The 124,855-nt window shown below is 34.5% G+C and overlaps 3 protein-coding genes across 5 annotated transcripts; 2 read left to right on the top strand and 1 right to left on the bottom strand.

Annotated features, from left to right (window-relative positions):
• Window positions 1-45,611: 45,611 nt before the first annotated feature.
• LOC128991298 (ATP-dependent helicase brm-like) lies at window positions 45,612-100,857 on the top strand. Of its 3 annotated transcripts, none has more exons than XM_054414076.1 (27): window positions 45,612-45,703; window positions 47,504-47,828; window positions 58,671-58,850; window positions 60,865-61,123; window positions 61,889-62,234; window positions 62,931-63,069; window positions 63,223-63,384; window positions 63,934-64,130; window positions 64,605-64,752; window positions 65,391-65,496; window positions 78,714-78,857; window positions 79,446-79,557; window positions 80,174-80,255; window positions 81,358-81,515; window positions 81,768-81,945; window positions 82,983-83,225; window positions 84,008-84,174; window positions 84,425-84,613; window positions 85,301-85,478; window positions 85,941-86,093; window positions 86,534-86,764; window positions 87,961-88,146; window positions 88,664-88,774; window positions 89,220-89,431; window positions 97,419-97,545; window positions 97,814-97,991; window positions 98,775-100,857. In XM_054414076.1, exons 2-27 carry the CDS (start codon window positions 47,544-47,546, stop codon window positions 98,933-98,935), a joined length of 4,632 nt encoding a protein of 1,543 aa, XP_054270051.1. In that variant the 5' UTR covers window positions 45,612-45,703; window positions 47,504-47,543; the 3' UTR covers window positions 98,936-100,857. The 3 variants fall into 3 exon arrangements, with proteins under 3 accessions (XP_054270051.1, XP_054270050.1, XP_054270052.1); XM_054414075.1 differs by having other exon boundaries at window positions 60,862-61,123; XM_054414077.1 differs by lacking the exons at window positions 97,419-97,545; window positions 97,814-97,991; window positions 98,775-100,857 and adding an exon at window positions 95,585-95,771 and having other exon boundaries at window positions 60,862-61,123.
• LOC128991299 (inositol monophosphatase 1-like) lies at window positions 48,126-54,550 on the bottom strand. Its single transcript, XM_054414078.1, has 6 exons — window positions 54,453-54,550; window positions 53,386-53,519; window positions 51,177-51,427; window positions 50,263-50,368; window positions 49,126-49,277; window positions 48,126-48,343 (listed from the first exon to the last, which is right to left on the bottom strand). The coding sequence occupies exons 1-6, from the start codon at window positions 54,528-54,530 to the stop codon at window positions 48,243-48,245; spliced, it is 822 nt and encodes a 273-aa protein (XP_054270053.1). The 5' UTR covers window positions 54,531-54,550; the 3' UTR covers window positions 48,126-48,242.
• A 2,613-nt stretch (window positions 100,858-103,470) lies between the features above and the next one.
• On the top strand, window positions 103,471-124,030 carry LOC128991859 (protein SDA1 homolog). The gene is made up of 18 exons (XM_054415086.1): window positions 103,471-103,666; window positions 104,438-104,641; window positions 106,042-106,224; window positions 106,672-106,737; window positions 107,908-108,000; window positions 108,332-108,406; window positions 111,366-111,464; window positions 112,986-113,058; window positions 113,501-113,662; window positions 114,807-114,865; window positions 117,250-117,326; window positions 117,882-118,056; window positions 118,325-118,429; window positions 119,018-119,257; window positions 119,610-119,794; window positions 121,506-121,590; window positions 123,640-123,795; window positions 123,899-124,030. Exons 1-18 carry the CDS (start codon window positions 103,580-103,582, stop codon window positions 123,941-123,943), a joined length of 2,169 nt encoding a protein of 722 aa, XP_054271061.1. The 5' UTR covers window positions 103,471-103,579; the 3' UTR covers window positions 123,944-124,030.
• Window positions 124,031-124,855: the final 825 nt, after the last annotated feature.

Genomic DNA, 124,855 nt, shown 5'->3' with positions numbered 1-124,855 from the left:
TAGGAATTTGCGTCAGGAAAAATTTACAATCTTTTTCCTAAGCCCATCACATCAACTTTGAGGTATTATAATGGTAATATACAATGTGTAGAATAATCAGTATGAGTGTGATTGAGGCAGTCCCCTAAATTACTAAGTTATATGGCAAAATGTATATGGTTGATAGGAACTCGCATCAGGAAAAGTGCACAATCTTTTTCCTAAGCCCATCACATCAACTTTGAGGTATTCTAATGCTAATATACAATTTATAGAATAATCAGTATGAGTATGATTGCGGCAGTCCAGTGAATTACGAAGCTATAAGGCAAAATCTATATGGTTGATAGGAATTTGCGTCAAGAAAAGTGCACAATCTTTTTCCTAAGCCCATCACATCAACTTTGAGGTATTCTAATGCTAATATACAATTTATAGAATAATCAGTATGAGTATGATTGCGGCAGTCCAGTGAATTACGAAGCTATAAGGCAAAATCTATATGGTTGATAGGAATTTGCGTCAGGAAAAGTGCACAATCTTTTTCCTAAGCCCATCACATCAATTTTGAGGTATTCTAATGGTAATATACAATGTTTAGAATAATCAGTATGAGTATGATTGCGGCAGTCCAGTGAATTACGAAGTTATATGGCAAAATCTATATGGTTGATGGGAATTTGCGTCAGGAAAAGTGCACAATCTTTTTCCTAAGCCCATCACATCAACTTTGAGGTATTCTAATGGTAATATACAATGTGTAGAATAATCAGTATGAGTATGATTGCGGCAGTCCAGTGAATTACGAAGTTATATGGCAAAATGTATATGGTTGATAGGAACTCGCATCAGGAAAAGTGCACAATCTTTTTCCTGAGCCCATCACATCAACTTTGAGGTATTCTAATGGTAATATACAATGTGTAGAATACTCAGTATAAATATGATTGAGGCAGTCCAGTGAATTACGAAGCTATAAGGCAAAATGTAAATGGTTGATAGTAACTCGTATCAGGAAAAAGTGCACAATCTTTTTCCTAAGCCCATCACATCAACTTTGAGGTATTCTAATGGTAATGTACAATGTGTAGAATACTCAGTATAAATATGATTGAGGCAGTCCAGTAAATTACGAGGTTATATGGCAAAATGTATATGGTTGATAGGAACTCGCATCAGGAAAAGTGCACAATCTTTTTCCTGAGCCCATCACATCAACTTTGAGGTATTCTAATGGTAATATACAATGTGTAGAATACTCAGTATAAATATGATTGAGGCAGTCCAGTAAATTACCAAGTTATATGGCAAAATGTATATGGTTGATAGGAACTCGCATCAGGAAAAGTGCACAATCTTTTTCCTAAGCCCATCACATCAACTTTGAGGTATTCTAATGGTAATGTACAATGTGTAGAATACTCAGTATAAATATGATTGAGGCAGTCCAGTAAATTACGAAGTTATATGGCAAAATGTATATGGTTGATAGGAACTCCCATCAGGAAAAGTGCACAATCTTTTTCCTAAGCCCATCACATCAACTTTGAGGTATTCTAATGGTAATATACAATGTGTAGAATAATCAGTATGAGTATGATTGCGGCAGTCCAGTAAATTACGAAGTTATATGGCAAAATGTAAATGGTTGATAGTAACTCGTATCAGGAAAAAGTGCACAATCTTTTTCCTAAGCCCATCACATCAACTTTGAGGTATTCTAATGGTAATGTACAATGTGTAGAATACTCAGTATAAATATGATTGAGGCAGTCCAGTAAATTACGAAGCTATAAGGCAAAATCTATATGGTTTATAGGAATTTGCGTCAGGAAAAGTTTCGGTTTGTAATAGATGTGGGTTGGTACGCCTGCGGACGCCACAAACGTGTTTTGCAGGGATGTCGGAAACACAATTCAATGACAATACGGTGCGAAATGATGTTTTCATATTTATATAATGTCAATTATACATTGATAAAACGTGTATACAAGTTAAAACTAATTAATTGACGTATTTCAAAAGGCATATTTGAGACCGTACTGTACATTATACGTAGCTATGGCTTAACATAACGCGATCAATTAAAACTCCGAACATAAAAAGTGCATTATCTTTTTTCCCAAGCCCATCACACCACCTTTAAGCTATTATAAAGGTAATATACAATGTCTAGAATACTCAGTATAAATATGATTGAGGCAGTCCAGTGAATTACGAAGCTATAAGGCAAAATGTAAATGGTTGATAGTAACTCGTATCAGGAAAAAGTGCACAATCTTTTTCCTGAGCCCATCACATCAACTTTGAGGTATTCTAATGGTAATATACAATGTGTAGAATACTCAGTATAAATATGATTGAGGCAGTCCAGTAAATTACCAAGTTATATGGCAAAATGTATATGGTTGATAGGAACTCGCATCAGGAAAAGTGCACAATCTTTTTCCTAAGCCCATCACATCAACTTTGAGGTATTCTAATGCTAATATACAATTTATAGAATAATCAGTATGAGTATGATTGCGGCAGTCCAGTGAATTACGAAGCTATAAGGCAAAATCTATATGGTTGATAGGAATTTGCGTCAGGAAAAGTGCACAATCTTTTTCCTAAGCCCATCACATCAATTTTGAGGTATTCTAATGGTAATATACAATGTTTAGAATAATCAGTATGAGTATGATTGCGGCAGTCCAGTGAATTACGAAGTTATATGGCAAAATCTATATGGTTGATAGGAATTTGCGTCAGGAAAAGTGCACAATCTTTTTCCTAAGCCCATCACATCAACTTTGAGGTATTCTAATGGTAATGTACAATGTGTAGAATACTCAGTATAAATATGATTGAGGCAGTCCAGTAAATTACGAAGTTATATGGCAAAATGTATATGGTTGATAGGAACTCCCATCAGGAAAAGTGCACAATCTTTTTCCTAAGCCCATCACATCAACTTTGAGGTATTCTAATGGTAATATACAATGTGTAGAATAATCAGTATGAGTATGATTGCGGCAGTCCAGTAAATTACGAAGTTATATGGCAAAATGTAAATGGTTGATAGTAACTCGTATCAGGAAAAAGTGCACAATCTTTTTCCTAAGCCCATCACATCAACTTTGAGGTATTCTAATGGTAATGTACAATGTGTAGAATACTCAGTATAAATATGATTGAGGCAGTCCAGTAAATTACGAAGCTATAAGGCAAAATCTATATGGTTTATAGGAATTTGCGTCAGGAAAAGTTTCGGTTTGTAATAGATGTGGGTTGGTACGCCTGCGGACGCCACAAACGTGTTTTGCAGGGATGTCGGAAAAACAATTCAATGACAATACGGTGCGAAATGATGTTTTCATATTTATATAATGTCAATTATACATTGATAAAACGTGTATACAAGTTAAAACTAATTAATTGACGTATTTCAAAAGGCATATTTGAGACCGTACTGTACATTATACGTAGCTATGGCTTAACATAACGCGATCAATTAAAACTCCGAACATAAAAAGTGCATTATCTTTTTTCCCAAGCCCATCACACCACCTTTAAGCTATTATAAAGGTAATATACAATGTCTAGAATACTCAGTATAAATATGATTGAGGCAGTCCAGTGAATTACGAAGCTATAAGGCAAAATGTAAATGGTTGATAGTAACTCGTATCAGGAAAAAGTGCACAATCTTTTTCCTGAGCCCATCACATCAACTTTGAGGTATTCTAATGGTAATATACAATGTGTAGAATACTCAGTATAAATATGATTGAGGCAGTCCAGTAAATTACCAAGTTATATGGCAAAATGTATATGGTTGATAGGAACTCGCATCAGGAAAAAGTGCACAATCTTTTTCCTAAGTCCATCACATCAACTTTGAGGTATTCTAATGGTAATATACAATGTGTAGAATAATCGGTATAAATATGATTGAGGCAGTCCTGTAAATTACCAAGTTATATGGCAAAATGTATTTGGTTGATATGAATTTGCGTCAGGAAAAGTGCACAATCTTTTTCCTAAGCCCATCACATCAACTTTGAGGTATTCTAATGGTAATATACAATGTGTAGAATACTCAGTATAAATATGATTGAGGCAGTCCAGTAAATTACCAAGTTATATGGCAAAATGTATATGGTTGATAGGAACTCGCATCAGGAAAAAGTGCACAATCTTTTTCCTAAGTCCATCACATCAACTTTGAGGTATTCTAATGGTAATATACAATGTGTAGAATAATCAGTATAAATATGATTGAGGCAGTCCTGTAAATTACCAAGTTATATGGCAAAATGTATTTGGTTGATATGAATTTGCGTCAGGAAAAGTGCACAATATTTTTCCTAAGCCTATCACATCAATTTTGAGGTATTCTAATGGTAATATACAATGTGTAAAATAATCTGTATAAGTACGATTGAGGCAGTCCTCTAAATTACCAAGTTATATGGCAAAATGTATATGGTTGATAGGAACTCGCATCAGGAAAAAGTGCACAACCTTTTTCCTAAGTCCATCACATCAACTTTGAGGTATTCTAATGTTAATATACAATGTGTAGAATAATCAGTATGAGTGTGATTGAGGCAGTCCCCTAAATTACCAAGTTATATGGAAAAATGTATATGGTTGATAGGAACTTGCAACAAATAAGAATGCATTATATTTTTTCTATGCACATCACAACAACTTTGAGCTATTCCAATTGTAAAATACATCGTAGTATATAATATTTATGAATATGATTGAGGCAATCAAGTCAATTATCTGTGGAGAAATCTGAGGTATAATCTGAGGAGAGGTAACCTTAACGAAAGGGAAACAAAATGAAACTGCTTTTTCAAAAAGATAAAAATTTAAATAAGCTATTTTATTTACTTTATAAACATATCGTGTATGAAAATAATCTATTTACACAACCTTAAACTATAAACGTAAGCAAAACATGTTGGAAAACATAAAGATAAAAAAACAACTAACTAGAATAATATCTAATTTGTTCCATTATACTGTAATTTTTTACCGAAACTCTGATCCATGATTCCTCTGGATCAAATAATTTCATTTGTAGTTTTAGATTTTAGTCTAGGTGTCCGAATTTATTGTGCCGATTAGCTTATAGACTTTTCATCCTATTGTAAAACGATTTTTCATGTTTGTTTCAAGACGTTAGTGTCACTGTACGCTTAAGTCGACAATGTATTATTTTATTTTTCTGTGTGAGTTTTATGAGTAGCGCTTTACTGTTCCACTGTATTACAATAGTTGGATAATTTTATTTGCTTAATCAATGTTTTAAGTGAAACGCATATATTTATATATTTATAGTGTATATTTATATTTATAGTGTATATTTATAGTGACATGGGTAAAAGTGTAGTGAAATGTATTTACGGTGTATTGGTATATAAGTATATATTATTATTTTATAACTGAAGTAACAAGATACCCCAGCCACAGAAAACCAGCGGAATAAGTGAATTTCTATTTGCTCGATTGGATTTTCATCAAAATATCTCCTTAAATAGTCATGTTTATTCCGAAGTTAAATAATAACCTAAGTTTAATGAGTTATCACGCGAGTTGCTACAACGAAGGGTAATTTTTTTTTGTAAAATGTTAATAGATTATTACTAAATAAATTTATTTGCCAAATTTTATACAAATGTGTTCATAAACAAGCAAACTGCAACGGTTTAATTATTCTACGTAGGTAATGTATAAATAACATGGAAATTTAAATTTTGCATGTTTTTATAAATGTTTTTCTTTAACTTTAAGCCTTAGCAACTATTCAACATAATAAATGATTTGTTTTTAAGACATTAAAAATGGGTTGAAAAGAATTTTATATAAAATTTGTATTACTTCAAAATTTAATAGATACGTTATATAAGGTAATAAAGACGATTCTTCTTTTAAAAAATTCTGTCAAATCAGTGGAGATAGATATCGATGTTTAAATAGATTTCAACTGTAAACACCATAGCCGGCCTTGGATGGTGCAAACAAAAAATTGATGATAAAATAATTCCCCCTTTTAATTTTTTATAATTAACATAAATATTGTAAAATTTTAATACTTTTAAATTATTCTGTATTTTATACCCAATGTGTGGGCATTGTACCTAAGGCCGGCTCTGATGAACACACGACTAACACAAAAGGAGACTAAAATATCCAAGAAAAACCAATACCTAATACTATGAACACTGTATTGGACAGGAAATGTTCTTTGGAGTTTTACGACTGACATAAACAGGTCATAAAATCTACTAACTGAACAAGCTAACAAACCTTATACTAGTGGAAGATCTCAATAAATTACTGGAAAACAGTTAATAACAGCATTACGTTGAAAATTGCACTATAACGAGTAAATAATAACGAGTAATGGGGTTTAATGAATACAGTTTTCGGAAAAAGGACATTTATGCTTAAGGATACTGATTATTGATTATTCCATAGCCATGATAATTGATCTAATGCACACACAAAACAATAATAGGTAAATGCATCTGATGTACAAACAGAACTACATAGAAAGTTACCAAATTACAGTGATAAAGTAAAAAGTTCAAGATTCGTTATAATGAAGATTTTGAGGAAATATTTACGTAAACAAACTGAATAATAATAACAAATGCCCTTATGATTTTGACTGTATAGTTCGGCCGCTTAGAAAACGACTTGCGCGCTAATGCTAAACTAATGCTGGAGGAGGTCGCTTTCTAAGCGGCCGAACTATAGTAGCAAATTTAACACAGCTAGAATGTAGGAGGATTAAATTTTAGGAGGATAGAGGAAAAGCTCTAGTTTTGTTGAAGCCAGCCCGACCGCGCGCCGATCCGTTTTGTGTGTGTGTGGGGGGGGGGATTTTTAGATACCTGCATTACAATATAACATTTTTAAGGCAACCGTACACGCCAACCAATTAGGACCGGTAGAATGTCATTTTAGAGATTAAATTACTGAAATAGCAGTGAAGTATTTAAAAGATTTATATAGGTCTACATAAATCATGCAAACAAAATTAATAACTCATATTATGGAATCGGAATATTAGAAACCTACATAAGAGGAAGAATGTATTAATGAACGAATAATATGTACTAAGATGGCCAGTTAATATGGTTTTTAAAAAGGATTCATGTTTTTTGTCCTACTACTATCCATAAATCCCACATGAGAAAAATACAAGTCACACCCCCATAAACCATATACTTAAAATGTTTGTCATTACGAGAAACCTTGCGCAAAACTATCCATTATGCCATCAATTGCCCTTTAAGGTCGCAATTCCTTTCTAAAGGGAACACTTATATACCTAATGTTAAAAATACCTCAGCTGTACTTATTTGTTTGTTAATATTTTAATTTATTACCTTATTAAATTTAGGTGTTATTATTTGTTTGTATTACTGTATTATGTTTTGCTAATTTCTGTTTAACTTAACCAACCAATATTTTTATTAATACTTATGAAGTCAAACGGGGTGAAGCCCGTGTGTAACAGCTAGTTGTGTTAATATAGATTGTGTGGTTCATAATCATATACTCAAATCATAAAAAAGTAGAAGTACCTATTTGAAAATATTTGCATAAAAACAAATCAAATAACTATAAAATAATGATAGGGTCTTCTACGTGTACGCACTGTGGCGTCAGAGGATGCGATAGCAGAAAGATTTCGCTTTTTAGTAAAAGCACAGAAAACATTCTACGCAAAAGTTTCCCAATCTCATCCATGTTTATTATAGGTAGCTACGGTTTTTGCCACTCGAGTGTTCTACCGTTGACTTTAAATCCTTAACGGTTCTACCATAAGCTTCACCGCTATTAGGTACTAGGCTTCACCGCAACATGTATATCCCTATTCGCGTGTCCTCTCCTTAATGTTTAATCCTCCTAGGCTAGACTCTTAAGAAACCTCGACATTTTGATCACTTCAGATAAGAATCTTCATCACCCCCAGAGAAACGCTACAAACATGTTTTGGTAATATTCCCATGCTTCCCACGTTATTTAAAAATGTGCAATTTGAACTAAATTGCTATATACTGTATATATAAAAATAAAGGGCGATGTAGAGCGCTGATAAATGGATACAATTTATATAATAGCAACTGCCGGTTTTGTTTAGTAGATTTGTACATTTTGTGTATTTTATTTATATTTGTTTCTATCACATACTAGAAGAGATTGTAATTAAAAACGTAGTACAGTTATTTTATTACGTATTGCTAAAATGCCGTAATGCCGTATTGCTGTACCGTAAAATACTGTACTCTTCACCTTCAGCACCCGCTCGTCCTGAAACCACCCCCTCCCCTCCACCGATAACTGATCACACAAACCAAAGGTGATGATGACTCTCCTACTAGTTGGTATTATAGTACCTTTTACAATAAGGTTTCTATACACCTAGAAACTATCTTGTAAGATTTATTAATTGGTAAGATTGTCGCTAGATGTACAGAAAAAACTTACTGTACATGCTTGTTGGTACTAGTGTATTGTCTTAAAACCCATATTATTTAGTATTATTTTTAGTAATACTTCTTATGCTACAAAGTGTCAATTTATTACAGTAAAACAAATATAATCAACAACAATATTTTAAGAGTCCTTGGAGGCTAGCGGCCATCTTGGATAGTTTTAAACAGCTGCTGTAGAGTTAATGATCCAAAAATAGTTTTTCAAACACCAAAGTGATCATTTAAATATCCTCAATACTATGACATTAAAAATTTTCTTGTTTGTTTTGAATTTTATTTTCAAGGGAGATCATGGAAGCAAACGGCCATATTAGATTTTCCCGCAATAAGAGCAATGTTAAATGCGTTATTTTTAAATAGCCACTGAAGAGTTATTTACCACCTCAAAATATATTTTCAAATACCAAAGTGATTGTAATTTAAATATACAGCACCCTGTTAAATGGAAAATTTCCTAAATTGTTTTATGAATCAGAACGTCTAGGCTCCAAGGACTCCTAGGCCTAATGAAATGTAAAAGTGGAGCGTTTCGACTGTCTTATATTCCGAGTGTAGCCGCGATGTCAAACTGTAAGTTGACTCGTCCCTATCATTGTTTTAAGCACGTCCAAGTATGCCGGTGTCAGAATTGGTACTGTTGCCCGGATGTTGTCCGTTCAACGGTGAACCTCCGCCGCAACAGTGAAGCACACACACAGCACACAGTCTTGACGGGACAGGCAGGACGACACATCTCCAATGTTCCGACAGATCAGCAGTAATCGCATATGTAACAATAATGACAAGTATTAAAAACAAATTATGTTATTGGTAAAATGTTATAAATGTTTTTCCTACAAATGAAAATGTATTAATATCAAGTGAATTTCACTATTCTTCAGCTAGATTGCGGCTGCCGGCCGTTACCCTCATGGCAAGTGCTACTAAAAAGTTAATTGATATCATTAATAAGCTCAACAATATCCCTAGGCATTTTTTAACATTCCAGTAACCAATACAATAACAAAAAATGTAGTTATTGGAGCACAAGTTCTGACAAAATACGTACTGTAATAAGTTAGCCCTTAATTTTATTTTATGTGTCCATGTTCTGACGTTTAGTTTACTTTTTATTTTTAAAGCCGCAAGATGTTTTATTTCATAACAAGAGTAGAAAGTTATTAATTAAATATTTGAGATCACGTCTGAAGTGGAAGATTAATCGAGCACTATAAATGGCAACATGAATAGATTAGCGATCACATAATTAAAACTTTAATTCTGTGGTCGCTGGTATGGACCCACTTTCATTGTGTTTTTAACATGTCAAACTCATAAAATGTTTCAGGCCATAACTTCAATTTAAAGTTATTATTTACTTTAGCAGTAGTAAACAATGTAATTATGAATTTTTGCAGGTGATAACCATGTAACGAAAACAGGTAATTTAACAGTATTGTAATGAAAATATTTTATTCTTATAGGAATACGTATAATAAATCTATAAAAAATCCAAATGTACTCGTTGGTATGGATTTATAATTGGTTCGGTTACAAATACTTGGTAATGAAATATTGCACTCATGAATAAAGCACATAGGCCTATACAACAACGCAGATCTCAATCGTCAAAGTAAGTTAATAGATTACCTAGTCTAGCAAACATCATACCGTACTATATAAGATTTAAATGTGGAAGTTTGTGTGTTTGTTTTTTTTTTAAGTTCAATCACGCAAGGACTGGTCAGATTGGGCTGAAATTTGGCATGATAATTGATCACATTCTATGGGGTAAAAATTGGTTTTTCTCATTTTTGACACTCGATATATAACTATTTCCCAATTTCTCCCTAACCCTTTTTGGATTATTAAACAAATAATTTCGTATTTTGAAGTGTAGATTTCCCATGTTAATCTTATTGAGAATAAGGAAACTGTTGTAGAGACTTGTTGTGAGACGACAATAGATAAAATCGGCTAAGAAATGGTGGAGGAGTTCAACCGACAAAATTTCATGTACGGTAGCGTATTAATTATATAGATACTCCAATTTGACAGGTATTTTAGTAGGTATTAAGGGGACTTGTAAATTGAATAATTTACAGTTTGGAGTCAAAAGTTAGCTTTCACTTTGGATGTTGTGGGTTATGTCTAATTGCACTTGGTTAATCTTTTTCAGGTGTTGTTGAGGCGTGTGCTCCCGCTATCTCCGCGTCCCGCCACCTCCGAACCCAAATCTGTTCCTTATCCTCTGAATTCTTGAGTGACCCTTGTAATCCCCTGTCACCCTACTGTATTTCATTTTATTTTTAAATGCTGAATTTGTGTCACAAACGCTGAATGTTTACAGCTGTTACGTTAAGCAAATGGAGTTATAGCAAAAGCTTTAGTCTAGAAGGTTAGCGTCGGCTGCTAGACTTTTTTAAAATTAAAACGTAATTTCTAGAAAACTGAAACCCTAAACTAAAATTATGCCTTCGACATATCCTAGTTCTCAAAATTATCTTTCTTTCGACACAAAAATCGTGTGGTTGATTCAGTATCGTGAAATAAAAAAACCCTGTTACGTTTTAATATATACAAGCTAGTGGCCCGTCATACGTACGGGAATCGAGTAGTCAGTTAAAATTGTGTTTAATTCAGAACAGTTCGTTATGCATTTTAAATTCGATAATTTGAAACCCCTGAAACAGTTCTCGGGAGCAGAGCATTCGATTTGTATATACATCAATGGTCTTACTTATCTCTGTGGTCTACTCATATCAACTAATCTTACTTGTTTCCTATAGCCAATGACAAAATCATAGACTAAATCAAATAACCTCATAGTTCTATAGAATATTTTACCATACAAATATTTTTCAAACAAAGAAATTATACTAACTGGATATTTTACTATCAATTCTTAAACAAAATAGTCAATATTGATTTTGAATTGAGTTTTGAAGATAAAAAATAGTACAGTTATTTTTAATGCGTATTTCAAAAAAATTCTTTCAAAATCCCTAACATGGATACCCTTAAAACGGTCCCAGGGCTAAGCTAAGTTATCATGAAATCGATGTTTTATAAACACTCCATACACGAAAATACAGTGATCAAACCTTTCTGAGTTAAATAATTGTAATCAAACCAAAATTATAAATGCATGTGCATTGAGCCTTTAGTAATAAGCTTGAATATGTTGCTACAGAGTTGAGTTTACAAACCTTATCAGTCTTTTAGTAATGATAATTCTTGTTATAAAAATTCTACATGTATGTACCTAGTCTCATCTGGTGTCTGAGTTTATCACTGCCAAACAAATATACAAACAAGCCGACACCTCTTTTACACTTATAAAATACCAATATTGGGTTAAAGAATTGACTTATTAAATATTTAACCATAGACTAACCAATATAAGTATACTTCCCAACTCATTGTAAATTTTGAAGCTCGTTTTCCATATCTAGTTCATGTCCGGCGACACTGGTGGCTAGTGTCCAAGAAATTGTGTTTCTATTATTTTAGAGTTAATTTTATGGTTTGTGCTTTACTGTTTGTTTATATAACTAGAATATAAGTTATTGTTAAACGGTTAAAAGGGGCTTCGCGCTCGCGGAAAGTCTTAATTCAGGTAGTAATCGAGGATTATAAGGGTCACTCTGAAAATCGGAGGTGGCGGGACGCGGAGATAGCGGGAGGTAACCTAGAGAATATCTATTTAAAGTGTAGTATTAATGGTTGCATAATGCATATGTGTCATGGATTTTGCTTAGAGTAAGTTAAATTAATCAATTTAACTGATAAAGAAACACATTACGTTTAGCTGTGTGTCGTTAAGGTGTCGTTGACTTCAGGTGGAAGGTGAGGCACCGCAATAGTCATTTCGTCACTCGCTTGACTTCCAACTCCTTTGAGCGCTTGTGGACTGGTCCAAATCGAAAGACTGCCTTTAAAATTAGAGTTAATTAGAGCCCGTTACTAAATTTATCGTGTTTAGTTATTTCAATAAAAGTATAAATTTTCAATTCAATATAAATATTACCCCTTTTTAGTAAGCAATAATACATTACTCATTTCAATTCTGGGACGAATGTGAAATAATAACTATTGATCCAAATTAAAAACTCTTAATGCAACTGTTTCATTGAAAATATTTTGGAGTAAAATTATAAGTTTCGCCTTTTAAATAGGAAAACAGTCACCACGTTAACAGTCACTCTTGACATAGGTTTAAAAAGATTATAATTTGTTTGTAAACAAATCTAATAATTTAGTAACCAAAAATATTCAATATGTGATCCGAGTATCTGACCATTATATGTTTATTATTTTAAACGGTGTTATAATATGATGTTGTTGGTACTGGTACTACCACCTGTTTTTATACTCATTAACATGCTAACTAACGTGCTAACTTACCTAGCATTGAATTAAGAAGAAGAATCAGAAGTATACTATCCGCTTTTTAGCCGGCTACGTTGAACACGAGTCCCCATATGTTTAACATCTTTTCTTCTTAAAATCTTTTTATCTTTTAAAATTGGAACAGATCGGTGTCAGAGGCACTGCTCTCACATGGTTCAAAAACTATTTATCTGACAGACATCAAGTGGTTTCCATCTGTGGTGTGAATAGTGATGCAAATTCAATTGAGTATGGGGTTATTCAGGGAAGTACTCTGGGGCCTATACTTTTTCTAATTTATATAAACAACATTTCTAAACTCAAACTAAATGGTGAACTGTTTTTATTTGCTGACGACACTTTAGTTTTAATAAAAGGTTGTTCATGGGAGGATGTTAGGTCCAAAGCTCTTGGTGATCTCACAATTCTAAAGAAATGGTTAGATCAAAATGTGCTCTCACTTAATGTAACCAAGACTAAATTCCTTCCCATATCACTCAGTATCAGCACTGATTATAATCTAGACAATTTGAAGATTCATTGTTGCGGCAACCATAACAGCTTATCTTGTAATTGTGAGTACATTGAAAGAGTAGATTATTATAAATATTTGGGTGTTTATTTTGACTACCGAATGAAATGGACAGAGCATGTGGATTTCTTGAAGAAAAAGATTCGTAAATATATCTATGCTTTTAACCAATTGAGTGAAATTTTAGATGAGGATGACGTAAAGCGAGCTTATTTCGCTTATGTGCAATCTTTGATTTCTTTTGGAATTATTTGCTGGGGAGCATGCTATCACACCACCTTGGAACCCTTGAATGTAATTCAAAGATCAATTTTGAAAGCTGCTTTTAGAAAAAATAAAAGGTACTCCACTGATGCTCTATTCCGTGAGACGGGAATACTACCGGTCAGACATCTTTTCATCCAGTTCCTTCTTAATCACACATTCAAAAACTCAAACACGATTCTTACAGCAGTCACACATCAGCATTTCACAAGATACTCCCACAATGTTAGAATATCTGTTCCTCAGCTACATAAACCAGTTCTAACTACCAACTGCTTTTATGTTTCTCAGATCCTCTGTCGAAATTTAATTCAAAAATATGATATTCAACACGTTTTTAGTTTACCCTCATTACAGAAATTCAAGAGTCATATTCTTGTTTTACTGCACTCCATCACCAAAGAAGAGGCCGAGACTTTGATTAGACCAAACCATACTTGACTCTGACTAAAAATCCTTGACCCTTTGACCCCCCCCCCACCCTCCAAATGTCTTTTTTTATTGAACTGGCTTTGGTTGTCGTCGCCGACATTCTCAACCGCATTTCAGTTTTTATTTTAAACAATTAAGAAAAAAATCTCTCATATTCAGTTTTTGCCCTTAATTTCGCAGACTGATAACAACCAGGCCTACGCACAGGCACCTGCCCATGTAGGCCTATCCCATAAGTATGGCAGATTCATTAACAATTAATTATAATTGTACTACTATAGTTATCTTGCTCTCTGTTTTTATTTATCTGTATCTTTCTGTATATATTGGGATAAATAAACGTATTTCATTTCATTTTTTTTTATTTCATTTCATTTCATTTCATTTTCTGGACAATTCAAGGGCAATGAGGGGCATTATGGGTTGTAAATGTGCAGAAAGAGCACTTCCTAGTTCCATAGCCTTGTTTCTATACTTATAAAGCTGACAGATCTTCATGATAGTAGTATGTACAGTTTTAAGATAATTTAGATTTGATTACTATGTAGCAGTTCAAATCATAATATATATTTTTCATTTTTTTTTCCTAATTGTATCTTGTTTACTGAGTTTTGTTTGTAATGCATACAAATGAATTATATAGGCTACAATTTGGAGTGTTTAATCATTTCTCAATAAAACACCAAACAAAGGCTTACAGTTCTTATATAACGAATTTGAATTCATCTACAGAAAGATCTAAGTCTGTTACACAGTGATTCATCAAAAATTCAATATTTAACGTCTCTCAACCATCAACCAAAGATAGTTCAAACGCTCCATGGATTACAGTTATATTTTCGCTCATAAGATTTGCAAAGCTCACATTGATATGAGAAATCTACACTTTGTGCTTCCGATAATGTTAAGTTTAAGTGTCTCAAACATGGCTTGTAATGAACCCATCGTTTGCAGTTGTCACACATTACCCAAATTTGGCATTTTGTTTCTCCCTTTCCGCAATATAAACATAAATCGGAAACATTTTCAGACTGATGTAGGCACAGCCTTTTTAAATAATTTCTGTAAATTCTTGGATCAAAATTAGAAGTCAGATTTTCTTTTTTTAGCCAGCGCTCTATAAAATTTATAACGTACACACCACAGCTATAACTGTCTTGTTGCGTTACTCCGACAGCTTCAGTAAAAGTCCACTTATTTACTTCAAAGTCATCTGATCTGTATTGTGTTTTTTGAAGAGAACACAAGAAGTTGCGAAATTTTCTATGAGCTATTGTGTTTGTATCACCACAATCTGGTAGAGGATTATAATAATAACAAACTTTATTTTTTAAATCGCCTATGATCAAACAATAATGGTTCCTTTGGTCACTAATTGGTATTACATACGGCATTAGCATGGCTTCGTACTTGTTTAAGTTTCTAAAATAACTCCACAGTGGTGATGCTACAGTTACTGAATGTCCTCTCAACAAGGAGTAATTTGATTCCACATTAACTAATTTTATAATTGTTTCTTTGTTTAATGATTTTAAAACTGCTGCAATACATGCATCAACCGAGCCTTGAATTAACTCGCGGTTATCAAATAGAGACGAATATTCTTCTCCAAATAATACTAAGGTTTTAGTTGGAGTCAAATTTTTGAATACTGCTACTATGTATGAATCAGCAACAAGTACGTCTGTATAAAAATCCGTGTTATCGAACAGTCCATTTGGCAAAGCTTTCTCGTGCGGATATTCCTTGTTCAAACTTATTCTACATTTAGTTATTGTACTACTTTTTACACTATCTACTAGTTCCTCCTCTTGTTTAGTGTCATTCTCTACAAATGCTTTATTAGTGACTGGGCGTAATCTGAATTTAGATGTCGCATTAGTGTTATTCTTTAATTTTATAGCTTTAGGAGAGTGGCCCGTAAAATAGCTATCAGCAGATTTTCGTTTCTTGCACCATGATTCCTCAATATATGGGTCATCGATGTCTTCTTCGCTGTTTATTTCCAATAATACGGGTTTCGGTGGATCATCGAAGTCTTCTTCGCTGTTAATTTCCAATACTATGGGTTTCGGTGGGTCATCGATGTCTTCTTCGCTGTTTATTTCCAATACTATGGGTTTCGGTGGGTCATCGATGTCTTCTTCGCTGTTAATTTCCAATACTATGGGTTTCGGTGGGTCATCGATGTCTTCTTCGCTGTTAATTTCGAATAAAATGGGTTTCGGTGGATCATCTATGTCTTCTTCGCTGTTTATTTTCAATATGGTTCTCAGTTCGTCTTCAATATCTTCTTCTCTGTCATTTTTCACAATAGATTTTGATACAGGAAGGTCGGTGTCGGAGGTGTCGGAGTTTTTCTTTTTTTCATTTTCCACCTTACAAAAAAACTTGATGGCGCTTGCAGATTCAGCTTCATTGTTATCGTGGTACGTTTCCTCAATTTTTTGTCCATCTACGGATTCGGCATTACATTTTGTTTCTGAGCTGTGGAAGGTGTTGGGTAGTTTTGAATTGTTATTGATATCGTTATCCTTTGACGATTGAACTTTTCCAGTTCTTTTGGTTTTAAATTTAGCAACTGGTTTCGCTTTCTCATTAACTGTACCTTTAAATCTATTTTTCTTTTCTTTATTGTATTCAGCTATATTTACACGGATGTTTTTTATTGTCACATTTACATTATCTTTTAATAGTATAATCAATCGGCCAATTTTAATGTGCGTTTTATTTTTTAATATTCGGTGTTTTACTTGTTCAAAATAGTTTTCAACATTAGCGTTTGAAAACCGGCCCGGTTTATCACCGGGCCCTTGGTGCAAACCTATCATCAACCCAGTCCAAAAGGGTAACAAAGGGATCAGGTGTTTCTGGAAATAATCAAAAAATGACGGGCAGTAGTAAATGTTGGGGGATTTATTATTACTTTCCATTTTCCTTGCGCAATCTAGTTGTTTGGATATGTGTTCTGCCACCGTTTCGAATTTTTTGAAAAAAGGACTATCAACTTTAGTGCGACCGGTTATTTCTGTAATATGTTCACTTGTAGGCATAACATTCTCTGTACTACAATCAAGTGTACATTCCATAAAATCCAAATACTCGGAGTCAAGATTTTCGGTCAAAATTTTTAAGTTGTTAAGTGCCATTGAAGTAATTTCATAATTATTTTCACTCAAAATAACTGCAGCAAAGCTTTTATAAATTTCCTCTATCATACATATATCATCACACATCACAAGATTAGCCATTACATTCATGATAAACTTTTTTACAGTTTTACTATTAATGTGTTCTTTTGCTATGCGATCACTTATCATCTTCATAAAATGTGCGCAGCATGCATGTATAGTAACCTTATCTCTGTGATCCTGAGGTGCAATTGATCCCATGGATAAGTCGTAACAAAATTTCAAATACTGTAGTAAATTCATTGTATTCCACGCTGTGACAATGCCGATCATGATTGCCCAACTCCAGTCACATACGATTCTTTTAATAACTGGTCACAGTTTTCTATTAGATTTTAAACAATTGTACTTGTAGGACAAAAAGAAATCTGCAATTGTTGTTATATCATGTGTCTCGGTCAACATTTCAGCTATCGGCATTATTTCCGAGTTTACATTAATTACTAAGGCATAATAAAGTATCTGCTTATTTAGGGATAAAAACACATTCCTAGCTACTGTTCCGGTTGCATCAAAATATGCAGTATCTATTTGCTTGCTAATAACGATACGTATTTGCTGGTCTGTATACAGATGTATTTGTAAAGGTTGTGCTGATACTTTTTTTATGTACACATCTTGCTTATTTTCTAATGACTCTAGTTTCCCTCGCAATATCACATCTATTAAATCATTCGCATGCAAATCGTCTTCTTTAAATGCCTCCGACCTAATTTTCCTTAATGTCAAAAGCGTTGAGACCATCTGCATATTTAACTCTACTGTAGCTTCTTCATTCAACTGCTTGACGCCTTCATTTTGAACACTCTTCGCTTTGTCCTGTTTCAATATTTTTTTGTACCTTCCTCTGTCCGTACCTCTAATTTGGTAAGACTTGGGCCGTCCACAATGAATAGTTTTTAAAGGACCACGACTCCAAATCTTTACTTGAATATTTGTATTACCATCGTAATGTATTTCAAATTTATAGTTTTTACACAGGTTATTCATATTTGAACCACATCTCGCATAAATTACATATTTCTTAGTATTACATTTCCTTTGTTTTGTGTTTGTAAATATTAACCTGCAGTAAATTTTCTTTTGATCTATTATACTTTTTTTTAACCATAATTTTACACTGTCTATGTTGAAGCTACATTTTTCAAATACATCTTCGCATTTAGCGGCAATAGTTCCTTCAAAATGTTTGTAATTTTGTTTTATCCACGGATTACTTAGAGATTTTTTGTTCTTAGCTCCATATTGGATGTCTGAATCTTCTTCTTCTTCTGCAAGTTTTGAATTTGAATCTAGATCGGCCAGAAGCTGTGTATTACTTTCTTGATTTACTTTTTTATATTCTTCTTCAGACCTTTTTTCATCAATTGCTAATAGCTGGGTACTTCTTATTTCAGAAGTAATGTCCTCTTTTTTCACTCCTTCTTCTTTTATTAAACAACCAAATATTGAGCCCCAAGGTCTGTTGTTGTATAATACATCATCCATTCTATCAAACGGCATTCTCTTTTCTTCATAATATTCATAATGGCCGTTTACATCATACATACAATCATCACGGTATTTAGATAATTCAGAAACTTTTATTGTCACTACATTGGGGTTGCTACGTTCAAAAGTGGCTGATAATTCGTTTTCACAAAATTTATACATGCAATCTTTAAATTCTATACGTTTTATGTTACGGGTATTTTTTTTCAAAATCATTATCATCCAAGTAAATTGCTTTGTGTGTTTGCCAAATGCAAACTCCGCCGATAATCCTATGGCAATTCAATAGTTCCTTTTTTACTGATTGTAACTTTCCATCTTGTTGGCACACACTTTCCCACAACTCTGTGGTTGTTATAATTTTATCTATGATTTGGTTAGCAATATCCTCTTTTTCTTCACCTGTTGTTTTGTTTAGTGCCAAGTTTGTGAGGTACTTATTCCAATGAAATTTAGATTTCTTAATGTTTTTTTTGTTGTTTGGGCTCCAACCAAAGTGTTGACATATTTCATAAAGAACCTTTGAGACATCTTCTTTTCCATCAATTAAATTTTCACTTCCATCTTTTCCAAAGTGTTGTTCAACGATTTTACTAATTACTTCACCAATACTCCCTGTAGGAACTGTTGGAGTTTCGTATTCCGTTTTGAGGTTGCTTTTTATGTTGCGGTAGTTATTAGTGTACATTCTTTCAAGGGTAATAATATTCTTTTCTTTATTGTTACCAAAAATTAATAGTGAAGCTTTTTTCATTATTTCTCTCCTGAGTGGGGTTTTTCTTTTTAGCATTGTTGAAGTTATGTCATTACTTTTTAAATAGTCTGCAAACATTTCACAGATGGATTCTTTGCTGTTTACTTTACTTTCTGAAGATGGGGGTGATCGTTTGATTCTGAGTTTTGAGTCCTGTGCAAAGGGTACACCGTCGTCGGCATTACTGACTCCAGGTGGTTTTCGTCTATCGCCAGATGTATCTTCTCCAATTAGTCTTACCTCGTGCAGCATATCAAATTCATTACGTGATCTATCTTTGGTTTTCGAGACGCGAGACTCTTCGTAGACGGTTTCCTTCTTCGGTATTTGATTTCCGGATGGCGATGGCGATGGTGATAGTGTATTTCTTGTTGAGACGCGAGACTCTTCGTAGACGGTTTCCTTCTTCGGTATTTGATTTCCGGATGGCGTTGGCGATGGTGATTGTGTATTTCTTGTTGAGACGCGAGACTCTTCGTAGACGGTTTCCTTCTTCGGTATTTGATTTCCGGATGGCGTTGGCGATGGTGGGTGATTGTGTATTTCTTGTTGAGACGCGAGACTCTTCGTAGATGGTTTCCTTCTTCGGTATTTGATTTCCGGATGGCGTTGGCGATGGTGAATGTGTATTTCTTGTTGAGACGCGAGACTCTTCGTAGACGGTTTCCTTCTTCGGTATTTGATTTCCGGATGGCGTTGGCGATGGTGATTGTGTATTTCTTGTTGAGACGCGAGACTCTTCGTAGACGGTTTCCTTCTTCGGTATTTGATTTCCGGATGGCGATGGCGATGGTGATAGTGTATTTCTTGTTGAGACGCGAGACTCTTCGTAGATGGTTTCCTTCTTCGGTATTTGATTTCCGGATGGCGTTGGTGATAGTGTATTTCTTGTTTTTGCGACTTGAGGTGCTGTTAGAGTGACGTCCCCAGAATATTTGCCAAGCAGTTTAACGTCGTGTAGCAAATCAAAGTGACCCCGGGATTCATCTTCGGTTGTCGAGCCATAAAACAGGAAATTTACTCTATCTTGTGAATCGAAGTGCTTCAGCTCTGCTACTAAGAACAGATCTTTATTTGTAAGGCCAGATGACATATTTCCGTTATAAAACAAACGGTAAATAGCTGCGTTTTTTCCAAATAGGAGACAAAAACTATCAATTTCCACCTCACTGCCGTATTCACGTGTTTCTACCTCACCCATATATCTTCTATACATTGAAGCATCTCTATATTTTTCTCCGTAAGTAAACCCGATTCTATCTTGATAATTTTGCCAGTCGTTGACAATACGTTCTACAACCATACGCCTCATCTCCCCGTGACGATCCTCTGTGTCCCATATAGCCTTACTCATTGCCCTAAATAAACAGTGTCCATCGCCTTTTATAAATGTCCTCCCGAACATGTCCTGGAAGGATAAAATATCACTGTATATGATACCCACTTCGTGGCTCCTTTCAAGTTGTTGAGCTTTACCACGATTACTAGAACTAGTATTCGTGAGCTTTACTGTAGGCTACATTTTAAAAAAACCTCACGTTTTCAGCTTACACCGTTTAACCTCTATACAGCTGACCACAATTATGAAACTAACATAATGCAGTCATATTTGAGAAATTATCTAAAAAAACTTTTATAAGTGTAAAACTTGGTACGTATGTCTAATGTTACTTCCGGAATAACATACTAAAAGTCCTCGAAAAATAAACTTGTACTACGGCCGCCATGTTGGAAAATGGCGTCCAAAAACTAGTTTTCCCCGATTACTCAAAAAATATTCATCCTATAAAAAATCATTAAATGTAAAAAATGTTTGCCAAAGACAGAGCTACAACTTTAGTATAAGACATATTTCGATATAATTAAACGCTTAGCCAAAAAATGCAATATTTAGAAAATAAATGTTAAAATTGTTTAAAAAAACATTAATTGCCATTAAATAAAAAACATTAATGTTCTGAACATTTTCACACCAGTAACAGAACTATTACTTTCAATTTATATTTTCTGTGAAATTTTAAATGTCGTTGCTAGACTTCCATAATAAACTAGCATTAATAGTAACGTGAAAACTCTTGGCAAGCAGTAGAACTTAAGTGTGATGTTGAATAAGGTTGGGGCAATTATGTAACAGGATTCAATGATAATTGTTTGAATAAAAAATAATTAATTGTATTAAAGGAGTTCGTTTTTACTACATGCAATATTAACCAATTTCCACTGATTGAAAGGGTGTGTTTAAAAGGATGCTGTGATTTTAAGTGATAATTATATCAAAATGATATAATATCAAAATTATATGAAAATATATCAACAAAAGCAAACAAACACAAACATTCAAATTTATTTCACACAAAAGATATGTTGTACTGGGATATCTATCCTGACCATAAATAATTTAGTTCTGATTTTGTTATATATTACCATAATTTTTTTACATTTGAGCTTTTTAGGAACATATGTCCCTACAAGCCACTAGTGTAGTAAACATGTTGGTAATGACAAGAAACCTTGCTCAAAACTATCCATTATTTCCTAAATTGCCCTTTGAAGTCGTAATTCCTTTATAAACGGAACATTCCATATACTTCATGTTAAAAATACTTCAGCGGAACTTATTTGTTTGTTCAGAGAAACCCATTTTAACAAGATCATAAACCGATGTTCGTTCTTTAATCAAATGTGATATAAGGCTAGACCTAAGACTAAACCAATATCTCCAAACCAGGAAACTTGACTATTTTAACAATTAATCATAGCTTGAAAAGAGGTAAGTAAGTTATTATTTACTACCAAAAACAATATATAATGCACCAAAATAACTTTAACTACACACGTTTTAAAGTGCAATAACTTAAATAAGTTGTTTATACAAGTCCTTGAAATAACGGATAACCCCAAATAAATAGTATGGTTAGGTTAGGTTAGAATAAATAAGAATTTGACAGCATCCAACCAACCAATCACACGGCCAACGAGCGAACACACGAAACGCCGAAAACAAAAATCAGCAAAACCAGTGGCACGTTTTTCATTAGTGACTCCAGTAGTTATAATCTATTTATATCAATGGTTGAAGCCCGTGGGTAACAACTAGTATAATAATATAAAGAATGCTTTTGGAAAAATCTATAAATAGTATTAAAATCGTATTGAATTTCAGTTGGAAACAAATTGACGTCCATGATGACAGTTAATTGGGGAAAATCACTGCGCTGCTGTCGTGATGGACTCGCCATCATCATACGCGAACATACGTTGATGCCGGGGCTATGATGCAGGGCTGGGGATAGCAGCTAGTAGCAGCATTGATTTACCGTCTGCTACAGTACAGTCAGTGGCTACTAAAATAGCATACTATCATGATAATATACCGCAATAAAAGACACCCCTCCCCGCTCGCAACAGTAACTCTGGCGGTACCAGGGCGGTACACTGTCCATTTAAAAACTCTATGACCACAATTTCATATTATTGTTTCTTATGGCTCTTATGGTGAAAAAAATGTTTACCTTAGATTCCTCGAGCAGTAAGAAGTCCCGAGGCGCAACTTGTCTCAGCATGATCAGAAACTCTACGAGCTTCTTTGGATTCGTTGTAGGCTTCCGCTGGCCAGATTACCAGTGACTTTGAGGATCAGACCTGTTGAAATTTAAAATTTATTAAATCATATAAATTGTTGTTAAATTTTGTACAATTAATCAAATTAAATCTTTGTACAGTTCTACTGAACCGATTTTATTAATTTAGGATTTTTGGGATAGCCCAATTTGTGAACATTTTCAAATAATTATGAAAGTACTGTTGAGGTTGCAAGCAAGATCGTTTGGCTATAAATTGATGATAAATCACTCCATTTCTTGAACAATTTGTGTTGGTCGTGATTTAGCTGTGTGCTTTAATGAAGGTTAAGTCAAAACAATAGAATACCGTAATTAGAATTAAGTAAATATATCTATAAATAAATTCCATATCCAAGATATAATCACATTTGTATTTTCTGATTGAGCGATTTAGTATATTGAATTTAACTGATTAAAACTATCAATATCTCAAGTGAAAGCATTTCAAGTATTTTAAGACCAAGACATATAAAATAACTTAAATGAAAATAGAGTTACGGTATCATTGATTGCAGATAGGTACTAAAACGATTGTTATTACTGTTAATTCGTGATTGAGCAGTGTGCTTTAGGTAGTCCGATCTTAATAATCGATAGCTCAAATGAAAGCTGGTATTTCACTTAAGGTTTTTGGACCAAAATGTATAATACAATTAGAACTGCTGGAATACATCTTTAATTGAAGTGAAAACAAAATTCTTTCGTCATTAGATAAATTAATAATGATGCTTGATGACAAATATGTGCTTGCATAGCTTTATTTTAAGACCAAAATTATGAAAATTTGGCGGGTAGAAGAGCTAACCGAACCAATTATATTTATATATGGCAATAATTGGTTCACCATTGTGCATAATCTAATCATACGAAACATGTGTTAATAATTCAACAGCTTATTGTTATATTGTTATCTAATTAATTTTTCTTTGATTAAATTAGACCAATTCGTAAATTACAAGGAAAACATGTGGTTCGGATTCCACTATAAACTGTAGGTCCCATAGTTGCCATTAGCTGTATGGGCTATTAATTAACAGCTGTGTCTAAGGAACATGTCGGCCTTAGTCACTAACAAGACTACAAGATCGCGCCACTCATCGTACACTCATCCTTCACTCATATTTGGGTTAAAATACGCACATAGTGGCGTCCCCATCTTAAATAATTGATAATTTGAATTGATAATTGATGTTGTTGTTAACAATTTGCATTTGTGTTTTAAGTGTGTTCCTTACAACAACACAAACACAAACACATACAATTTACCATTTATAATATTATAATTGCAGAGTAGCCGTCCTTCGTAGCGGGTTTCCGTAAAAGTATAAAATGCGTATTGCTGTTATATGCGATTTGCGTTTGCAATAAGGAGGACACTGTTAGCAAAAATTTCCTTTTTCAAATCCGGTAAAATATTTTTACACATCTACGATAGCCATAATTTTATACCAGTGAATCTAAACGACATAAAAAGTAAATGTTCAAACAATAACTAGCATTACAAATTTAGCTAACTTTCCTTCAAAATAATTTAAGGTTTTTAATAGAATAACCCGAAAAGAACATCCGTTGAATGGGCTACTCACCGAAGGTGCTAATAACAAAGTAACATTTTATTCCGTAGATTTTATTCTTTGGTAATTTTCTACTTTTTAGTAATGTCCATTATTATTTTGTTAGAAGCATGTGTTACTATTAGGTACTTATTTATTTATTTTTGTCGAACTGACAAGGCAACTTGTTAATCCAAAAGACAAATATTAAAAATTGTATTTTATTTTAACTTTGTTACGAAAATCTTATTTTTAGAACAGAGCTTAGCATTGACATTCTTTTTAGTCTATATGTCACAAAATTCTAATAATTTAGTAGAAACGGTTGCAGCCGGTTTTGAAATCATTGTGCACGCAAACGTAACTTGGTATAGGATATAATAGCAAACCCTACTTGTTTTTATAAATCACATGAATTTAGATTATCAAAAAATATTACACTATTTAGGAAATGTCTGTTAATAACAAATGTATTATATCGGATGTAAAGGATTAAAGTTGAATCACATGTTGAAGTGAACCTCACTGTTTGGTAATGTATAATCAAAGTTGTTGTATTGGTAAAAATGTATAACCATAGACTAACCAACACAAGTAGACTTCTCATCCCATTGTAAATTTTGAAGCACGTTTTTCGTGTCTAGTTCATGTACGTGACACAAAGGCGCTAGTGTCGATGAAACTTTGTTTCAACTATTTTAGGGTTAATTTCTTGATTTCTGCTTTACTGTTTGGTTATATAACTAGGGGACAAGTTATTGTTTATGATTAGATCGTATTATTTGGTTAAACGAGGTTTTAAATGGCTGTAATAACGGGAAACAAATTGTAAACAAAACACGACCTCTACATAAACCGTACATGAACTAACAATAAAATTGTCTTCAGCTGTTCCATAAGGATGAGAAATCTACTAAGGGAGTATGTTTTATCTATGGTATAACTTAGCTTTAAAGTATGAAAATGCAATATTTAAAAATAATAGCTTTTAAAATCGCAATTTCAATTACTTAAAAGATAACTTAATTATTTAAGTCGTAGCACTTACCTTGGCAGTTGTTCAAAGCAGCCGAAAGGAAAACGTACTTTTGTTAAAACTCACAGAATGACACAAAAGTAATTTCAAACAGCCGAACAGAATAACTTTTAAAAGTAGCACAAAGGAAAACGAACTCTCATGAAAACTCACAGGATGACACGAAAATACTTTCAGACAGCCGATCAAAATAACTTTGACAAGTTAGAGCGAATGTGACTGCGCACGCTTCTTAAATAGGCGCCCCCTCCCCTTCTTTAGCTGGACACTTCAACCCCCACCATCCCCAAATGGCGCTTCTGTCCTCAGGGTTACTGTAGATTTTTTGTAAGTGTATGATTTAAAACACTTAGTTAGAGGTGCTCTTGCTTTTAAAATCATGATCGTATTGAAGCATGTAGGCGTTAACAATTATTACACAACACTTAAGTGAACCAATGAAATACTGTATGTTACATGAGTGATATTATTAATAAATGAGTTAAAAGATAAAACTTAACCCTTATTATTAATCCATATAAAAAATTTTTAGGGGTTTCATTGTAACATCCCTTTTCACTCGTTATACACAACCGATATTTGCAATTGAGGCGTCATTTTGAAGTTTATTAATAGCGGATGGATCAATAGTAATTGAAGTGGATGTGGTTTTAGGACTTGGTCCCTTACCCTTTAATTCTTTCAAACAATAATTGCACTTTCTATAACTAGTTATGCCGATCAATTTTGTTTATAAAGGTTATTCCAATCACAAGTGAATATCTTTTGTGTGAAATTATAAATTCTGTTCTGTAACGGTCATTGTCAGAGCTAAAGAATTGTTTAGAATGGTAAAGAACTTATCGACAGAGTTTAATCATGTCCAATTACTGCAATTGCTTAAAATCATTCTAAATAATGTGTTCATGCAATGAAAATACTATGAATACTGAATGTCGAATAATTAATCTAGTCTTTGCGAGCACAAGAAGCATTACTCGAACTCGAGTAGGTAGCTCTAACCCGTATAATCGAGTACTGTAGTTAGTTGGTTGGAACCAAATAATAGTTTTGTTAGTCTCATCTCTTCATGTTTGCAATTCTAGTTGTTTTTTTACTACTCTCTACTTTTATTACTTTATCACTGGTTTGTTTTAATAGATATCGCAATGCAATCACAAACTAGTCTAACATGTTATCAGGCCAATAATGGTTTCATAACGGGTTTTAAATCTCCAATTCTAAAGGCGGTTCTGTGTTCAGCTTTTATCATTTGATTTGTTGTCAAGTCAAGCAAGTCTTTCTTTATAAATATTGTCATTTTATTTTTTTTTTGCGAATTTCCCATATAGAGAAACTCTTATAGGTATGGTAAATTAAAAAATATTAAAGAAAGGGCATCACTTAAGTACAGTTAAGGGCTAAGGTGTAGGAACGCTGGCGCTATCTATTACCACTAGATCAAACTCAATTCCCTTGCTTTAAAACAAAAAATGTAATTGTGTAAAAGAACAGAAAACGGGAAGTTAGTAACGAAATTTACCTGGCACATTATCAAAAGTTATATTATATTATATTATTATCAAAAGGGCTACTTTACACGCCTACTCGCTCAAAAACTGGCGAGTTGGCGTGTAAAGTAGCGGCAGCGTCAACTTTTTCCAGAGCTTTTTTACCAGCAGCTTTTGAGCGAGTACGTAGTTCACACTGAGCTATTTTACTAGCTGCGTGTAAAAATTCCGGCTTGTAAGCTCGCCCCGTGTGAACGGGGCTTAAACATTTAACTTTGACAGTTTCAGTACAAGGCGTATGAAATTGGTTTCAGTAGACTTTTGAATACAATATTTTAATATTAACAGCTGATTCATTTAAAGTAGTGTAAAATTATCCATATGGTCGTGATGTAAACAAAACTACAGAGTGAACTTTAAAGGCCTCTGGGGCAGAGCCCCAAGAAAATTTAGCTCGTTTCTCTTTTGAGGGATCACCTACAGACCAATACCTTTCTTTAGACACCCCTACCGAGTTTCTACGCCCAGCCGTTCTCTCAAATTAGCTGTCACAAACAAAAGCAGTTTCAAATTAATATATAGATGAATTAAATTGAATGTATGGCCTACCTACTAACTATAAATATATCAATCTATTTAATTTTATGTTTTTTTATAGAGTACTAAATAAATAACAGTTGACATTATTAACAAACACTTTTATATCTGCAATCAGATTGTTTGTCCTTATTTTGCAATGTTTGTTTGTATATAGAATCTCTTGGGAGCATAACCTGTACATCTTAACCTCTGCTCTTCGAACTGTCAAATTTAAGTATTTACAGCTGACTTATATTATATTAATTAAAATATTAACATTCTTTCAAAATGTAAACATGGAAAATTTGGAAGCCTATGGGGAATGGAAAATTGGAAAATTGGAAACATGTGTGACCTATGTTTAAAGTTTCAAGTCTCTAGCTCATCGGGAAGTATTAAAATTTGCAAGAAAGCGAGTCAATAAAAACAAGCCCATGGAGCGTAGCCCAAGGGAAATATGAAAATTAAATGATATAATATTGCATTGTCTTCCATTTGTGAGCTATGTTTCAAGTTTCAAGTCTCTACCTCATCGGGAAGTTAGTATCTTAACCTCTGCTCTTCGAACTGTCAAATTTAAGTATTTACAGCTGACTTATATTATATTAATTAAAATATTAACATTCTTTCAAAATGTAAACATGGAAAATTTGGAAGCCTATGGGGAATGGAAAATTGGAAAATTGGAAACATGTGTGACCTATGTTTAAAGTTTCAAGTCTCTAGCTCATCGGGAAGTATTAAAATTTGCAAGAAAGCGAGTCAATAAAAACAAGCCCATGGAGCGTAGCCCAAGGGAAATATGAAAATTAAATGATATAATATTGCATTGTCTTCCATTTGTGAGCTATGTTTCAAGTTTCAAGTCTCTACCTCATCGGGAAGTTAGTATAAAATTGATTGCAAAATTTGTACCGGACATGAAAGCGAGCTAATAAACACGTTTTAAGATGTAATATAATTCATATATAAGTTAAACAACTTTTTATTAAAATCAAACTATCATATAAATATGGAAAGGAGCTGTTATAATTTTTCTCCTATTTTCTGAGCGAAGCTTACATCTTTCTTAGAACGGATGTCTTGGGGGAAGTCCAAGGGAGCGGCACCGGGGCGGTCAATATCTTCAAAAGAACGCCACCGCGTCTGGATTCAATAGCCCCTTTCGGCCAATACATAGAGACAACCATAAATATGGAAAGGCACTTTTACAACCTAGTTTTCCCTTTCCAATTAACATGACCTAAATCAGTGTGAATAACAAAGTATTGGGGAAGTACAGGAAAGCAAGGTCTAGCACTGCGAATTTAAAATTACATGATAATTCAGTAAAATACTATCATAGATAATAGTTATTTGTGCAACTAGTGAGCAAAGTTAGCAATTGGCTCACTCGAGAGAAATCCTTACTCACGAGCCGTAGGCGAGTGAGAAATGGTTTTTCAAGTTAAGCTATTGCACTTTGCACTCGAGTTGCACATTATATTTTTCCTACAGTTACCATAAAACAAATAAATTGACAAAGAAACGTGCCTTCACGTCCGATCATGCTGGATCGCGAACTCGTTCAAATAAACGTAGGTTTACACGTTTGTACCAAATTTCATCAAAATCGGATCATTTTTGCTCGAGTTATCGTGCTAACGGACACACACACATATATATATATATAAAAATATAAATATATAAATATATAAATATATAAATATATAAATATATAAATATATAAATATATAAATATATAAATATATAAATATATAAATATATAAATATATAAATATATAAATATATAAATATATAAATATATAAATATATAAATATATAAATATATAAATATATAAATATATAAATATATAAATATATAAATATATAAAAGCATTATTAAAAACTAAGTACCCTTTTTTTAATTCATTTTATTATAGTTGTTAAATAAAATGAATTAAAAAAAAGGGTACTTAGTTTTTGATAATGCTTTTACATATCAAAATAGTAGCCCTAATCACTACAGTTTTCTTAATAAATATATAAATATATAAATATATAAATATATATATATATATATATATGAATTTGAAATGATGGTGTTTTTGGCCTCTAGGTACCTCAAAACGAAAAAAAACGGTCCCCCGTCCAGGTCTTACCATGAGTACTACGGTAATAGCTTATTCCCTATATGGGAAATTCGCTAAAACTTAATTTTTACTGTGACAGCTGACGATTAAATAAATTGCAGACAAATGTAAACAAAACGTTGTCCAAAACAAATTTTTCTTCCTATACGAACTCCATGCTAACTTTGACCTTCTGTGGGGCGAGGCCCATTGGGCATTTGGCAAAATCGCTTCTTATTTTCTGCGTACGCTATGAGAGGAATATGTATGCAAAATCTCATACTTGTAGGTGCTGTGGTTTGGCCTGTGCGTTGATCGGAATTTAGCATTTAAATATATAGATTATTATAACTACATTATTATATTATAGTAGCCAGCGTCACGTAGTGACTTAAAATTCGTGATATTTTAATAAATTCACATTTTCTACTGCTCTGATGTAAGTTGAAAATCATCTATTTTTTACTTGATAATATCATGAACGTATCACTGTCCTGTGTTTTTTTCAGCAAACCCTGAACATTGCTTGATGAACATAATTTTTTTAGGGTTTCCGTTTTTTTACAAATTAAGTTGTAAATGTTTTTGGTGTTATTGGAAAGAGCGCAACGTGAAGTTGTGCAGGAAACTTTCTTTTTAGGAAAATAATTAGATAGTGAGGCCCTGAGGTCCTTTAAAGTTTCGTATTCCTCCATAAGATTAACATGGGAAACAAATATTGTTATGAAACTCCAGCTGTTGTCAGATATGAAAAGTGAGAAGAAGAACATAATAATGTTAATTGTAAACAGTCAATAGGTTTGCTAATTTGACAGTTTGCTACAAACGTTTACTTACTTGGTTAAAATTAAATATTTACTAAGTATTTGAATTTGGGTTGGCGTAAATATTAAAATGGTCAAAAGCGATAGGGCCTGGATAATTTGATATACTAAAAAGAAAACTGAATCAACACTATGCTGCATTTCTAAGTTATCATTGAAAGAGCCGATTTGCAAACTATGGAAACATAGGAAAGTCATAGATCACCACCAAGGAGAAGAAATAGAAATATTTTTTTTGTTTTGAATTTATAATCGTTATTTTGGACATAGACTAACCAACTAACTAAGGGAGTATGTTTTATCTATGTTTTGGACGACCTAATGCGGCTATAAGTAAGGCTATTTGTAGAAAACACTAAAAAACAAGATCAGCTTTTAAAAAATTATAAGATATATAAAAGAAATGTTGATTATATTGATCTGTATTGTACATCGTGAGTATTTACATAATCTTTAAGTCGAATCTTTTTTTAAAGTCATAAATTATAACTATTATTTGTTTTAAAATAACGCCTGTGTTGTAATACTTAGCAATTGCTCGAATTCAAGAAACAGATACACTAGTTAACATTAACAAGGCGTAGTAAGTATCTAGAAAACTGAGTTATATCAGAATTTTGGTAGGAACAGGAAGCCGGGTCCAGGCTGATTGCGAGTTTCTCGTTGTGTGTGTGACTGTGACTGTATGGCTGTGTAGGTATGTTGCCATGCCAACCGCCACGAGCCACGTGGACGTACAGTAGTTCAAACATGAACCAGTAGAGCGCGGCCCAGATCAGTCAGTCAGTCAGTGGCAATGGCAATATTTAAAAATATTATCCAACGGTCGTTTCAGAGCGATCTGTTGTGTTCTTGTTCTAATGTTCCATTGTGTGTGACTGAATCAAAGTCAAAGTCAAAGTCAAAATTATTTATTCCATAAAATAAAAAACAATATTACAATACATTGTAAGTAAAAAACAACAAACAGAATCACTGAATTGATCACTAACGTTGGCCAGGGTGCTATCGCAGCATTCAACCTTCACCCAAAAATGGTAGACAACAATTTCATTATTGAACCGTATGTTGTCGCCTTAAAAGCATGTATTGCTAGTAATGATTGGTAAGGATATATTTTGTATCCCGTTTCCAGTGATATGGGATACAAAATATGTCCTTACCAATAAAAGATATTAAAATAAAAATTAAACATAAAATTGGTCAGTCACCGTGTTGTTTATGATGTATTGAACTACTTTGAGATAAGTTCAATTCTTTATAAACTACTTGATTTTGATTTTTTATATACAGTAGTATCAATGTTGAAGTTTACACATAGTACATTGAATTATATTTCAGTAACTTATTCCATATATATCAATATTTCCAAACGCAGCCTATTGCTACCGGCAAAAGTTACGTTGGCATTGTTTTCGTCAAAACCTTTTAAGTTAGTTTATATATTAATTACTATTCTGAATCCTGAGCCCTAAACGTGGTTTATATACGAAGTGATGTTGATGTTCACTAACCTAAATAAAACGACTTGATTGAATTTAAATAAATGAATTAGTTTTGTTTTTATTTGATTACAGTTAAATAAGAGTTTGATCGTACAGAGACTGGACAAATGTATTCAAATTGGGAAAACCGACAAATATTCTATTATTTTGTCATGATTGCAAAAACTGTAGTGACGAATAAATCAATGTGAATTTATATTTATAACCTTGTTACCGACCTCTTCTGATGGACTGAGAGCTAAGGAGGTCGTCTTTGGAAAACGCCGAAATATGTCTGGGGTTGTAAATTCTTGGCTAGCAGCTACGAAGGTCAACGAACGTCAAAGAGATGCCGCTGTCTCGGGTTTTCCTTAAGGGTTGGTTGTTAACAGGTGTTCGCACGGTGACACTATAGGGAGAAAAAGTAGGGACGGGAGCGAAACCATGTCGGTCAGCGCTAGATCAAAGCTGTGAGACGGCCCCGTCAGCCCATGTATTTCATACTTTTTTTGTAGTCTCGGGGAGAAATTCCAAGCCGGGCGTGGCGCCGTTTTCAATTTCAACACTTCCTTATGAAGCCCCTGACCTTGGTTGAATTAAATCTTTTTTCCCTACGCTAAGTTTGTTAGTTTATGGTAATATGTTATAAACAACAGACGAATAAGACGTTATACCATAATAATATTATGATGGACTACCATTAGACATTTAAGGCTTCCTTGAGTAAAGTAAACTCACTTACTTACCTCAATGAACCACACGATCACAGGCGAGAGGATAGATGTATGGGTATTCATCTATCCTATCGCCTGTGATCGTGTGGTTAGAGCATGATTATTGAATAGTTAGGTCAACCATATACATTTTGCCAGATAACTTCGTAATTTACTGGACTGCCTCAATCATATTTATACTGAGTATTCTACACATTGTATATTACCATTAGAATAGCTCAAAGTTGATGTGATAGGCTTGGAAAAAAAGATTATGCACTTTTCATGTTCGGAGTTTTAATAGATCGCGTTATGTTAAGCCATAGCTACGTATAATGTACACTACGGTCTCAAATATGTCTTTTAAAATACGTCAATTAATTAGTTTTAACTTGTATACACGTTTTATCAATGTATAATTGACATTATATAAATATAAAAACATCATTTCGCACCGTATTGTCATTGATTTATGTTTCCGACATCCCTGCAAAACACGTTTGTGGCGTCCGCAGGCGTACCAACCCACATCTATTACAAACCGAAACTTTTCCTGACGCAAATTCTATAAACCATATACATTTTGCCATATAACTTCGTAATTCACTGGACTGCCGCAATCATATTTATACTGAGTATTCTACACATTGTATATTACCATTAGAATACCTCAAAGTTGATGTGATGGGCTTAGGAAAAAGATTGTGCACTTTTCCTGATGCGAGTTCCTATCAACCATATACATTTTGCCATATAACTTCGTAATTTACTGGACTGCCGCAATCATACTCATACTGATTATTCTACACATTGTATATTACCATTAGAATACCTCAAAGTTGATGTGATGGGCTTAGGAAAAAGATTGTGCACTTTTCCTGATGCGAGTTCCTATCAACTATATATATTTTTCCATATAACTTCGTAATTTACTGGACTGCCGCAATCATACTCATACTGATTATTCTACTACACATAGTATATTACCATTAGAATACATCGAATTTGATGTGATGGGCTTAGGGTCAACATTGTGCACTTTTTCCTGATGCAAGTTCCTATCAACCATATACATTTTGCCATATAACTTCGTAATTTAGGGGACTGCCTCAATCATATTTATACTGAGTATTCTACACATTGTATATTACCATTAGAATACCTCAAAGTTGATGTGATGGGCTTAGGAAAAAGATTGTGCACTTTTCCTGATGCGAGTTCCTATCAACTATATACATTTTGCCATATAACTTCGTAATTTACTGGACTGCCGCAATCATACTCATACTGATTATTCTACACATTGTATATTACCATTATAATACCTCAAAGTTAATGTGACGGGCTCAGGAAAAAGATTGTGCACTTTTCCTGATGCGAGTTCCTATCAACCATATACATTTTGCCATATAACTTCGTAATTTACTGGACTGCCGCAATCATATTTACCCTGAGTATTCTACACATTGTATATTACCATTAGAATACCTCAAAGGTGATGTGATGGGCTTAGGAAAAAGATTGTGCACTTTTCCTGATGCGAGTTCCTATCAACCATATACATTTTGCCATATAACTTCGTAATTCACTGGACTGCCGCAATCATATTTATACTGAGTATTCTACACATTGTATATTACCATTAGAATACCTCAAAGTTGATGTGATGGGCTTACGAAAAAGATTGTGCACTTTTCCTGATGCGAGTTCCTATCAACTATATACATTTTGCCATATAACTTCGTAATTTACTGGACTGCCGCAATCATACTCATACTGATTATTCTACACATTGTATATTACCATTATAATACCTCAAAGTTAATGTGACGGGCTCAGGAAAAAGATTGTGCACTTTTCCTGATGCGAGTTCCTATCAACCATATACATTTTGCCATATAACTTCGTAATTTACTGGACTGCCGCAATCATATTTACCCTGAGTATTCTACACATTGTATATTACCATTAGAATACCTCAAAGGTGATGTGATGGGCTTAGGAAAAAGATTGTGCACTTTTCCTGATGCGAGTTCCTATCAACCATATACATTTTGCCATATAACTTCGTAATTCACTGGACTGCCGCAATCATATTTATACTGAGTATTCTACACATTGTATATTACCATTAGAATACCTCAAAGTTGATGTGATGGGCTTACGAAAAAGATTGTGCACTTTTCCTGATGCGAGTTCCTATCAACCATACACATTTTGCCATATAACTTCTTAATTTACTGGACTGCCGCAATCATACTCATACTGATTATTCTACACATCGTATATTACCATTAGAATACCTCAAAGTTGATGTGATGGGCTCAGGAAAAAGATTGTGCACTTTTCCTGATGCGAGTTCTTATCAACCATATACATTTTGCCATATAACTTCGTAATTTACTGGACTGCCGCAATCATATTTATACTGAGTGTTCTACACATTGTATATTACCATTAGAAAACCTCAAAGTTGATGTGATGGGCTTAGGATAAAGATTGTGCACTTTTCCTGATGCGAGTTCCTATCAACTATATACATTTTGCCATATAACTTCGTAATTTACTGGACTGCCGCAATCATACTCATACTGATTATTCTACACATTGTATATTACCATTATAATACCTCAAAGTTAATGTGATGGGCTCAGGAAAAAGATTGTGCACTTTTCCTGATGCGAGTTCCTATCAACCATATACATTTTGCCATATAACTTCGTAATTTACTGGACTGCCGCAATCATATTTACCCTGAGTATTCTACACATTGTATATTACCATTAGAATACCTCAAAGTTGATGTGATGGGCTTAGGAAAAAGATTGTGCACTTTTCCTGATGCGAGTTCCTATCAACCATATACACTTTGCCTTATAGCTTCGTAAATCACTGGACTGCCTCAATCATATTTATACTGAGTATTCAACACATTGTATATTACCATTAGAATACCTCAAAGTTGATGTGATGGGCTCAGGAAAAAGATTGTGCACTTTTCCTGATGCGAGTTCCTATCAACCATATACATTTTGCCATATAACTTCTTAATTTACTGGACTGCCGCAATCATACTCATACTGATTATTCTACACATCGTATATTACCATTAGAATACCTCAAAGTTGATGTGATGGGCTCAGGAAAAAGATTGTGCACTTTTCCTGATGCGAGTGCCTATCAACCATATACATTTTGCCATATAACTTCGTAATTTACTAGACTGCCGCAATCATACTCATACTGATTATTCTACACATTGTATATTACCATTATAATACCTCAAAGTTGATGTGATGGGCTTAGGAAAAAGATTGTGAATTTTTCCTGACGCAAATTCCTATCAATCATATAGATTTTGCCATAAAACTTCGTAATTTACTGGACTGCCACAATTATAATCTTACTGATTATTCTAAACATTGTAAATTACCATTAGAATACCTCAAAGTTGATGTGATGGGCTTAGGAAAAAGATTGTGCACTTTTCCTGACGCAAATTCCTATCAATCATATAGATTTTGCCATTTAACTTCGTAATTTACAGGACTGCCGCAATTATACTCATACTGATCATTCTACACATTGTATGTTACCATTATACTACCTCAAAGTTGATGTGATGGGCTCAGGAAAAAGATTGTGCACTTTTCCTGATGCGAGTTCCTATCAACCATATACATTTTGCCATATAACTTCGTAATTTACTGGACTGCCGCAATCATATTTATACTGAGTATTCTACACATTGTATATTACCAATAGAATATCTCAAAGTTGATGTGATGAGCTCAGGAAAAAGATTGTGCACTTTTCCTGATGCGAGTTCCTATCAACCATATACATTTTGCCATATAACTTCGTAATTTACTGGACTGCCGCAATCATACTCATACTGATTATTCTAAACATTATATATTACCATTAGAATACCTTAAAGTTGATGTGATGGGCTTAGGAAAAAGATTGTGCACTTTTCCTGACGCAAATTCCTATCAACCATATAGATTTTGCCTTATAGCTTCGTAATTCACTGGACTGCCTCAATCATATTTATACTGAGTATTCTACACATTGTTGATTACCATTAGAATACATCAAAGTTGATGTGATGGGCTTAGGAAAAAGATTGTGCACTTTTTCCTGATACGAGTTACTATCAACTATATACATTTTGCCTTATAGCTTCGTAATTCACTGGACTGCCTCAATCATATTTATACTGAGTATTCTACACATTGTATATTACCATTAGAATACCTCAAAGTTGATGTGATGGGCTTACGAAAAAGATTGTGCACTTTTCCTGATGCGAGTTCCTATCAACCATACACATTTTGCCATATAACTTCTTAATTTACTGGACTGCCGCAATCATACTCATACTGATTATTCTACACATCGTATATTACCATTAGAATACCTCAAAGTTGATGTGATGGGCTCAGGAAAAAGATTGTGCACTTTTCCTGATGCGAGTTCTTATCAACCATATACATTTTGCCATATAACTTCGTAATTTACTGGACTGCCGCAATCATATTTATACTGAGTGTTCTACACATTGTATATTACCATTAGAAAACCTCAAAGTTGATGTGATGGGCTTAGGATAAAGATTGTGCACTTTTCCTGATGCGAGTTCCTATCAACTATATACATTTTGCCATATAACTTCGTAATTTACTGGACTGCCGCAATCATACTCATACTGATTATTCTACACATTGTATATTACCATTATAATACCTCAAAGTTAATGTGATGGGCTCAGGAAAAAGATTGTGCACTTTTCCTGATGCGAGTTCCTATCAACCATATACATTTTGCCATATAACTTCGTAATTTACTGGACTGCCGCAATCATATTTACCCTGAGTATTCTACACATTGTATATTACCATTAGAATACCTCAAAGTTGATGTGATGGGCTTAGGAAAAAGATTGTGCACTTTTCCTGATGCGAGTTCCTATCAACCATATACACTTTGCCTTATAGCTTCGTAAATCACTGGACTGCCTCAATCATATTTATACTGAGTATTCAACACATTGTATATTACCATTAGAATACCTCAAAGTTGATGTGATGGGCTCAGGAAAAAGATTGTGCACTTTTCCTGATGCGAGTTCCTATCAACCATATACATTTTGCCATATAACTTCTTAATTTACTGGACTGCCGCAATCATACTCATACTGATTATTCTACACATCGTATATTACCATTAGAATACCTCAAAGTTGATGTGATGGGCTCAGGAAAAAGATTGTGCACTTTTCCTGATGCGAGTGCCTATCAACCATATACATTTTGCCATATAACTTCGTAATTTACTAGACTGCCGCAATCATACTCATACTGATTATTCTACACATTGTATATTACCATTATAATACCTCAAAGTTGATGTGATGGGCTTAGGAAAAAGATTGTGAATTTTTCCTGACGCAAATTCCTATCAATCATATAGATTTTGCCATAAAACTTCGTAATTTACTGGACTGCCACAATTATAATCTTACTGATTATTCTAAACATTGTAAATTACCATTAGAATACCTCAAAGTTGATGTGATGGGCTTAGGAAAAAGATTGTGCACTTTTCCTGACGCAAATTCCTATCAATCATATAGATTTTGCCATTTAACTTCGTAATTTACAGGACTGCCGCAATTATACTCATACTGATCATTCTACACATTGTATGTTACCATTATACTACCTCAAAGTTGATGTGATGGGCTCAGGAAAAAGATTGTGCACTTTTCCTGATGCGAGTTCCTATCAACCATATACATTTTGCCATATAACTTCGTAATTTACTGGACTGCCGCAATCATATTTATACTGAGTATTCTACACATTGTATATTACCAATAGAATATCTCAAAGTTGATGTGATGAGCTCAGGAAAAAGATTGTGCACTTTTCCTGATGCGAGTTCCTATCAACCATATACATTTTGCCATATAACTTCGTAATTTACTGGACTGCCGCAATCATACTCATACTGATTATTCTAAACATTATATATTACCATTAGAATACCTTAAAGTTGATGTGATGGGCTTAGGAAAAAGATTGTGCACTTTTCCTGACGCAAATTCCTATCAACCATATAGATTTTGCCTTATAGCTTCGTAATTCACTGGACTGCCTCAATCATATTTATACTGAGTATTCTACACATTGTTGATTACCATTAGAATACATCAAAGTTGATGTGATGGGCTTAGGAAAAAGATTGTGCACTTTTTCCTGATACGAGTTACTATCAACTATATACATTTTGCCTTATAGCTTCGTAATTCACTGGACTGCCTCAATCATATTTATACTGAGTATTCTACACATTGTATATTACCATTAGAATAGCTCAAAGTTGATGTGATGAGCTTGGGAAAAAAGATTATGCACTTTTTATGTTCGGAGTTTTAATTGATCGCGTTATGTTAAGCCATAGCTACGTATAATGTGCACTACGGTCTCAAATATGCCTTTTAAAATACGTCAATTAATTAGTTTTAACTTGTATACACGTTTTATCAATGTATAATTGACACTAGCAGAGTACCCGTCCTTCGTACGGGGTTGGAATATAAGTATAAAATGCTTATTGCAGTTATACTCAAGCTTTGCGATTGCAATGGGTGGAGGACACAGTTTGATAAAATTTGCTTTTTTAAATTTACAGTATTCTATAGTATTACACATCTACCATAGCCATAATGTTCTACCATTTTACCTATCAATAGAGAAAAATAAATTATCAATTCGCAAAATATCACAAATTATTCATGAAATGATAAACATAAACAATCCTACTTTGACAGTTCTCATTGCGAATCACAGTTTTTTGTTGCTACTTAGTTCAAATTAGCTGTTTTCATAAATGCAAAAAAAATATAGTGCTGCACCCTGTTGGTAAATCTTATAACTTTTTAATGCTTTTCCATATCATAGAACCAACTTTTTTAGTTGAAACAGCTGACTAAATTCTTTAATCCTATACTCTAATACGAGCAAAGTTTGCTTGTATGTATGTATGTATGTATGTATGTATGTATGCTTGCACCAAGATCTTGAAAACGGCTCCGACGATTTTCTTCAAATGTTGTATATAGTTTATTTCTGGCCTAAAAACGAGTTTACTGCAATTAGAACTGCCATCAAAAATCTAATTACGTAGAAAAATGAAATTGAAAATCACATTTTTTTAACATTAGTCTTATGGGTTGCTAGGTAACCATGTTGGCTGAATTAAATAACAAGGAAAAAGTAAACAAAAGACTTGTAGCTTGTAATTTGTCTATCCACAGTATACTAGCAAAACAAAACACAGTACAAAAGGAAAAACATCAGTTGTTACTATTGAGCAAAGATTATACTGAAGATTACTAGATTCTATAGTCAAGGGTAGCAGTGTGGAGTGTGGGATCTGTTTATGACGATTAGATTACGGTATCTGCAATCCTTAAATGCTATGGAAAGGGAGGAAATCAGGTCCACGACATAGGAAGTGGTGAAGGAAGTAGTAAAGGCGAGCAGTCTGGAGTGTGGCCCAACTGTTTATGACGATTAAATTAAGGTATCTGCAATCCTAAAATGTAATGGGAGGGAGGAAAACAGGTCCATGACGTAGGAAATGGGGAAGGAAGTTGTAAGGCTAGCAGTGCAGAGTGTGGAAACCGTCTGTGGCATTTATGTATCTGCAATTTTAAAATAGTATAAAGAAGGAGGGCAAACAGGTCTACGACATAGGGAGTGGTGAAGGAAGTAGCAAGGGTGAGCAGTCCGGAGTGTGGGAATTGTTAATAACGATTAAAACAAGTTATCTACAATCCTAAAATGCTATGGGAAGGGAGGGAATCAGGTCCGCGACGTAGAAAGTGGTGAAGGAAGTAGTAAAGGCGAGCAGTCTGGAGTGTGGAAACTGTTTAAGACGATTAGATTAAGGAATCTGCAATCCTAAAATCCTATGGGAAGGGATGGAAAGAGGTCCGCGACGTAGGAAGTGGTGAAGGAAGTAGTAAAGGCGAGCAGTCTGGAGTGTGAAAACTGTTTATGACGATTAGATTAAGGAATCTACAATCCTAAAATGCAATGGGAATGGAGGGAAAGAGGTCTGCGACATAGGAAGTGGTGAAAGAAGTAGTAAAGGTGAGCAGTCCGGAGTGTGGGAAATGTTTATGACGATTAGATTAAGGTATCTACAATCCTAAAATGCTATGGGAATGGAGGGAAACATGTCTGCGACGTAGGAAGAGGTGAAGGAAGTAGTAAAGGCAAGCAGCCTGGAGTGTTGGAACTATTAATGACGATTAGATTAGGGTATCTGCAATCCTAAAATGCCATTGGAAGGGGGAGAAACAGGTCCGCGACGTAGGAAGTGGTGAAGGAAGTAGTAAAGGCGAGCAGTCTGGAGCCTGGAAACTGTTTATGGGAACTACATTAAGGTATCTACAATCCTAAAATGCTACGAGAAGGGAGGAGAGGAAAACAGGTCCATGACGTAGGAAATGGTGTAGGAAGTAGTAATGCTAGCAGTGCAGAGTGTGGGAACTGTCTGTGGCATTTATGTATATGCAATTCTAAAATGGTATAGGGAAGGAGGGCAAACAGGTCCACGACGTACGGAGTGGTGAAGTAAGTAGTGAAGGTTAGCAGTGTGGAGATTGGGAGTGGATTAATGTATCTGCAATACTTTTCAGAGTAAAGTAATAATTTTCCCCGAGCAAAGCTCGGTCCCCAGGTACTTCCCTTTAAATATGAATACTCATAAGGTTAACATGGGGAATTACAGAGCCACTGGGGCGGAGCCCGAAAGGATTTTTGAGATAAGAATATGCCTATATGTTAATCGGGAATGTAAGCTATCATTATGCCAAATTTCAGCCCAATCCGTCCAGTGGTTTATGCGTGATTGAACTTCAAACAAACAAACAAACAAACAAACACACAAACTTTCACATTTATAATATTAGTAAGATTATATAAATATAAAAACATCATTTCGCACCGTATTGTCATTGAATTGGGTTTCCGACATCCCTGCAAAACACGTTTGTGGCGTCCGCAGGAGTACCAACCCACATCTATTACAAACCAAAAAAGCGCCGATGAAAAGAGCCGCTAACTTCACGACGGTATAGATAATTACGTGAAGCCGGGAGCGGAGCACGATGACGCGTTGAAGTTGAATTTAAATTGGAATTTGGAAAATGTGGAGTGGACAGTGGAGTGGAGTGAAGTTGTGTTGTTGTGGTTATATAGTCAATGAGTAGTAAAGGAAGGGAAGAGTGAGTGGAATGGAATTTTACTTTGGATGGAAAATATAAGGATCGGATGGATAGGATAGGATAATGGATGGATAATAGAAGAGAACATAAAACGATGGAAGAGGAGGAGGAGAGGAGCAGATAAATTTACGAAGCAGTGGGAGGGGATAGAGTTGATGATGATTTTTAACTAAAGTCTTATAAAGTTTTTGTCATTATTTAGGTATGTATTTATAATACATGTACCAATACCTATGTATTGGTTTGACCGTTGGTAAATAAATAAATGACAATTCCATTGACAAACAGGCTAGCCACACGTATTAGACTAAATACTATTTTGAATTATTGTTCATATACTATTTCAAATGTATATATTTAAATTGTAGGGCCAGATGCCACTCGTCTTCCATCTAACCATAGATAAAACATACTCCCTTAGTAGATTTCTCATCCTTATGAAACAGCTGAACCCAATTTTATTGTTAGTTCTGTCTGGTCAAGGCCCCACTAGAAAAAAAGTGGGGCCTTGGTCTGGTGCAATGTTTTTTTCTAGTGGGGCCTTGGGTGCAATATAGAGTTGGTGTTTTTGTTTTGTTTGCAATTTTTTACTTGTTATTTAAGTATTTTAAACCTTGTTTCACAAAATAAAACGATATAATCATAAACAATAACTCGTCCTCTAATATAGGCAAACAATAAAGCAAATATCATGAAATCAACCCTAAAATAATAAAGAAAATACCAACGATACTGGCGATTTGTATCACCAAACATGAACAAGTAGACACGAAAAACGAGCTTCAACATTTACAATTATTACTATGGTCTAACTAACTCACTATATTATTGTACTTCTGTATTAAATAATCTTAGCCATCGATAAGAACAAATTGTTGCCGGGCTTTACTCACGGCCGCCTTTAACTCCAGGCCTCGGCATGGTAGAATTGGCATCGTCGCAAGTGGTGTTGTTTAGTGTCAGACGCCCCTTAAGAAAGCATGGCAAACAGGTGACACCAGCTCATTAATTCGCGTATAATTCATTTAAATTTATCAAAATATTTTTTTTTTTAACTTTATTTAATTTACAATCTGTTCAAGTTGAACAATAAGCAAATGATATAAATAGTAATACAAAAATAACTTAAAGAACATGAGCTAGTGATTGACCACCGTCAACACTATTGGAAATAAAACATACAGAATTGAAAACCAAAACAATATTTATTGAAAATCTGTATTTGTACATTAAAAGGTGGACTCAATATTTTCATAGTCCAGTAACCAAGCTTTCGTAAATACACAAATATCATTAGCTGCTTCCAAACAAAACAGCTGTTACAACCCTACTTGCGTCGTTACCATTATTTCGAAGGCCGCGGCCTGTAGTTAATGGTGGCCGTGGGTTTACATCAGTGAGAGGCACTTTGTTAGGGAGCTCGAACTCACTCCATGGGCCCTATTTTTGAAATGGTTGACAGTTGAGTCAATCGTCAGCACTCAACTCAACCAACAACATGATTTGGTATTTTTGAAACCCAACAGTTGGGAAGCGAGTTGGGAATCACTAGTTGAGAGACTCGTGGTGGAAATGTAGAGCATACGACCGTCAAAAATTCAGATGACGTCATTTTGAACCAATCACAATGCAGATTGCAGAGTTCTTGCGGACTTCGATTTAACCTCTTCTTAAGCCCCGTTCACACGGGGCGAGTTTACAAGCTACACTCCGGCTTTTTTACACGCAGCTAGTAAAATAGCTCAGTGTGAACGACGTACTCGCTCAAAAGCTGCTTGTAAAAAAGCTCTGGAAAAAGTTGACGCTGCCGCTACTTTACACGCCAACTCGCCAGCTTTTGGGCAAGTAGGCGTGTAAAGTAGCCCAGTGTGAACACAGTTGATTGTGCTTGTGCGCGTGTTATTCAAAGATGGTGGAGGATTTGGTTCAAGCCAGCTACTGAGCGAGTGGAAAAAGCATCGTGTGAACGACTACAAGCGCACTCGCCGACTCGCCGGCGTCTTTCTACACGCCGGCGAGTTGGCTAGTGGACAAGCTCCGTGTGAACGAATACAAGCACACTCGCCAACTCGCCGGCTTCTTACACGCTGGCGTGTAGCTTGTAAACTCGCCCCGTGTGAACGAGGCTTTACTCTAAAATCTGGCAGCTAATCTCAATCTGCCATATTTCGAGACACTGAGGTAAACTGTCAACTCCGTTCTTGAGAGATTGAGGTTATAATGGGTTATGTCTTGCTTAATTTAATCTTAGAGATTGCAAAGTACCTTAACTTTTAAAGGCTAAACTTAAGTATTAAAAATAAAATTTACTATGGATGTTTGTTTTAGGGTGTAGCTAATTATAAGTTTAGGCATAGGCTGCACTTTACTTTAGGTCCTACAATCCTAAATACATTATTAATTGCTTTCTTCGTCTCTATTTCGGAACACATCACCTTATTTTAGTTTCCTTCATCTCATCGGTTTGTTTTATGTTATTTTTAATTGTTTTTTATTTAGGTTAAAGCGGCTATTTGCCATTGCACTGGAAGCATATCGTAACTTAAATTAATTTGATCCCTTTATTAGGTGAATGGTACTGAAACAGACTATGATATTGTTTCTCTCTACCACAATCTTTAATACCTTAAATCATAGGTCTAATAACAATAATTATCTTATAATAAGTTCAATTAGTATGCCTAGTCTATTTCAAACATTCCAACAAGATTAAAACCCTTGATTAAATAGTCTAGTATTGACACAGTAAATAAAATTAAAATGCGATTATTCTACAGAAAACAATCGCATAATTGGGTGCTAATACATTGACAACAAATACATAACCTCTAAATCGCAATTAAAGCAATAACAAAACAATATGGCGTCGTCTCAAAAAGAGTAATTTTTTGCCGAAAGAGAGGAAGAAGAAAGTGCAGTCAACCTCCACTCAACAGCTCGATAGGTGTTGAGTAGTTTTGGTTGTATAAGTCCACCGTCAACCGTTTCAAAAATACGAAACGATTGGAAATAGAATGACTCGACACTCAACTCAACAGTCAACCATTTCAAAAATAGGGCCCCATGAAAAAGGAGATCGCCACCTCTGCGACAACTAAAGACCTATAGCCATAACATAATCTATATCTAAGGTATTTGAAAAGCAAACCTTATTATGGTTCGCGAACTCGTTCGCTTTCTTGTGAACCCAAATTGTTTATCTGAAATAATATTATTTTAGAGAAACAATTTGGGTTCACAAAAAAGCGAACGAGTTCGCGAACCATAATAAGGTTTGCTTTTTTGCTTTGCTTACACGACATTGTACTTAGCAACCTGCCTTCATTGATGGAGGAGAAAAGAAGACTGAAAACAAGAACTAAAAAAAAAGTGTCCCGTTCGTCGGCTTGCTTTGCTTGTCGTGTCGCTCTTTCTTTGTCAAATCTAATATTACTCTAATATTTCAACGCTTTTGTCCTTGCAGAGGTAGGTTTTTGGAATTTATGATTTAAAAAATCTACAAGTTAAATGCGTTTCCTTAAAGTTATTTGAGTAATATATCGTTGTAATATTTATATAAACAAAACATCCGGGATGCAGGGTGTGAAAGCAATCAATGGAGGTCGGCGTTGTGATGTGTGGTATAAACTGTGGTTGGCCAAGCAGCTTTTCTCGAATTGGCTTTATTGAAGTTGTATTTTATGTGATGTTAATTTTAAAGATACTGTAAATTATTCCATAAGGACAAATGTTAGACTGCCCTGTAGGTTAAGTTATACCTACATAGATTTGTTCAAAGGTATTTCAACCAAACCTAGACTGGGCCTTTGCTGAATGCTCTAACTTATTTATTGATGAACAAGACGAAACAAATTATTGCAGTAATTAGTGGGTCATTTTATAATATGGTTGGGTACAGTTTCTTAACTGGGCTTTTCTAATATCGGCTGCACTTTACTTTAGGTCCTAGGCCTACACCCATTCGAATGATAAAATATCGATTAGCCTAATGGATTGTTTCATTCGATATATCGTTTGGTTAGTTAGGTTAGGTTAACCTTACCTAGGCCTACTTAACCAAACGATATATCGAATGAAACAATTGATTAATCAATATATTGATCAATATTTTCATTCGAATGAGTGTAGGACCTAAAGTAAAGTGCAGCCCTCTCCACTTTTGCGGCAAATACCTTTTGGTTACGCACCTACCTGGTTTTGGCCTACCTTGTTCACGCACCTATTAGCCTATATCCCGAAAAACGTAATTCAATAGGCTAACCGAGAAAAGAGTTAAAAATCACTTAACTTAATTGGCACATTTGACCAGTAAACTGGTCAATAACTTAAACCTGACCTAACCTTGGGTTACCTGAAATCGATAATTTTCGGTACTTTGCTAACCTAAGCATGGATTAGGTTGGGTTAGGTTAGGTTAGATTAGATTAGGTTAAATTAAGTTAGGGTTATATTTAATTTGGTTTTACAAAAAATGGGTCATTTTTGGCACTTTGCTTTTTTTTACAATCTTTCAAACCTCGTTTTCTGGATTAAAACAGCAGTTGCTGAAAAAATTTTCAAGCCCCAAAAATCATTGATTTCTAGCAATTTTTGCGATGATCAAACGTGATTTTCGGGGTGAAATAGTCGTTTCCCCAAAAGTGCCATACGTAGCCTAAAAAGTGCTTAAAATAAGTTATAGCCAATTTTGGTATATAAGGTGAAAAAATTCAATATAACATAAGTAGGCCCTAGTATAGGTTCTGTTTTACCAAATATAGAAATTTAGGCCTAGCGAGAGATTATGATTCAGTTCAATATAGGCCTATCGCTTAATTTCTTCTCCCCGATATAAAGTCCAAAGAAAATGACCGCTATTATGGTCTGTATTCAGGTAGGGTCAAATTCAAATTCAAATTGTTTATTTGACCATTAAACATTACATAATAGGCTATGTCAATACATAATTCAATAAAATAAAAATCATCAGAGATTGGTTAACAATAAAATCAAACCATGCTTAGTTTAAGTCAAATAGCAGACAAAATAAAAAGTTAAATAAATCAGATTAAAACCATGCACATTTGGAGAAAAAAAATCAAAAAGCAGTTAAAAAAAAGCACACACCATGCATTACCTAATTACAGGTGGACAGGTCTTAAGGAACTCACTAGAGTCAAATAAAGGTGTTTCTAAGAGCCAATTATTTATATATTTCTAAGAGCCATGGTCAAGTGATGGAAAGTATTTGATAATCCCAGAACTCATTGTGTGGTTTCAATTCAGGTATTAACAACCACCAACCGTGGAGGGTGAAGGAGGAGGGATGGCGGCGAGTCCGTCGCCCCAGTCGTCCCCGATGCCCCCGCCTCAGGCCCCATCACCCATGGGCCCTCCACAGCAAGCCCCGTCTCCCATGCCCTCCCCTACACCCAACACCCCTGCCATGGGACCGCCGCAGCACATGTCCCCAAACTACAACCAGGGACCGCCCAGTGGGGCTCCAGCGATGAACCACATGAATGGACCATCTGCCATGCAGCAAGGGACACAAACTTTCCAGCCACAACACAACATGGGGCAACCTCCGCAGGGACAACCTCCCGTACAGGTAGACCTCAGGCCCAGAGTAACTATGTTTTAACTTATTGCTATCTTCAATTTTGAAAGTTATAAACTTTTTTTTCAATCTGGATAGAAATTTTGTGTTAGACCCATTTATTTTAATGTAGTTGTTGGCCTATTATTATTTTCACTACCTATAACTGGAAAGAAAACTTAAGTAAAGAAAGAACTTTTTAGATCGTTACACGTTAAGCTGGCATTTACCCAGCGCCGACATTGTAGGCAGGGGGTGGGTGGAGGTAAGGAATAGACCGAAAAGGGATAATTCAATTAAGTGTGTCCATTCATTAAAACACAATTTTATTAACTAATAATCAATATTAAAATTTAGTATCTTAATCAATAATATCAACAGAATTTCTTAGCCACTAATATCTACATAGTCGTTCATTATACAACTTTAGGACGAATCTGCTTGCTTGAAGGTCTTGATAAGATCTTCAGCGAGCTGCTTTGTGCCAGTGACGAGGATCGATTGCTTCATTACGTCAAATGGGGAACCTGAAAAACATTTTGATATGTGGTCAGTTTTTATCATGAAATGATCACATTTTCATCTGACACATTTTGGAAACAATTCCGTTGCATTAAAGTTTGGCTTCTAAGCGAATGTTTATGAGTTCCTGGTGAATGGCCACTCTGCGGAAAAATATACTGTAACATTCATTACTATAGATATTTGAATGAAACTTACGTAGCCCAATGGAGCCTGTACAATAATTTGTATTTACACTTTGATAATATCATGGTAAAAAGTGACTTAGTTGTGGATAGTTTACATAGTATTTTTCTGAGTTTCATCTAGCCTATATAAAACATTTGAAATACTTATAAATTTTAATCACGTCTACTATTAAACATTTTTAAATTTTTGGAGTGGTTATTTGCTGTTTGATGACACAAGCAACAATGTGTAAAACCTTTTGTATCCTAATCATTTCTTAACTTACAGTCAACCGGATTACATCGACCGGTTAATTAACAAACGGTTTAGTGTAAATCATTAACTGCCTTTAAAATCAAATATATGAAGCTACATCGACCGGTTAGTTAACAAACGGTTTATTGTAAATCATAAACTGCCTTTAAAATCAAATATATGAAGCCGATCGTCTCGCTATAGGCTGTTAAGAGTTAATCTTCGACCTAGAAGAGGAAAAGTTTTTTAAATGTGGCTCGCTGCTGTACAAATCCGACTTCAGAAGTACAACATTATTACAATGATTGAAAAAAAACGCTGCACGCTGCGGACATAAGTAGGCACTCCAATTTGCGCCACTCACCATCGGTGCTGAGCACCACGCCGCCGGCCTCTTCCACTATGAGAGCGCCTGCTGAGTAGTCCCAGGGCCACAAGTAGTCCACCTGGTAGGCGTCCCAAGCGCCTAGTGCTACGTAACACAGCGACATGGCGCAGGTGCCGATAGACCTCACACTGCAACGGACACATTGATCACATCAAGACTTGTATAATGACTAGGTGTGTGTATGAAAACAATTACTGTGTGTTAGACTTCTACAACCAATTTGTAAAAGGGGTAAATCATGGCCTCTATGCGGTTGTCATTTGAAGACCATAATTTTAATTTACCACTTTCAGAAAATATAGGTCTACATAAACATGCACTTTAAGTTAGTTTAGTTAGTGTATTTATAGCACGCCAACGTACACCGAGGTGCACATTGTAAGGTAAAGACTGAAGAGTGAAGTATGCGTGTTGACATAAAGAGGTGATAGCTTTTTCTATCGACTAAGACCAACTTGGTTTCTTAGATAAGACCATTTACATAAATCTCCTTATATCCGGCATCCGATCCGAGTGTATATCACCCAGCAACGGTTTAAAAGTCCTAGATTTTTTTCGTATGTGGTTATTAGCAATTTTAGTGCGTTCAGAGTAGAGACAATTGGCAGAATTGAGGTGATTGACTGAAATAGGCGCTAACGGCAGTCATTGATTGCACTCTGAGCCAAACAGGCCAGTTTAGCGGATCAGCAAGCTTCTACTGTATCAAGAACAGCTTCATCCAGTTTAAACACATCAAAAAGCTTCTAATTTTTCTTGTGATTGAACCAACAACGTTCTTATAACTAGGCTAGGGCCGTGTCCACTAAGCTACTCAGCTATCATTTAATCTTATGGGGGTTTTACGTTGATTAAAAGATGGCTATTTTGATCATGTTTTTCTCTTTTCTCAAAAAGAAAATATAAATAATTATAAAACAAATTTTTTTGTGGACACACACACTTAGCCTAAGGTCAAATAAAAAGTAGCAAAGCACATTATTTAAGGTAAAACTGATGATCTTGACAACTTCCACCCAAGCAGACTACTTTTCTTGTTATTTTAAACTTTTTGTTATATGTTTATTTAAATTTACTATTTTCAATTTTGTACGCAGCACAGTATTTACTTACCCATGTGCTTTTGAGACCACTGCAGATAGCCTCTTAAGTAATTTTTCTTTGATGGTGTTACACTGTGCCAACGATATTTCTTGGCCAACTAACGATTTCTTGATATCTGGAAAAATAGTAGTTAATATTAGACTACTAATTATTTTAATGCACAGCCAAATTAATAATAATAAATGTATAAACAAACCTATACTTGTCCTGTGATTTTCACCCGATGTATTTTTATCATTCCTATTAGATAACTTATTATTAAAGTAACTAGGTCCTGAACACTTTCTTTATAGAATAACACCAAGGCTTCAAAATACAAAGAGTTATTTAAACACTTTTTCATGGCTGTTATTGCACATTTTACAACAGCTTTTGTTCTGTTTTTGATTAGATAGTAACGACAAAGTTAACACGACCTTCTACTAGGCCTACCTAAATATTGCAACTTTTAATCCATTTTATGACAATTTATCTCGTGTCATACTTTTAATGAAAAGTTGAGATTAAAGTCAGATGATTTACTGTTCAGTCTTACTAATGTGTGACTTTTTAAGTGTTTATTGCACTAATAAAACGCTTAGCACACATCTAGGGAACACAGCTAGATATGCATTTTAAAGCTGATATCAAGTGTTAAAAAGTATGACATTGTCAAATGCCTTGTGTTACTTTGTTAACTAATAAAACAAAAAAGATAGCTTAAAGTCTAACTTTGAACTTAAAAAAGAATTTATAGGATTGAACAGGTAACCTTATTATCAATAGAACACGACAGTCATTCATTATAACAACCTGTTTGTAGTAAAATTCATCTCTCTATTTTAAACTTCAAACCACTCTTACTCAATCACTCACTCACTGTACTCTTATTCAATTTCGAGAATTTAATTAAATTCAACGTTAAAATATACAAATCATGTTACCTGTGACATTTGAAACATGGATGGGTTTTCCGTTAAGAAATGCGCCTTTGCCCCTCTGTGCGGTAAACATCTGGTCTCGTACTGGACTGTAGACAATGCCGATCTCTAACCGACGGTTGACGGCGAACGCCACGGAGATGGCACAGTTGGCATCCCTGTGCACAAAGTTGGTCGTACCGTCGATCGGGTCAATGATCCATGTTGGTGCGTCCGTAAGTTTCTCCGCTCCCATTGTCTCCTCGCCAATAAATCTGCGGAAGAAAATGTTGAGAAACAGTTTTTCAGTGTTAACTAGTCTTAAATGCGGATGATAACGTAATTTCTTATGTGGTAAAAGTACTTTTTTCTAAATTAGGATTTAGTTTGAGAATTTATATTTGGTCCAGTCTTATTTATATATATATATACTTCCGTGTGTGCTAAAAGTCATCAGTTCAGTTTTAATGAAATCAGGAGTGTAGATATAAAACTACCACTATCCAGGTGTTTTGAACTTTAAACTATGGACAGTCACTAATTGGGTGTAATGTGACTGGTTGACATTGATCTCCTTTATTTTTTCTATTAGTAAACTTTTGTTTTATTATTTCATTATCAGCAAGTTTTGTTAGTTTGGTTAGATTATGATAGTTTAATTTTATAAAAAATTATAAAATTGAATTTCAGGCATTTATAATTTTGTTTTATGAACAGAACTATTTTTGCGATTAGTAAACCTTCATTGCCAAAGTGCTCTCTACTACAGCGCTGTTCACGGATGAATTTTGAACTAATACCTCATTCGTACCTCCCCTAAGCCAGACCCGTTAAAATTGCAAGTTTCGTTGATTGTATCTACAAAATTAATCCATCCAACAATAGGCAAAAGAGTGTTCCTAAGGATTACTGTTAAGTATCTGTACGGTGTTATGTTTATTTTGCAAATAAGACATCTTATCTTATCAAACCTTGCTAAATTCTATTTAATGTGCTTTATGATTTAGATAGGAGAGAAGGACATTGTAATAAATCTCTCGGGACTTTTAACTTTATTTATTCATTAAGAGAGGTTCTGCTATTTATTTTTCGGAACTATTTTAAAATCTGAACGTATTAGAAAATCCATAAAATCTTTATTATATAATCATATAATCTTTATCCATATAATCAAAACCACTGTAAAACATAAGTTACAGGAAATTCAGTTATGAAAGATCAGTTTTAAAATGTTATTTCACTAACTAAAACTCATTTTTCAAATATTACATTGTCTATGAGACTCAAATTTCTTTTGTAACAATGAACAAATAACTTCTGTATGCATTTTAGGTGTCCTAAGTCTAGTGTCTTAATACAGAAGCAAATATCACAAAACATTTAACAGTAAACTCTGATAATATTTCTTGATAGTTTAGTGTTATTAACTTTAATTATGTGTTGATAGTTACATAAGATTGTATAAATGACTGTATGTATTCATTTATGTGTAAGGATCTTAATAGTAAATAAAACTGTCTTGTTGGACTAAATGATTCTGTCAATTTGTTTTGATTAGATCATGTTGATTAAATATTACTAATGTTGATATTTGAATGTTTACATAAATTGAACATTTTATATGAATTTGCTATGGCTGCTATGGGTTTAATAAATCAATAAATTAAGTCTTTAAGTAAAAAATATATTCATGGGTGTTTTTATGCTGAATATGAATAAATTCAGAGTGTGTAGAATGGAGTGAGATGTAGCTTTCTTACTGACTAATATCAGCTGTTTATTTTACCAAGACCATATTATTTATTAAAAAGCTCACAGCTGGATTTAGCTCTGAATCAACAAAAAGCTTTTGATATTTCTCACAATCAAACCAGCAATAATTTAAAAGAGAACCATCAAACTACCTAGGTCTTTGTTTTTTTTCGGTGTTTAATTTGTTCAAATTTTTTTGGTTAGTTTCCACACCTGCAGCATTTTCTAAGAAGAATGAACCCTTTCAAGGGTAATTTCTCGTAATGTTTTATTTAAAAGGAATTTTAACCTTTCTTGCACCCAAAATTCATGCTAACCTCAAAACACTATGCAACTTAATACTTTACTTTGAAATGGCGACCGTACATACTCCCCTAGTAATATAGGCCTACCTAAACTAATTTATTGTGATGTTCAAGAAATAAAAACAAGTTACAGTTTATCGAATATTTGTTGTAAAATATTCTCGTTTTATACTCACTTATGGCCAGGAAAATTGGCTGAAAGTTGTTTGATGAGAATTTCTTCTATTCTTCTGTCGTATTCTGTCACGAGATCGTAATCGGCTGATTTTGTCTTGACGTTCTTGGTGTTGTTGAACCCTTCGACCAATACCTGAGAAAGAAGTAGGCATTCTTGAGTTGCGTTTAAAGCTGGTTTTGAGTGTTAACTCATTCATTAATCTCTGATTCTATTAGGGTGACACGGAAGTAGTAACAGATTTTTATCAGTGTCAATATGGTGAAATAGTTGGAAATTGTCAATATAGTTTGTTTCATCAATTGAAGTGTTAAATAACAATGAAAATGTGATACGTTTTATTTATAAACGATGCATTATGTTAGTATCATGTTTGCTTATGGTTGGTTTGTTCATTTTTTTAAACTCACTAATAACTTATTAGGTTTGATTCATTTTTTAAATAAAAGACAAAGTACAATTTAAATTAATAATATAAATGCTATGGAAGAGAGGATTTAACTTTGCCCACTCTGCAAATACACATTAGGCAAATGTGCATTTGTGTGTTGTGTAATGCTTTGTCTCAATTGACGGTGTAGATTTTGCGTAACTCGATTGAATGTGTCACACTTTTGTTCTCTTGTTAGTTCCAGAAAACAGTGTTATTTGCTTTAACGCTGCTTGTTAGGTTGGGTTGCAGTGTTTTAACAAAATGTCCTTTGAATTGTATTAAAGTGAGTTTTTTCAGACAGCGTTTTAACATTAATGTTGGGTAATATTCAAACCTAAGAAGGACATAATTCCGCCTCTCACCACTTGACCAATTGCACAAATTGTTAACCGACACTTCAATAATTTAAAATTACAATTTAGAAATAATAATATAATTTTCAAGTAGAAAAAAGTGGTTTCAATTTCAATTTCAGCCATGTTATTAGGTAAAAACAAAATTACAAACTGTTCTAAATAATTACTTTTGCAAATTACTTTGCATAAATAATTTTGTTTTGATGATATTACCTATCCAACAATTATGCATACAATCAGTTAAATTATTTGCCAAAAATAATATGTAATGATTATTACCTTTCCGGCATTCTTGACCAATTGAAGAATCACATTGTAATAGTTGCCAATAACATCTTCCTGCTGCGCTGGTGCCATTGTGCTGTCTGTAATGGACTGACTCTTCTTTCTCTCTCCCCCCATATATATGTTTAGGCCACTCCCCCCCCTCCCCCACTCTTCCTTCCACTGGGAGAACACATGATACTCAGGTGCTCACTGCAAGCCTATATTTGATTGTTTTGCAGTTGAAAAAAAATTATTTTTTGTAATGCAAATTGTTTGTGCACTTTGCTGCAGGGATTAGTGGAATTAGTGTAAAGTGGTTGCTTAATTAATGGATTTTGTAAGTGTAAGTATTTTATCTAAATTCTCTGTTGTTACAATTCTATTTTAGTGCATTTAAACATGTTTGCTTTCCAACTTAAATGGTCTATTAACTAGTTTTCTTTTGGTATGGATTGGGCACAAAAATCTCAGAATAATTATCAATCAAATTTAATGTTGAGTTTTATATACAATTTATTTCATATTGGTTCAATGTATTATTTCAATAACTACTCACTCTATGTAAAAATTAGAGGTTTTAATCCTATTAGATCCTGAAGATAAAAATATTAATTATTTGAAACAGTCTCACATATTTAGAAAAAAACTGCACTTTTATAAATGACAAAATTATGACTCATATAGATTCACAATAATCTAAACTGGGACTATATGTGGAACTATCTATTAACTAACTCTAGCCTTTATTTTTATCAATATGCATATAATTTAAATTTCAACAGTTTGAAATTATCAACAAGTTTGTATGAGACAATGACTTATGTAGGACGATAGGGAGCTGGATTAGTGTTAAAGTGTAGGACTTCTGTCCCCAAGGTCCCATGATCAATTCCCGCCAAATACCAATGGATTTTATCTAAGTGATAATGCAGCGACCCCCTCTAGACTTGTTGTGAGAAGTAATGTAGAAAATGATTCCGGGCTGGCACAAAATTAAAATAACAAAATAAATAGACATACTTTTTTCATAAATATTTGATTAGTTATAGTCAAATTAAAAAAAAAATACTTCACCTTTTGAAAAACTTTGAATGAAAAATGGTCTTAAACTGAGTTAAATCCATGCACAACTAGTATTTTGTTTAGAAATTGACTTATTTTGAAGTTACGTTAATGAAGATTAATGAAAAAGGTGTTACCAAAACGTCATCATATAGTTGCTCACGGTAGTACAACTGTGGAAACGTTTTCTATTTTATTTTTTAGTATTAATGAAAAGATATGTAATTTTTGTATGTAGCCTACTTTTATTATTTTGTTAACCATTGCAATACATCATCCCTTATAATGAGACTGGGATGTAACTAAAAGTACGTATTTTGAATGGATGAATGAGCTTAAGTGGCAAATGTCATTATTACTCGATAACCGCAATTAAAAACTTACCTAAGATCAAATAAAATAGTTATACCTGTGTATTTTATCTAAAGTATTTATGCTTGGGCGTCGTAGGCCTTTACATAGTATTTTTTGTATGGGCAGTACATAGTATTTATGCAAATATGCCATTTTGATCATTTGAGTTAAAATTGACCCTGAATCTCAATCCCTGAATCGGTGATGACCGGTGAATCTGGATGAAATCTGTAATAGCCATTATAATATCATTTCTAACACTTCTTCTATTAAATGCACAATGTAAATGTAAATATTTTGAGTAGTGATGGGAAACTATTAATTTTTTGTACGTTAGATCTGTACAATGCTAATAAAAAAGCTATTTTAGTAACTTAAAAATATAACTTTACCATGTACTGTTGTTATTATAATTTTTTTAACCTTAGCACTTTTAGTTGGCAGTGTTGGTAAACTTCTAACCAATTATTACTCAATTAGTTTGTTTATACTCAAGTAGTATTAGTTTGAAGCCGGTTGATCCCAGTCTGATTAAGCACAAAAATTATTATATTTTGAATTATATTAATATATTGAATTATATTGAAATAGTCTAATATTTGTTACAAACATAAATCTATTGAAAGACACACATTAGCTTCCGAAAACATTCCAGTCCACGAGCTGTTCACGTGAATGAATCTCAGATTGTCATTATCTGCAATTAGTTAGCGGAAGGTTTCACGAGACGGCCGAGATGTGAAGCAAATATTTTGCTTGGTATTCAGAAAACTCATCAAGCCCTAGTCTGGGCCAGTGGAAACCTCCCTGGGACTGTTTACAAACAGTCACAGTTCAAGGTCAAGTCACCCCTCTAATAGTATCTATGTTTTGCTTGGATTTTGAATAAATATGTTGTCACTCACATGTATGCTTACTAATAATAGCACAATTTATAAAAACAGGGTTCATTGTGAAAACAAAAGAAAATATACAATTGACCTTTGGATACTAAATATACATCCCATAAACCAGCTGTAGTCTATTTTTTTTTTTTTAATATATCTTAAAGATATTTTATTTTTATATAAGCGTATTCAACAGAAATCAGTAATCTTAATCAGCATAATCTGCAGTGCCCAAACCCTTCCTCCATTTTGAAAAAAAAACTGGGGACAGCTTTATTCAAAATTTGATGAAATGTAACAAAATTGTTAATTTAAACCAACACACTGTCGAATCAATTGAACTATGCCCATTTTGGTTTAAAAATTTGCGACAACTTTATTTAACACGGGGATGGAATGTCTTGCTCTAATAGTCAAAGATACTACGTAAACCCTTTTGATAATAAAACTTCATTGATTATTCAGTGATTTAACCATGCATATGTCTTATAATGATAAAAATGCAAATTCTTTTATAACAAGCTTTGAAAGCAGGTCATAACTTTAGTGGGAAAGCGAATTGTTTAAATGCTATCAAGAGTAATGCTGTGGAAAAATTCCAGGTGTCTTGATACACCATGTTGTGTATTGTTACCACCCTCGGGCAGTTTCAACTAGGTAAACAAACAGGTCTGCCCCTGATACTTAAACTGTTTGTGTTTACAAATAATTTATATCATAGTAAACTTGAGTTATCATTAAATTTACAATACTTTTGTTTACAAAAATAGTTCCAAACAATACCTTATAGGCTGTATTTAAAAAAAATGGTTTTTCTTTCCCGAGTTCGTTTGGCTCTTCTACCCGACCGATTTTCATGATTGAGGTCTCAAATTGAAGGTATGCACGGCTTGCACGCACAGATTTCACATCAAGCATCGGCATATATTCATCTACTGTATTACTCAATCAAAAAACATAAATTTGACTTATTTTTGAATTCTTACTTTAATATAAGACGTATATCACCAGTTATAATTATATAATCCTATATATTTTGTTTTAAGAACCTTCAGTGAAATACTGGATTTCATTTATGCTATTAGTTATTCAAATGGCTCAAGCAATGGCAAGGTGAACAACAAACCAAAAATTATTTTGTATAAGGTGTTTATATGATTTAAAATCAATAACTCCAGTATTGTTTATGTTTTTTATGTGCTTACACTCAAAATAATCAGTAAATTAAAAGGCTTTAATTTCAGCTATTGATTGTTTTAATCAGTTAAGTCCAAGATACTGCATTACTCAATCAAAGATCATAAATTCGATTATTTCTCAGATATGATATTTAATTTAACACTGCGGAGCAGCATGGGTTCTCTGGTTTAGTTATTAATTTCTTTTCAGTAGTGTATTGAACAAATATTTATACTTACCTCCGACATTAAATATCAAACTGTATTGTACATATTTCATTGGATTAGATTTATTGGATTAAGTAGATGGATTTTTTGGATTCTAAGTCTTGAGCAGGCAAAGGGGCATACATTAATTGTTATTCTAGTTATTATTTGGATGGAACGAGTAATTGAATAAAACTAAAGTATTAATTGGACGGATTGTATATAAAAGATTAGTTGCATCCAAACTCTTATAGGCCTAGATTAATCAAACACACAGTTTGAATGGATTTCTCAGATTCAAGCTTTGATGGATCAATTGGATGGATTAATTCTCAGAATGGATTTATTGTATACAAGATCTAATTGATATTTTAATTGATGTTATTAGATAGATGGACCCAAACTCAGATGGATCAATTTAATGGAGTGATAGAATTGAGTTGTTTTACATCACAATACCAAATTTATAAATGAATAATTGGTTACAAATTTAGTTAAATTTTATTGATGATACACATTTATTCAAGATGTACATTTTTCAGGCTGGAACGCCTCAGGAAAATTTGACGGCTCTCCAACGAGCCATTGATTCCATGGAGGAGAAGGGGTTGCAAGAAGACCCCCGCTACTCTCAGTTGTTGGCACTGAGGGCTCGACAGGCCCCCGCCAGTGGACCCCCGGGCCCCGCTGGACCTGCCCCTGCTAGTGGACCCCCTGCCCAGGTTGGTGACTTCTAACTTAACTTATACATTGTTAAAGGAAGGAAGGAGGTTGGTGAGTCAGTGGCTCAGTCGGTAGCGTCGCGGACTTGGGGCCCAAGGCAGAAGTGTCGTGGGTTCGGATCCTGGTCACTGCCACTAACTTTTATCAGTACAGTTCACCTTTGTACTGTACCGGCTCACCCCTTGCTTTGCTGGATACGTTCCACGCACAGATCTGTAGTCTATGTGGACGGGCAAATGCAAGGTTAAAAGAGGCCACCAACCTCTTAAAAAAAAAAAAATAATAATGATCAATTTTTTTTTATTATTTAATATGTATGCCTTAGTTTGAACAAATTGAGTTCAATTTAAAATTGTAAATTTATAAGAAAAGTTAAACAATTTGTTCCTATTTCTACCATTTAATCTAAATATAAATCTACTCATGTTTTGAACCTAGAAAAGGATTGAACATTTGTTTTGTCTGTAAGTTTGTTACAACAGAGAATTTTTTAAGTTGGTTAATCTTTCAATGAATGGTTCTCAAATTGGTCGGAATCTCTTAACCACTTAGTTGTGTTTTCTAGTCTAAGATATTACTGCACTGAATGGTTAGTGGAAAGTTTCTTTAGGCACAAAAAAGAAAGGACAGATTAGGATCAGTTGGAAGATTTATGGAAGACTTTGTTCTTCTAAAAAGGGGTTGGCTGGTGCCAAGGCCACAAAAACTTAAATCCTTTCTATTGTTGTTTATTTTTTGTCAAAGATTGGATTTGTGGTGTTGTCATTTAGATTGGATTTAATATTTGTTTGTTATCTTGCCTCTAAAAATGAAAAGAAATTTTTTTTAAGTTTGTAGATCAAAATGCTACCACAATTATAAATTTAACTTGTTAGATAAATATTTAGCTGTTCACCAAACATATAAATTAGTGGTTTTACTTAAGATATGTGAAAATTTTATGCTGATTATATGTCAAATTATTGTTGATTGTCCTATTATTTTTTGATGGATTACTTTACCATACTTCCTAACCCTTAATGTTTAGGGGTTTGTCTCACCAAAAATGCATCTCTTTTTTTGTCTTGTGTCGTTTTAAGTTAAGTACCAAGTATATTACTGTAGTGTCATTTTAAACTTGGTCCTTCTATTCTTATCCTGCTTAGTGATCTTCCTTCCTTCCTGGTTTTCCAGGTTGATAATCTTGATTATTCAACGTTAAACTTCTTCCTTCCATGCACATTTTCTATCCATCTAAGTCCAAGTGTTTCAGCCTATACAAAAGTTTCTGGGTTTGTACGTACGTCCTTGAAACTCTTGGTTCTTAATCCCCCAGCCTGATTTGGGGTTGAGCCAAAGATTTCCCTCAACTCTATTTAAAAAAAAATTAACTTTTTATCATAGTTTTTGCCTAGATCCCATGTTTCCTTGCAACAGCACTGGGATAGTCATTGAATAATTTAAACTTTTAACCTAACTTAGATTTTTGGGATAGCAGGCTTACCTGAATGCGAAAGAGTCCTCTTGGACTTACAAAACTTTATACTGTACACAAAAGTTATAATATGTCACTGTCATTGACAAAATTTTCAGTCAAGGAAGGTTTGAGTTGTAAAGATTAACCATCACTTTTTTTACAGTTGGTTGAAAATGAGCAGTGACAGAGAAGTATTTAAATTTGTGGGAATAGTGTAAAACTTTGGTGGTTTATGTCCGAAAGTGAACTACTATCCACACAAAAATCCACGATAAATGTATACCTTGTTTATGTTTAGGGCCTACCCTAGTCCTGTTGCATGGGCCAGGGGCATTAGCCATAAGACTTAGAGAAAAAGCCAACTGTTTTTTAAAAATATAATGGAGAAAAATATTTAGTTATTGAAAGATTATTATGGATAATTAAGGACCACCAACAGTTAAAGAATGTGAATAGAAACCTATGTTCTACTTTATATCTCTGCTTGAACATACTTTTCCTAGAGATTTTGATTACATATAACAAGAAGTTTTGTAAGATAAATTGTCTTTTAGCAGCAAGGGTTCCCGGCAAACAGCTCTGCGCCGGGAGGGGCTGGTGGCGCCGCTCAGCCGGACGGTGGCCAGCAGGGGAAACACAGCTTCAGCTCCAACCAGCTGCAGCAACTACGGGTGCAGATCATGGCGTACCGGCTGCTGGCGCGCAACCAGCCACTGTCTCAGCAACTGGCGCTCGCTGTGCAGGGCAAGAGGATAGAACCACCACCGGCCACACCGCCGTACCCTCCACAGAACAGGCCGGCGCAACAAGAGCCTGGTTAGTTGGCCATTCTTTTTAAACATTTTTTTAAATTTGGTTTTGGTTCTGCCAATTTATTAGATTTATTTGTCATAAAGTAGGTACAAAATACAATGGACATTTTTGATGTTCAGTGACTAAGCTGTTACATTGACTTTTGTATACTGAAGTGTTCCACATCCCATCTATATGGACCAGCAGAGGCTGTTTTTGTTTGAAAAATTATCATAGTTTAATGAGCCACTTAAAAGTACCTAACAGTTTTGGAATTCTATTTCTCCTTTATATTTTTTTTTACTGAGATAATTGATATTGAATATGCTATAGCTTACATACAATGAGTCGTCCTATAATTTTGACTCGGTTATAAGGTTGATGTGAAGAAGTCAGTAGGTTATATCAGCGAAAACAGTCAGTGGCTCAATTATGATTCTAAAACTGGTGAAAAATGAAGATGAAATGTCTGTTTCTATCAAAAGTCAAAGGCAATAGCTAAATCTGCATGTTTAAAAAACAGTGAACAATACTAATAAACAATAAGTTGGTAAAGTATGAGTTCAGCTTAAAACAATTACAAAAAAAAATAAACAATACACAATACAATACAATAAATACTCACCGACACTGAAACACATTTCTTCAAACAACAAATTTGTATATTGCTGAATTTAATTTGACATGGTGAAGTCAGTTTCTTAGAATTTTAGTAGCGAGAACCATGTCTAATTGGCATATTTGGAGCAGATATATTTTTGAATACGAATGTTCACCTGTCCCCATTAGAAGGAGGGGAGGCGGGTGCTGGTGGGGGGATGATGCAGCACCCCATGAGACCCCCGGGCCCGCCAGGCGGTCAGCCACCCACACAGTCACCCATGACTGCTCAGATGGCCCCACCAGTACCACCACAGCAAGGGGCCCCACCCGTGCCTCGGCAGCCGGGCCCTGTAGCTCCAGGGGCCCCCATGATGTCAGGGCCCCCAGGCGCAGTCAGGCCCCCCGGACCACCCAACAACCAGCAGTTGCTGTCTCAGAGCTGTCAGGCTCAGCAGAAGCAGAACAGGATCACGTCTGTGCCGAGACCTCTCGGGCTGGACCCTCTGCTGATACTGCAGGAGAGGGAAAACAGGTGAGATATAAGATGATAATGTGTCTGCATGTGTGAACCGGTTTACCTAGTGTGTGCGTTAACAAGTTTAAAACTGCCAGAAAATTTACTCTTATGTTTTAAGTTGTTGTTTCAGTGGAAAGCCAAGTGGTTAGAGTATTTTTAAAATCAATAGAGTTCGGTCTATCTAAAAAATAAGCCAAAGATATAAATGTTCTCTCGAATGCAACAAAGTACAACTTATTAGACTACACAAACAACTATCAATGGAAAAAAGAGCTAGATGGATGAAACTGCAACCAATTATTTTTGGAAGCTTAAGGCTCGTAAAAGTGTAGGGTTCATTTTTAAAACTACTTTTTTAAGCAAAAATGCTTTAAGACATTGAATTGGCTACTGATTCTAAAGGCGATTACTAAAAGTTTTTATTTAATATACGGTAATGGTTTCAGTTTGAGGTTAAGGAAGTAACATGGAGAACAAGGTCCTAGGTTAAAGATTTTTAGTAAGGGTAGCAGGTTTACCTGATTGGGAAAGGTCCAAACTGGCACAAGAAACGCAAAACTTTACACTTTACACAAAAATTAGTATATTTCACTGTCACTGGCATTATTTTAAACCAAGGAAGAGAGAGCTTTCTTCAGGCCTAATACTGAATTTACTTAATTGTAGAAGGAAGTGTAAATTTCTAATACAACTTGGGTTGTTGTCTAACAGGGTGGCCGCTAGGATTGCACATCGTATTGACGAGTTGTCCAACCTTCCCACCACAATGTCCGAGGATCTGCGAGTGAAGGCTCAGATAGAACTGAGAGCTCTCCGGGTGCTCAACTTCCAGCGGCAGCTACGAGCCGAGGTAGGCGTGTGTTTATTATATCCGGTTTACCTTACCAAGTCCTCTGCTTCTTGTAACATCCCTCTCATATTTACATTGTGTGGTTGCTAAACTATTTTCGGTGATTGTTTTATACCAGACCTCATAATTGTTCTAATACATTTGTTGTGTCAGGTGATCGGGTGTACTCGCCGAGACACGACACTGGAGACAGCCGTGAATGTGAAGGCGTACAAGCGGACCAAACGGCAAGGCCTGCGCGAGGCTCGGGCCACCGAGAAACTGGAGAAACAACAGAAACTAGAGGCGGAGCGGAAGCGTCGACAGAAACATCAGGTAAGATTACTACAGTGTGGTTTGTAAAATATGGCACGGTTATTTTTCCAAGTTTGAAAAATTTGAATTTGAGATTTTTTTTTGGTATGTTAGCTACATCACTCGTGCGTTTTTTGAAGAGAAACAAAATAGTGGAACTAAATTTGCGGAAGTTGATTACTATGTAGCTGCAATTCTTGATAAATTGGTCCAAAGAATCAATTTATAAATATTATAAACTACTTCCAAAAGTGAGAATAGGTGCTAATAGAAGATTCTGTATTGCATTTTATAAAATTGCTTTAATTCAAGCATTTAAATTCCTGGATAACTAGAATAGAGATATTTTTCTTAAAAGATGCTTAGTGAATAATGGTAGTAGGTTTTCTCAGTGTATGATTCAGTTGCTGGAATAGTGTTTGTTTCTATTAAGCTTTTATCACCACGAAACAACTTTTGTGTCAATTAATCATTATGCTTATTCTTAGTCTCGTACCACTTTTTGAAGTATTATAAGATTTAAAGTAGAAGAGTTGGATATTCAGCTGAGAATATACGTTTAATTCACAGGAATATTTGAGCACCATCCTCCAACACTGCAAAGACTTTAAGGAGTACCATCGTAATAATCTGGCCAAGGTGGGCCGTATCAACAAGGCCATCATGAACCACCACGCCAACGCGGAGAGAGAGCAGAAGAAGGAACAGGAGCGAATAGAGAAGGAGAGAATGAGAAGACTTATGGCGGAGGACGAAGAGGGATACAGGTGAATAATATTGCATATTATTTCAGACGCAGTCCTGTAATATTTGTGTAAGATTTATTAGTTATGTTATTTCATTGTTCACAGTTCGAGTTCATACATTTTCTCTTTCCAATGTGTTTTTCTTGCTGTAGACAGTCGGAGAAGACAAAATATGTAAAATCAACTAACTTCTTTGTGAACTAATTAGAAAACTATTTTACCCTTAAATCTGGGTTTTCAAATTATACAATTTTACTTAAAGACCTGAACTGGAATTTTGAAAATCAATTTATTTTAGAGGATACAATAAAATATTCAGTAGTTCATTTGCTACCTCATTCCTGCGCCTAAAAAATACAATTTGTCTTTGTTAACTAAATAACATGTTTTTATTGCTAAAATCTTGATGCAATTTGTTACAAATTATGTTATAATTTTGCATGCATATAATAGTAACATATTTAGTCATTAGTAAATTGATTTTTTCTCGTACAGGAAACTTATCGATCAAAAGAAAGACAAGCGGTTGGCATTCCTGTTGTCACAGACAGACGAGTACATCAGCAACCTCACGGAGATGGTGAAACAGCACAAGATGGAGCAGAAGAGGAAACAGGACGAGGAGATGAAAAAGAAGAAGAAGGTAATTGTCTCTACTTCCTATTTCCTTCATCTCGAAAGAGGTACAGATGCTATAATTGCTCTCCACTGCATAGGTTTTTAGGTTATATGCTTCTTTCCTTAGGTCAAGCAGTTCTTTCTTCGTTGGTCTCTTTCTTGTCACTTTTAGTCTTCGCCATTTCCTGCTTCTTTACAGGCAGAGAATGAAAAGCAGAGATTGGCGGTTAGTTTTGTTCTGTCCCTCTCTTAAAGTGTATCCATCCATATTTTCTACTGTTAGTTTGTCCTGGGTTCATTTCTGCTTTCCAAAACTATTTTTTCTGATCTTGTTTGGCAAACAGACGTTAAACAATAATCAAAGACCTGCTTTGACTGTGGTTTCGAGCACAAATAAATTTTTTACACTCGAGAAATATTCTGACAAAACAATGTATTAACTCAGCTGGTGCGAATTAGAAATTGTAAAAAACAAAACTGTTGATTTAAGTTATACCTAAACATTATCAGTTGTACCTCAGCAGATGGCAAAAACAGGCTATTGCTGTAGTTCGTAGACACATTCCCCGTGAGGAACGTCGAAGTAGTGTATTTTTCATTTCATTAACTTACAATATCAGTTGTACTATAACAAAACGTATTGATTTGAATTTCACGTTACAGAAGAAGAAGTTGAGGTTCAACGCAGAAGGCGAGCTTATCGAAGGGGGGGAAGATGATAGTTCTCAAATGTCCGACATGCATGTTACCGTCATCGAGCCTGCCACAGGTAATAACACATTGTTTCAATGTTACATTTTAAAGCTTGCTATAATAATAGTTCGGTTTTTGTCAATGTATGATATATTCTGACGGAAGTTTCTTTGTGAAGTTAAGGTGTGTCTGGATTGTCCTAGCATTGATAGTTTTTTTATTTTCATCATATATATATATCTGTGGAACTGAGCCTCAATGAGGGGTAATGAGAAATGAGACATATTAAATTATTACTTTTTACGTACATTACAAAGTGGGCTAACTTAACTTCTCGACACCAGGGCCCTGTTTCATAAAAATACTAGTCTAGTAATTACTAGTCTAGTAAATACTAGTCCCGTATTTACCTGTCCTACTAATTTGTGTTTCATAAACGTTTTTATACCGCTAGTAAATACTAGTGTATTTTACTAGTCACGTGACCAAAAATACTAGTCATGTGACCAACTTTACAAGGTAAACTTTCAAAACAAATTTCTAACCTCAATCACGGGTTTTCTGGCGCTTTATAAAGGGTTTAAATTTTGTTTTCATTTGATACAAAAAGTAAATAGTTGTAGAAACGTAGTGTTTTCTTTGAATTAATAACTATATAGACACATAAGTAAAACAATCACATATTATTTATCAAAACGCTATTACTTATGTTCATCAATGACCCCGCCGACGCGCCGGCGCGGCGCGGCGTCGCGTCGCTGCAATCAACACGGTGATTGTAGTAGCCGGTTGTAGGCCTAGTTGCGGCGCTCAACAGTTGGGTGGAAATTGATCTGTTGCTGCCGCATTCGCTGTGATTTGTATAGTTTTTGTTTTATTCTGACATATAAAATTAAGCTAGCTATGAGTAAAGAAAAGAAGGCTCAAATTTTGAATTTAATTAAATCGTCTAAGGACATTTTGTTAAAAACGTTTTCAAGTACCCTAACCTATGTTTTCAAATATTCGAATGCATAAGAACATTTGGGTTAAAAACCATCCTGTGATATTCTAATTTTGAGTCTACAAACCATGAATAATAATAAGCCTAAACGTTTATTGATGTAACAAATAATTGCAACGCCGTTACAAGCAATGGAAAAGTAGGTTTTCAAGTATAGTAAAACATGGCATATAATACTATGCGCTTAGCTCAGAGGTAGAGATTTCGCTTCTCATGTGGTGGGTCCCTGGTTCAAATCCGCACCACTCACTCACTATACTTTAGTTCCATTAATTAAACTTTTACATGCTTTACATTAAAATAACAGCTCTAATCGGGTGAGGTTCATAATGTCCAAATTTCACAAACTCCAACGTCTAAAATATTAAATAAACAGTGCGTTTCATAACCTCCAAACTTCATAAACTCCAAAACTATAACTTCCAAATAAGCACAGTTTCACAATGTCCAAATTTCACAAACTCCAACGATAATATATTAAATAAACAGTGCGTTTCATAACCTCCAAATTTCATAAAATCCAAAACTATAATTTTCAAATAATCACCGATTCACAATGTCCAAATTTCACAAACTCCAACTTTTAAATATCAAATAAACAGAGCGGTTCATAACCTCCAAGTTTCATAAGCTCCAACGGTACAGTCTCTGCCATAAGTCAATCGGGATACCGAGGCGGACGGGCCGAATGAACCTCTCTGTTTTACACAAACATACATTCACTCAACCTGCTCTGCTGCACTTATTTGTTAACATAAAAATTTCAAATTGATATATTATTTTTCTGGAAAAACCAGTGCTCATTACTATGTAGCTAGTTTTTACCTTAACATAATTGTTATAATTTATTTAGGCAAATTAAAACAGATGATTGTTTTTTAACACCATAAAAAACATGAAAAATGTAGTAAGCGAGGAACTTTTTTATTTTTTGGTCAGGAAAAAAAATCCTGCTGCAAAGTTTTAGATCAAAGAATGAATTTTATTTTTTATTTGAAGCTTTTTTTGATACGGAGCCTGCTTGTATCATTTTTAAGCGATTAAAAATAGGCCTAAAATCGCTTGGCGCGGCATTGGCGCTAGGAGTTTGGCCGGCTCAGCATCAGTTTGCGGGATATAGAAACTGAGTTTCTAGCATTTAATCATCATTATATTACATCAAATATGTCATTACATTACGAAGAATGGTAACTTAATTTACAGGCGTATGTTTGTGCATTTTAATGCTTACCGGTAGTCTATAGTTAACAAAATTTTTTGATATAAATGCTTTCCCGATTGTAATTTCGGAAATTGTCTTCGTGAAATGTGGAGATAATTTAAGTTCTTGGTAAAACCCACTGAATTAGCGACCTGGCCCAGTTATTATTTCTACTTTTATTCTCCTTTCGTTAAGGTAAACTAAATTAGTGTAAATGCATCCCTTTGACTAAACTTTACCCTAGATTTGGTTCTGGTCCAAATAATAGAAACAAAAATAGAAACTACTCTTATTCTAAGTTTATGTGGTGGAATTCCTGCTAAAAGTGCGATTGACTTTACATTCTATCGAAATAGGCCTATTTAAAACGTTCAGCGGGTTCATAGTTGAGACCATGGTTGAGACCACATTACAATACCTATTTATTTGTTTCTTCATCCTCTTTAGCCATTTAGTTGTTAGATAGTATTACATGTTATATTCAATTGATATATTATAATTTTATTTTAAAACATTTAACGAGTTTATATTCATCTATATTTGAAAAAGCTAATCAACGGCTCACGACTAACATTTTTGCCACTGCAGTGCATGGTTAGGGTTTGATTACCCATTTGTCGAAACCAATCACGAAATTACGTTTCTCCAGCATTGACATGCATATAAAGAAAAGGAAACTACCTCAAAATATTATTGTTATAGGTTTTGCCCTGTACTTTATTCATACTATGCATGCTAGTCTATATGATCTTAACCCCTTTTCCTTTTTGAAACAGAATGTACCTAGTTAAAACCTTCTCCAAACAAAATTAATAAATCCCGCTCACTGGAACTTGTCATAGTAATTGCTTTAGTGAAAAAATATATTGTCTCTACGAACTTTTTTAGTTTAATTCTCAGGTTAGTTCCAGAGTAGCCGTTGAGGTCATTCCACTTTAAACAAAATATTGATTAAACACTAAAGTAAGCGTCAAATGTTCATGTCTATGCTTCAACTGTATTTTGTATTTTAACTGTATTTTAACTGTATTTTGTGTAACAGAAACGTTTAGAATATATCATCTCATTATAATGTTTTTGAAATAAAAACAAAGCAGGAGTTTTCCATTTAATATTGAATCCATAATTAATTAGTGAAAGTGGCTATTGATTGTTAAACATTCCTTCAACACAATAATACGCTTGAAATATGAAGACATGTAAACAAAGTAAAATAATTTTGTAGACTTCGTAAACATATGTTTTAAAATGAAAATACCCCCGCCGCAGCAAACCTGCAGTTGCGTTACATACATTACATACACTCCAGCCAGCTGTTATCTTATTCTTAATGTATTGTTATTGCCTATTCGTGGTTCAGGAAATAAAACATGACATTTGTAGTTTATTTTATTTATCGATATTACTTTTATATAATCAGGTATATTGACAGTATGACCTATCACCTAACTGTCCTGTTCACCTGTTTGGTCCTGTTAGGAATCAAAGAAGTCTAGAGTTAACAAAATACTGTACTAAGGCAGAATTTTGTGGAGTGAATTAAAATATCAGTAACTAGTCAAGCGGATGTACTATAAATCCGTTATGGACGGGCGTGAGAAAAAAATAATGAAGGTCAACAAGGCACATTCTGGCGCCAAATATGAAGCACCCGAAAAGTCGCAAATGTACACAACATACTTAAAACAGTGCGCGCGCGTGAGCTTTTTACTATTCTCTTGGATACAGGTTCTTTTCCTGATTATCGTATGATATTATATCAAAACTTAAATATAATTTTTCAAGTCCTCTGCTCATAGATACTACGCACTATGTTCAAGTTGAGATAATCTTCGTCCTCTACTGTTAGACTCACACAATCAACAACAATTTTATCATGAATTATTTCGCTTATTTTTTTTTTATAAATAAAATCGATATTCAATCCTTTAACTCGTATTTCAGTAGATCAAGACCAGAGATAATGTTCTCCATCTCTAAGTAGTTGTTTTTTCAATTGGTAAATTTAATTTAAGAATTACTAGCTCTTATGTTTGCTGTTGTTTTACTAAATGCGATGCATTTTTTCATTGTAAATTAGGCACAGTTTATCTGAAATCACCAAACACAATACAGGAATCCCACCAAAGATTGATATCTCAAACTCTTGGTGTCTTAATAATTAAACCTGTCAATGTTCAACAGTTCAATAATACACCAGCTACTCATTCACTAGGATGGACTTTCATTAAACTGTGTGACACTTCACAATAAAAAACACGGAAGTAAAATAATTCGGGAAAAAACTCCTTTGCAATGTGTATCCTTAAATTCGTGATATTACTGTTTAACCTAGCAAAATAAATGGAATAAAATACAAATAAAAATGAAATAAATGTTGATTTACGTATCATTGATTGCAGATAAGTATTAAAACGATTATAATTATTGTTGAATCGTGAGTCAGCAGTGTGCTTTAGGTAAATAATGAATAGCTCAAACGAAAGCTGGTATTTCACTAAAGGTTTTTAGTCCAAAACATATAGGTTAATGTAATTAGAACTGCTGTAATACATCTTTAACTGAAAACATAGTGTTCGCAATGTACAAATTCATTGATAGAGCATTGAAGTTTTGTTATTAATTGTTGTAAGCAATTTAAGCTGGTTGGTATTACTAAAATATGTTTTATAAATAATAAAAACTAGCGAACCTGGCACACGTAACCGTGCACCAATTTACACAGTTTACAAATTTAAATATAACGGTCTCAACCCCTACGTCAAATAATGCTGATTCACAGTGGTTATTACAAATATGATCAATAATGTAGCCATAAGGTCAATAAAAATTAGTACGTTGAGCGCGATATTATAGTCGAGAACACTATTTTTAGAGATAGCATGGTAATGAAAACTCAGACAAATCCCGTCGATAGACTTAACTTATGAAACTCACTAATCAGAGGGGAGCCAATCCATCACCCGATGTCTTCTAACGAACAAGAATGGTCAATTCAGCTTGGATGCTTATTAAAAGGGAATCGTGTGGTGATTCCCAAACAACTTCGTGCAAGAATTAATTTTTGAAAGAACTTCATGAGGCTCATGTGGGTATAGTTCGCATGAAGGGACTAGCTCGTTCGTATGTTTGGTGGCCTAAAATTAATGCAGACATTGAGAATATGACTTTAAATTGTTTGGGATGTCAACGAGTACAGCATGAATCACCCAAAGCACCAGTTCACCATTGGGAATATCCTTCAAGGCCTATGCAAAGAATTCATGTTGATTTTGCTGGACCAAATGGTTAAAATTATGGCCATTTACTGTAGGCATCCACAATTAGTAGAAAATAATGGCCATAAAATGGTCCAGCAAAATCAACATGAATTCTTTGCATAGGCCTTGAAGGATATTCCCAATGGTGAACTGGTGCTTTGGGTGATTCATGCTGTACTCGATAACTCACTCCATATAGGAGTAAAGAGCCAGTTTGCGAATTTTGAATAACGAAATATTTGCCAAATATACATGTTTTGTACGATACATACCAGCTTTTAACAAGATTTTTGTGACAACTTTCAACGATAGCCAACGGTACAAATCTTAATATATGTTTCCCTTATTTGTATACAGTAGTACAAATTACAGTTGACTAAGTATAATCATGCATACATCTTAAATGCTTCCAAACACGTTTTTGTTTATCGTTTTTTTAATTTGCCCAAGATTTCTGTACGTTAATCATACTATTTCCCTCCCTTCCCATAGCACATTAGGATTGCAGATACATAAATCTAACTGCCACAAACGGTTCCCTCATTCTGCTCTGCCACATTAACTACTTCCTTCACTACTTTCTACGTCGTGGTCCTGTTTAACCCTATCTTCCCCTATCTTCCCCTATCTTCCCATAGCATTTTAGGATTGCAGATACATTAATCTAATTGTCACAACAGTTCCCACACTCCGCACTGCTAGCTTGGTTGGGCGAGTCATCAGTCCCAACCCTAGTCCATCGGGAGAACGCGTCTCGTTGTACCGCCGTCTACTTGTACCTCGATACCTAGGGACAACTAGTCGTAGGTACAACCAACGCAACTAGACGTAGGTACAACTAGACATGTATGCCCTCTCGTTGTACCGCCGTCTACTTGTACCTCGATTCCTAGGGACAACAACCTAGTTGTACCTACGCGTATTTGGCGTCCTTATACTGTAGTATAGTTGTACCTATCCTTCAATTCGTTACCCTGTTTATTTGATTACTGTACGAGTAATTTTTAACTATACCCTTAATATAAAATTAGAAACTGCAGTGGTTCGAACGTTTTTATTTTAACGTTGCTTTCTCAGACACTATTAGATTTAGAGAAAACATTTAGGAAGCATGAACTATTTTCTTTTAACAAATACAAATCCGCTGTTTTAAATATCCCCAATATTTTCCCTTATTAAAATTAACTTTAGTATTTTCTATCTGACAACTTGTATTTTATTGTGATTTCAGCATGTAATTGCAAATTAAAACTTTTTTTAAGTTGATTTTTTTTATAAAGCTACTTCCTTGTTTATGAGTAACAGTGTGTTACATTTGGAAAATATTGGATTTTTGTGAACATTTCACATGATGTAGTTCATATAAGAATATATTGTGAAATTCGTATTCTCTTTAACATGAATCTTTATATACGGGCTTTCTATCATTGAAAATCAATACTTCTAGTATTGTTTATGTTTTTTTTTCTATGTTTTAAACTCAAAATAATCAGTAAATTATAGGCTTTAACACGTTAGCTGCCATGTCACCCCGATCGGGGTGCCACCAGTTGGCTCGTATGTGAGCACTGTCACCCCGATCGGGGTGACAGTTGTAATTTGTAAGGGGTTTTTTCTTTGCCGCTTTTTGACAGTCTTTGATGTTCAACGGCAGTCAAACATTGTGGCTTATAAATACACACTCCAAGCCAACTAGATATCAATATTATATTGCATTCTGATGTTTATAACATGTCCAAACTTACGTCACAAAGTACCGAAATGTTGTCACCCCGATCGGGGTGACGCTATTTTTTTCAACAATTTTATCTACTCTTTATTGAAATATGTACCATAAAATGACGTAACGTTTATCTTATTCAGTTGGTGTTTATATTTTATACGGGTTTTTTGTATCTTATGACTGAAATTATGTCCTTAACCAAAACATAAAAGTAAGTATTTGGGTTATAGGCTACTGATGAAAAACAGATAAGAAAGAAAACAAACATATTTTTTAAATCTTTTATGTCAAACTGTAAACAATATTACATTGCTAAAAAAAACTAAATATATGTATAATAATGAAAAAACATGACCATTGTCGCTGTGCTCGCTCTCTGACATTGACAGGAGGGTAGGTTGAAAGTCAGGGTCGATGTCCATTTCGTCGTCCCTGTCTGACTCATCACTGTCTTTAGCACTACCTCCCAAAAAACCATCACTCAGATCTCCAAAATCTAGTTCACTTGACATAGGTAAACCCAAAAAACGTTTGATATCTTCATCACCAAGATTGTCACTCATATTGGACAAAAGCCACAACACACTATGAAAACCAACACGAAAACTAGGCTATAAATAGCTAAAAAGTACAATACAAGAAGAAGTAAACATAACACAGTCGAGTAATAAGCAGGTGTTGTTGTCTTCACACACCAAAATGCCGCTAATGCCAACCGAACAAAATGAAATACATCCCAAATGGTCGAATTTCAGTGTCACCCCGATCGGGGTGACAGCGATTTTTTCCAGCAAAGTTTGACTGAAAACAATCACTGTCACCCCGATCGGGGTGACACTTTTTCCGCCATTTTCTTTTAGGTATTTGGACAGATAACATTATAACTAACCGAGATAAGTATAAATAACATCATATAACTAAAATATTACGTGAGCATATAGTTGGCAATGCAACAATCCCCCCGGAAAATAGCCTTGGCAGCTAACGTGTTAATTTGAGCCATTGAACGTTTGAAGCCTTAAGTCAAGATAATGGATTACTCAATCAATATCATGGATTTGAACATTTCTTGGATATTATAATTATTTTAACACTGCAAGAGTAGTATGGTTCCTCTCAGGGCATACAATAACATGTTAACTGGGCGACACAAGTGTCACCCAGTCCTGAGATTTTGTCGCCCAGTGACTATGGGTGGTGCCGGCATATTTTTTTAATGGTCCACATTTTAAATTTATCGGAATTTAAAAAGTAACATTAGGTAAATATTTTAGAGTAGGGTATTTAGAGTAGGAAACTTATCAGCATTTAATTATTGCAATGGTTCTACGCTTCATCGACTGTTTTTACTTATCCTACATTCATTTGAAATTAATCACTAAACGGAGTTAATAACGGCAATGTTAAAAACTAAGAGTAGTTTTGTCTGGTAGATGACGTGGATTTTATCATTTGCACTTTGGAATTTTATATATCATTTAACCAGTTGCATTATGAGAATTTTAAATTAAAACAATTGAAACGATTGGTTAATAATACAGTAGTAAGTTTTGGGAAATTGTATGTTATATCATTCACTATTGGATACAGAAGAACTATTGTATTAATAGTCAAAGGTCATATGCGTGTTATAATAACGAGACAAAGTCCGTACATAATGGAAATTGTATAAATGAACGTAAAACTTCACAAAACGTGTGGCGTGACGAAGTGGCGCGGAGGGGGGACGGCAGGTAGTGATATCACTGAATCTAAATATCAAGTAGCATTATCCATCCGTACATCGTTATTTATATACATATATAAAAATTTTAACGAATGGTGTTTTTGGCCTCTGGGGACATCAATAAATGAAAAAGTAAATCGGTCCCGGGTCTAGGTCTTACCATGCCACCTACGGTAATAGCTTACTTCGCTATAGGGAAATTCGCTAAAATTGACACCAAAATGATTGAAGCAAGAATTATCAGTGGTAAGTTTAAAGGAGAAATAGTTTTAATCACATGAATACTGATGATTTCATCCGAATTACCCTCTGAATTTAAGAAACTAAAATTTCCTTTGTGTCTTGCTTTCGCAATAACCATTTTAAGACACCAGGGCAATCCCTGACTGTCGTCGGTTTAAATTTAGAATATGCATGCTTTCACACGGACAGCTGTATGTTGCGTGCTGACGTGGTGGTAGGTACGCCTGAAAACTTATATATTTATACACCTAATGAAAAAACAAAAAACATTGTTCATCCACTAGCAATTAAGTAAAATATGTTTTTTTTTGTATACACTTTTATTATTTGTCGTAATGAACTAATTGCCATTTAAAATAATATTTGTTAAGTGCAGCAAAGCGCGCCGGGTAACTGCTAGTATATATATATATATATATATATATATATATATATATATATATAAATCTATCTATCTATCTTACTAATAACCTAATTATAAATCTGAAAGTTTGTGAGTTTGTGTGTGTGTTTGTGTGTGTGTTGCTCAATCACGCATAAACTACTGGACGGATTGGGCTGAAATTTGGCATGATGATAGCTCACATTCCCGATTAACATTAAAGCATATTCTTATCTCAAAAATCCTTTCGGGCTCCGCCCCAGTGGCTCTTTAGTTAACTTTTATGTTAACTTTATAATTTTTCATATTTAAAAGGAATTAATGAATCTTAACAGCTGTTTCAATTAAACAAGTTGGTTCTGTCGTTATGTTCTATGATGTTCAATAGCATAAAAGTTACAAGGATTACCAACAGGGTGCAGCACTATTCTTTTTTTTAAATTTATGACAACAGCTAATTTCCAACTAAAAGGCGAGTTAGCGTAGCGAACGAGCTAACCTGAAGGCAAGTGAGCGCAGCGAACGAGCTCGAACCCGAAGGCAAGTGAGCGCAGCGAACGAGCTCGAACCTGAAGGCAAGTGAGCGCAGCGAACGAGCTCCAACCTAAAGGTGAGTGAGCGTAGCGAACGAACTTCAACCAGGACGTGAATGAGCCATGCGAATACTTATGAAGTTAAACGGGGCAAAGCCCGCGGGTACAGCTAGTATATACATATATAACAATTTTAACGAATGGTGTTTTTGGCCTCTGGGGACATCAAAATCAAAAAGTAAATCGGTCCCGGGCGTAGGTCTTACCATGCCATCTACGGTAATAGCTACTGTACTTCCTTATAGGGAAATTTGCTAAATAGAAACTAAAAACTATAAAAGGTACCTATCTAATAACTTGTTGAATTATTTACATTGAACATTATTTTTAAATAGAATATGCAATAATCGTTACAACAACAACTTCATACCTTAATATTTTATACGACAGTCAAAGACTCCACTGTTTGTGATTACGCATTTTTTTGGTAAATAAAAGGTATACAATGCCTAACTCTCCACTGAAAAGGCAAATCCAAATATAAATTATCACCTTGTCAAAACTTTAACATTATTGAACTACCCACATTAAGTTGCAAGGAGAAAACGAGACTGCTGTCGAGTAAAAAAGTGTAAATACTCGAGTATGAACTTTTATTGAAACTTGACCAGTATACCTACAATATGATGAATAAGTTAAATCCTATTTATAAAAATGTATTTCTGCGTTTATGTATTTTAGTTTCTACCTTTTTATGTTGTTTTAACTCTCGTCCTTTTAGTGGGTAGAATAAATAAAGTACAAGGTTTTCGGCACTTTTCTAACAAAGGGCTATTTTTACACATAACAAAAAAAAACTACTGATGTAATCATCATGAAATTTTAACAGCTAATAGAAAATATACTTATAAAACAAATTTATATGTTTTAAAATTTTTCATCGGTAAAAAAAATCTCTTACTATATTTGTAATGGCTTTTAATTGAGAGACGGAACAGTTAAGAAACTCAGCTGAAAGCTTGAATTAAAGCTATTAAAAATATAAATATGTAATTTGATTTGCAAATTATGTGCTAACACATATTTGAGTCACACAGCTGAGTGTGACTCGTAATCCGTGTTTTTCTAATTAGTTTAGTAACTTTCCTGTATAGCTCCAAATTTGAGTATCTAAACTGTATTACAAGTGACGTTGTAGGCAGAATCTGCCCGCATGACGCCACGCGGCGCGGCGGGTAGCCCCTATATTACAATTTAAATTACAACCAAACTACGCCAGCTAAAAATTTTAAAAAATATGATCCAAAAGGTTCAACTCTTTAGCTACAAAATCCACCGTTTTTTAACTTACCTGACCAAAAAATAAAAAAATTAGCAGCCGACGAACTTTTTCATGTCATATTTTAAAACTCATTTAAAAGTACCGACTTTATTTGAAGATTTAAAATAGAAAATACTAACTTTTAAGCTTTTAATTAAAACCAATAGTGTCATAGACTTATTGACTTCACTCATACGAAGTTTCAACCATATAACTTAAGTCTAAGTAGGCTAAATGTCGAGTTATTTTGAAGCGGAACATTGAGTTTTGGGGCCGTTTAATAAGCTGTGGCAACCACTGTAGAGACTTCTGGCTCAGACTGTACCGTTGGAGGTTATGAAATTTGGACATTATGAACCGCACTGTTTATTTGGTATCTTCACGTTGGAGTTTGTGAAATTTGGACATTGTGAAACAGTGATTATTTGAATGTTATAGATTTGGAGCTTATGAAATTTGGAGGTTATGAACCGCTCTGTTTATTTAATATTTAAACGTTGGAGTTTGTGAAACTTGGACATTGTGAACCAGTGATTATTTGAATGTTATAGATTTGGAGCTTATGAAATTTGGAGGTTATGAACCGCTGTGTTCATTTAATATTTTAAGCGTTGGAGTTTGTGAAATTTGGAGTTTATGAAACGCTCCCCTCTAATCAACATCAAATTTTTTTATTACTTTGAATAACAAATTCGGAATACCAAAATAGATTAAAAGTAATGTTTTTATGATAAGCAGTTCAGTCCAACGCCCAAAAATCAAATATAGGCCTACAAAATTGTTAGTACATCACAGGGTTTTATCTATTTAGGGAAACAAATAATAAGCACCTAAAAAAATACAATGCAACTCCTCTTTAAAATTGTCTTACTATTATTTCCTATTAAAATGTCTTTAAATAAAACCAAGAGCCTTGGGTGTAAAATAATCTGATTAATGTTGCAATGTTGGATACATTTTTGTACATCTTTGTATGCAATACGGTATGCGGTTTTAATTTGGTTTCCCTCAAAGCTTAAAAATCTTTTCTCTGTGATAGCTAAATAGTTGATATAACAATGAAATTTAACTCAAGTAAAATTATACTAAAATTTCACAGAAATTGATAACTTATAATTATAATTAATTGTAATTCTAATAAGGCGATTGTACAAACATTATAAAATTCAATTTCAATCATTTTGTACTACGCCAAATTTATTAATTGTAATTTATATCTAATAATAATTATCATTTTAGCACTCACAGATCTATTTTTATCTTAAATTGCAAACGTGAGCCAATTCGCACTTGCAAAAAGAACTTAATAATTCATTTTTTTAAATGATGTGAGTGATGAAATAACTCTCTTTCCAAAAATACTAGTCTACTTCAAATAATACGGGTGTAGAGAGGTTGTTAGAAAATGGCAAGTATTTACCAGTGTAATTTACAAGAGTAAAACTTTATGAAACACATTGCTGTCTACACTAGTAAAAACCACTAGTAATACTAGTCCCTACACTAGTAACTAGTATTTTACACTAGTAGGTTTATGAAACGTAGACTTGTAAAATACACTAGTATTACTAGTCCATGGACTAGTAAATACTAGACTAGTAGTTTTATGAAACAGGGCCCGTATGAAGAATTGTCATAAATTTGAAATATATATTTAACTCTCCAATCACAGAACCAAGTTTATGCATCTTGTTGGTTTTTCAAAGTCTAAACGGTGAGAAAGCACACTGGTCAAACAGATAGAAGTCTCATCTTGGTTTGTTGTGTAGGATACTGGTAATAAATGTCTTCCTGTACTCCAACTTGAATAATGTAGGGATTATGCAATTATTTTCTATTATGATTAGTAAAAAAACGCTAATTATGTTTTCCTTTTTTAACGTTTGTTGTGTTATATGCAGGCAACAAGATCTCTGGAGAGGACGCGCCATTGGCCACCCAGCTCAGCGAGTGGCTAGAGGCTCACCCTGGGTGGATCGTGGCGGAGGAGGACTCTGACTCTGATGAAGACGATAGTGACGAGGACGAGAACGGCGAACCTAAAGGTAAACAGAACATAATTAACTTAAGACTACTTGGTGTAGTTTATCTAAGAAATTACAGCTTGTTATTGCTGTCAAAAACAGAGGGGAGAGAAAAGAAAAGAACCACACAAAATAACATTCACAACTTTTATGATTGAAAGTTTTCTTAAAGGAATAAAGTTCTAATTGTCTAAAAAAAGAGCCTCAGCTGAGTACCTTTTAAGATATGCTAGCTTAACTAATATATATTTTTAAATATTTCCATATATATTTCCAATGTATTTACTTTGAATCAAATTTATGATTCATTGATTCAAGATCTACACACAAACAGTTTTTCTATTTTAAACAAACACTATGCTCTTGCTTAGAAAATGGAATCATGAATATTATTCTGATGCAATAGCTGATTTTAACCTACTTAAAATCATTTATCATTTTCTTTCATTTAAATCATTTATCATTTTTGAGTATAAAAAGGAGTGTCCATGGTAAGTTTCACGACTAGATGACATTACTGAATTTTTTCATTCACTACATGTACTTTTCCTTTAGAATGTTTCATGCACTTCATATGTATTCAATCGATTTCTCAATTCACATTTTCAGAGAAGAAACATTCAAAGAAAGATGGAGAACAGGTCAAAGAAGTCATTAAAAAAGCCCAGGTAGAAGACGATGAGTACAAATCAATTTCCTGTGAAGAGCATACTTATTATAGGTAGGTGCATGTATTTTTTCTATCCAACAAGTTAATAATAATGTATATTTCTAACTGACATTCTAACTAATACTATCTGGAGGATCGACATTTCCTTTAAATTTTCATGGTAATAATTTATCAAATCTGCATTATTTTAGTTTATATCGGTTTTGGCTAAGAAAGGTTTAAAATGCTCAAAAGTTACCTGAAACAGTAGAGATGGTCAAATTCAGGAATTTTGGATCTTGGGCACAAATCCTAAAATTCAAGTCTACTTTACCAAACAATTGCATACTTACAATTGATTTTCAAAACAGTTTATTCCAGGATCGCTTCATGATCATCTACATTAATTATAATAATTTGCAAGATTTGTTCCTCCAAATGTTTAATTGTGTGTGTGGCTAAGTGTGAGTTTTGAGATTTGATTCTTTAATAGACAATCAAGAACTATAATATTTTCTTAAAATTCCTCAGAATTTATGGTTTTTCTTTGACTCACCAATACTGAACAAACATAATAAAAAGGTTCCATTAAACTTGATTTTGAATTCAGTAGTAAATGTAAAATGATACACGTTCACCCAATTGTGTTTTCAACGGTAACCATTTAACGGTTTTCTACGTTTTTCAGCATTGCACATACAATCCACGAGATGGTGACTGAACAGGCGTCCATAATGATAAATGGAAAATTGAAGGAGTATCAGATCAAGGTATGTCCTATGTATTTGCAATATACATGTTAACTATTGTATACAAATCAATAAACGTTTTACTGGAAACGATATTTAATGAATAAAAAGTCAAATAACTTTTTCCTATAGTCGGTGACAAAGTGGGCTTCCTTGCATGATTATAGCACAGAAAGCTGCTAATTGCTGTATTTACTTACTTTTGCCACACACTTTTTACTTTGTCGCAGTTTTATTTGCCGCAGTTTTATTTGCCGCACACCAGTAATTCCAACCGAAAAACATAAAACAACAAGCTTTTATTATGCATGTAATCTGTGTATGCTTGGCAACACTTAAATATATTACGACTACGATCAGCTGGTGCAGCCTTTCCCATTTTTTTCAATGTTTGGATTCAACCTAAACTAAAAACGTGTTGTACAGTGTTTAAAGACTAATTATTTATACAGTAGTAACTGTAGAAAAAATATAATGTTTAACACAAGTGCAAACTGCCTTTGCTGCACTCGAGAAACTTTCCTCGGCTCGTGCGTGAACATTTCTCTCTTGTGCAGCAAAGTGTCACTTCGCCCATTAGTTACACAAATAACTATGCATTCATTTCTTATTCTTCACTCACATTTGAGTTGAAATGGTTGCACCCCTTCTCAAGGCCAATTGAGTTCCCCATCCCAATTAGTATATAATCAAAAATAAGTGTAAGCAGTTCCAAATACCTTCTTGGGTGAAAATGGCCACAGAAGTAATTGTGTGAAGAGCGAAATGTACAGTAGAGTCCCGCTTTTCCTAAGTAACTGGGACCAAACCAAGGTCAGATTCGCGGGAATTCAGAATAAGCGGTTCTATGTGATAATTAATAATCGTCATTGTGATGTTCATGGTTTTGCCGCAAATAATTTTTACAATTTCATAACAACCAGGAAAAATGTTCTTGATTTCATACTAGCTTCGTACTTATGTCTTAAAAAAAAATTTGAAACATCAGTTTGTTGGTGTATTATCGAAATAGCTGGGCTCCTCTATACTTTGAACTTTATAGTACTGTGTAATCAATATTTGTTTGGGTTTATGATTACTTAATACTACTAACTTAATTGTTATTCCCAAATTGTTTTTCCAGGGTTTGGAGTGGCTAGTTTCGCTGTTCAACAACAACCTCAACGGTATCCTGGCCGATGAGATGGGTCTCGGAAAGACCATCCAGACTATCGGGCTTATTACTTACCTCATGGAGAAGAAGAAGGTCAACGGACCATTCTTGATCATCGTCCCTCTCTCGTATGTATATCTGTCCTTATTTTTGCTTATTTTGCTGTCCACAGAAATTTTGTTTTGCAATTATTTAAAAATCTTTGTTCATCAAATGAGGGAAAGGTTTATAAAAATAGACATAGTTAAAACAATTAAGAATCCTTGAACTCAGGAATTTAAGTGGTGGTAAATCAGTAGTTGTGATAAATTTGGTGTTTAAGATTTCAGTAATTAGACATTTCAATTATTTAATTGTAACGAATGATCTGTTGTCCGCAGCACACTCTCTAACTGGGTGTTGGAGTTTGAGAAGTGGGCGCCGTCAGTGATCGTAGTGGCGTACAAGGGCTCGCCAGGCATGCGGCGCACTCTGCAGGGACAGATGAGGGCTACTAAGTTCAACGTTTTACTGACGACTTACGAGTATGTCATCAAGGACAAGGCTGTATTGGCTAAGGTAAGATAACGAGTTATTAGCTCAGTATGAGGTGTCTATACATTAGTGGAATTTCATTTTGTGTTAGGAATTTTTGACGTTGGTCTGTTTGCAATTTGTAGATTTTACGATCATTTCAGTGATAAAGTGTGGAGAAGATGTGTATTACAGTAAACCCTCATTATAACAGACTTGACTTAATCAGGAGAGCTACACAGCTCTGGAACAACACTTGTTTACAGAAAAAGCCAACTAAACTGGCATATGATGGTCAGGCCCTTTCAATAATTTGGCATCACTATCCAGGTCAAAAAAATTTTTAATGCTTTTTTAAGTCATATTAGCACGTTCGGAAGAGTCAGGAGTGATTGGCAAACAATGGGAGAGATATGCAGACGTCAGGAATAATGGGCAAACATAGTGAGAGATTGGAACAGTCGGTAGCGATTGGGAGCGATGGACAGACGTCTGTAGCGATTAAAAGTGTTAGGAGTGATTGGAAGAGTTGAAAGCGGCTGAAAAAAGCTCTATAATTAGTAGTACTTTTGCAATAACAGCTCTTTTACAAGATACTCAGTATTCCGGCAATTTCAACCCTCTGGCACCACCAAAAGTCCCGAATTAGGGACGAAATATGCGTCTACTTTAGCATATTTAATTTTATCTTGATGATTTGGATTCCTAATTATTCCGAACCATTGAGATTTTCCTGTACTGCGTTTGCTTGTTTTTCTTTTTCAGTTGAACTCAAGTGTCTTAACTTACAATATTGTCGTGATAGTGGGAGATGATGCCATAGTCTTGAGAAAACCATAAACTATAATCAAATAAACAAATTATCAATGTACACCAATTTTTTGGAAAATATTTTTCTTCTTGAGTTTGAGTTATTGTAGGTTCTTTGATAACTTTATCTTAAAAGTAGTTACTAATAACTTATTTTTCCATTTTTTGCTGTGAGAGTTTGATTTCTTGAACTATACTTAGGTTTCAGAACAGTAAGATAAGATTTAGGATGCTTGATTTAACATTAATCAGTTGACTGTGTTTGTGTGCAGCTCCACTGGAAGTACATGATCATTGACGAGGGTCATCGTATGAAGAACCACCACTGTAAGTTGACCCAGGTGCTCAACACACACTACACAGCGCCTCACCGTCTCCTACTCACTGGCACACCTCTGCAGAACAAACTGCCGGAGCTGTGGGCGTTGCTTAACTTCTTGCTGCCCAGCATCTTCAAGTCTTGCAGCACGTTCGAGCAGTGGTTTAACGCTCCGTTTGCCACCACGGGTGAAAAGGTGCGTATTAGTTTAGACTTCCTTGCTAAATGTCACACGTACCTCAGTCGGTACTTTATCCCAATTACACTGCCTCTTTACTAGATGTTTTTTCTGCAGCATCCTCCTCATTAAACTTCAACTTCCTCTTTTTCCGACCTTGTCCCACCATCTTTCTTTGGGTTTTTTGCCTTCCTAAAGATTTCTCAATGATTTACCATTTCTTGTTTCAAAATGTATCCCAGTAATATGTATTTTCAATCTGGCTTTTAATCTCATTCACTATATCTGAATGTTTGTATATGTTGTGGATTCATAATTAATTGGGTTTGATTCTTTGGACAGAATTTTGGAAAGTTGTAGCAAAGATCTTACTGTACCTTGTTTACAAAAACGATGACTCTTCTACTTTCCATGAATTTTTAAAGTTAATGTATTTATTTATTTATTGATTATGGTCAAGGAGCAGCCAATATGTTGAAAGTGTTACATTGACAGAATGACTAATTTTTAAATCTTAAACAGTTGCTATCCGCACCAAAATATGTCTGACATGGCCTATTCACCTTAACGTCTTACAATAATTTCTCCTGGAGTTAAAATATGAATTCCTACATATCCTCTTCCATTTTAATTGTTTCTCAGTCTTGGTGTCAATTAGGCATCTTTATCGTCTCCTATTCTTTCACATTCTTCTTCCACTACCCACCATTTTTAAACCTTACAGTGTCACAATTATCATAGTAAAATATAAAATGTTTCTAAAGGTACTGAACCTGATTAATGTTGACTTCGCTTTTCAGGTAGAATTAAACGAGGAAGAAACTATTCTGATCATCCGTCGTCTGCACAAAGTGCTTCGGCCGTTCTTGCTGCGACGTCTCAAGAAAGAAGTGGAATCTCAGCTGCCAGACAAAGTGGAGTACATTATCAAATGTGACATGTCAGGACTGCAGAGGGTCTTGTACAGGTTAGTGTGGAGCTCTTCTATATGTACGTGTTATATTAATGGGTTCTTTGAGCTTATAGTCAAAGATGGTTCATTTTTTTTAAACTTAAACCTATACTGCCAACTGTCTTTGTTGGAAATACACAGACTTATCAGTACAAACTGATAGAGAGACCTGTATCCAAAATATCCATTTAACATCTTGTTTCTTCAGCTATCTCTTTGATGTATAACTTTGATTTACAAATAACGTGTTCATGTTGTTTTGCAGACACATGCAGAGCAAGGGGGTGTTGCTGACGGACGGCTCAGAGAAGGGCAAGCAAGGTCGCGGAGGCGCCAAGGCCCTGATGAACACCATTGTACAGCTGCGTAAGCTGTGTAACCATCCGTTCATGTTCCAACACATCGAGGAGAAGTACTGCGACCACATCGGCAGCAATAACGGCGTAGTCTCCGGGTATGTAGCAACCGGATAAATCCTGCATAGTTGGTAGTGAATTTGTTGCTTTTGTTTGGGCATTAAGTTAGTGGATGATTAGAGTATCGATAGTAAAGTAGATGACAATTATAGGGAACACAATTTTGGTCGAGTTGCGTTTACATTAGTAGTTGAACAAGTACTTTTGATTAGTTGATCATGTCTTTACTTTTGTTTGGGTATTAAGTTGAACGATCATTACTGAGGCGAGTATTGAAAAAAATAGTAAAGCTAAGGAAAATGTAAAATTATGTTTGGATAGCAAATGTTACATTTCTCAATTGTTAGAATACTTTGTTGTCGTTGATGTTGATGGTTGGTGCTTTCTGTTTAAGTGCTGCACAAAGCAAAACCGAGTAAGCAAGGATTGTATTACCGACTGGTGTCTAGATATAAAAATTCAATTTTACGTCATCTTTAAACCAAAATCAAACATGTAATAAATATCCTTTATTTGATACTTTTGATAAAAGTGACAGTTTTAAGTGCTGTTATTTTATTTTTAGATATACTAATCTACTTACAAAGTTTGCAATTTTGTGAATCGCTAGTACAGGAAATAGTGCAAACTATGGCTGCATATAGCAATAACTACCTGTATGAATAGATAACTCAGTAGACAGTACTGAAAATTGTGTTTTTATGTCTTTCATTCCTGTATTGCAGCCCAGACCTGTACCGAGTGTCGGGCAAGTTTGAACTGCTCGATCGCATCTTGCCCAAGCTGAAGAACACTAACCACCGAGTGCTGCTGTTTTGTCAGATGACCCAGCTGATGACCATCATGGAGGATTATCTCGGCTGGAGAGGCTTCACTTATCTGCGACTTGACGGAACCACCAAGGTGCGGCATGCAGTGTTAACCACACTTTATTCAGTTGTTCTTTAAAATGTTTTATTTGGCTTACTAATGGCTTATTGCACTCTAGTGATGTGTCAAAACCAAATCTCAAAACCATCAAAACTTTGGAAAAGTTTCGGTTTCGTGATTCAAAATTGAAGATTTTGGCAGTTTTATTTTTGAAACTGCTGACATTTTTAGTATATAATACTGAAGTTATGTGTTATTAGACGAAAATACTGATTGACATTACCTTTGGCCCTAACAAAATCCATATGAGGGATGGTAAAATAAATTAGTACACAAAGCATAAATATATTAGTATTAAATTCTATACACTACTACTTTTGTTACGACAGTAGGCCTACAAACTTTGGTTACTAATTTTGTGTAATAGACCACCTTTACAATATGTAATGGAGTAAAATAACACTAATAGATTATGTTGGTTTTGTCATTGTAAAGGCGGAAGACCGAGGAGACTTGCTGAAGAAGTTCAACCACCCGGACAGTGAGTTCTTCATCTTCCTGCTGAGTACTCGTGCCGGAGGTCTGGGTCTCAACTTGCAAGCGGCCGACACTGTTGTCATATTCGACTCCGACTGGAACCCTCATCAGGTACACTGTGAAGATTGCTTGATTTCCTAAGGTCCCAGGAATCATTCCCCAAGTGTTCTATCTACTTTCACACCCACTTAAAATAGAGCAACAAGTTCTTATAACAATTCAGTTAATAGCCTAACCCTCTAAACATCTTCCTGAACAAAACAGGCTTCCTTGCCTCCTCCTTCTCATTTTGCATTTTGTAGATGCAAATTTGGACTACCGGCAGAAGTAGAGAAGCCTTTTTGTAAACAGGTTTTTTCACCATGTACTTAGGCAGCATCTCAGGAGGATGATTTATGTGTTTCTATTTAAAAATGTTATGCCTTTGGCAAGATGAGTTGATTCCTGTACAGATCTTGTAGACTCCCCAAAGACACCTGAAGAACGTGACGTAGTCTGAGAAATTGTAGCCATCGTCAACTACCATATATTAATGTATGTTTTCTCTACAGGATCTGCAAGCCCAGGATCGAGCTCATCGTATCGGACAGCAGAATGAAGTGCGAGTTTTACGTCTGATGACAGTCAACTCTGTAGAGGAGAGAATCCTCGCTGCGGCCAGATACAAGCTGAACATGGACGAGAAGGTCATCCAGGCGGGAATGTTTGACCAGAAGTCCACGGGCTCCGAGAGACAACAGTTCCTGCAGACCATCTTGCATCAAGATGACGCTGATGATGAGGTATTCTATACACTATGCAATAGTTTATGTTACTATATGCAATTTTTAAACACTGTTTACACTGGATCTCTATTTCCTTGCAGACTCAAAAAATACATACAGTAGAGTCCCGTTAGTCCGAAATGGTTGGGACCGGGCCCATTTCAAATTACCTACCAAATATTTCGGATTAAAAGTATTTTTTTTTTATTTTTTATTTTTTTTTAATTTTTTTTTGTCTTCTTACTACTTTTTTTGGACGCAGGCACGAGCCCGGGATTGTTTTTCACATTGGCTAGACCTATTGGCTGCAGCATTATCACTTAATAAAATCCATTTGTGATTTGGCGGACGAAAATGTAAAATGTTGCAATAATAACAAAAATGGTGAAATGTTACTAAAATACTCAACAAAAAAAGTCAATCTCGCCCAGCCACTACAGAATACTTTGACGAGGTACAGCTAACTGTGTCAAAAGTTTAATAAAACAAAATTCAAACAAATTTTAAAAAATTTCCAAAAAATTTCAAAAAATTTCCAAAAAAATTTCCAAAAAAGTTTCAAAAAAATTTTCAAAAAATATTTAAAAAATATATTTTTTGATTTCGGATTAAGCGGACTTTCGGATTACCGAAGTTCGGATTATCGGGACCCCACTGTAATACTCTGACACATGTATTTAAAATTATAACATCAAATTTCTTTGTATAAAAGCAATAGAAATTGGTCTATGAATACAGTATATTGAGGAAGGAATGGATACACTTACACATTTACCCAAGAAAAGAGAGGCAGTTGATAGTACACAAAAATTTCATAAAACAATAATAAATTTGAAATTACGCCCCTACAACGTGGCTTCTTAAGTAAGAAATTGTAGAATGAGCATTCTACTACTATTTTAAATATTTTGTCGGCTGTCAACTTCCTGAAACCCTCTCCTTAGGCTTGTGATCAACATCTTCTTCCTTAATGTATTTGTTTTGATTTTGTTTCTCCATTTTGTTAAATATTCTAATTTTTAATTTTGTCTTGTAGCTTGCTTACAGTTTTCTGCCTATAACTTATTTTCAACTCATAACTTAGTTATTATAAAAAGACTTGTTTGCAAGGGTTTAGAAAAATCCAACTAAACCTTGCTTATGAAAAATCAAGAAAATTGTTTTCATTACCAAATTTAATATCACGATTCTTACTAAATCGTTGATTTATTCAGGAAAATGAAGTACCGGATGACGAGACGGTGAATCAAATGATCGCCAGAAGTGAAGCCGAGTTTGAGATCTTCCAGAGGATGGACCTGGAGCGACGGAGGGAAGACGCCAAGCTGGGAGTGAACCGCAAGTCTCGTCTGATAGAGGAGACGGAACTGCCTGACTGGCTGGTCAAGGATGATGACGAGGTAGGTCAAAGTGGTGGTCTCTGTATGTATGTGTTTGTTCTTGGTAAAGACTAAAACTACTGAACCAGCTGGGTTCATTATATATAAGTGAACATGAAAGTAGGGCCTAGTAGACATTTGGGCTTTTCCTCACCTTCAAGTCTCCTTGTTTTCGTTCAATGCGCATAGCTTGAGTCCTTGGACTGGGTAGTCTTAATTGTGTGTTGAGTGGTTAGTGTTGATGATTCAGTTATCTTTTTCTGTTGTTTACATGTTTTTTTTGCCTTTTGAGTTTGACACTTGTTATTAGTTATGGTTTTTCCTTAAACTGTCTGATTATGTTTCAGATACCTTGCCATTTAAAGATAAACTCAGAAAAGGTCTTGTAATGTTGTGAATGTTATTGTGTTGAGGATGGAAAATATTCACGGTAATTTTTTCATCACCAAAAATGAACTGGAATCAAAGAGTATCTTGATCTATTTATCTCAAGAATTAGTTTGTATTAATTTACTTACGACTGTGATGTTACCGGCAGGTGGAGCGATGGACTTATGAAGAGGAGCCGGAGGTGCAGATGGGCCGAGGGTCGAGACAACGCAAGGAAGTCGACTATACAGACAGTCTCACAGAGAAAGAGTGGCTTAAGGTAATGTCAAAAATTTCAAACCCACTTTCTCTTGTTGGGTTAGCTCAGACAACACACTAACAGTTCAACAATTCTGATGTTGGTACAAAAATTAGTGGTTTGCTGCAAAAACGCATAATGCATGGAAGAATTAGTAAATTTATATTACTAAACAATAAATAGCCAAACCATCTGTATGACTAAAAAGAGTCAAGCGGACAGGTTGTTTACAAATTAGAGTTTATGTGTGAATTAAACATATGTGACTCTACGAACCTTCAGAATTTCAAACTTAACTAATCCAAATAAGAGAGGAAACCATTGATAAACATTTAACATCCTGTGGAAAGAACCATTTCCAAAATATATAATCAGGTTATGTTTTTATTAATACTTCTGCGGTGGACACCAAAAATTTCACTCTAGAATAAGGATGCTTCAGAGTTAACTGTGATGAATTTTACAGGCAATCGACGACGGTATTGAAGATTACGAGGAAGATGATGAAGAAGAGACGAAAAAGAAGACACGCAAGCGGCGGCGACGCGCGGGAGATGATGACGACGATGAGCCGAGCACCAGCAAGCGGCGGCGAGGATCGGACAAGGCCTCTGTAGACGCAAAGCTGAAGCGGCAGATGAAGAAGTTGATGAACGTAGTCATCAAGTACACTGACAGGTAGCGTACACAGCAAAGCGCTTGGTACAGAACAGTTAACAGTTCAGCTGTTACATTTTTTATGAGTAAAGTAAACTCAGTTTTGTAAATAATATGAGTTCCGAAAAATCGGACTGTACTTGAGATTTAAATGTTGAATATCATATTTTGTTGGTGGAATTTAAAAACTTGAGATATTTTCCTTGGTACTCAGGAATCTTGCAATATTAATACAATCTCAATGGTCACTATTATTGTTGCCAGTACCGAAGCAGATATTGTAAGTGCTGCTACAATTTAGGTGAAACAATTTTTAAAAATAAAAAGTTATAGAATTGATTTTAAATTAAGTAAAATGTTAAAAAGTAAAAGTAAAAAGTTTTAGTCAGTTTATAAAAAAATACTTTCCTTTGATTTTTACTTTATGAACTGTTGTGTTCACTTTCCTTCCTAGTTTTGAAAAGACATGTTTTTGTATTTTTTTCTAGCATAATTAATTGTTTGGGTATGCCAGATTTTTTCTCTGTAAGTGCTGCTACAATTCTGGTGAAACAATTTTTAAAAATAAAAAGTTGTAGAATTTATTTTAAATTAAGTAAAATGTTTAAATAGTAAAACTAATCAATTAATAAAAACTATCAATTCAATGTAAAACTATCAATTCCTTAAGGTTTTCCTGCCACATTACAAGAAAATAAAGTCTAAAATACCACTGACGAAATAGATTTAAATTATGTGTTTATTTTTTAATACAAATATTTCCGATGATATTAAATATAAACTACTAAGCTGTCAGCTGTTCTATCTAACATTATCACCAGCCGCAAACTAATAATAAATTCAACGCATTTCTAACTGCATGAAGAGTAATGAATGTCAAAACTAAAAATTAAAAAGTTTAAAATACGTTTTTATCACAATAAATAAAACTCAATTTTTCATCAGTTAGGTTAAATTACTTAAGTCTCCTTTCCAACTGCTCATCAATATTTTTACTTACCTCATTTTAATTTTTAATAATAGTAATTTTTTATTCTTTTAACGATTAGAAATGGATTTTCGATAAGTGGGTGTAGTTTTTTGTTATACGTAAAATAAAAGCATTGCTAAGGTCTACAGCTCGGTCTTTGAAATTCGCAAGAGGACATTTTTTACTTAAATCAAAAATGGTTTGGGAACCAACACATAGCCTTTGAATTGTTTATTAAAATGTGGAAAAATTAGTGCAGATGTTATTGTTCCAATATACAAATCATTTATGTCAGTGTCAAGGAAGAAGCAAAGAAGAAATAAATGTATGTAGACATTATACAGGAAACCCGTTTATTTAAGGTTTTTGGTTAGGTTTCATTAAGTCTACATCTAGGGATAACCTAACCTATCATTGCTCAGACACAATAGGAGAAATTCCTAATGTCAAAACAAGATCCATGGTGGAAGATAAGTCTGCAGAAACAAAAAAAAAAAAAAACATATTTAGAAGGTAGAACTGAAATTTTAATGTTGAATCAACGTGAGTCGTTTATTTTCTGTCAGAGATAACTTTCCAAACCACACTCGTGTAATTAAGGTAATAATATTGAAATAAATAGTTATTTGTGCAACTAGTGAGAAAAGTGAGCAATTGACTCACTCGAGAGAAATCCTTACTCACGAGCCGTAGGCGAGTGAGGAATGGTTTCTCGAGTGAGGCAATTGTACTTTGAACTCGAGTTGCACATTATATTTTTCCTACAGTTACCATAAAACAAATAAATTTGTGAAGAAACATAACCTATTTTTACACAGAAGTGAACTTTTAACATAACATTTAATGTGAAGTGACAAATACAACAGTACAACAGCTGACCAGCTGATTTACAGCCAGTGCTGCCAACGTATTTCGCGCGCATACGACGTTGCCTGCATGTTACGCGCTCACTATTTCGTGCCTTCACGTTGCAAATCTGGAGTGAGACAAAGTAATTAGAGTGAGACAATGTTAACATTGTCTCACTGATGAGCGAACTGGCCACTTTGCTTTCTCAAATCAGTGAGAGAACATGTACATTGTTAGGTAACTGTAGGAAAAAGGTTTTTTCGCTAATTACAGGATGTCCAACCGTCCTGAAAATGGGAAAAACTTGGAATTGTATGAAATTTGTTATGATCGGAAAAAATCTGTGAATCGTACGTAAAACTTGTATAAGAGCAAGAAATTTTATATTGTGAAATAATCCTCGATAAAATCCACGAAATATTGCCTTTTTTCTCTTTTTTGCTTTTTTTGTGTCAAGCAAAAAGATTGCGATCACGGCAAATGATCACGTTGTTGCAGAGGTCGTGGAAGTCACTGAGATAGAAATTATCACAGACTTTGCTGCGATCACAGTTGTTGTCGTCATAGCATAGACGATCACGGATGATGTCAGGATTGCAGAAAATTATCGGAATTATTGCTATGGTCACGGGAGATCATCACGGGTACCAACACGGTCACTAAAGATTATCACGGGTTCTAATACAGTCGATGGAGTTTATCTTGATATTGCCAAGGCACTGGACACCATGAATTATAATTTTGAATACTCCACTTTAATTTTAGTATGATGTTTCTTTCAATATTGTCGTCCTAGTGATGTACAGTTTGATAAGTCGATGATTTTAGGGTGGAATTGTCAACCATGTTTAGGTATTGACCACTTTAGAAAACCTGTCTAGGTGATATTATCTTTAAACCTGATCTACAAAATCATGATCATAGGCTTCTAGTCTTTAAACAACTCTATTGTGAAATATAAGATTTTTTACTTCCACCTAATCCATCTATCTTCTATCTCCTATTCTAAGAAATAATGTTTGACACATTTCTATGCAAATAAAAAAAAAAAATCTTGCTAACTGAGCATTCATTTTTATATTGTTTGTCTACATAGAACTAGCGCTGTTATTTATATCTTTTTGGCAATGTAGTTTTGGTATAAAAAATACTTTATTGAAATGAGCAGTCGGACTGTAGTAGCAAAATGCACAATTTATATTGTTAAATAAACATTTAACATTGGTTTTAAAATATAAATTTGTTAGTGATACTGTACATGAGAATAAAACTTTTTATCTTCGATGAATCTATAACTATGATAAGAATCAGAAAAATTTAACAATTACCAAATTACTAATAGATAACTTGATGTTAGAAATAATTGTCTATGTAGTTAACAAAAAATGTGGTAGGTTTTAAAATCTATTTTGTTGTTTAGTTTTTCAATCAACTAAATGTGATGTTAACATTAACTATTCTATTGTAATTACCCTCACAAATTTTAATCTTTTGTACATCTGGTTGCTTTACATTTAACTTCACGCTCATCCTATGGTTTTTGGTTTCACTTCGCTTTATATTGACACAAATTCACAACTTTTTTAACCACTGTTAATACTTTGTTTTTCTACTAAGACTAATTTGTTTTGGAAGATTAAACTTTAAATATAATTTATATTTTTGCCACAAGTCTTGTAAAACTGGGTAGTCTTGGTTTATGGCGGTTGAATAATAAGATTAGTAACCGTATTGATACTTTTTCTAAAGTATTTAAGTTCTAACTGTTGCACACTTAAGCTCAGACTCATAAGTCAATCAAAAGCCGATTGAGACGTGTTAGGTCTTCCGTGCTAGCTTTTCAAATAGTTAAAAGTAGTTGGTTCAAATGGTTGGATTGTCCATGTCAACATGGATTTTGTTAGGTTCTTGTTTATCTTTATATTTCCACATCTTGCATTAGTTTCTTTCACAGTTAAAAACTGTTGGTCTAAGCGGGTGGTTGAAATACTCATAAAATCTTGGTGTGTAGGAATCATCTGTATGAAAACGTTAGAGAATTTATTCTCGATTCACTTTTTGATTGCCTTTAATAAATTGCTATCATTACTTAGTGTGGCTCTTAATTATCTCGTTTATTGGTGTTCTAGTCTTGTCTCATTGTTGTACAGTAATCGTTTGGCGAGGTTTAGTTGGTTCTTGTCATGATTGTATTCTTGGATCGTAATTATGTTGTTCATTGTCTTTTGTCTCATTGTGGTAGTTGTACGTTTTAATCATTGTTATGACGAGTGATACATTGATTATTTGGTGAAGTTTAGTAGAGTCTTGTGAAGATTGCATTGGTTCGTCAATAAATCATAATGCTTATTGTTGTTATATCCAGAATAGTTTTGCCACGATTCATTCCGTCTATTGCTTGTAGGAACTTGTTTGTGAGCAGTTGAGCTGGAGATTCTCAAGTAGCTGTTTTCTAAATTTCCCATAATGTTTTCTTTGTAAGGTTGGCAGAAGAACCAGCATTTCTTTTGAATTATGAAACTACATTTTGTTCATCTATGGCAGCTTAAGTCAAGTTTTTAATCTCTGAAAGGGTCTTAAAACTTGTACAATCAATCTAAAACTCCCTTTACATTACACACATTCAGTTTATTAAAAGTGTTTAGGATTTGTGATCTACATGTTGCTTCAAGTAACATTATGTTGTTAACTAACCATTCCTTTCAAACTGAAGGATTTTTTTCAACATTTGTGACTGGTAAAGTTTGTTAAACGTAAGATTTAACCTGTCGATAGCTTTTAACAAATATATATTTTGGTTTTTAAACATGATTAAAACATAACCATTACTTCTTCTCTACTTCTATAATAAATTGTATCATTATTGTTTCTTTTATTCTTATTATATTTTGTTTGATTTTACCAATACTCAATTGATTAATACTACTAATAAAAGAAAAAAAAGTTAGGTATGAGCAGTTGGAAAGGTATCAAGTGCATGAGAATAGATTTTAAATAAGTTTAAACTTTAAAACTGAACTCAAAACAATAAAAAACTGTTAGATATTTTTCAGTTAAGTATAATGGATTTCATACAAATACTCAACTACAGTAGAACTTCAACTATCCGAACTCTAACAATCTGAATAGCCGATTATCCGAATCGCTTACAAAAGGATTTCTTAAACCTAAAACTCCAGTAGTAAATATCGTTTTTAAAGAAGGCAGAATTTGTGATCGCGGCAAAATTCAAAACCTCTCGTGGTCATCTCCCGTTATGGAAACATGGTCATCGTTTTTTGCTATCAAGACTAAATCTTGCACATCTTCAGTGATCTTGTAGATATCATCGTATCCCGCGATCACAGAAACATCGCCATTTTACTTATTCGTGACCAAATGTTAAATATATACCACAGTCATGTAAACATGGTCATCGTCTCCCGCCATTGAAATATCGCCATCACGACAAAATCTTGACAATCTTCTGCAATCGTGAAGACATTATCATTCGTTCTCCGCAATCGTAACAAGCTAAAATCTTGGCAAAATCGTTCTGCGATCGCGATTGTAAGAGCTCGGCCTGACTGTAAAGTATCCTGAATTTCAATAAAAATAACTATCCGAATGTAGTACAGTCCCAATTGATTCGGTTACTTGGAGTTCTAGTATATCTTTAAACACTTTTGTTTAGGCTTTGCTCTCATAGACCTCTAAACATAAAAAAAATGCAATCCATTTTCTCTTATATGAGCTATATTATTTAAAAACAATTTAGATGTAATTTCCTTAAAAAAAAAAAAAAATAAAATGCATTCATATAGATGAGATTTGTAAAGCTATGTGAGCCTGTATCTATATATATATATATCGAAAACATGCACATGTTTTAGTTAGGTTGAATCATTTATTTAAATAATAACAAAAATAATTAAGTATTTAATTTCCAATTAAATGTAAGGATTAATAATATTGTAAGATTTTATAGTTCCTTATTTTAAGGTGAAAATGTTTGAAGTAAACTTACTTAAAATTACTAAAGTTTTAAAATGACTTTGTATTTCCCCCTTGATTCATAATATGACAATTTTAATTAGTAGTATTCTAGTTACTTCATAACCTTAAAAATTGTGTTACTTTAGAACTTTAAAATCCTTCTCCTGATTTCTTTTATTTAGTTTCGCTTTGGTATCCCTAGCTGGAAACCGTTTTGTTTGTTCTGAAGTTCTTTAGCCGTTCTTCTCTCCCTTTGGAGTTTTGTTTTCAAGGCTTGTTTGATTTCTCTGTCGGTTGTTCGGCTTGGTATGTTCTGTTTCCCCCTGTTGTTGGTAGACCTGGTGGTCGACTCATGTTTACCGAGATGCTGTATGTTTCAGTCAGCCCAGGCAGTGATGATCCAGTGACTTTAGTAGAACATAGACTCTAGTTCCGTTGTTTAGCTTCACAGTGATATAATTTCCCGTGCTAGTTGTGTGGTATTTATCCTAACGTTTTCCCTGTGTTGAAACTTTCTTGTCGAACTGTCGTGTGTGAAAGTGTGGTGTCGGGATGGTTCTTGCTGCTGCTAAGGTAGGTTACGCTACGTTTCTGTCTTGTGGTCGTCTAGTGTAGTGGTTTAGATGTAGCTTTGGTAGGTATGCCCGCCTTTCTTAACGTATTTTAATGGGAAGTATGCCTACAGGTATATAAAGTAAGTTTTTTCCGAAGAATCAAGAAAGGTTCTAAAGATATATTTTCCTTAATTGGTTTTATCTCTTTACGTTTCACAATATAAATTTAAGATATTTTTACCCTTTCTATAAAGCGAAATTTTCAGTGATTTTAATAACATGTAGGCTAATTTGTAGCAGGAGAAAAAGGTAAAAACTAGAAGTTATCATTAAGCTATACCAAAGATAAAACCGCCTTAATAGATTTCTCATCCTTATGGAACAGCTGAAGCCAATTTTTTTTTTAGTTCTGTACGGTGCACTGTAGTGGTTGTGTTTTGTTTATAATTTGTTTCTTGTGGTTTCAGTAATTTAAAAACCAAATAATACAATCTAATCATAAACAATAAAGCTCAAATCATAAAACTAACCTAAAAATAATAGAAATAAAATTTAGTCATCACTAGCGCCCAGTGTCACCGTACATGAACTAGACACGAAAAACAAGTTTCAAAATTTACAATGGGATGAGAAGTCTACTTGTGTTGGTTAGTCTATGGTTATATGAAATACCTTGTTGTCTATTTAATTATGTCTGTGCTCCTGATAACTTAATATCAGCACCCTTAAATGATTTGACAGAATCCACAATGTGATTATAGTGATAATTAATTACTAAATATACAGTAGACTCCCTCTTATACGGACACATTTCAACAGTAGGCCTACATCGGTTTAACTATACGTTTCAGCAGAAGTGCTCTTTAACCAGACAATCTTTATCAGCACATTGGTTTACTGGACTGGATCGGCAGGAAGTTGGCGATACTGAAACGATTTTCCTCATGGGAAAGATTTGAGACCAGTGATCACGTGTCCAAATACAATACTATCCCAAATTTAAGTAGATATTTGGATTGATTTCGAGTGATTGACAAATTTAAGGGGTCGGAAAACCCCCTTGAACTGGCTGCGGTCCCGAGGAGTCCGGATAAGAGAGAGTATACTGTAACAACACATTTTAAACAAACACCAAAAGTTATTCACAAACTCAAATACATATATGTTATTGCTGATTTTAAAATTATCTTGTGAGTATCACCACACCTTCCTAGACTCCCTCTTATCCGGACACCTTTTAACCAGACTACACTTGACGGGAATGACATCTCTTTAAACAGAAAGTTTTTATCAGCACATTGGTTTAACCGGACTAGATCGGCAGGAAGTGGGCGGTACTGAAACAACTGTTCTCGTGGGAAAGATTTGAGACCAGGGATCACGTGACTAAATACAGTACTCTCCTAAATTTAAGTTGAATATCACAGTAAACGGAACGTTTTAACGAGTTTTTGGGGACGTAGGTGAGGTTTAAACGGGAAAACCCATTATCCGGACTTGCCTCAGTCCCGAGGAGTCCGGATAAGAGGGAGTCTACTGTATTGTTATTTTACTCTAAAACAAAAACTTCTACTAGTTTGAATCTGAATAAAACCAGTAATAAAATGTTTAAGCAATTTTTATGTTTTTCTTTAAATGATGAAACGTAATTTTATTTCAGCGATTCGAGAGTGCTAAGTGACCCTTTCATGAAGCTCCCTTCAAGAAAAGAACTTCCAGATTATTACGAAGTCATTAAAAAGCCTATGGACATCAAAAAGATAATGACAAGGATTGAAGAATGCAAGGTATGGTGTACAATGTGATTTAGCATATGAAAACCTAGGTTAACAGTAGACTTGTGTATTTGACAGTTTCATGTGACAAAAAATACACAACAAACTCCATACAAGATCTGTGTCCAATAGAGGGTTTTTTTTAGTAGTCTGAACAATACAGAGGTCTCACACTACAGGCTGGCCACCTGTATGTGTAAAATCAATTTCTTTTGTCTCATTTAAAAAAAGTTCTGTAGATTTAAACTCACACCATGCATTTTCTTCTATTTGTCCACAGTATGTAGACTTTGACGATCTGGAGCGAGATTTCATGCAGCTGTGTAAGAACGCACAAATGTACAATGAGGAGGCGTCGCTCATCCACGAGGACAGCATTGTGCTGCAGTCAGTGTTCACCAACGCAAGACAACGGCTCAGCCAGGAGCCCGAGTCGGAGGATGATGAAGACAGCAAAGGTGAGTCAATAGTGGTGTCGGTAATGCAATGATACAGTTGATGGCTCAACATAGTCATTAACTGAGACTTCTATAATTCAAGGACTTTCCAACTAACCTACTGTATTTTTATCATTGGGATTAAGATAGTATTTTACACAAAAAAAAATTACACAAAACAGGCTGGAGTATCACATTTTCAAACTGCTCCAGTTTCGTTTTCAGCACCTTTTTGGTCTGCCTTTAGGCCTTCATTGCATTTTCGACACCATCAATTGTAGGTTCAAGTACAAAGGATATGCCTCAGGCTTGCTTTCTGCTGTAGACGCTTATCAGTAGGCTAATGTTATTCGTATTATGATTGGGCAGGCCTCGCTTTGCTAGATGCGGTATTATGCATTGCAATAGACTTGTTTGATTATCACCGCTGCCTAGCAGCTATTTGTTATTTTTGCTGATTCCTCTAAATATTTCTTCACATAACCAAGAAAGGTTGTAGTTGTGTAAATTTATTGTATGTATTTTCTCAATTTTGTATAGTGTGGTGAAAAATAGGTTTCATACCATGGGCCAAAAGGGTTTTGCAGCTCTCGACGTTGTTTCAAACTTAAAAAATTATCTTTAGCCGGCAAAACGTCATTTTCGGCCCTAGGTCGAAATATACTTTTTCATTTAACTTTAACTTATAAAGGTCTATAGTATCTTGCAATTTAAAAAATATGTAACCTATATATATATTATCCAAAAACAGATGATAAGGACCGTTTTAACCCTTTTCTGACTTTTCTTATATTTCTTGTCCAGGGGGCAATGATGATGGGAACACTTCGGATGGGGACTCAGTCAAAGTCAAACTAAAACTGAAAAAAGGCAAAGACGGCAAGGGTTCAGCAACTAAACGGAAACGCAGCAGCAAGAAATACATCAGTGACGACGAAGACGACTTGGAAAGCATCCCAAGCTAAAACTGTGTGTGTAAAGACCAACAATCGTACAAGTTATATTCTTGTAGTAGATAGAATTATACCTTGTGACTGTTTTATGTACTTTTTGTGATCTAAAGATAGGTATTTTTAATGAATCCTTTTATTAGTTTACAACTAGGTTACGGTTTTTGGATAGATAAAGAATCATAACAAACCAATGTTTTTTTCTGTAACATTTTAATTTTGAATTTCCATAATTTGGTTTATATATGATATGAAAACTATACATGGTTTGATTTTTGACAAGCTTTATTCTGTTGTGCAGTTTCTGAATATTATGAGACAGTTTATCATGTACTATAGTGTGATATATCCCACCTAGTTTTGTTTGCATTTATCGGGTTTGTCAGGTTAACTTATTATCATTTAAAACCCTTTGAATTATTTCCTGGAACTGTGATGACTCACTTAGATTTTTGTGATGTTAACAATTTACAAATTGTTCAATACCGGTACAAAAAAATTTAATTAGTTGTTTTCAAGAGTAACTAAATTTGATAAATTGTTTGAAGTAATGATTGTTGTTTTATTGTTTTATCAACCACATTGTTTTGTGGTATTTTGATTGTTATCTTCAAAGTACCAAGAAATGATGTAATAAAAAATCTAGGGATGGACGAGATTGGATTTTTAGTTCGAGACGAGACGAGACGAGATTTTTTATTTCTCATAAAATTTCGAGACGAGATCGAGACGGGATTTCCCTTCTCATACACAACGGGAAATACACATTCAAAATTTTTACCTGATTTTGTAACATTGTTAGATGACTGTTTAAATACAAAAATAATGATAATAGGCAAGAATATTTACAATATTTTATTAAAAAACATCAGCATAACATTTTTTTATTAATCACGCCTAACTTATTAAAAATGCCTATGATTAGAAAACATAGTGATATCAGTTAGGATAGAGTTCAACTTATCCTAAAATAAAATAAATCATAAAATAAAAGCAATATTAATTTTTATAAAATAGTTACTTGTTTTGACTTTTTATAGTAATAAAACATTCCTCACACTGCTTACACTTAACAAAACTTCTCAAATGTTATTAAAGTAATATTATTTAAATAATTAAAGTAATATTTACATTTAAAGAATTAATTAAATAAGAACGCAAGGAAACGCAACTACAAAACGCTTCTGTATTGCGGGTATTGCATTGACTTTCTGCAGGCGTTTTTAATTTTTAATTTTTTTTTGTATTCTCGTCTCGATAAAAATCTCGGCCAAAAAGAAATCTCGTCTCGTGTAACGAGATTTAAAATTTCCCGAAAATTTCCCGAAATTTCGAGACTTGACCATCCCTAAAAAAATCCTAACAACCTACAGCTGACACATTTTATTTCAATGTTTAATTTTCTTTTGTTCCTGGAGATTTAAGTTAACCTGACCCTAGATTATGTTTATTTTCCTGGATAAGACAGTTTTAAGTTAATAATCAAATCATTTTTGTGTTTGTACAGATTTTGAGCCTAGCTATCTTTAAATCACTGACCAAGAATTTTTTAAATGTATAAAGTTAGTTTATTATTGCAAGTTCTTAGTTTATATGTTGATTATACCATTTATTATTTACTATTTTGTTTAATTAAATTCTATGCTAAAAGTTTTTTATTTATTTTTGACTTTACTAGCTTTACGGTATAAAATTATGATTATCCTTTCTGGATACAAATGAAACACAGTTCTATTGAAAAGCAAATTTTGAAATATACAATGGACGTTTGTATGTGTATACTATTAGTATTAAAATATAAAATATTTTGTGGTTTGTGTAATTTGTGTCTTGAGTTGTGTCTTTTGTATATTCAAAAATATTTTATTATTTTAGTTCTGATTTCATGCAAATTTATTTAGATTTTATTGGTTGTATTCAATAAAAGAATTAATTATAAAGTGATGATACTTTCTATTCCTTTACTTATCCTTAACCCTCAAAGGGTCAGTCGTTATTACGGCAACGTTGCAGGCTTTCTGTTTCGTTCGATTTAATCGCGTACTATCGAATGATCCCGGTAACAATACATACCAATGTATTCAGCAGATTCTGGGCTTCATATCAACCAACAAAGATGGCCGTTTTGCTCTATTTCTTTTTCCCTGTGTTTGTTTTTCTGCTTGTTTGTTTTTGTCTATGGTTGTCATAGCGACATAATTTCTGTGTCTAACCTCGTTTTTAAAGTTTAGTAAACATTTTCAAATAAATACCTACTTTATAACTATACATTTTCTTTTTCCTCATTTAATGTAGAATAAAATGTATATAACAGTTTTTTTAGTATTTTACCACATGTCTGTTTACTCAGATATAGACACAAAATTTGTGCATCTTCTGGATTTGAACCCAAATAGGAATTCAGTCTTGTAAGGTAAGGGTATTATATTATGTATTTAAAGATAGCCTATTTGATGTAGTTTAAGAAAATATATGTCTTCAGTGAAAGTTTTTGTGGATGTTTACACAAAACTCGGAAGTGCCTAAATACTGAAACATTTGGAGGTCGTCAATGTGGCACCTAGAGGGTAAGTAATCGTGCTTGATATGAACTAGACTCAGTGCAGACTCCTCGTATGTAGATTTATTTATTGTAAATAGAATTCCATCCCAAAGTTAGCTGAAGCCAGTTAAAAAAAAGTCCCTTTTTTTAGTACTAGCTTCCATACCTGTGCTTCGCAAAGGGAAGAAAACGTTTTTTTTTATGATAATAATTATGATCTTTAGATCTGCTGGAATAGTTATCAACACATAAATGTCCCAAGTATTAAAACTAAAAGTTTGTTTAACGTTAACTTACACAAGTTTAAGATTGATTGAATATGCTATAAGAATAGCTAAGTCGAATGATTTTTCCCTCCTTGGTATATTATTGTGTCCAGTTATATTTTATTGACGCATCAACAATATTTAATGATCGGTGTTTATCATTCGTAAACTAATAACATTTACCAATACGGCATTTGAACATTCATAAACGCTGCCGCTGCGGACATTAGAGAGGTGTCGGGTGATAATGATTAGAACATAATCAAATTAAAAATATTTGTAGTTAAGGGTAACGGTAACGGAAGTTATACGTAAGGTAAATATGTTGTATACTGTTGCAATTTAATTTAATAAAATTACCAATCATTGTACGTAATTTTCAAAATAGCCTAGTTTTTTTTTAGGGAGACGAGGTAAAAATGCTTTTATGCACACAGGTAGCCAACCTGTAGCATGAGACTCCTGAGCTTGTCAGACTACTCACTAAAAAGCCCCTTCTACTCTGTTGGACACAGACCTGGGATTGTTTGTGACATAACTTCAGGGGTCAACGTGTGACCTAAGCCATCAGGGCTCGCGCCGATTCTGGCATTCAATTTCTTTATGACCTAGACTGCATCACGGTCAAGCTCTAGCATCTTTGTGCGGAGAATACCCTGAACGAAATGTGACATACAGGTCCAATTGTCCTCACCCTCCGTCATCATCGGAATCGTCCACCGACAACTGCCCTACATCACAGAAAACGTACTACTATAACCCAGAATGCCAACCGCATGGTAAAAAGCATTAAGCGTTTTGAGAGAGCTTTGCCTGTCAAACCGTAGGCAGCGCCACCAGCGTTGCTATGCTATTGCATGGCAACGCTGGTGGCGCTGCCTACGGATTGACAGGCAAAGCTCTCTCAAAACGCTTAATGCTTTTTACCATGCGGTTGGCATTCTGGGTTATAGTAGTACGTTTTCTGTGCCTACATGTTGTTCAGCATCCAGGCGGGAACTTTCCCAACGCTGGCAGTGGAAAAAGGTGTGCTCCACGTCGTCGGGGAGTGCCTGGCCAGTAGATGCAATCGGGTGACACGGCTTTGCCCATCCTAAACAGGTACTACCGAAAAACCCGTGCGTGACTAGCCGTCCCTGTACGTTGGATTGAGAATACAACTTTCATGTTTTATCTATGGTGTCATCTAGCGGTGACTGACTATACGAACTGGGCCTGGGCCACACTAAAAAAACACTGGACGAATGACGATGTAAGTGTTATCTCTAGCGGTGATTAGATTAGACTAACCGTACACCACGATGTAAATATAAGTGTTATGGTGTGTGGTGTTATCATGGATAAAACATACTCTAGTATTCATTTAGCTGTGAATACATATCGATGAAAACATCAATATATTTCAATCTTTGTCTACCAAAACATTTTTTTTAAGAAAACATCGTTGCAACAAAAACATCGGTAATCTATGTTCGATGTAAAAAATTTCAAGCACCATAGAAAACCATCGATGTTTCGAAAACATCGACATTGACGTTGAGGTTTCGATTTCGAGTCGAGCCTCTCTGGTGCTCTGACTGAATGAATGAATATTTTTTTTATCCCAAAAGAAAAGGGCCGCTTCTTCAGTCCACTCCACTCCACTCAGCAGACTCAGTTCAATGAGCTCATCTCCATCTGTCATCTCCATTCACACTCCACTCCACTACACTACTATCTCTACTCTAGAAAAAGAAATATAACCTAACAAAACAACATGCGCGGAGTGTTATTATAGTGTGTTATAAATTAATTAAACCTTATTAATTTCTATTATTAGATATATAAAGCTGAAATTTTGCAAACGCAAACATGGTTAGGCACAACAACCAACTACCAAACAATTTACCTCAGTTACAAAATCTTATAAAAAGAGATCCAGTGTCTTACAAAGATGAGGTTAGTTAAAAACAAAATTATGTTATAATACTAATTTTACGATACTAATCCAAAGTTGAGTATTACAATTACTGACCATGGGTACAGTTTCTTAACTGGGCTACGCTAATATCGATTGAAACTATCGATTCGATTAGTAAACCTTCATGCGATTTTTTCACCATCAGCAAGTTTGGTTGGTTAGGTTAGGTTATGATAGCTTTATTTTATAATAGATATATATAAAAATATCGATTATTAATCAGTATTTTCAATTCGATAGTTTCAATCAATATTAGCATAGCCCAGTTAAGAAACTGTACCCCGTAAACTACCCTATACCTGTTATAATAAGGATTTGAACTCAATAATTTGTTGAAAGACAGTCTTTAAGAAAAATTGACATAGAGGTTATGTTTAATCAACAATTTACCTAAAACTGCAACATCTTGATTAACTTAGCCTGCACAAAAATATATGCTCAAATATTGATTGCTTTCCATCTGATACTTATCTGTATTGCTATGGTTATACTTTAGTTTATCCCCAGTGACAAGTACATACAAACACCTAACATTAAGTTACTTATTGCTCTTGACAATTTTTCTTTACATGACCCCTTCAACATCAACAAAATAAATATGGGTAGTTAGGCCTAGTCATAATACTTGTACAAGCAAAAATAATCTAATGTTGCGCCTGTGATCTACATAGTAGGCCTATGTGTGAAGTGAACACTAGGCTATTAGCGTTACATACATGCCAAAACACTACTCTAAACCTATGTTTCAGTTTATGCTTCAACTGCGGCACTACAAATCACTGTTACAAGTGTTTTGGCTCAATCCAAACCAAGTCAACAAGAGTCTGGACGAGTTGGTGATGTTTATTGCACAAGTCGCTCACTGTTATCCCGATGTACTATCCGACTATGCACAGGAGCTTATCAATCTGTTGAACACTCACAACACGGTTTTGGACCCTGCTATGAGAATGGTGGGTGAAAAATTGTCAACAAATAATTTATACCGGTAATTAAGTTTATAAAAGGAGCCTATTGATAGAGCTACTTTACATTAGGAACATGAATATTAATTAGGCCTACAGTACCTCTATACCAGCAGGCCTAAGTAAAAAAAACTTAGAAATCAGAAACATTTATTGCCGAAAACATTAGAAAAATGTATAGGCCATCGTCAGGTACAATTTTTAGCAAACATGAATTGCTTGTCTTAAGAAAACAACCATTATCAATAAGAAGCAGTCTTTAAATCGTCTTTAGATTTCTATCACAGAAGTTGATTGAAAAAAAAATATACAAGTAGTCTATATAAACAAATGTCAACAATACATAAAATTTTTTAACAGTTAAAAAAAGTCACAATAACAAAATAAAACTCAACAATACCTATATAGTACAAAAAAATTGTTAAAATTTCTATGGGCGGTAACAGGAGATTTAACAATAAAAACATACATTTAACATTAGACAATAAAAAGCAAACAGCACATCTGACATCAACAATAAAAAACTAATTGAACTTGTTTTCAAAGAAATCTTTAATGCTGTAAAAAGGCTTTGCTGTTAAAAGAGAATTCAACTTACATTTAAAACTTTTTAAGGGTAGACAGGTTAACTTATAAGGAAGGTGATTCAACATTTTTAAACCTTTAACTACATGGCTCTTTTGAGTTTTACCACAGAAAACGTACTACTATAACCCAGAATGCCAACCGCATGGTAAAAAGCATTAAGTGTTTTGAGAGAGCTTTGCCTGTCAATCCGTAGGCAGCGCACCCAGCGTTGCTATGCTATTGCATGGCAACGCTGGTGGCGAAGCTCTCTCAAAACGCTTAATGCTTTTTACCATGCGGTTGGCATTCTGGGTTATAGTAGTACGTTTTCTGTGGTTTTACTTAACCTAACTCTAGGAACATGGACCTTATGTTGTGCTCTGGTGTTATACTTGTGAACATCTCTGTTGAAAGTGCATTCTATTTCTTTACTATAGACACATAACATGAAAATATATAGATTTATCACAGTCATTATTTTAAGTTCAGCAAAAAGAGGTTTACAATGAGCGTTCAATTCTGAGCCTGTCATTATTCTAATAGCCTTTTTCTGCAAAATCAGTACTTCATCAATTCTTGAGCTATTACCCCATAGAATTAAACCAAAACTGATAACACTGTGAAACAACTTACTTATCCTTTGTAATTTTTGTAATTGATGTTATTGTATTTAAGAATGCTAGGCCTACAGTTTTAACTCTTCTAACTTATATTATCAATTAGATACATTAAAAATAGATGATCCACAAGCTGCATTGAAATTTGTAAATACGCCTACTGTATTTTCTGAATTGTTTTAATTAGTGAAATTTCCTTTGCAGACATTCTGCCGAGCATTGATTTTGCTGAGGAACAAAAACCTGCTGCAGCCTACAGATCTTTTATCCCTCTTCTTTCAGTTACTTCGCTGCAACGATAAAGCTCTACGGACATTTTTACAATCCCACATTGTAACGGATATTAAGAATATGAACGCAAAACATAAGAACGCTAAGCTCAACACTGTAAGTCAAATTAGTTGTGTTCATCAGTTAAGCCTTTAAGTAATGTACGTAACACTAACTCAAAGAGGGTAGCCTACATTTTAAAATATCCGATCGACAATCAACTATCGTAAATCTAGTAGCCAAGTGGTTACAGTGCTTCAAAACTGAAGGTCTCTGGTTCAAATCCGTGAGAACGAGATTGTTATTGGCCTCAGATGTCGTTTGTCATTGGGCTGTCAATATGGAATGATGCCGTCCAAGAATAAAAATAAAAAGCAAAGTCCCATTCCATGTTGGATGGTAACAAGATCAGAATTTCAACCGTTCCCTACAAAAAAAGACATTAAAAATTCTAATAGTTAAGATACACAAATGAATAGTAAAAAAACAAGTTCTGTTCGTTCAGTTGATACAGTTTGCAAGAAGTCCATTCAATTCTGTTCTAATGACGTTTTTATTTCACAGACTCTTCAAAACTTCATGTTCAGCATGTTGAAGGACAATAATCCAAAAGCTGCAAAACTCTCTTTGGTAAGTATGTAACTAGTTACCTATGTTTAAAATTTTCACAACCTTTTCCTTTTTAAAGATCCTTCCTTTTTAGCGAATTTCCCATATAGGGAATAATCTATTACCGTTGTACTCATGGTAAGACCAGGACCCGGTACCGACTTGCATTTTCATTTTGAGGTCCCTAAAGGCCAAAAACCCCATCCGTTCAAATTCACACATATATTTAGACCTTTATACATATATATGTGTGTCCGTTAGCACGATAACTCAAGCAAAAATGATCCGGTTTTGATGAAATTTGGTATAAGCGTGTAAACATACATTTATTCGAACAAGTTCGCAAACCAGTATGATCGGACCATTGGAACTGGGGTTTATGGGGTGTTTTACGGGGTAAAAATGGGTTTCCCCATTTTCGACCCTAAACACATAGCCTAAAACTTTTCAATTTCTTTCCAAACCATTTTGTAGAGCCTAAGAAAAGAAACAGTTTAGTACATTGAAGTGCCAACGGTTAGACAGAGAAAATTTAAAAAAGTGTAAATTTAGGCCTATTATTCATTCTGATGGCCCCTGGACTACGAATAATGACTATATAGGCTTACCTGCGTCAGTAGTCCAAAATTGTGTCTTATTTCAACTAATGTTGTTCAAAGCATTAGTTAAGTTGAAATAAGACACAATTTTGGACTACTGACGGAGGTAAGCCTATATAGTAAATTTATAATTCCCATGTTCTTATGGAGAAAATGAAAACTGTTGTAAACTAACTTGTTGATGAATATATGTTAATAAAATTTGACAAGTTTATTTATTTCTTCCTATGGTATTAAAGTTTGGTGAAAAACACTTTTTATCTTCCCCTTAGCAATTTTTTTGGGGTAAAAATACGCTCAGTTTCCCAGTTATCTCAGTTGGTAATATCTGAAAATACCAGGAATTAATTATAACACAATTTTCCCAGGAATATCTCAGTTGGTAATAACTAAAAAAATACCAGGAATGAATTATATTACAGTTTCTCACATTTGATAAGTATCAACGCATGTTAAAATATTTGTAATGTTCTGTTCTATCTTAGTATTTTTACATTTGTTTAAAATATTATCATTACCATCCCTGAGTCAAACCACAATTCAAATATTACTGTCTTGATTACTAAAAAACTTTAAATGTTGTGTGTTTAAGGACATCATGGTAGAACTGTACAAGAAAAACATTTGGAACGATGTGAAGACCGTCAATGTTATCGCCACAGCTTGTTTTTCCAAAGTTACAAAGGTGAGCGAAAATTTGTTTGCCTTTATGATGTGAAGTTAAGGAAATGGACCCAAGTTTCTCTACTTGTTAATCACATTTATGTTATAGATTGTAGAAATCACAGAATGTAACAAATTAATTCTAGAATGTTGATGGATAGTATATTTTATAGATTGTAGGGATCCATTATTGTTAGAATACGTATAGATTTTCATCTTTAGAGCAATCTCTTATATCTCCAATCCTAAGACCCTCCGATTAACTCCTCCAAACTGACTCCTCCAATTAACTATTGTTCCAGTTTGCTACAAGTCTTAAACAATCGCCACTGATGGTTTTATCAATTTTTTAGGTTCTGGTAACAGCACTGAAGTTCTTCCTCAGTTCCGATGAACGCAAAGAAGACGACTCAGACAGTGATTCAGATGTAAGTAAAGAAAAATTCTGGGCTGGTGTAGCACAGCTCAAATTTCTATAAACATAGTGTGAAAGCTTCTTTTTGAAAAAGGTAAACAAAACAGAATTCTTAACCCTTAAAATGTTTATATTTAACTAGAACATGAAAATTTAAGTAGGCTTATCCAGTCACTGGAAAAATATTAGTTTTTTATCACGCATTATCGAATTTAGCGTTGACTTTTCATCGATACATGATAAAACAACTGACTTATTTGGAAAGTAGGGCCTAGTTTGTCGTTGTAGTAATTTTCTTAGGGTTTCTGGTTTGCATATTTATTTAAGGAAGACTTGCCTATATCAATTAGTGATGGGCGATACGGACGCGTATCGCGATACAGCGATACGATGCGTATCGGAAAAAAATATTGTATCGCCGTATTGAATCGGGCGTCTGTATCGCGATACGCGAATCGTATCGTCAAAAATATCGAAAAACAATACGTATTGTATCGTTTCCTCCCTCCCCTACCTAACCTAGAAACGGAAAATTTATACAGTCCAACCTCAGTATAACGAATCTGAAGGGACCGAACTGAATATTTGTTATATCAAGGATTTCGTTAAAACGAGGTTCGTTATATAGAGGTTAGTTTTGCAGGAATTTCGCTAAGTCGAGGTTCAGAACCAGCGTCGGTCAATATAGGTCGGGATTTGACCTAATTAAAACACAATTAAAGTAGCATAGGCTACAATACTTTACAGTGCAGTGTTCATTGTACAGTAGAACCTTCTGTATCCAATAGTCAATGGTAGAACCTAAATTATCCGGCATAATAAAGGTGAGGGATCTTGAATATTGCGCAATCATGACAATGGCATTGACCTTGGTACAGGTTAAAAGCTGTAAGTTTAAAATCACAGCTTGTTCTAAACCCTCCTAAAACCTAGCCAAACACTGTATTGCGTAGTCATAAACCATGTAAAGAACAAAACAAAACAGTAGAAAGTTTTGTAAGCTACTCTTCGCGATAGGCCAGTAGGCTACTTACAGTACAGTACTGATTTATCACAACAGAGGAATGTCAATAATAATCACCAACTATAGCATTGGTGTTGCTAGTTGTAACAAATCGTATTGAAAACAATAAATTGTTAGATAAGTCATTATAAAAGTGTATAATCATAGCCAACTTAAGGATAATAAAAACACTCGTAAAAGGAATGTTAAAATAACGATGTTGCTATTCTTTCTCTTTGGTTTTGTTTTTATATTCTTTCTTAGGTTTCTCTTTATCCAAAAATTGTACAATTCACCATAGTTATCCCATATCGCCCAATCACAGCTTACTAAACATTACGTCGTTATCATAGTGAATGAAATCAGTTCTCAGTTGCAACATAGCGCGCGCAGCGACAGCAGACAAAGACGTAAAACGGAGCAGACGAATGTTAGCGCAAGCGATGACGTGACCTTTCCATTTAATTTGATAAAGAAACAGATTTTCCCAAAACAATAATTGGGTGGGGGATTTGTTATATCGAGGGAAAGACGTAGACAATTCGTTATGCAGAGGTTAAATTCGCAATGTAGAGGTTCTGACAATGATAAATTCGTTATATTGAGGTGTCTTATTTTAGCCGAAATCACGAAAAATTCGTTATATCAAGGTCTTTGTTATGGTTTGTTCGTTATGTAGAGGTAAAATATATATTGTGTCTTATGGAGAGTTCTAGGGGATTAAAAAAAAAATTCGTTATATCAAGGAATTCGTTATATCGAGGTTCGTTATATCAAGGTTAGACTGTATAAGTACCTGGGGACCAAGCTTTGCTCGGGGAAAATCATTAGTTTACTCTGAAAACAGTCTTAGTATTGCAGACATTAACATTAATCCATTTCCACACTCCACACTGCTCGCCTTTTCTACTTCCGTGTTACAAGTTCACTACTCCCTACGTCTTGGACCTGTTTGCCTATCCTTCCCATAGCATTTTAGGATTGCAGATACATTAATGTAATTGCCACAGACAGTTCCCTCCCACCACGGCCGCCTACACTCTTGCACTGCTAGTGCTAGATAGCACGCTAGCGGAAATGGTCTGGACTGGGATGGGACTGGTACATTATCAAGTAAAAACCAAAAATACAGACGTCAAAAACTCCTATTTCAAACTACACATCCACAGAGTACAGATTTTGCAGTTTGCTCAGCCTGCGCAAAAAAAGCTTAAAAATATCGTTTTGACATGAATCGTATCGCTCTATGTGCCGATATAAATACAAATATCGTTTTAGGCGATACGATACGTATCGTTTTTCAAATATCGTATCAAAATATCATATTGTCCCTCGCGTATCGCGATATTCCGATACGATACGATACGTAGCGCACATCACTAATATCAATTTTCTGACTAAATTATTTAGAAAAAGTATCTTTTTGATACTTTTTCTCTTTTTTTTCTCTTTTTTTTTTACTTTTTCTCGAGTTTGATTGTGTAGATTATTTTCAAATTCTTAGGCTACAGTAAGTTTTACCATAAGGAATAACAAAAAAGTTCTGTTCCTGTTTATTTTTACCATGATGCAGGCCTGACAATAATACTCTTTTTTTATGATTGTTTTTAGTTAATAAAAAACTTCTTGATCATTATCAGACTTAATAGGTGAGTGATAAGAATCTCAATGGCATCCCTTATATACAGTAGTCGCAGCTAGTCTGGGCGTGTGGCCGCGCTATGGCGGGGGGTGTAGAGGGGAGTGTTTATTGCTCTTTTCCAAAAACATCTGGCCCACACGGCTCTCTGGGGTTGTTCAGCGCCTCAGCGCTGTCTTCATGGCTTTGAGGTGGGGGACGGTTAGTACACAAGGGTCCGCGCGCCCAGACTAACTGCGACTACTGTACTATTGGCTACTGGAAGTCGGAAATACCGATCAAGAAGTGTTTAAGTTAATAATGTGTATTTAATACTGAACAACATTTTAGGACGAACCAAACGCAAAGGAAGTAATGATGGCGAATAAAGTCAACAAGAAGACAAGAAAAAGAGAAAAACAGTTGAAAAAAGTCAAACAATTGGTACAGGTGAGTGGTTTTTCTCTCTGCTTTTAGAAGATTTCTTATCCATAGAAATTAGAATAGTAGTTTACGCAACGATCGCATAACAGGATAGTCTTAACGACACGAGTAGAAAATTTAAGGTACAAGCCTTGGTGAGTGCCTTTAAAACTTCTACGAGTGCCGATGAGGCTAATTACACAAGTTTCGTACACTACTTTACAATGGTTTCTTAGTTGTTAAAAATCACTAACTTACTCATAATTTCTAAGAGAGATTATGTTTTCGTTTATAACCTCTCATAGCCACTCATTGTGATGCAACGACTTACTGTCCTAACCACTTTTGTTCAATTCACCATTGTTTTAATCAACAACTTACTGTCCTAACCACTTGTTGTTCAATTCACCATTGTTTAATCAATTAAATTGGTCTTAACAGCTGATAAGTTGATGTCAAAAATATTACAATTCTACTCATTTTTCTTTCAATCCTTGAACCTGGTTCGTTACTCATGTTGTAAAGTGATATGAAATAAAATGAAATGAAATACGTTTATTTATCCCAATTTCATTACAGAAATATAAATAAAAAAAAAAGCAAGATTAACTAGTACAACATTATTGTCAGATGAATCTGCCATACTTATGGATAGTCCAACATGGGCAGGTGCGTAGGCCTGGTTGTTATCAGTATACGTAATTTTAAGAGCAAAAAAACTGAATATGGGAAATTTTTTTTAGCCTTAATTATTTGAAAGAAAACTTAAACACGGTTATGAGAATGTCGGCGACAACAACCAAAGCCAGTTCAATAATAAGAAGACATTTAGAGGGTGAGGGGGTCGAAGGGTCAAGGATTCTTAGTTAGAGTCAAGTATGGTAGTAAAACAACAATGCTGTTAAGTAAGTAAAAATGCTGTTAAGTGAATCTTTTCAATTCTAAGAACTGAACTGAAACAGCTAGTTTAAAAAACGGTCAAAGGTAATAGCTTATTTTGTAACCAACCCATTGCTGTATAATAAATTATACAATAAATACTTATTTTATACTCAAATACCATCTTCACTTCATCTCTAAGTCTTTCTCTCTTTCTACTACTCTCTTAGCTTCAATTCAGTTTTCCTTTGAATCCTTTTTCCTGCATAGGTACTTCTCAATTGTCCAATCTACCTTAGTATTGATTTTTCCTCCCTCCCCCTCATAATATCACAATATGAGTGAGTTTATTGTTTCAGTTTTTTTATAAAAATCATAGTTAACTAATAAAGTCTTAGGTTATCTGTTGTCTGTCAAAACCATCGGTTGTAATATTTAATTAACTACGGTTGTTTTGTGCTGTCGGAAAATGAACACATTATCAGGTTAGGATGTCTTGCTAATAATCTTTTATGGTGGAGTGCGTCAGAAGATTTACTTTACAGAACACTATGACAGATACATTACAGACATCAGGTTACCTAACTAAACCTTTATTAGTAAAATCATGATCCAGAGACCATTCAACATGAAATTGAAAATTATAATTTTTTCTAAACCATGTTTCAGAAATCCAAAAAGAAGAAGTCTGCTGCACCAGTTTACAATTTTTCTGCGTTACAGCTAATCCATGATCCTCAAGGTAAATATGCATACTAATAAATATTTTGGAGAAAGGCTCTAATTTTAACATGTAATTGGTAAGTTTATAAACCAGAGTTTGAGCTGTTCCCTAAAAAAATTATAAACAAACACAAAACACACCATTAAACAGTCTGTGTAAATTTATTGTTATTAAAAAACACCCTTCATACAAAGTTTGATGAGTCGGTGGCTCAGTCGGTAGCGTCATAGACTTCTGGCCTAAGGCAGCAATGTTGTGGGTTCCGATCCTGGTCCATGCCACTGCTTTTTATCAGTACAGTTCACCCTTGTACTGTACCAGCTCACGCCTTGGATTGCTGGATCCATTCCACATACAGGTCTGTCTGTAGCCTATGTAATCAGGAAAATGCAAGGTAAAGAGACCGCCAACATCTTAAAAAAATGTAGGTAATTTAACATTTTAATTTTGAATTTTTCAGGAATGGCAGAAAAACTGTTCAAACAACTAGAAACGTCCCACGAGAGGTTTGAAGTGCGACTGATGACTTTGGACGCTGTCTCTCGACTGATCGGCCTCCATCAACTGATTCTACTGAACTTCTACCCTTACATACAGCGATTCCTCCAACCACATCAGAAGGGTAAAGTTCATTTACTGTAATGTACAAGTAACTAAAAAAAATACATAGTTGTTGAAACAGTAGGTTTGGATACCCTCTTAGATACTTTTGAATAACACCATGTTAGATTGGTGTATATTTTCATAAAAGTGTGAGTGAAAGATTATGTAGAAGAGTTAGATAACTTGTGTGGCATTATTACTGACTGACACTAGCTTTTTAGTTATGACAATATAAATGTACAGTAATGATAAGCAACTGCTGCGTCCAGTGTTGAGAAATTAAAAAGCTAGACATCCTGCAGAGTTTTTCTAGGTTTAGATTATAGCATTAAAATGATAATAGTGTACACAAAACAAACAAAAATGTTAGTTGCTAGCAGTACACTATCGCCGAATGTTCGGCCAAATGTTTTGCCAAAATTTTTACTCGATTTGCGACAACGAATGCTGCTGAACTTTAACCACGAGCTCACCCATGTCTGCCGAACATGCTTGCTGGTGTTAGAGGTATTTTAACTTCCGGCACTCGCCTTTGCTCGTCTCCTTTGACTCGTTCAAAAATCCGACAAAAAATGGAGCACAAATCATGGCAATGCGAACTATCCCGAGCGTACACGAGCAGACCGGGTACACGCTTGCCATAGCTTGCCTATATTCGGCGATAGTGTACTGCTAGCATAAGAGATAAAGAGACCACCTTGGAAGATTCAAAAAGTGGAACAGGCTCTTTGAACTTTGTTGGTTTTTTTATTTGGAGGGTAATCAGTTTTACATTTTACTTAATCATTGTAAGGTTAGTAGGCCTGAAACTGAGTGCACTTATATTATTCAAGAGAGATGGAGAGAGTTCTCTTCTCTAGTTAGGTTTGGGTTTCTAAATCATCTTGTATCTTCTGGAGGCACTCACCGAAGATTACAATGGTAACGTCATGATCTGCCACTGTAACCTTTTCAGATAGAAGTTTTAGCAATGGTCCAGTTCTATCATCCCACACTCATTACAAAGGCTAAGGAGGTCTAAGTGAAGCTATATCCCATTTCATCAATTTCCTATTTCTAAATATCATTTTCACTCTTTTATCCTTTCATGGAAAAGCAAGTTTTTACTTCAAATTTATATTTATATGTTTATAAATTAATATGTTGTTTTGTTTGTTTTCCAGAGGTGACGAAGTTGCTGGTGTACGCGGCTCAGGCGTGTCATGATTTGGTTCCTCCAGATGTAAGTGTATTTAACCAATAATAGACAGTAATGTAGCTTGCAGGGGCGGACTGGGTACTCTATTAGGGCGTAAACCTTGACCAGCCCGAAGGCGCCAACCGGGGGGTCTGGGGGGTATGGAATACCATTTTTGACATTTTGGCATATTTTGGAATACCATGCCAGACATTTTTTAAAAATTATACCTGTAAACTCGCATTTTTAGGCAATCTAGAGGCATTAACAGTGGAAAATTAGAAATCTGATAACTGACACTATTGGTTAATGTTTGGTTTACAAAATTTAGACTATTTACCCACACGACTTGGTGCTATTCTGACAGTAAATTTCCTAACAAAAATCAAAATACAAATGATTTTCTTAGGTTCTTTCGTATTATATTTGTGTATTTTCTTTGTTTTCCCTTGCATGGCTTGGCTGCATGCATACAATATAAATCATTTGCTTCCTGTTTACAGCATGAACCTGCAACTGTTGTATTTTTTGGCACTGTAAATAACAGAAGTTACCTATATATTTTAGACTTCTATGAAATTATTTTAACACAAACAATATGCTTTCACTGTGAACAAAACCAATTTATTGACTTAAACTTTTTAGCATTACATTAAGTCAAAACTGTAACCCTAAAGTAGGCCTAAACTTACCTAACCTATTTCTACAAACGAAATAGCCTAGAGAGAACTAAGAAGGTATTTTAGGCTGGCTATCTGTAAGTAAAATAGGAAAGTTGCCAAAATTAGTGCCATAGTGCATATTGAAATAGTTAATTAATAGGCTGTAGCCACATATTAAAATACTGTTTACTGTTTAACCTTTACTGTGTAATGGTTAAGTTAACAAATAAATACACTGTCACTAAATCTATTTAAATTTTGTAAAAGTAGTGATTCTACAATACTGCTTTCGTTCATGTGTCCTGTGTAGGTAAAGAATATAAAAATAAATTGAATCTTTCGACACAGAGACACAAATCAGACACTCACTAAAGAGAGTCACATTTTAATTGGCACTGGCAGCTCACACTCTTTATTTATTTATTACATGCACGGCAAACGCCATTTTACAAGAGAGTTGAGTTGATATTGATAAAATTAAATGTGACTTAAAGTGAAATAGTTATAGTGTGAGCAATAATTAAATATTATAACAAATATGAATAATATTAAATTATCTTCACTAGTTGTTTACCACAGACGACATCGTGACACCGACCGATGTCGGATGTAGTCGCAGTCACGAATACTAGAAAAATACCGGTATGGATCACAAACATAAACAAATGACGTTGTTAGCCCGAATCCTATACTGAGCATTGAACATATGATTTGGCAGTTCCATTTAAGCAATGTTAAATAATGTTTATTTTCGGGCCAAAAACGTAATTTGTTTATGTTTATGATCCATACCGGCATTTTTCTAGTACTCGTGGTCGCAGTGCAGTTTTTTTCGGGATCGGCGTAAAATGACGCGGGAAGAGGACAGCTGTTTGCTCAGACCACAGAGTAAAGTAAGTGCCTTCCACTCGGAGTAGGCCTACACGTACGAGAGAGAAGAGCTGCTTTGCTCTCGCTTGCCGACAGTGTCTATTCAGGTCTCACACCCGACTTTATGTTTTGCTATTCACTGCTGAAACTTTTACTCTAAGTTTTTCCTCTAGCTTTCTAAAAAATACATCTCGTCTCATTTTTTAAAAAAATTTTATGATTTTTTCCTTTAACGAGGGCGCAAATATTGCCGGCGGGCCAGTCCGCCCCTGGTAGCTTGTGGAACCTATTCATACTTTTAATATTCAACCACACTATTTTAACTCTTTTTCAACAACATAAAAACCTAGGCTAAGAGACTAATAAGTTACTTTGTACTTTGTAGTTAGTAAGTGTACTTTGTTTTGTATCTTGCTGTAAAAAGAGATTCTATCAGCCATTGTTGGTAAAAAGCAGAACTAAACAGAATCACTTTGGTTTAGTAATATTTTTCAGTTTATTAGCTGTGCAGTAGAAGAAAATTGTATTGATATGTTAACAAAGTCAATTTGTGCAAATGTAAATTTTGAGTTCTTTTTGTTGCCTTTTTGTTTTTTGATACTTCACCATATTGCTCTATGGCTACTAAAGTCTCCTCATGTGGACAATGAAGCGCACACGTTCTTAACTACCACTATCACCTAATCTAATCACTCAAGATTAAAACTTTCTACCTCCTCATCAGATCATTTTTTCTTCACTCTCTATAACCTAAATTGCATCTAGAGAGCAGGTGATGATCCCTGAATAACCTAAAGTGAATAACCTGAAAGTAGGAAAAGTGTTTACACAAATCCCATCAAACTACCCACCTTATCTATCTTTTCACACTTTAAACGGTTTTTTTTTCCATTTCAGGTGCTAGAACCAGTTTTGAGGACACTAGTGAACAACTTTGTCAGTGAGAGAAACTCCTCTGATGTCATGGCAATTGGGTAACAACAAAAATAATTATATTTTGGTGTAATCTCGCATCACTCAAACATATAAGAGATCAATTTTCCTTGACTTCATCTAGTTATTCCTAATACTTACTCCTCATAGGGTAGACGACTCAGTGACTATGTCGCCTTCTTCCTTGTCAAGAATATCAATCTTCACTCATATTGAGGTCGTCAAAACTAATTGAGGTACTGTGGGCAGTCTGCTCGCCAACCGAGCAATGCCCACCTGTAGCCACAGTAGGGGTCAAATATTAATTTTGTATGCCTTGTCTAAATGTAAGTGTATGCGTGTTTAATGTTTTGACGACCTCAGTATGAGTGAAGATTGATATTCCTGGCAAGGATCCAAAGAAGGGGATATAGTTGCCGAATGATCGTCACCTAGACTCTAAGGAGTAGGTATTAGGAATCGCTAGACGAAATTACAGAATTTTTACTTCTCTTCTAAATTGTATGTTATTGTGTTTTTCCTCACATTACATTTCCTCACATTTCTATATCCATCCCACAATTTAAACTGTTGGTAATGAAGATATAAATTCACAGGCTGAACGCAGTCCGAGAAATGTGTTCTCGTAACCCGTTAGTGATGACGGAAGACCTGTTAGGAGACTTGGCGCAGTACAAGAACTACCGAGAGCGCAGTGTCATGATGGCGGCTCGGTCTCTCATACACTTGTACAGGCACACAGCGCCTACACTGCTACACAAGCGAGACAGGGTAAAAAGTGTTTACAACTATAAACAGTGAAACCTGAATAACTCTCTTTAGTGAGGATTTTACATCTAGAATCTTTTTAATATTGTAATCATAAAAAAATATTCTGACTCAAACTCAACTGTTGACCTTCTGATAGAGTACTCTACCCACTAGCGATTTCATAATTTGTATTTGGACTAGTGATTTAAACTAAAGCCTTAATGAGTGTTTTATTTTTAAGGCCCAAAAGACAATATTTCTTTTTTGAGTTTTTCATTTCTTGTTGCAGGGAAAACCTACAGAAGCGTCTGTTGAGCTGAAACTGAAGAACTTTGGAGAAATGGACGTCCCTGAGGCGGTACCAGGAGCTGAAGTCTTGCTGGATAAAAATGAGGTGAGAAACTAAAAGAGAAAGTAACAGCATCAATTTTTGGATACTGAAGTGGACACCCTAACAGTATGGAGCAGCTGTCAAACATTTTTTATTAAAAAAACACACAGTTGAGTAGTCAGGCCCAGAGTGTGTTATTAGTTGTCCTATGAGTTTGACTTGGTTAAAACGTCCGCATGTTTGGACAGAAATTGGTAATTTATTTCAGCAGGTCGTTGGCTCACTTCAACGTACATTTGATTAAAAAACTGGCGACAACTTTAACATGTTGATGGAATGTCTAGTTTTATCATCCATCAATAGTCAAAGGTAACAGTTTCAGTAAAAGTTATATCATAGACTAAATTTACTCCCTTAGAAATTTGTTATCCTTTTGGATCAGCTGACAATTATATTTCAGTCCCAATGTAGTGAACTATATTGATTTTGATGTTCTGAACACTATTTGAAAGTTGAAACAACTGACAATCCTTTCAAACTAGTCCAGTTTATCTACTCAAAATAAAATTAGTAAACCACAAACTATTTGATGCTGTTCAGTGGTAATATTTTACTGCAAAACCACTAAATAATAAATAAATATGTTTTTAGAGTACAAGTAAAACTGATGAGGCAGACTCTGACAGCGAAGATGGAAGTTGGATCGACGTATCTCACTCAGAAGATGAACAAGAGTCTGAAGGGGAAGGAGAAGGGGATAATGATGAAGAGAAAAATGAAGAAGAGGAAAATGAAGAAGAGGAAGGTGAAGATGAAGATGGAGATGGAAGTTCAGAGGAAGAAGAAAAAGATAAATCAGATAAAAAAGTAAAAAAAGGAAAATCTGAAAAGGTAGTTTTCACAATTCATCTAAATAGTATAGACTTTTCGACACAAAGTATTGTTTGAAAGAGATTTTTGTGAAGATTTACAGTTAAGATGAACATTAAATTAACTTTTAAATCTGCAGTAAATATGTTGTAGGCTTGGATTTGTTAGAAAGAAAATTTATAATTTTGGTTTTTGCTTTGTAAGTTTGGGGTGGAACAGATTCCTAAATAAACCTTAGCATGTAATGAATTGGCGAAGCGAACTTATGCTTGTATTGGCAGTTTAGGTTAGCCTATGTTTAAGATGAAATTAATTTTACCATTGTAATAACTATTTTTTACGTAATTTTTAAATTTGTATAAATTTTACCAAGATCGAGAAAGTAGACGCCAAAGAAGTTGTGGCAATGAAGAAGAAACAAGCAGCCGAAGTCAGCGTAATGCGGATCTTGACTGATGATGACTTTAAAGAAATCGACGCAGCTTTGATCAGGAAACAAATCGAAGCCCCTAAAAAAGGCATCAAGCGAAAACTGGAAGAGGACGATTCAAAAGCCAAGTAAGAACCAATATAGGTTAAATGATATATGTTTCTATGAGCAATTTCCATTAATATTCTGTTCCTACAATTTTTCTCAGTAGATAAGTCCAATGATCTGACGAACCTGTAAATACGACCCTATGTAACCCCCTATGTATACGACCCTATGTACCCCCTATCCTATGTAACCCCCTATGTATACAACCCTATGTACCCCTACCTATGTAACCCCCTATGTAAACGACCCTATGTACCCCTACCCATGTAACCCCCTATGTATACGACCCTATGTACCCCCTACCCTATGTAACCCCATATCTATACGATCCTATGTACCCCTACCCATGTAACCCCCTATGTATACGACCCTATGTAACCCCATATCTATACGACCCTATGTACCCCTACCCATGTAACCCCCTATGTACCCCCTACCCTATGTAACCCCATATCTATACGACCCTATGTACCCCCTACCCTATGTAACCCTATATCTATACGACCCTATGTACCCCCACCCTATGTAACCCCCTATGTATAAGACCCTATGTACCTCCTACCTATGTAACCCCCTATGTATACGACCCTATGTACCCCCTACCCTATGTAACCCCATATCTATACGACCCTATGTACCCCCTACCCTATGTAACCCCTATGTACCCTCTACCCTATGTAACCCCATATGTACACGACCCTTTGCTAACTAATGCTTATCCACTGGTATCAATAAAAAAAACTTACATTTTTAAACTTTCCCAAAAAATAATAAACATTTACATTTATCATCAGGATACTCAAGTATTTCTAGACATAAACCAAACATCAATGTTTTTACAGTAGATGACAAGTCTCCATGCAATACTCAAAGTCAATTCTTCAACTGAGGTTTGATACAGAATGTGCTGGGTGTAAAGTAGGTCAAATTGTTCACTAGAACTGGCTTACCTTCTGCTGCATCGTGCATTCTTAGCACAATGAGAGGTGTTGTATGACTGAAGCTTTGCAGTGATAATTTCACAGTTGGTAGGATAGCTAATAGATGGGGTGAAAAAAATCAATTGCCAGTGTGAAGAAAGAGTTTTACATCTTTCACATATTACTGTACAACTAAACGAATAACAACACCAATAAACAATACAAATTCAAATAAACAAATACCACTTAGTTCTACAACAAAGAAGTAAGATAAGAGGAAACATTCAATGGTACACGTCGTGTCTAGCACTAGTCGCATGTGTCTAGAAAAAAAATAACTGAATATACAGTGAGAATTATCAAGTGTTTGATAACTCTTTCTTTGTACAGTAGAACCTCTTTAATCCGAACTAATTGGGACCGGGGGTAGTTCGGACTATTGCATAGTTCGGATTACAGAACATGTTGTTGTTTTTACATAGGCTAACAATAGCTAGGTAAAAGTGAAAAATGCTTTTTAAATACAGTGTTTATTTAATACAGTAGTAAACATAGGGAAAAAACAGTACTGTACATTACAATTGAAATAATTACGGTGTGTATATCAATAAATACAGTATACAATAAAGAACTACTGTACTGTGTATAGAGTACAGCAATGAGGCGTTCGGATTAGTGGACGTTCGGATTACAGGGGTTCAGATTAAAGAGGTTCTACTGTACTCATGCCTTGTAAAATATTTGCATTTCTTGTTACTTGATGCAGTAGTATCTTGTTGAATTTATGTTATAAAAATAACATTTTTTTCAGGAAAGAACTAGTTTCATTGGCAGACATTGAAAATATCTACAAAAAGAGGAAACACGACAAGCAAGCAAGAATTGACTGTGTTAAGGTGAGTTGAGAAATAAACCTTGACAAAATTACTTGTTCAATGCTTTATACCTCAAAGGCTGATGTTTCGGTGAAGATTAACCAGTTCATCATAATAATAGTTGCAGTAAATAAATCATAATGTCAAGTGCCATTTAACTTTTTTTTTATCAGGTTTAGGACTTAAGTTTTTATAAAATTAGGGCAAAAATTCAATGAAGTTTAAAGGCTAACGTTACTAACGTTATTACTAACGTTTTTTTTACGTTAAGTAGTAAGTTACAGATGAGAAATTCAATGATGCACTTAAGTGGTGTCCAGTACTAGTCACTGGTGGTGTCTAGGGCTAAGTCCAACACCGCTCCCCTCGCCCTCATGTACTACAACACTCATGGTGGAGGAAGACCCTGTGTGATTGGAATTCCGACACAGTGCCCACTGTTGGGGATCTTCCTCGCTTGTCACAAGTATATTTCACAACATACTAGAGCTGAAAGCACACAGTCGTCTCCGTGTCATAAGCAAATTTCCTCTGTACCTTACTTCGTGTTATTTGCAACTTTTAGGTGAACATCTGCCGTAGTAACCAATGTTGCCTCAATTATTGTAAATCAGAGGATAACTAAAGAAAAGTTTGGATCACCATAGTGATACTTAAGGGAAATGTTCCCCACCCAGCAATCCCAGACCAGAGAAAGTTTCACAGGGATTGAGGACTCGATTTCTGGGAAAATTCATAGATAACACCTTAAAACACAGTAGATTATGTATAACCTTCGGTAAAAGTACAGAAATAGAAGAATGAAGAAAAGTGTTGACTAGAGAAAATATTACTTAAAAATTGAAAATGGTGTTTGTCTATTAGGCATGGTTCAATCAAATCAAATCAAATCAAAAATCACTTTATTCACCTTTATAAATACAGGAATACATTATTAGGGTAAGAATAGTATTCCCCCGAATGGACTGCAAGTCCGTGCTCGAGGAAAGAGCTCTTACCAGCAGGAAATAGGTTTTGGTTATTGTCCATAGGTCAAAAACATGTGCACACTGTTTATAAATAATGTGTACATCTGTACTTAACACGTATCAGGAGCTCTTAATAAATATATATATATATGCTATATAAATATATTGTATACTAGAATTAGTTAACAATAAACAGCCTTAAGCAACAATAAAAATATTAATCTATGAAGAAAAATTTATTTTGATAGCTATTATGGCGGCGTTTGATGTTGAGATTAATTTAAATGTAAGGCGAGCGAATTAAAGCCTCTGCAGCCTCTCGTCCCACAGTCATCAGCCACTCACAGACCTTGCTTTTATACACAGCGACACTGCTTGATTCAGCATCAGTTATGTTGGGCGGCAAGTTGCGATAAAGGATGTGAGCTATGTAAAACACGTTATTTTTCAACGAACTATATGCTAGTTGTGGAGTGCGGTATCCAAAGTTATGCCTGTGTCTAGTGTGATAACTGTGTTGTAAGTTAGAAAAAATAATTTCCTTGTTGTTCTTAATGAAAAGTAATAGTGTTTTGATAAACAATTGTCTAATATTTAAAACTGGGAATTCGGAAAAAAGTAAATTTGTTGAATAATGTTTCGGCCTTTTAAGAATAATTTTGATTAAGGTTTTCTGGGTTACGTGAAGAGGAGCCAATGTGGCAGCAGATACACCGCCCCACGCCAGTATGCCATACTGCAGCACAGACTGCACGTATGCATAGTAAACGTATCTGCAGTGATCAACCGTTAACACACGGCTTAGTTGATAAAAGGCGTAGACCAGTTTCCTCAATCTTTGCTTTACATAGATAATATGAAGAGACCATGTCATCCTTTGATCAATGATCACCCCAAGGTACTTGTATTGGTCCACACGATCGACTGTGTCACATCCGCAGGTATTAGACCACAGATCGCCACATGAGTGAAGATAGAGTTTTCTAAGGCTAGGGTCACGAGTTCGAGATAAAACTATTATAAAGTGGTGTATCCTATGATGAATTTGTTCAAGTGTTTTCATTAATAAAAATGTTGGTAATAACACTTTTTTGTCTTTCAGAAAGGACAAGAAGGGAGAGAAAAGTTTGGTTACAAAGATGGCAGACTAAACCCTTTCTCCAGCAAAACCAACAGAGAGAAAAAGAAGAATAAGAATTTCATGATGATAAAACACAAAGTCAGGGGAAAGACAAAGCGATCTTTCAAAGACAAACAGGTAAGAACTTGAATTTCTCTTTTAAAGTTAATTTTGACTTAACTTTAGGCTACAGTTGAACTTTTCTTGGAAATTTTTGTATTAATTTTATCTTTTGTTGCAGATTGCCCTGAGAAACTACCTTATCAAACAAAAGAAAATGAGATAATAGGTGAAAATGAGCTACTGAATGTGTATATTTGTAAAATAAACATTTAGTAAAAAAAAGTGCATTATGATTTTACTCTTTTGATAATATGTAATTGTATTGCTGGAATTTATGAGGGAATTTCGAAAAAAACATTTTTTTAATGATTCAAAGAGAAATTCTCACCCTTTGACATACCTACCTAGTATGTCATGGGCATCTCACGGTACCATTAACCCACTACACTTAAGTCATTCGTTGAATGGCACCTGCGAGCGCTACTGTGACATTCGGTCTTTAGCAATGGTGATTTAGATGCTCTGGAGTGTAACTCTGAAGTTTATCCGGCCAGCAGTTGACATGTTTTGCGCTATGGGCTCCCGGAGATAATCACACCCCCCCCCCTTTCTTATGGAGGAATACTCTTCCTTGGGCGGTGCGCTCCCGTCAAACCTTGAAACCCTGGGCCCATTTACTAAAGTGGCTCTGAAGTTCGCTCAACATGCACGAGTTTGATTTGCAATCATGTACAACCTGATAAAGCTAAGTAACATGTGGCTAAGCCAATGGGACGGCTCAACTTAAGTAAAAGGTGTTCCGCTTGGGTGGAAGTTGAGGTTAACACAAAACCTGATTTGCTTCTTTTTACTTTAGTATAGAAAAGTATGAAACACATTATTTCTTATGGATTTATTTTGGTTAAGTATATCGTGTGTTAATACAGATAAAATCGACGACCTATTAAAACTACATTGATTAAGAAATCTTAAGCAAATATAGTTCCAAAAGTGTTAGACATTATGTTTGGAAAGTATTTTTGCGTAGTTGGCAGCATTTGTCTTTTAAGCATTGTCTGTTATTAAGAGTTCTTCACCCCAGCAAAAACAATAAAAACATACCTTGAACCGGATGGAATGTGTTAAGATATAATGT

The sequence above is a fragment of the Macrosteles quadrilineatus genome, unplaced genomic scaffold, assembly GCF_028750875.1.
Source record: "Macrosteles quadrilineatus isolate MER2022 unplaced genomic scaffold, UCM_ALF_1.0 Scaffold_4__1_contigs__length_99947679, whole genome shotgun sequence".
Taxonomy (NCBI): domain Eukaryota; kingdom Metazoa; phylum Arthropoda; class Insecta; order Hemiptera; family Cicadellidae; genus Macrosteles; species Macrosteles quadrilineatus.
Note: the sequence above shows the minus strand (reverse complement) of the source record. Positions and strands in the feature narration are given on the sequence as shown.

Bases quoted from the DNA above. Each gene is read 5' to 3' on its own strand.
- LOC128991299 (XM_054414078.1), bottom strand. From the start codon at position 54,530: ATGGCACCAGCGCAGCAGGAAGATGTTATTGGCAACTATTACAATGTG. The intron at 53,520-54,452 runs GTAATAATCATT...CTTCTTTCTCAG, and splicing joins TGGTCAAGAATGCCGGAAAG to GTATTGGTCGAAGGGTTCAA. The intron at 48,344-49,125 runs GTGAGTGGCGCA...AATGTTTTTCAG, and splicing joins CGTGGTGCTCAGCACCGATG to GTTCCCCATTTGACGTAATG.
- LOC128991298 (XM_054414075.1), top strand. From the start codon at position 47,544: ATGGCGGCGAGTCCGTCGCCCCAGTCGTCCCCGATGCCCCCGCCTCAG. The intron at 80,256-81,357 runs GTATGTCCTATG...TTGTTTTTCCAG, and splicing joins TGAAGGAGTATCAGATCAAG to GGTTTGGAGTGGCTAGTTTC. The intron at 84,614-85,300 runs GTATGTAGCAAC...CCTGTATTGCAG, and splicing joins AATAACGGCGTAGTCTCCGG to CCCAGACCTGTACCGAGTGT.
- LOC128991859 (XM_054415086.1), top strand. From the start codon at position 103,580: ATGGTTAGGCACAACAACCAACTACCAAACAATTTACCTCAGTTACAA. The intron at 118,430-119,017 runs GTGAGAAACTAA...ATATGTTTTTAG, and splicing joins TCTTGCTGGATAAAAATGAG to AGTACAAGTAAAACTGATGA. The intron at 119,258-119,609 runs GTAGTTTTCACA...AATTTTACCAAG, and splicing joins AAAAAGGAAAATCTGAAAAG to ATCGAGAAAGTAGACGCCAA.